Raw genomic sequence first — 113470 nt, forward strand, 5'->3', positions numbered from 1 at the left:
GGCCTACATGGCTGAGGACTATGAAGCACGAAGTAGGGAATGATGAATGGAGAAGTTTTGAATTAAAAGCTCAAGATAGAGACGACTGGCGAAATCTAACCGAGGCCCTTTGCGTTAATAAGCGTAGGAGGAGATGATAATGATGATATATATATATATATATATATATATATATATATATATATATATAGAGAGAGAGAGAGAGAGAGAGAGAGAGAGAGAGAGAGAGAGAGAGACAAGTACAATACATCAACGTCATCATTGTTATTGACATATGAATGTTCTCTTCGTCATCTTCATGATTTTTCTCTAACCAATCTTACTCGCTTTGTATCTAATTCTTTCCTTTTATTATTATTATTATTATTATTATTATTATTATTATTATTATTATTATTATTATTATTATTATTATTAATGCTAAGTTACCATACCACCCTAGTTGAAAAAGCAGAATGCTATAAGCCCAGGGGCTCCAATAGGGAAAATATCCCAACGAGGAAAGGCAACAAAGAAAAATTAAATATTTTTAGAACAATAACATTAAAATAAATCAAGAATTGAAAACAAAATAAAATAAATAAAACAGTGTAGCATTTGCCTCAAGAAATCATATATATTTTTATATTTTAATATGCATAAGATTAAACTGGATTTCTTTAATCTCAAAGAGAAGTTTACTGAGACCGAATAACCCTACGTGTCATTGAGCTCTCAGGCTGTGAAGTCGACCAACACTGAGAGGGGTCAGAAGTGAAGTCGACCTACACTGAGAGGGGTCAGAAGTGAAGTCGACCAACACTGAGAGGGGTCAGAAGTGAAGTCGACCAACACTGAGAGGGGTCATAAGTGAAGTCGACCAACACTGAGAGGGGTCAGAAGTGAAGTCGACCTACACTGAGAGGGGTCAGAAGTGAAGTCGACCAACACTGAGAGGGGTCAGAAGTGAAGTCGACCAACACTGAGAGGGGTCAGAAGTGAAGTCGACCTACACTGAGAGGGGTCAGAAGTGAAGTCGACCAACACGGAGAGGGGTCAGAAGTGAAGTCGACCAACACTGAGAGGGGTCAGAAGTGAAGTCGACCTACACTGAGAGGGGTCAGAAGTGAAGTCGACCTACACTGAGAGGGGTCAGAAGTGAAGTCGACCAACACTGAGAGGGGTCAGAAGTGAAGTCGACCAACACTGAGAGGGGTCAGAAGTGAAGTCGACCAACACTGAGAGGGGTCAGAAGTGAAGTCGACCTACACTGAGAGGGGTCAGAAGTGAAGTCGACCAACACTGAGAGGGGTCAGAAGTGAAGTCGACCAACACTGAGAGGGGTCAGAAGTGAAGTCGACCAACACTGAGAGGGGTCAGAAGTGAAGTCGACCTACACTGAGAGGGGTCATAAGTGAAGTCGACCAACACTGAGAGGGGTCAGAAGTGAAGTCGACCAACACTGAGAGGGGTCAGAAGTGAAGTCGACCAACACAGAGGGGTCAGAAGTGAAGTCGACCAACACTGAGAGGGGTCAGAAGTTGGATGGGGTAACCAGTGAAAGCCCGAGACCCTCCAGGGGAACTAGGGTATGGTCTCGCAACTTCACTTTGAAAAGAAAAGTAGATTAACACTTACTGCAAAGTTGAGGAATAAGTCCTTTGCTGATGTCAGAAATAATATTGGTTTGAGAACAGGTAACTCTCTCTCTCTCTCTCTCTCTCTCTCTCTCTCTCTCTCTCTCTCTCTCTCTCTGGGCTGTTCTAAAGCACTTTAGTTAGGATATATCTATCTGCAACATTATTTCCCTGGAATTTTTAGTGATATATTTCTTATCTATATGAAAAGGGAATGCCTGGTAACCAAAATTGCTTCAGTAATCGTAGAATATTATTATTATTATTATTATTATTATTATTATTATTATTATTATTATTTTGGTAGTAAACACTTTCAGTGGCAGGAAGGATTAGAAATGAAACCATAAGAGAGATTACTCGAGTGCCATATGTGGATGAGGCTATGGTTAGGGGCAGATGGAGATGGTTTAGACATGCTCTTCGCACTCCCCAAGAGAGATTAGTACGCTAAGCTTTCAACTGGGCTCCACAAGGCACTAGAAGAGTTGGAGGACCAAGACCTACATGGCTGAGGACTATGAAGCGTGAAGTAGGAGAATGGAGAAGTATTGATTTAAAAGCTCAAGATAGAGACGACTGGTGAAATCTAACTGAGGCCCTTTGCGTCAATAGGCGTAGAGGGAGATGATGATGATGATGGACCAATTTTCCAATCAGGTTTCATTAAAAATAACTACTGTCTCAGTGGCATTTATCTTACAGTTGAACTTCTCAATGGCTCGAATTTTCTTTCTTTCGTCAGTATTGCATACCACCAGTAACTGTGCTATGTTTGACATCAGCAGGGAGGAGGAAAATGCATAGAGTAAGTTCTATAGTCTTATAAAAACAGACTGTCACAATAGGTAATCGAGGCCTGCTGCTTTGCGTTACAAGAGGGTGCCAGGTTGTTCCCCTCCCCTTCAGGCAGAGTCTGGATGGAAGAAGGCAGGGCTGGCTCTATTTATACCACTCCGTTGGTTTGTCAAGTCAGGTACTGGTTGCTGATTGGTTCTTGTGAACCGAGTCCATACCAAGCCTGGGATAGAGCTGCTCTCCCATTAGCTGAGGCTCTCGCCGTTAAAGGGTCCGCCTCAGTCTGGCTGCTTCACTCACGGCCGTCAAAGCTTGGAGGAGTCTGGGTCTGAGCTGGTCTGGGCAGGGCTCTCAGAGTGGTGCGCTGATTGGCTAGCACACTGCCTGAGTGGGCCTCGGAGTCAGGCAAGCTGTGCTGCCACTCAGATTCCAGATCCAGAGAGTCCTGAGCTGCGTGCTGATTGGCTGAGGCGCTCACCGGAATCTCAGTTGTAGGCAAGCTGCCGGGTCATTAATTGTCACCGTCCTTATTGGTGTTAGTGATTCGCTGGGTGGTATTCCTATGGCAGGAGGGAAGGAGGAACATCTCTTGAGGTGTATTATGATTCAACTTCTCTTGCTGGATGAGAAAGGCCTCCAGGATCCTGAGGCTTTTGCTGTCTGGGGTACTGTGTAAGGTAATTGGGAGTAAATGGAAACAATTAAGAACAGATATTGAATATTTGTGTGGATGGTGGAAGAATGGTATTGGTCAATTCGAATAAACATCTGACTGAGGAAGCCAAGGAAGGAATGATGAAGGGATTGTTGAACCAACCCTCCTTTATGGAAGTGAATTGGGGATGATGAAATTAAAGAAAAGAAACGTGGAGATATGTAAATGGAGTAGAGTGGTTAGTGTATGTGAAAATAGGGACGAGAGTATTCTCAGGTGGTTTGATCATATAGAATGAATGAACGACAATAGATTTGTGAGAAAAAAAAGTGTGTTATAATGATAGAGTGCTGGAAGGTAGAAGAAGAGGCAGGCCTAGATAGGTTTGGTTAGATGGTGTTAAAGATGAATTGCAAAGGATGAGCTGTTGTATCCGTGAAGTGTATGAGTATGTGCTCGATAAGGTTAGTTGATGCATTGTGTGTACGGGACTAATACAATGATAACGATTCTAGCTTCCTCTGTAGGAGTATGAAGGGATTTAATCTATGGATACTTTGCTGGTCAGGTGGTTCATCCATGATTCAGCAAGTCAAGGATTAATGCGGCAATGACAGTAGTAACCGGCATGTTGCCTAGCCAGCGTGGGTCCTGAGCAGTGACTGTCATGTTGCCTCACCAGCGTGGGTCCTGAGCAGTGACTGTCATGTTGCCTCACCAGCAAGGGTCTTGAGTAGTGACTGTCGTGTTGCCTCACCAGCAAGGGTCCAGAGCAGTGACTGTCGTGTTGCCTCACCAGCAAGGGTCCAGAGCAGTGACTGTCGTGTCGCCTCACCACCAAGGGTCCTGAGCAGTGACTGTCGTGTCGCCTCACCAGCAAGGGTCCAGAGCAGTGACTGTCGTGTCGCCTCACCAGCAAGGGTCCTGAGCAGTGACTGTCGTGTCGCCTCACCAGCAAGGGTCCTGAGCAGTGACTGTCGTGTCGCCTCACCAGCAAGGGTCCGGAGCAGTGACTGTCGTGTCGCCTCACCAGCAAGGGTCCGGAGCAGTGACTGTCGTGTCGCCTCACCAGCAAGGGTCCGGTGCAGTGACTGTCGTGTCGCCTCACCAGCAAGGGTCCGGAGCAGTGACTGTCGTGTCGCCTCACCAGCAAGGGTCCGGAGCAGTGACTGTCGTGTCGCCTCACCAGCAAGGGTCCGGAGCAGTGACTGTCGTGTCGCCTCACCAGCAAGGGTCCGGAGCAGTGACTGTCGTGTCGCCTCACCAGCAAGGGTCCGGAGCAGTGACTGTCGTGTCGCCTCACCAGCAAGGGTCCGGAGCAGTGACTGTCGTGTCGCCTCACCAACAAGGGTCCTGAGAAGATCAATTCTGAAATTGGGAAAATGACTTTGGCCCATTTCCTGCTAAATTCTTTGTTTCTCTGTTAACCTCGTAAGAGAATTAATCATCTGGTAGGTAGATGATTGTGGCGTGTAGCAGGCAGGGTATCATGGGACTGAATAACTCATCCCAAAAGGCTTGTTGATACAGAATCCACCCATGGGCAATTGGTGGCTAATCCTTGCCTCACTTTTATCGTTATATTTCAAAATAAACTCTAAATTTTCCTTGTATTCGAATAGACCCCTATGACTGGTTAGAATAATGTTAATTATCATATTTGAAATTATAATTCGGGACAATTCAGTGCCATGAAGGATATAGTAAGCACATTGTTACGCACAACACTCGCTCATATAGCCTATTATTATCCCCTTATATATATATATATATATATATATATATATATATATATATATATATATATATATATATATATATATATATATACATATATATATATATACAGTATATAGATATATATACAGTATATATATACAGTATATATATATATATATATATATATATATATATATATATATATATATATATATATATATATATATATATATATATATATATATATATATATAAATGTGTGTATTGTGTAAAACACCTCATTTAAGGAACAACTTATTTATTTTCAGTTTTAAACTTTTTAATAAATCATAGCTCTTCTGAGAGCTTTGAGCTTCAAAAAGTCATATGCTATTATTATTATTATTATTATTATTATTATTATTATTATTATTATTATTATTATTATTATTAGCTAAGTTATAGCCCTAGTTGGAAAAGCAAGACATTGTAAGCCCAAGGTCTCCAACAGGGAAAACCAGCCCAGTGAGGAATGGAATCAAGGAAATAAACAACAAAAGGAGTAAAAGAAAAAAAAATAAGAAAATTAACATTTAAATTAGGTCTGTCGTATGTAAACTATGAAAAAAAAACAAGAGGAAGAGAAATAAGATAGAACAGCATGCCCGAATGTACCCTCAAGCAATAACAAAGTTCGAAGACATAACATTAAACAATATTTTTGGGAGCGTATTAAAACATTATCCCGGCCCGATTGAATGTTCCAGAATGTGTGGGAGCGCGCATTTCTCTTACACATGTGATATGAAATAAACCAACGCATTGTTATTTCTTTTCGGCAGTTGAGAATTGACATGAAAATGTGATCAATGAAAAAGATTTTCTCCTAATGTTTCATTAAGAGTCTAAAAGGTGCTCCTCAACAATGATTAGCAATCATAAAGGCTTACGCCATCTCGACATATAGCTAATAGCCTTCACTGAATGTATATATTCCCTGTGTGACATCCAATTACTAGAGAAGCAGCAAGTATGACATTTGTGACTGATTTAGACTTAAAAACTTTAAAATATAAGCATTGTCTATTATATAAACAATTTGCCATTCATGATGAGCACAAGAAGCATCAAAGAAAATGTGCCCTTTGTTTTTTTAAGCGAATGAACTTCCACGGGCAGGAAAGAGAAGCCAAACGACTTTAAGGTATTGCTTCTCAGGTTGTTGTCTTTACGAGCTGGCCTATACCAGATCCGGTGTTCATTCGTATTAAGCTAGACAATGAGTTTATCAAATTACTAAAGAATAGCATGCCACTATTAGAAATAAATAATTGATTGAGTGAATTGCACGAAACTAATTGTTTGAGCTAAGAATTTTATAAGAAACGCAAACTAAATATAAATAAATACTTACAGGTAATAATTGATAAATCAGCAACACCTGTTATGGTCAGCAGAATTAGTGTCTTATTAAATCACATTTTCCTTTCCATATTCATTTAGGAAGTTTATTTTCGTCAATTAGACTACTTATATTATTCACATACTATTCAAATTCTCTCTCTCTCTCTCTCTCTCTCTCTCTCTCTCTCTCTCTCTCTCTCTCTCTCTCTCTCTCTCTCTCTCTCTCTCTCTCTCTCTTTTCTCGTGTGTGTACCTGGAAGAGGACAAACTTTCCCGGTGTCTCTAACGTAAATGGTGAGTATTATTTCAATTATTGTATTCTAATAACTAAAGGTTATGTAAATCTCAGTCCATTCTATGAATTTGTATTGTGTTATTTTCATCCTTTCTATACTGCTTATACTATTCCATAGTAAAACAGGATATAACGAATTATTTGTCCAAACATCAAAATGATAAATGGAATTAATTTGAAAAGTTTTGATTGGAAATGAACATGGAAAACAATTGAATTTAGATAATTACATTGTGACTTTGCCATCAAAACACGATGTTCCAGTGGCTTGTCAGTTACAATATACTTATATATTAGAAATAGAAAATTTCACATATTATTTTCACTGAGAAATTGAAATAAAGAAACTGTAATTAACTGTTCCAATTTTGACTGTCTCTAGTAAAGAAACAATACTTCATAACTCGCTTTAATGTCTTTTGTATTACCCTGGGTGGCTGAATCTAATTGCACAGTGTACTACCGGGATAGTGTGCAAAGCTTCCCTTCTTTTTCTTTCATTATTTGTTAAATTTGCCCAGAATGTCAGATAACGAAGACACAGTAGAACCTATGGATGTCGGGGAGGAAAATTCCGTAAGTAGAAATGATGAAAATCTTCTTTGAAATTAGAAATAATGTTGTTTTTACCAGTCTGATATTTGTTGTCGTGAACGCGGGAAATCAAGTTCGTTTACCCGAAGGCATATGATTTAATAATTAATTTAGTTACTATCTTTAATATCTTGTGTGCCCTTAAGGCCTATTAATAGGCCTTAGTAACAATAACAAACTCGAAATAATATCGTAGGGATATAATCTTTTTCTCAAATAAATCCAGAAGTTTCTATGGGGGACACGGTACGGTAGTGAGGCTAAGTAGCAGGGTATTATTTTACTGTCACGGTCTAACCTAATTCGTTCTAATCTAATTAATTTTACCAGAACTTAGCAAATGTGCCCCTGTCACGTACAGAAATGCATTGGATATTATGAGGAGGAACAATGTAGGTCTCCCCACTATCCTCCCCCCCCCTAAACGAAGGCTACTACGATATTTACAGAAGTAACAATTTAATTCACCTCCTACCTTTACCCCGTAATTTATACACAAACACCGCTGTAGGTAATCTTCGATACCTCATAACTTTTAACTCAAATGAAATGCCATTTTCTTATTCGTATGGGGTGGTTGCAGCTTTAACCCTTCTTCTCTTACTGAAGCCGATAAACGATGTTCTGCCGTCACTTTTTGTACCTGAAGAAGGTACTATAAGCCTTCCAATAGTCCAAAATTATGGTAATTTCAGCATGAATGAATGCTAATAATATCAGGATCAACATCGTCTGAACAATCCTGGACAACCCTAAAGAAAGTCACGTTTTTCTTGGTAAATTGCGACGAACATCCATTTGCCATTGACCCTGCTGCCAACATTGTATTTTCTCTTTCAAATCTTACTTGTCTATTTCGATGATATGTCCTGGTCTGGCAATCTTCAGGATGTCCATCATTAAAATGTCTACTCACACTTCGCTGCAGAAGTTATACCAATCCACGAGCCTGTGAGATACAAACTTTGTGCATGGAGGCAATCAGGTCCTGGGGTATACTATACGTAAAACATTAAAAAATAACATACATCTTCGTACGATAGTTTTGAACGTGAAAATAAGGTATCATGTTTAGGGGTAATCTTATGCCCATAACGGGGTGAATGTAGTTTATCGGGACAGGGCGATATCTTTCTTATTACTAGCCCAATCGTTTTTCCTTATGGGGAAGATGTGCTTTACTATGATCCAATATACCATAATATAAAGTTATTTTATATTTCTAAGTTCAGCCCAAAAAGGGGGCAAGCCCCCAGCTAGGGGTTGTGACCTGGGAACTACTAGGTTCAGTTAGGTTTGGTGTTTGGGGTTTTTATATCAAAAGTGGTTGGGGGTCGCAGGGGACCGTTAGCCACCTGTTAGGTCATTAGGAAGGTAAGAACACGACTTACAGGTCAGGTTTAGGGGGTGGGCGGGTTTGGGTTGTTGTCCATTTTTCTCTGCGTGTCCCCATAAACTACAAAGGCTCCGCATTAACTGTTGGAAAACCGCAAAAAAAAAAAAAAAAAAACACTTGGCCCGTGTTCGATGATTTTCCGTCATATTTATAATGCACTTCACCAATACGACACTTTAAACAAACAGCAGATTAATGCCCCTAAAGTCCCATTTTATACAAATACAGTCAGCCCTCGTTTTTCACAAGGATTATGTTACAGAAACAGGCGCGATAAGGGAAAAAAATCGTGAATGAGTTGCCCTAGGGTGGGATAATTCCCAACCTAACAACTCGCGGCCATTGCCTACACTCGGATACTTAACTCTCTAGTCTAAGTGATGCCTAGTATTGTTTTTACTTGGTATTTATCACAGTATAGTTGTTTCTATCGAGTAATACTGTATAACGCTCACTGATACTGTAGTGTATATTACTGTATTACAGTATGTGGGTAGTTTGTAGCGCTACGGCCAAGTGTCCTAATTTGTTTATTATCGCTCCGACTGTTATCTTGTATAGAATAAAAACGTTTGGAAATGGTCTACGGATCTTAAATATGTTGTGTAAAGGGGGGTCCGGGGGGGCGCAGCCCCCCTGGGTAAGGACACGGCTTTTAGCATAGGTTAGGTGGGTTTTTTAAGTTAGCTTCTCCCGCCAAAATCGTTTTTAAAATGACAGCCACAGTTCAGAATATTCCCGTTTTCTACGGGATCTGGCCGTCACCCTACAAAGGCTCCCAGTATGCTACTATCGCTACAGTAAAGCTTAACTGTACTGTAAGTGTACCCTGTTATTCGGACGACTTGACTCGCAGCGCATGTAGCCTACATTTACAATAAAAAACATTACTATAATTCTGTACTGTATATATTTTATACAACGACCTTTAACCATTTTTGTACGTTGTATGCAGCAATCCTCAAACATGGCGCACTTCCTGATGATCGTCTCTTACCCAGTAATCTGACGTCTACTAGAACCCAGTAATAATTTTGATCAGATTTACTTCAATTGGTTCGAAAATTAAAAGATAATGATAAAAGTATTAAAAGATAATGATAAAAGTATGAAAAGATAATGATAAAAGTATTAAAAGATAATGATAAAATTATTGTTAGTTACATTGTAATTATTGCGTAAACGCAAACAGCCACAATAACCGAACAAAATACAACAGCTGTTTTGTTTGTATTTCAATCATCGTAAGATTTTTTCTAATTACACAGTAATTTTGAAAGATTGACCTAACAATATATATACTCAGTATAATCATAAACTGTAGTTGTATCTAAGTAAAATGAAAATAAGAAAATTAGATTTTATTTTTATAGTACAAAATTATTCTCTTCTGTTCTAGGAGTTTAAATTTTTTGCCGAGAGATGTCCTTTGCCTTCTAGGGTTTGATAGTTTAGAATCAACTATTTCTATACTTTTAGATGTTACGGAAGCCTGATAATCGTAAATTACTACTGTACTGTACAGTATTTAATCTAAGAAGACTATACCGTAGTTTTAAGACTCGAAATGAATGATTTCCTAACAATAATGGCGAAGTGTTTGAAGAAATTTGAAATGCAGTTGTCAAGATGATAAGTGTTGCAAATTTTCAAATGATCAATTTTTTTTTTTACCATATTGGGATCTGATTACTATAGTCCATTTCTTTTAGCGAGGCAGATTTGCACCGACTTGCAACGGTGCCCTTTTAGCTCTGAAAAGTTTCCTGATCGCTGATTGGTTATAATTATCTTGTCCAACTAATCAGCGATCAGGAAACTTTTCCGAGCTAAAGGGGCACCGCTTCGAGTCGGTGCAAATATGCCTCGCTAAAAGAAATGGACTATAGGTAAACTTGTAGACCTATAAAGATCTGTCTGAATTTTCAGACTGACTGATAAATGGTATATAGAATAACTGGTGACTTAATTTTGTTTTTGAATTTTCAAGAGATACAAATAATTCATATATTTTCAGAACGAATCATCCTCAGCTGAAACAACATCATCTAGCAAAACAGGTGGGGAATACGAAAACAAGATGGAAGTCGACAGGTCCAAGAGGTTCGATTACCTGCTTAAACAGACGGAAATTTTTGCCCATTTCATGGCGGGGAATAGAGACAAGACGCCCTCATCGCCCCTGAAATGCAAGCCTGGTCGACCAAAGAAATTAGAAAACAGGAAGCCATCATTAACTGGCGAGTGAGTATCATGTTGTTCTTATATTTGCTGTTTGTGAGAAATAGATCTTGTGTTCAGTTTCGGGATGATAGTGGAGGTAAGTTAAATTTATCACCACTGCTTACATACAAGCGAAAATTATCATGATATCATGGATAAAAATTTTATAAACATTCTGAACACCTGTTGTTGTTTTTAATCTTTGAAGGTGGTTGAAGGAAAGTACATTTAGGTATAAGCTTCAGGCATGGATTGTTAAGCTGAAAAATTTTTGTTCTCAAAACATCCTTTTAATTCAGTAATGTAAAATTGCAAAAATAATTCCCTAATGTTTATTTTCTTACTCGGTGCACGAGTGATAATTGCCATATTTTTAAACTTGATACATTACGTTTAACCTAATCCATACATTTATGTTTCCCCTTTTGTTTCGTGTGCAGCCGGGTGCAGCCGTCCGTGATCAATGAAAGGTTAATATTTTAGTAATTTTTATTTCTTATCTAATGACTAGATAGCTTCTTGTAACTGAATTACACTCTTATTTTTATACAATAGTTGAAGGCCAATACGAGAAATTGATACATAAGATTGATTATAGGCAAACACACTCATGCTCTTTCGAGTATCCCAGAATGATGGTAAATTATATAGTATTGTAGTTAAGCTTTTCAAATTTTACCTCTTTGATATATTGTAATGAAGGTCTTCCTATTAGGCATCTGATCACCTTAAATTCCCCTTATATTTTCCTCTTTATGTTATTGTTATTCCACAAGAAAGAGGGTAGAAAAAAAAATAAGGTCACCTTGCTGATAAATGTAATTGTGTCGTTGAAAGTTCTGTACCAGGTAGGGTTACATTAACACTGAGGTGCTACTCTTGGAAAACAGCTTTTTAAATATTACTGTAAACTTAGCCGGTGAATATATAAATAGCTTACGTCTCCGACGGTCGACAGATTCCAAAAACTCGCGAGCGATCGCCATGAAGGCTGCCGGGTGTGCCCACCAGCGCCGACTATCGGCCAGATACCGCATATACTTCTCAACCAAACCAGTTCTTCTCTGTCGGTGGTCCAGACAACATAGGTTCCGCTCGCGCTTGACCTCAAGTTTCTACCGATTGGTGAAGTACTTGGTTTTGGTTTTATTGCTTTCGCCGTGTTGGATTATTCTCAAGCAATACAATCTTCAAAAGAAATGCTTTTGAAAGGAGAGGAAAATTTTTTGCCCTTGCTTTTTTTAATCTCGCTCTGGTTTTTCCATAGAGAAAAGATGGCCGACCCTTCCCTCAGTGTACGGAAGTGTGTTAAAGGCTTTTAGTAATTATTTTATCACTTTATAAATTATTGTTGATATTTATAGATTTACCTCTATATATTCTATATCTCACCCGCCTTTATTAGGCCTCTTCGATTCGCTTTCCATTTATACTAAACACCGAGATAAATTTTATGTTTTTGTTTATAAGCGACCTTTGCCTATTCTTTGTTGGCGGTCCTGACTTGGAAAACGAAGTTGAACAACGTTGAGCCCATTCAACTTTTATTTTTGTTTAGATTGATGAGATGAATATTTTTAGAAAATATTTTAAGAAATTTATTCTTTGAATAGTCTTCGTGCTGTTTTTCAAAGATGAACTAACGTTTGGTTTATTTATGCTACGCAGTTTGCGCTCTATCGTTACGATAGAGAAAGAGAGAATCACGGTTTCACTTTGCAGAAAGAGTAAATCGATTTTGACGTTTTGTTCATTCTTCTTACAAACTGAAGTTTTTTAGATACTAATTTAAAGGAACATGTTAATTTTCAATTTCTTATTCCTTTTAGTTTTTTCCTTTAGTCAAATAACCTTTTATTGACGAAGAGTGAGTGAGCCATTCTCTTGTGAGTGACAAGAGAGAGAGAGAGAAAGAGAGAACGATCCGATCTTTATTCTCGTCCCAAGTCTCTGTACAAGGAGTTTGGGAGTGAGTAACGTTGTTCTCGATTCAGATATTTACTCTCGTCCCAAGTTTCTGTACGGGGAGAGAGGATAAAACGTTCTAGTTTTTATTCTCATCCCAAGGCACTGTACGGTGAGAGATTGAAAACGTAGTCCTTAGTGAACTAGTTTTAGTCTCCTCCCCAGTCACTGATCTTTTTAACTTTATATATTTCCGTTTTATTCGATATATATGTATATGTTTATTAATTTTTGCATGTGTGTTTCATTTTGTACTAATGTGCTTACATTATACGACATATTTCGCAATTCTAACCTTTTGATTTAAGGGAGAATTGCGTGCTTCAGGTAGAAATCAGCTTTATTCATGTCTAACGTGAAATTATTAAAAAATGCGATATCAGTGAAGAAAGTGCGAAAAACATGTTCAGTGTTGCTGAGGGTTCGTTTGTTCGTGCTTGTCACTTGCCTAGTCCGAGACCTCTTTCAGGCTCCCCTGCACCAGGGAGAAGGAATGTCGTAGGACCTAAGGGAGTGAGAGGTGTAAACCAACGAACAGACGTTCCCTCAAAGGTATCAGACGTTGCTCGTCAAGCACGTCCTTGCCATAAGACAGGAGAGACAAAGTTCTCCTCGCCTTCCGATGATTCGTCTCTTTAAAAACCTGGGCGTAAGGTTTCGAGACGGTTGAAACGTTAATTAGTTCCTTCAGAACAAGTTTAACGTCCTAGCTGTAGTCATCATGAGAGTCCCGTTCATAGCGATGACGTTCATGTACAGACGTTTCCGACGTCACGATCTTTTCAGAGTGCGCAGCGTGACGTTGAGCTGCAGTCACCGCAGACTCGACGTGACGTTGAGCGGTAGACACCGTAGACACGACGTGACGTCGAGCGTCAGTCACCGTAGTCACGATATAGCATCGATCAGCAGTCACCGCTGTTACTACGTGACGTTTGAACGTCAGCCACCGCAGTCACAGGTTGATCCGAAGTTGAGTGTTTTGCATGATATGTTGTTAAAGCTTTCTTCTTTAATAGAAGCTTACGATCCTGTTCCTGTGCGAAAGGATCCTTTGCTTTTTGTACATCACGTTTCTGGGATACGTGATTCAGGTCTTCAACCTTCTAAATGAGCTTTGTTACGTCACGCTGACGTTATCCCTAGTGTCAGCTTTGCTGTTAACCGAGATGCGGAGCATAAATCTCGATGTAACTTTGATCGCTTTGAACGTCAGCCACCGGAGTCACAGCGTGACGTTGAGCTGCAGACACCGCAGACACGACGTGACGTTGAGCGGTAGACACCGTAGACATGACGTGACGTCGAGGGTCAGTCACCGTAGTCACGATATAGCATCGAACAGCAGTCACCGCTGTTACTACGGGACGTTTGAACGTCAGTTACTTCTGTTACGACGTGTTGTAGAATAACATTCTCTGCAGTCACAACGTGACATCGGCCCTCCAACTTTAACTTCTGTTCATATACAAGTTGATGTAGCCTGTCAGGCTTTTCCTTCACGTCATTCTGAATATAAATCTCCTTCTCGCAAGACTTTAGATTTATCAGATGATGTGCCTTCTGAAGAAGTTGATGACCCCCTTTCAACTAATGTACCTTTGGGGAGTCATTCAGAAGAGGAGTAACCTAGGGTTGTCCAACAATCCCTTGTTTTATAATTATGAATTTCTTTAGGGAAATTTTGTCCTACTCGTTTTGTAACGGCTGCTCCGCCGTCTGAGTTTACTCTTGGCATGACTTTCTTCGACTCCTACATTTACAAAGTCAGTTCTCTCTTGTTCTTCCAAGAGAGCCATGCTCTTACTGGGAGACTGGTTGGAATCCAGGAGAAGCTTAGGAAAGTCTGCTTTTGCTTTTCCTCCTTCTTAATTAGCTTCTCGCTCGAGCGTCTGGTGTGACACAGGAGAAGTTCTCGGCTTGGGAGTACCTGCCTCTGCCCAGGGAGACTTCTTAAGCCTAGTGGACTCTCCTCGTCGTCTAGCCATTAGACGCTCCAAGATTTTATGGTCTGCTTCAGAGCTAGACCATCTCCTGTTAGGAGTTTTTTCGAGCGTTTGAAGTATTTGTTTGTTGAATTGGTCCCTGGGAGCCTTAAGTAAGAAGGTCTCTCCAGCTGTCAATGTGTTGCTGTACAAATTATGTCATGCATGAACAAGGCTATAAGGGATGGCTCCAATGAACTGGCAGCCACGTTCACTGCAGGAGTACTTAAGATGTAATTGCGCTCAATGTGTTCATTGTCAAGACAAAGTTCACGATGAAGACTACCAAATCTGTCTTGGCAGCAGTAAGGGAAGGCGACTGGATGGTCTCTCTTGACCTTCAGGATGCATACTTCCACATCCCGATTCATCCAAACTTTCAACATTATCTGAGGTTTGTGGACGGGAAAGTAGTGTACCAATTTCGAGCACTGTGCTTCGGCCTCATTCCTGCTCCTCTTGTTTTTACAAGGCTCTTGCAAAATGTAGCAAGCTTTCTACATTTTTTTTGAGGAATCAGAGCCTCCCTTTATTTTGACGACTGGCTAATCAGGGCGTCGTCATTAAATCACTGTCTGGAGAACCTCTAATGGACATTAGACCTAACCAAGGAGCTAGGTCTCATAGTGAACGTAGAGAAGTCGTAACTTACAGTACTCCATCCCAGACTATTCTTTATTTGGGGATGGAGATAGTGTCGAATTTTTCGGGCCTTTTCGTCTCGCACAAGAATGGAACAAGCTCTGTTAAAAGTCCGTCACTTGCAAGAGAAAAACAGTTGCTCTGTAAGAGTTTGAACGAGCCTCGTGGGAAGTCTTTCATCGCTGGAGTAGTTTATCTCTCTGGGGAGACTCAACCTTTGCCCTCTCCAATTTCACCTAAACCATTGGAACAAGGAGAAGGGCTTAGAGAGTATCTCTATCCCAATCTCCAACTCAGTCTAGACATGTCTGACTTGGTGGGACAGCAACATCAGACTTCGAGAAGGTCTTTCTCTTGCGATCAAGAACCCAAACCATGTGTTGTATTCAGATGCATCGGATTTGGGTTAGGGAGTGGACAGTCTGGAATGCTCGGGTCTTTGGTCCACGGATCAGAAGGAACTCCATTTAAGGCAAGTAACATCTCTCTTTTGACGAGATTTGTGCAAGGAGAAATGAATGTCTTAGCGGACTGCCTCAGCAGAAGAGGACAAGTCATCTCCATGGAGTGGACGTTGCACAAGACTGTGTGCGAGAAGCTATGGATGACATGGGGTCAACCCACCATAGATCTTTTTGCGACTTCACTGACAAAGAGGCTCTCGACTTACTGCTCTCCAGTTCCAGATCCAGGGGCAGCCCACATAGACGCTTTCCTGCTGGACTGGTCTCGCCTAGACATCTTTGCCTTCCCACCATTCTAGATCCTAGACAAGGTTCACAGAGGTACTTCTATGGCTAGTAGACATTCCAAGAAGTCTACCGTTGCGGATGGATCTCCTGCGTCAGCCTCACGTAAAGAGATTTCATCAAAGCCTCCCCGCGCTTCGTCTACCTGCCTTCAGACTATCGAAAGACTCTCTAGAGCTCGAGGGTTTTCGAAGGAGGCAGCTAGAGCGATCGCGAGGGCTAGAAGATCCTCTACCATCAGGATTTATCTATCTAAATGGGAGGTATTTAGAGACTGGTGCAAGTCCTCCTCTATTTCCTCTTCCAGTACCTCTGTAGCGCAGATTGCAGATTTTCTGCTTTATCTGAGAAATGGTCGCTCCCTTTCTACATCTACCATTAAAGGCTACAGAAGCATGTTAGCTTCTGTTTTCAGGCATAGAAATTTGGATCTATCTAATAGCAAAGATCTTCAAGACCTTCTTAAGTCTTTCGAGACTTCCAAGGAGCGTCATATTTCTACTCCTGCTTGGAACTTGGACGTGGTCCTGCAGTTCCTTATGTCAGACAGGTTTGAACCGTTAAGTTCGGCCTCCCTGAAGGATCTTACCCTCAAGACAGTTTTCTTGGTGAGCTTGGCTTCTGCGAAAAGGGGTAGTGAGATACATGCTTTTAGCAAGAATATCGGCTTCTCCGCTAATAAAGCAGTATGCTCTCTTCAGCTTGGTTTTTTGGCCAAAAATGAACTTCCGTCTCGTTCTTGGCCTAAATCATTTGAAATCCCCAGTCTTTCTGAGATTGTGGGGAATGAAGTTGAAAGAGTGCTGTGCCCCGTTAGAGCTCTTAAATTTTATTTATCCAGAACTAAACCGCTGCGAGGTTGTTCAGAGGCTTTATGGTGCTCCGTTAAAAAGCCCTCTTGGCCCATGTCGAAGAATGCGTTGTCTTATTTTATTAGACTTTTGATTAGAGAGGCACACTCATTTAAGTGAGAAGGGTCGTAATTTGCTTAAAGTCAAGGCTCATGAAGTTAGAGTAATAGCAACTTCGGTAGCGTTTAAGCAAAATAGATCCCTTAAAAGTATTATGGACGCGACCTTTTGGAGAAGCAAGTCGGTGTTCGCTTCATATTACTTGAAAGATGTCCAGATTCTTTATGAGGACTGCTACGCGTTGGGACCATTCGTAGTAGCGAGTGCAGTAGTGGGTGAAGGTTCTACCACTACATTCCCTTAATCCCAATATCCTTTTAATCTACTCTTGAAATTTTTAATCTTGTTTTGGGTTGTACGGGAGACTAAGAAGTCTTTCGCAATCTTTTGATTTGGCGGGTGGTCAAAATATTGTTTCTTGAGAGCGCCCAGATTTAGGGTATTGATGAGGTCCTGTTGTAGGGGTGTTTACCCTGGTTATAGCAGCTCCTGGGAAGTCTTTCAGCATCCTAAGAGGATCGCTGGGCTTCGTGAGGATAGCGGACTAATGAGGCAGAGTAATCATCAGAGTCAGCTTCCTTATCAGGTACCTATACTTAAGTTTTTTTTTTTTTTTTTTTTTTTTTTTTTTTTTTTTTTTTTTTTTTTTTTTTTTTTTTGAATATTTGTCAAAAACTCTTGAGCATATACGCCTTTATTGTTTTAATACTGGTCTCTACCCACCACCATGGGTGTGAATCAGCTATTTATATATTCACCGGCTAAGTTTAATATTTAAAAATGATATTTTCAATTTAAAATAAATTTTTGAATATACTTACCCGGTGAATATATATAATTAAAGGCCCTCCCTTCCTCCCCGATAGAGACCCTACGGACTGAGAAGAACTGGTTTGGTTGAGAAGTATATGCGGTATCTGGCCGATTGTCGGCGCTGGTGGGCACACCCGACAACCTTCATGGCGATCGCTCGCGAGTTTTTGGAATCTGTCGACCGTCGGAGACGTCAGCTATTTATATATTCACCGGGTAAGTATATTCAAAAATTTATTTTATAATGAAAATATCATATTTTTAAACTTTATACATTACGTTTAACCTAATCCATAATTTATGTTTCCCCTTTTGTTTTGTGTGCAGCCGGGTGGAGCCATCCGGGATCAATGAAAGGTTAATATTATAGTAATTTTTATTTCTTAGGTTAATATTTTAGTAATTTTTATTTCTTAAGTTAATATTTTAGTAATTTTTATTTCTTATCCAATGACTAGATAGCTTCTTGTAACTGAATTACACTCTTATCTTTATACAATAGTTGAAGGCCAATACAAGAAATCATCTTGCTGAGAAATGCAATTGTCTTGTCGAAAGTACTATACCAGGTAGAGCTACATTAACACTGAGGTGCTACTCTTGGAAAACAGCCGTTTCACTGTGAAGTTGAGAATGAAAAGTGACATAACGGTTCTTAGCAGTGTCCCCTCAACCCACATTTTTGTCCTCTACATATTTCTGTTCCCACTTCCTGCCATCCATTTTGCTGTTTGATGTCATTTGACCATCAACTTCATGTTGCAGCTGTGGTGTTTTCCACTGGTTGTACCTCAGCTCTACATGACCCCAAATCTCCATATACCCATTGAATGGTATGACAAGGTTATTGTATTGTTTATGTGAGGACCTCTTTTAGAACCTTTATTCCAAGGAATACTGAAGGTACTTGAAAGATGGATATTGAAAATATGACCAGAATCAGATGGTACGCCCTACACTTGCGGCTTAACTCTTTTACCCCCAATGGACATACTAGTACGTTTCACAAAACTCATCCCTTTACCTCCATGGATGTACTGGTACGTCCTTGGTAAAAACTGCTTTTTACATTTTTTTTTTTTTTTTGCATATTTTTGATAACTTTATGAGAAACTTCAGGCATTTTCCAAAAGAATGAGACCAACATGACCTCTCTATGATGAAAATTAAGGCTGTTAGAGCAATTTAAAAAATATATATTGCAAAATGTGCTTGGAAAAAAAAATGCCTGGGGGTTAAGGGTTGGAAAGTTCCAAATAGCGTGGGGGTAAAAGGGTTAAAAGACTGCTATGCAGTACATCTTTTATATATTGTAGTAGGTTGAACACTTTATCCTGCAGAAATTTGGAATTTGTTTGCCATTGTCCGAATGGATTTTTTATCTAGCAGATCATATTCCATCTGCAGTTTATCCAAAACCTGTTTAAGTGGTTAGTCACACAGCTGGTGCAGGACACATTCTTATTTCTATGTTATAATAGTCTAAAACAATAACAAAATCAAGAACACTGGCTACATTCTCAGTGAGTTAAGGCATCAGAGCTAAAGTTACCAATTTAGGTACCACTATCATGTATTTAACCTAATCCATACATTTATGTTTCCCCTTTGGTTTTGTGTGCAGCCGGGTGCAGCCGTCCGTGATCAATGAAAGGTTAATATTTTAGTAATTTTTATTTCTTATCTAATGACTAGATAGCTTCTTGTAACTGAATTACACTCTTGTCTTTATACAATAGTTGAAGGCCAATACGAGAAATTGATACATAAGATTGGTTATAGGCGAACACACTCATGCTCTTTCGAGTATCCCAGAATGATGGTAAATTATGTAGTATTGTAGTTAAGCTTTTCAAATTTTACCGCTTTGATATATTGTAATGAAGGTCTTCCTATTAGGCCTCTGATCACCTTAAATTCCACTTATATTTTCCTCTTTATGTTATTGTTATTCCTCAAGAAAGAGGGTAAAAAAAAAAAAATAAGGTCACCTTGCTGATAAATGCAATTGTCTTGTTGAAAGTACTATACCAGGTAGGGCTACATTAACACTGAGGTGCTACTCTTGGAAAACAGCCGTTTCACTGTGAAGTTGAGAATGAAAAGTGACATAACGGTTCTTAGCAGTGTCCCCTCAACCCACATTTTTGTCCTCTACATATTTCTGTTCCCACTTCCTGCCATCCATTTTGCTGTTTGATGTCATTTGACCATCAACTTCATGTTGCAGCTGTGGTGTTTTCCACTATAGTCCATTTCTTTTAGCGATGCATATTTGCACTGACTCACGGCGGTGCCCTTTCAGCTCGGAAAAGTTTCCTGATCGCTGAGTGATTAGAATTATCTTGTCCAGCCAATCAGCGATCCGGAAACTTTTCCGAGATAAAAGGGCACCGCTGCGAGTCGGTGCAAATATGCATCGCTAAAAGAAATGGACTATAGTTGTACCTCAGCTCTAAATGACCCCAAATCTCCATATACCCATTGAATGGTACGACAAGGTTATTGTATTGTTTACGTGATGACCTCTTTTAGAACCTTTATTCCAAGGAATACTGAAGGTACTTGAAAGATGGATATTGAAAATATGACCATAATCAGATGGTACGCCCTACACTTGCTGCTTAAAAGACTGCTATGCAGTACATCTTTTATATATTGTAGTAGGTTGAGCACTTTGCCCTGCAGAAATTTGGAATTTGTTTGCCGTTGTCCTAATGGATTTTTTATCTAGCAGATCATATTCCATCTGCAATTTATTCCAAACCTGTTTAAGAGGTTAGTCATACAGATGGTGCAGGACACATTCCTATTTTTATGTTATAATAGTCTAAAACATAAACAAAATCAAGAACACAGGCTACATTTTCAGTGAGTTAATGCATTAGAGCTAAAGTTATCAATTTAGGTACCAGTATCATGTATTTATTGCCTATCATATATGGCACTGTATGTTTTGTAAGTGCAAGTAATTACCAATGCAGATGTTAATGGTCTTAAGAGTAAGTTAAAAAGTGTTTAATTAAAACCTTTTAAACATATGCTTCACTTTAGTGCTCAGTGACTTATCAGTGTCTCCTGTTGTGCAGCTGTTTGCAGTTGAATTTAATGTCCAGGCAGTACAGGATGTCTTTCTTTTAATAATTATATATTTTGTACAGCACTGAAAATATTGCCTTGCACATTATTTATACCTGAATGGCAGAATAATGAATTTTATTTTCTTTTTTTCTTTACAAAATTATGGAATTGTTATCACTTTTATTTGACGGTAATTTTTATTGTGGTCTTTTGCGTTAATAGCACTTATGAATGAGGATTGAAGCTTAGCACTTCGATGTGTGTGCACAAAGATTTATGCTGAAGATTTTCTAGTCCATTCTCCACAATTCACATACTGTACTACTGTACTTCGTTACCTTTTTTCCCTGAAGGTGATTTATCAACACAATAATATTTGCCACTTTTTTTTTATTTTTACTTGTATTTTCAGCCATTTGTGTGATTACCTTCTTGTTATATGGGTATTAATACATTGCATAAGCAGATTATTTTAATCACATAGTCGGTCTTGTATATAATTTGTCAAGTTGAATGTATCTTGTGTCATTCTCACATTTGCTCTTACGATCTTAACATTTGTTCTTTGTCAAACTAATCTGAATAAAGCCTCAAAAGTTCTGTTTAGGATTGCTTTTAAACGTTGCATATTTCAGCATGTACCAGGCACTAATATCTGTGAAAGAGCAGTGAAGGCCTCCGTTTTAAATAGGATCATCAATCATCATCACTGGAATGCTCAATTAATACCCAAGCGCTTTTCTCTCTCTTTTCTTTCTAGCATCGTGGACAAGAAGAGTTCAGAAGCTGCAGAGTAAGTTGCCGCTCATAGCATTTTGTTGTCAACTCTTAAAGAGGAACAGGTGTTTGCTCCCATTCGTAGTTCTTGAGATTTATTTTTTTACAGTATCTTGGTTCTCTCCTTTGTTGTAGGTCAAGCATCAAAAACACTTTAAAAGTTAGTGGAAAGGTGTTATTTTTATTCCTCTGGGTTTCTAAAATATTTTGTAGTAAAGCATGCCATGGTCTGGTGAGGGTGCTAGTTGGTCTGGAAGATGATCTCAGTTAATCTCAGGTTACAGTGTAGACAATATCCATGCTGTTTGGGAAGTACAATAGTAAATAATGTATTTCATTCAGTTGTAGTTCTTTAGTTAGAAGAAAATTTTAATTTTTAATCTAGAGGAAAACGTAGGGGTTTGGTTGTTAATATCCTTACTAATAGGTTGTTAGCTTAACCGTAGTTTTTTGTACTTTGCATCTTTAGCTTTTAAACCAGAAGAGTAACGTATCAATTGAGTTTATCTTATAGCCTCTTAATTTTCATTGCTGCAAATACTAAGCACTTAATATTTTTATTTCCATCTTGAAGGTCATGCACGCTTCATCCTTTTTCATCTTATGCCAGCGATTTAACTTTGCATGACAATTATACATGTTCGTATTTTGATGTAAGTACATTAGACTCATTCATTCATGTTACTCATCCTGTTCCTCCTGAGACTGTGGCAGGAGTTTAGATTGATATGTGGAACAAAGGTAAGTTTATTATTATTAAGAGTTGTATGTTGATTAGAGTTCTGTATTATTTATTCCAGTATGATCATTCCTTTTGAAAAATATACACTTTTATCTTGTAATTCTTTTGGTCTGTTTTAGTGTATGGGGTAGAGTCGGTGGTTTAGTATCCTATAATAGTGATAGTTTTTCTTAGTGTTAAATTTTATATAGGTGTCTTGAGCAAGTAAGTGCTGTTATTGTATTGTTAGGAAAGAAAACTTGAAAGTTTTGAATAATCTTTCTAAAGTGTTTGCCTATATTGTTTATGCTTTGTTCCTACAAGTAATATAACCTTCTGCCCTTTGATAGGAATGTGAGTTCAGCGAAGCTGGAACTGTTGTCAAATTTTTAATGAGGTAAACGCGAGCTCACTTCCTTGTGGTGGGTAGTTCTGGCTACCCAACAGACAGTTCCACATTCACTTTTAACTACAGCCGCAGTAGTGTATCGACATACTCTTCCTTGTGTTTTGCTTTGGCCAAATTTATGCTTTTCAGCTGAACTTTGATGTCAGCTTCTTGGGCAGACATGTGACTATGCCCTGCTAAGACCACCCCAGGTTGATGCCAGTACATGAGCAAAGCTGATATGGACCTGCATCATCTGTGTAGCTTCGTACAGAGGGCGTGACTGCTCAGAGATTCCCCTTTTACCGAGTATGGGGAGCAGCCTCCTGTGCAGTGGGCTTGATTCTTGAAGTGGGGGAAAAAGAAGTTGAAGAGGGATTTATCGGCACCAGACTTGGCATCGCCAAAGCTAATGCTGAAGAAACACTCAAGCTTTCATCCCTCCTTTGGGTTGTTTGTTTACTGTTACACTTCCCCTGAGGCAGAAGCCGATGTAGGAAGAAGAGAGTTCCCCTTTGACCTCAGAATGTTCCTTGAGTGAGACAGGAATGTAGTACTGTTTTTTCTTGCTCTAGCGAAGGTAGTGTTCTATCCCCACCTCTCTCCCAAGCTACTTCCATTGTTTTGACTACCATTGACGACTCTTGCAAAGATCTGGATCTTGGTGTACAGTGGCATGTTCTTGGTATTGATGGTGCTTCAGGAGGAAATTTCCTGGAGGGCTTAGCAATTTCCTTATGCCAGATGTCTTCATCCCACTTCTGTCCCTGCCTAAGTTCCACCTGCAAAGGAGAGCTGTTAGTTGGTATCTGGTTACGTCCTTGTCTAGTGCTGCATAGGAGCAGTACTCGCCTACTGTGGAGAGTTCATCCATAGATGAGAAACCTTCAACTTGAGTGGCTGAGAAATGGCAGTGGTGGTCTTACCCTGTAATTTTGCCTGTTCCTTCTCCTTCCTTGCGTGCTGATTCTCTAGAGGAGATGCCTGCCGGCCTAGGTAAGGAGTGGAAGATGCCTCCTGGTTCCTCTACGATTTTGTGGTAGGATCAGCAATTTACCAGAAACCATGAATCGCTAATATGCATAAGTAGTAGCATTGTGGTTTCGTACATACAACACAGTACAGTTCATTATGGTTTTTAACTTGAATATGTATTTATTTATATAAAATTGATGTTAATAGATAAGTATTTGAGTAAAAGGAAAAATAAGTTACGATCTGTTATTCACTGAAATGAAAGAAATTAAATTGCTAATGTGTTTGATATGCGTAGTGGCATTGTGCGTTGGTTCATTTAATATTGTACTATTTATTGTGTTTTTTAACTTGAAAATTTACTTATTGACATAAAATTCCTTTTAAATAAATGGTTACGACTTAAGAAAAAAATGTACGATCTATTATTTACCGAAATGAAAGAAAACTAAATCGCTATTGTGTTCGATATGCTTAGTAGAATTGTGCATTCGTTTATATAATACAAGTCTGTTCATTGTGTTTTTTAACTTAAAAATGTACAGTACAGTACTTATTGGTGTATAATTAATTGTAAATAAATAATCATGAGATTAAAAGAAAAAAATATCTTATGATCTGTTATTTATTTACAGAAAGAAAAATATATCGCTACAGTAATGTGTTGCATATGCGTAGTAGCTTTCAGTAATGTAATGCTCATTGTGTTTTTTTAACTTTGATATAGAATTAAAAAGGAAAAACATGTTGCGATCTGTTCTTTACATACTAAAATGAAAGAAAACTTTTCGGAATTATATAAAAATTTTTCAATTTATCGGATAATTTATCAATAGAAAAACCCACGAATATTGATCCATGAATAGGCGGCGGTTACTATATCTTAATAAAAATGCTGTGCTTCAAAATCTAATAAATAACATCACCAACACCTTTGTACTATTCTTGCATATATCTTCCAAATATTTTATCCCTCATCCACTTTATTTTCTGATGAACCATCAAAGTTAACTTTATAGCGCGAGATGGCATTTCACCCGAGGAACAAGGTGTGGGGGGGCTCCATGACTATATTTTGAAACAAAAGTTCCTTAAGAAAGAAGGAATAGTAATTGATGTTTATTGCAACGTGTGAATCTACCCAATTTACCATTTGGACTTTTCTTTTGTCGAAAGAGATCACAGGATCTATGTACAGTACATTACTTATTCATGATTGATTTGGTTCTCCCATTGGGTAAATAATCCGAATATTCCTTGCTGTATGAAAATACAGATATATGAGCGCATGTGTTTGTAGTATCAGGATATTTTATTCATTTATGATGATTAGGTAAAGTAGTTTGACTTATCTGGCTTTAAAATTAGCCAATAAGATGCAAGCAGGATGTATGTTGAAAGATGAGTTGTATTAGGTATTGCTTGAATTAATATTGAGGTTGCATTATTAATACTACTAGCCAAGTTGCAACCCCTGGTTGGAAAAGCAGAATGTTACAAGCCCAAGGACTCTAACCTTTAAAGTAGCCCATTGAGGGAAGGAAATAGCAAGTCAACTATATATAAGTAATACAGTAATAACTCTTGATACAAAAGTTTTCTGCATACAAAAATTCAAGATGCAAGGAAAATTCCGCCTCATATTGCGGAAAAAATTCACGATACGAAACTAGATTCTCCCGGCTGCGGAGAATATAAAAATTTGCGTGCCATCCACCAGACTATAAACACGCCACCATCCCCCCATGCTCCCATTGGTTTTCTCTCTACTCTGATGCTAGTTACTGCCATAATGGTCTGCATCTATGTGTCGTAATTCCTCCACCATTTTGTTTCGGTCTGCGTCTATGTGTCGTTGTTCCTCCTCCATTTCGTTTCGGCATTGCTATCGTTCTCATTGAATTTGTGTTGATGATTTCACTTTCGTGCTTTTAGTTACTGTTCCGTATTGTGTTGCGTTATCCGACTCATACATTATTAGCCATGGGTCCCAAGAATGTTGTGTGATGTTCAGGGAAAGAAGAACAGGATGCTTTCTATGGAAATGAAGCTGGGGATAAAATCAAGAAGAATGGGGGTGGCATGAGGTTAAGTGTGATTGCTAAGGAATATGGCCGAAATCCGTCGACTGCAGGCACCATCCGTAAACAGAAGGAAGCCATCAAAGCAGCAACACCTTCTAAGGGTGTAACTTTTCTCCAGCATTAGGAGCCACGTCAATGATGAGATGGAGAGACTGCTTCTCCTTTGGACTAAGGATCAGGAAATCGCCAAAGACACGATTACTGAGACGGCAGTCTGCCACAAGGTCAGGGCCAATTTTGGTGATCTCGTGAGTGCTCAGGCCAAAGATGATGTAGGAGAACGGACATTGAAGCAGGCACCCCCAGAGTTTAAGGCTTCACGCAGGTGGTTAAAAAAGTTCAAGACGATCTGGCATTCATTTCGTGGTGCAGCATGGGGAGGCTGCCAGGTCAGACACGAAAGCAGCCAAAGCCTTTGTTGAGAAATTAGACAAGTTGATTCCAGGAAGACTACAGTCCGCAAAAAGTTTTTAACAGCAACAGAACTTTGGGCTTTTCCGGAAAAAAATACCTCGTCGGAACTATATCATGGCGGAAGTGATGAAGCTGCTCTGGCACAAACCTATGAAGGACAGGCTTGCCCTTGTACTCAGCAAATGCCAGTGGGGATTGTAAGATGAAGCCCGTGTTTGTGTATCACTCGGAGACTCCTCGAGCCTTCAAGGCCCACAAAGTGCTAAAGGAGAAGCTACCGGTGATGTGGAGGGCTAATGCGAAACCATGGGTAACAAGATTGATTGAATTTAGAAAGTACGAAATGGAAAGTAAAAGAAAAATAAAGAATATAGAAAAGGGCATAAAAAGATTTAATTTTGATTTTTTTGTAAAATAAAGTGTTAATGTTATCTGCCATTTGTTAACGTGTTTCGTAAACAAGTGTTAATGTTTTCTTCCATTTGTTAGTGTTTCATAAAGTTAAGTGTTCATGTTTTCTGCCATTTGTCCTCCTCTGCCGCCAATTTCGGTTTCAGACTTCGCCTCGCTCCAAAGGTTAGGTTCCATATTTTCGTTATTGTACAGTATTTTTCATTTATTATTGTATTACTGTATTGTATGCTCTAACAATTAACTTCATTTACAGGTATTAATGGTTAGGTTAGGTATTGAATGATGCAAATGGTTGTATTTCATTGTGTTTAGTACAGTTTAGCCTTATTTTTTAATTTAGTAAGGTGTTCATGTAGGGCTTGGTACGAATTAGGTGACTTGCATTTAAACGGCGACTCATCCTACAAAAAAACGTGATTCGAAAGCCACTCCAGAACCAATTAATTTTGTATCTTGATGCAATACTGTAAATGAAAAATATGAAATATTTTAAGATCAGGAACAACGTTAAAATAGATCAAGAATAAGCCTTATAACAGCAGGGCAACTCTGGTATATTTTATGATAGATTGAAAAATTAAGTTCACATGCATTCCAAGCCTTGAAAAAAGGCCTGATAAATTTGTAAGGGGGGAAGGAATAGGTCCATTTGAAGGAACGTTTGTGTGGAACCATGGAAAAGGGAAACATAATTGAGTCAAAGCTTAGTGAGAAACTCATAGAGCCAAGATTGAGCAGTGAGATAAAAACTAAGAAGAATCATAATTTTATGCAAGAGAATACTGTATCTGAATGTAATTAAAGTAAATGAGACCAGGAGTACCATGTCCAATAGAATTTAGTGTGGGCTATGACATGGAAGTCATTGAGGTGCATGCCATTGCCCCTTAGCTTTATTCATTATTTGTTGCTCCTCAAGAGCTGAATGAGCTGCTCATCCCCAGCATCAAAGATTAGTGAGCAGATTCGAAAGGGGAACTGTATTCCATACGAAGAAAAGGACACTTTTGTGCATGTGGCATGTTTCCAAGAAGTTAGCATGGCGGGCCTGTGGTGTCTACAAGTTCTAGACTTTCTTTATTCAAAGTATTGCTAAATAGGAATTTAAACTGTCTTGTATACACTGATTGAAGTGTTCAACTACTGTACATTTTTTAGCATGACCGAAAGTTGTCCTTTTAGTAAAATGAACAATCATCAGGATAAATGGGGAAGATTCTATTTAATCTAAAGGGACTTTAAAATATGTTGAATGTTACTAGCAAGTTACTCTTATCGTAGGACTGGGTAATTGGTTTTTGTAAGCGAGGCAAAAAAAAAAAAAAAAAAAAAGATGGAATTAGAACATACAGGTGAAATGTAAAAGTATTTAGATAAACTTTAAACATAACGGGATTTTTAAAAGGTTATGAGAATTCGGTGTAGGATAAATTTCTTAAAAGGTATATAGGTGGAATAAACTTGAAGTTTTTTGCAATTGAAAAGTCTTTGGTTCATTATTAGAAAATGAGTCACAGGCCAAACTTATAACCCAGTAATAGGTTGGTATTAATGCTTCAAATTGGAGTCTAGAAATATATGCCATCTTGCATAATCTCGTAGGGAGTAGTAAATTATTGAGGGTCTTACGATACATTGATTGATTCTGTGTATGATAAAGGTTATAGTCCCATTTGTACAATTTCCATTAATGTATAAAGAGCTTCAGTGTGAATGCTGTAGAATAGAAATAATTTGAATGCAATTGTTTGTACACTAGAATTATCCATTATAAAACAATTTTAGGAGACCATCAAGTTACCTTTTCAGACAAAAAGTATTTTATATATAGTATCAAAACGTTGTGTTGTTGCAAAGATCCTTGTCGTCACTTGAATACAGAGTTGTAATTTTGCTACTAGACTGTTTAGAGAACTTATCTACTCAAGGAAGACTCATATACGTACAACATTCTTTCAGAAGTAGAAACCAGGTGTTTGATTATGTAGTAATCATTAGTTTCATTATTATTTTGTCATTTAACTTACAGCATACCCTTTGTAGTCTAATGACTAAAATGCTTTTTAGTTTTGATCAGTGATGTTCTTCACTGAACTCATTGATACCCTCTTTCCTCCTTGTAGTCACCGCCATCGTATGACCGAGCAGGAGGAAGATGAAGAACTCTTAGCAGAAGCCACAAAATCCGCAAGAATCATAAGGTTCGATGAAAGTCCAAGCTACATCGAAAATGGTGAGATGAGAGACTACCAGATTCGAGGTCTTAACTGGATGATTGACCTGTACGAAAACGGCATTAATGGTATCTTAGCTGATGAGATGGGTCTTGGAAAGACACTACAGACTATTGCTCTTTTAGGGTAAGTTTAGTGTAATTGATCGATATCTATATTTATGAATACATATATATTTAAGTAGTGAGTTTTTGTAATTGTTCCAGTAAAGAAAAACATTTCTCTCATACTGTAATTGATCTTGTAAATACGTTATGCAGATAGAAAGTTTTTTCCTTATATTTTATTGAGAAAGCTATTTTCATCGTGTTGGGATTAACAGGTGCAGTTACTTAGTTTTACAAAACTAGAATGTTTTTTATTTTTTTTTTATTTTGAAAGAAATTAGGATATATAGGCACAGTACATCATTTCACTTATTTATCCCAAAAAAAGATTTTAAAATTTTTATTCCTGTGTACAGTTATATGAAGACATATCGAAACATCCCAGGACCTCACATGGTTATTGTACCTAAATCAACATTACGCAATTGGGAGAATGAATTTAAGAGATGGTGTCCATCTCTACGTGCCGTCTGTCTTATTGGTGACCAAGAAACCAGGGTAAGTTTACAGTTTAGTACTACGGTGGTTTATTTTTAATTTTATTTAGAATCATACTGATTAAGTTTTGGAGGTTAACCCTTTTACCCCCAGGCTATTTGGAAATTTCAAACCCTTAACCCCCAGGGGGTTATTTTTTCCCATCACATTTTGCAGTATATTTTTTTTAAATTGCTCTAACAGCTTTAATTTTTGTCATAGAGAGGTCAGGTTGGTCTCATTCTCTTGGAAAATGCCTGAATTTTCTCAAAAAATTATCAAAAATATGAAAAAAAAAAAAAATTTATAGCATTTTTTTTGCAAGGACGTACCAGTACGTCCAAGGGGGTAAAGGGATGGGTTTTGTGAAACGTACCAGTACGTCCTTTGCGGGTAAAAGGGTTAAGATAGTTTAGTGTCTACCATCTCAGTACATCCCCTTTAATCCTTGCATTGTCTTCCTGATTTTATTTTAAAACACTCTTGGAAGGTCTATCATCCCCTCCATGATTGAGTCCCATTTATTTATTTCCTTTCCCAATACTGTGCTTTATATATTGGTTATCCTTCTATAGTGAATCATCTAATTTTTCACTTAAACTGAATTTGTGTAATGTGGAGTTCCTGAAGTGTATTTCTGATGTCGCTTTAAAGGCATTACATGTTTATTGCGGTTTACCTCATCATTTTGAATTTACTAGCCTTCATGATTATTATTATTATTATTACTAGCCAAGCTACAACCCCAGTTGGAAAAGTAAGAAGCTATAAGCCCAAGGGCTCCAATAGGGAAAAATAGTCCAGTGAGGAAAGGAAATAGGGAAATAGATAAATGATGAGAACAAGTTAAGAATAAATCATTCTAAAACAGTAACAACATCAGAACAGAGATGTCCTATATAAACTATTAACAACGTCAAAAACAGATATGTTATATAACTATAAAAAGACTCATGTCAGCCTGGTCAACATAAAAATATTTGCTCCAACTTTGAACTTTTGAAGTTCTACTGAAAGGGCTTTTGCACAGATCATTGGATAGCTAAGATATTTCTTGGTATGTATTGTAAGTTTGCTAAATTGAGAACCTGTAATCGAAGATATTTTTTTTCTTTTTATAAGGCAAAGTACAAATAGAAATAGATAATTTTTTGATGGCCTATACACTAAATAGTGTGATTTTTTTTAATTTCTCAACTTTTTTTCTTTTTATTACAGTGAGTAATGAAGGTTAGATATTTGTTCCTACACAAATCCAGACCTAAATCCTTTAACAGGAGTAAGATTTCAGATTAGCTGGAACTCGACAGATAGAATTTATAGCAAAAAGTTGATACAGTACAAATTGGCGGGTGGCATGGTTAGCAATACACATTTCTTGGTTTCTGCTGCTGGAGAGTACAGACATATACTCCTGGTACTGCTAGCTGGCTGTTTTGATTTTTTTTCTAGATAAGGGCAGTTCCCTGTGTACAAAAGAAATTAACCCAAAACGTGCTATGTCTTGATTTTATAGACTCTAAGTACGACGTCGATATTAGCGATACTTTATTTTTCAAATTTTGTGGGATTCTCTCTTGGACCTCCTGGGATCACCTCAGTGACGTATATACATTTTTTTAACCAATCAGTTTGCAGCTGGAGGAAAGAGTTGCCAGATATTACATGGTTTTACATATAATAAAAGGGAAAAGATAACATCAACTTCAGGGGGTGGGCGGAGCTATCGATGTATGTTTGTGTGTTAGCGGTAAGAATGTTTTTCATTTCCGACGCATTTTATCATTATTTTCTGTTTTTATTCATTAGATTGGCCTTTTATGGTGATAATAGTGATTCTTTATCATATACTAGTGACTTTGACATTGACAATGACAGTGATTGTGACATATCAAATGAGGAAAGTGAAGATTATCCAAATGCAATTAGTAAAATTGGAGTACAATTGAATCTGCCTAAAAAGGGATCCGAGAAGGATGTGTAAAACTAAATTGAAATTTTCAGATATGTAGTACAGTGGAACCTCTACATACGAATTTAATCCGTTCCAGAACCAACTTCGGATGTAGAAAATGTTCGGTTGTCGAAACGAATTTTCCCTTAAGAATACATTGAAATAGGATTAATCCGTGGTTGAGCCCAAAAACCTATGATAACTTCTTAATAAACTACTACACATAATTTTCCCATGAGAATAATGAACACTAAATTAGATAATAGACATGTAATGTAAATAAGAAGAATAGACATGTAAATAAGAAGAATTAGCAAAAAAAGATAAATAAGAAACGGGTTTTTAGCGTCACTTTACCTTAGAAACTCCAGCGCAGGTGTTGTTAGTCTTGCTACGCAGAGAGGAGACGGACGGGCGGCGAGGAGGTAGAGAGGTTAACTACGATAAACGTACACTACCGTAACTTATTCTAACTTACACTAAGTGAACTTTAACATAACTTAGCTTTTTTTTTTATAATTTATATTTTTTTTTTACATTTTCTTTTTTTCTTTTTGATGATTAATTTTAATCACTTTCACTCTCTACACTTAAAATTGATTGAATTTTTTTCTCTTCACTCTTTGCGGTTTTCTTTGAACCACTTCCTTCCTCTTCATCACGAGTTCGCTTCGTAGTTTTTTTAAAGAAGCTATCGATAGAAAGTTGCTTGGTACAGCTTTTAAGAATGTTTCGAAAATAAGTTAGGGAAACATCATCAAACTGCGCAGCTACACGACAAACCTGCAATTTCTTTGGATGGTATTTGTCGATGAAGTCGACCACGTCTTGATATTTTCCTAACACCTCTTTTATTTGCGCGGAACTTATTGCAAGTTCACTCATACGGACGTGGCGTCCGTATGCTTTTCAATAATTCCTTGCTTTACTTCTAAAGAAAGCATTCCCTTATTCCTTTTCTCACCACTACCACTACCACTTGCGAAACTAAGCCTTTTAGGACCCATGATTTTCGTAAAATACCGTAAAAGGATGAATGTAAAAAATCACGATTAAAACACAATTAATAGCAGAACGCACAGGGCACAACCACATAAAGCCAACGAGAACAGAGGACTGACCCAAGCCACGCTAATTGAGGGTCCCTCCGAGGTTGAAGTGCTGCCTTCTATTGGCGGAAATAAAAAACACATCAGGCGCTATGAGCACCGACTACGCATACGAGTATTGTTTACTTCGGGTGTCGAAAAAAAAATTCGGGTGTAGAGTAGGAACGTGTTCGAATTGTACTTCGCGTGTCGAAAAATTCGGATACAACCGGTACGACGAAAATTGCTACTTCGTGTGTCGAAATAAAATTCGGGTGTAGAGTCAAAAATTTGCTCGAATTTTACTTCGGATGTTGGAAAATTCGGATGTAGATACGTTCGTGTGTAGAGGTTCCACTGTATACAAATATGAATAGTTTTTATATATTTTACATATGGTTATGCCTTTTTTCTTGTTTCATGGGGTAGGTAATATTTCACAAGGCCAGAGAATACTTTCCGGTGACATTCCTTCCTCATAAATACGTATCGGTATGCAATACAGGTGCTTACAAATCACCTACCTGTGCTCTTTTTTCCTCAAGAACGAGGGCTTTCACTACTTGTAGGAGCAAAGACCTCACTCATATCTTGCCTTTGGGAAAGAGTGGGTAGAAACAAAGACCTCACTCATATCTTCCCTTTGGGAAAGAGTGGGAAAAGATGTAGGCAAAAGAATGACTTCCCTTCCTTAACTGTAGGGGAGACGCCATGACTCTACTTTCAGTACGGAAAGAATGGGAGTCCTAAAACTAGGTTTCATTCTGGCATCAGGAAGCAATTGGATGTGTGCTCCCACAAGGGGATGAGAGGAATGCCAAAATATTGGATCTACCTTGGCCTTCAGGGAGAACCTGTCAGTGATGCAAGTGCTAAAGGTCTGTGTCTGGAAGAGCCATACAATCTTGACAGCAGACTATCCATGGGAGTATACCCACAAGACTTTAGATACATTTTCATTGTAACCTTTGGTAACTTTACGATTGGTTATTTAGCTTACCTAGTTCCTTACGGAAGCAGCATCTTGTCTATAGTAACAGACGTGACAGTAGTTTAGGATGATAGGTGAGGTGTATGGCCTCTTTTTCTTTTTTCCTTCCCCTCCCTTGTGGTGCAATGGTTGTACAGAAGGTACAAACATTTGATGTGGGTGAGCTTCCATAGCGGAAACTTCTATACAAGTCATAGAAATTTCCTCACCCTTACTTACAAAGGGGAGGATGGATAGAATGTAGTACACATTACACCTAATTGGCCCTTTATTGTGACATATCATTCTGTGGATATATTTTTTTTCTTCAACAGTCTGTCAAAGAACAGCGACCTAGCCCAACCCATGAGAATTTATTCTCAAGTGTTGGGAAATGGTAGGAATAAACATTCCTTCACCTCTATCAGGTCAAATTGTATTGATATCATAGAATTTTAACCAGCCAATATGATTATAAGGGTTTCATCCTATCAGGTCAAAGTGTATTGACATCATAGGATTTTAACCAGCCAATATGGTTAAAGGGGCTTTTTCCTCCTAAGGAAGTCTTCCCTAATAACCCTTTTACCCCCAAAGGACGTACTGGTATGTTTCACAAAACTCATCCATTTACCCCCATGGACGTACCGGTACGTCCTTGCAAAAAAATGCTATTTAGATTTTTTTTTGAGAAACTTCAGGCATTTTCCAAGAGAATGAGACCAACCTGACCTCTATGTGACAAAAATTAAGGCTGTTAGAGCAATTTAAAAAAATATACTGCAAAATGTGCTTGAAAAAAAATAACCCCTGGGGGTTAAGGGTTGGAAATTTCCAAATAGCCTGGGGGTAAAAGGGTTAAGGACTAGGGTTTGAATACATGTAGGAATAAGTCGTAAATTTTAAAAGTAATCTGTTGTTATGCTAACTATGGAAACCGGAGTCCTTTAACCCTTTTACCCCCAAAGGACGTACTGGTACGTTTCACAAAACTCATCCCTTTACCCCCATGGACGTACCGGTATGTCCTTGCAATAAAATGCTCTATTTAAATTTTTTGCATATTTTTGATAATTTTTTGAGAAACTTCAGGCATTTTCCAAGAGAATGAGACCAACCTGACCTCTCTATGACAAAAATTAAGGCTGGTAGAGCAATTTAGATAAAATATACTGCAAAATGTGCTTGAAAAAAATAACCCCATGGGGGTTAAGGGTTGGATATTTCCAAATACCCTGGGGATAAAAGGGTTAAGTTTCACTTCCCTCCTCAACCAGTCCGTAACCCTACGTGAAGGCCAGAGTGGCTAATCAGTGTTATGGCTGAATCTGGGGCTTCCCCACCACCCTTCAGTAAGTACCAATACTGTATTATGAATTTTGATAGCCAAGTTCCAGCCAAGGCAAAAACATAATATTAAAGGATTCAGGTTTGTATAGTTAAGATAAAGAAAAACCTTTGAATGTATAATTTAAAAATTTTCTTTTTCAGGCTACCTTCATCCGTGAAGTCATGATGCCAGGCGAATGGGACGTTTGCATCACTTCATATGAGATGTGTATCAGGGAGAAATCAGTATTCAAGAAGTTTAATTGGAGGTAAGAAAAGTGTTTAGAAGTTGAATAGTTTGATATAATGAGAAGGGATTTTAGACTGGTATAGACAGTTATTGTTTACACAGATTTTAAGAGTAAAATTTATGAGATTATATCAGTAGTAAAATATCCTAAACTACTCGTAACCCAACAAGTTTCTTATGTACAGGTACATGGTGATTGATGAAGCTCATCGTATCAAGAATGAGAAAAGCAAGCTCTCTGAAATTGTCCGTGAATTCCGTTCAACTAATCGTCTGTTGCTTACTGGTACTCCCCTGCAAAACAACCTCCACGAGCTGTGGTCTCTCCTGAACTTCTTACTGCCTGAAGTTTTCAGCTCATCTGAGGTTTGTGGTTAGCTTTTACATAAGCTAGAATTGTCTAGCTGATACTGGATTTCATGTTTTTTTTTTTTTTTTTTTTTTTTTTTTTTTTTTTTTTTTTTTTTTTTTTTTTTTTTTTTTTTTTTTTTTTTTTTTTTTTTTTTTTTGCAAAAAATGAAAGGTAGATAAATTTCTTGAATGCTAATTGTAATTTTGCCACAATATAATGCAATAGTTCTTTAATCTCTTTCACTTACAATTTAATACCAGTTGTCTTTTGAGATTTTTCCATAACCCAAGACCTCAGTTTTTTAACATAATCGAACATTGTCATTATTCTACTTCCAATGAAGTCTCTGCCAATAAAGTAATTCCCTCTTTCCTCCTCCTCCTCCTCCTCCTCCTCCTCCTCCTCCTCCTCCTCCTCCTCCTCCACCACAATGTCATTACAACTCTTACATGTTTTTAGATATTTAAAAATTGGTTAGAAAAGTTCGTGGAGATATTTAGTAACTTTTTGTGTATCTCGTGTAAAGTATGTTTTTCTTAACATACTCTTCATATTCATTTCAGGACTTTGATGCTTGGTTTAACACAAACACCTGTCTAGGTGATCAGTCTTTGGTCGAACGTCTGCATGCTGTTTTACGTCCCTTCCTGCTCCGTAGGCTGAAATCTGATGTCGAGAAACGTCTGCTGCCGAAAAAGGAAACTAAAATTTACATCCAACTCTCAAAGATGCAACGTGATTGGTAGGTATCTGATGTAGATTACTGTAATGTTGATGGGTTGTCAATGTCAATCTTAAGAGGTGCAAAAAGTCTAGACCCATAACCTAAAGTTCCTCCAATTCCTCCTCCCCCACAATTGTCACACTAATAATATTAGAGTACCCTCCTCCTCTACCACCCAGCAACATTTCTCTAAGGTGACCATTTTACTTGATGTAATTCTAACTCTGTAGTACCTAGTGTTCCCTTCAGGTAATTTTTAATCTGTTTCTAATTTTTACTTAGCACTTAAAATTTCAGTGGGTACATTGCAATACAGGTTCTTAAATACAGTAGTTTTTCAATATTTAACTTAGCCGGTGATTATATAGCTGCAACTCTGTTGCTCGACAGACAACTCTACGGAAAAACTCGCCAGCGATCGCTACACAGGTTGTGGGTGTGCCCAACAGCGCCATCTGTCGACCAGATACCCAGCTCTCAATGTAAACAAAGACTCAATTTTCTCTCTGTCGAGGTGTCGACAAGACGTACTTTACTCGCTGTTGCTAAACTGGAGTTTTTCACATCTATTTGGTGAAGTACTATATTCTAGTTTTGAGCTTTCGCTATGCAGGTGTTTTATCTTCATCTTAAATCTTGAACTCGTTTTGGATAGATTTAATTAGGGTGACAAAGAGAGTATGGACTTTCTTTCACTTTTAAATGGCCGACCCTTCCCTTAGACGGAAGTGTGTTTAGGCTTTTAGTAATTATCTTATCACGTTATAAATTATTTATAGATTTTCCTCTATATATTTTATATCTCTCCGCCTTTATTAGGCCTCTTCAATTAACTTTCCATTTATTATAAACATATAAAAATAAATTTTAATGTTTTGTTTATATGCGACCTTTCCTGAGAGTAGGCGGTCCTAACTTGGAAACCTAAGTTAATCAACGTTGAGCCCTTTATATCGTAACGAAGTGATAAAGTGATATGCGCAAAGTGTTACAGTGTTGCGTCCGAGGGTTCGTCTGTTCGTGCCTGTCGTTCACCTAGTCCGGGACCTCTTGCATGCTCCCAAGCCCAGGGGAGAAGTAATGTCAAACGACTTATGGGTTCGAGAGGCCTTGATCAACGAACAGACGTTTTCCCTCTATGGTATCGGGTGTATCTTACCAAGATCTCCCCTACCATAAGACGAGAGAGACGTTGTTTCTCCTCGTCATCCGAAGGCTTTTCGCATAAGAAACCTGTCGCAAGGTTTCGAAGCCCTTAAGCGAAAGTCAGTCCTTTCAGGACAGGTCCAGCGTCCTGGTTACAACCATTAGGACAGCTCTGACCCTATGCAGTCATCGGATAACTGCTCGCCGCCTAACAAAAGCGTAACACAGACTCCGAGAGTCTTTTTTTGTTGGCAAAGTGTTGCGGTCACAGACGTTACCCTCGTCTCTTACCACAACCATTTCCGTTGATCCTTAATGGGTTGTATGGCAAGACATGCAGTATATGCTTGCCTCCCTTATGGAAGACTATTCTGCCGATTAGTCCGTTGAGTCTAGCCGTTTATCTCATCGATATCCTGGCTTTCAGCCAACCTAACGTTCCTTTGTGCTTACTGTTGACGTTGGCGTAGCTTAGTCACGTCAGTCAGGTTGTTTAGAACCACACTCGATGCAGTCTCGTGTGGTTTTTCAGCCGCATTTGGACGTTAGGCCACTTGCTGATGCTCCTGTTGACGTTCAAGACGTTCACTAACAATCGGAGTTGACTTGTTTTGACGCTGTGCGTCAACCTCCGCATTCTAGAGTTGTTTTGACTGCTCAGTATAGGCAGTCAAAGCAGTCTCGAGTGGACGCTGTGCGTCCTCACGCTCCTGTTGTGGTTGACAGTTCAGTTGTTGACAGTTCACAGACTGTCAAACAGTTACATGACGTTGCGTTCTGGTCCGCTACTAATGCACCAGTGAGTGTGGACTCTGCTTGTAAAGCATTGCCACCACGGTAGGTCTCTCCCTTGCTTGAGACTCAGCTTTTATCGGACAAGGTTCCTGTAGATGAGGAAGTTGCTGTTCCCCCTCCTACTGATATTCCCTTGAGGACTCTGTCAGATGGAGAGGAGCCTAAAGCTGCTTAGCCCCCTATGGACTTTAATTAAATCATGATGATTTTTTTAAGGATCTTTGTCCGGATCTTTTTGTAACTGCTGCTCCTCGTTCGCCTAAACGTCAGAGCTTACACTAGGCCTAGCTACTTCGAAGCCGTTGTTTTTAAGCTAGTGCTCTCTCGCTCTCCTAGAGAGCTTTACGTTGGCTAGGCGACTGGTTTTTCACCAGGAGGAGTTTGGGGGATACAGCCTTTGCTTTCCCTTCTTTTAAACTGGTTTATAGAGCGAGAGTCTGATATGACACGAGAGAAGTTCTCGGCTTGGGAGTTCATGCCTCTGCCCAGATAGACTTCTCAATTCTCGTAGACTCTCCCTGGCGCCTGGCCAGGAGACGCTCCAAGTTTTTACAGGTCAACTTCACAGCTGTTTTCGAGCCTTTGAAGTTTTGCTGTACAATTATGTCATGCATAACAAGGCTTTCAGGGATGGTAAGCGGTACCGCCTCTGTCGCTAACCCCGTCTGTTGCCGCACCTGCTCCCGTAGACCCTAAATGGGCTTTGCTGCAAGACATGCAGTCCAAGCTTGCGTCCTTGATAGAGGACTTTAATGCGGAGAAGGTTGCTACCGAACCTTCTGGCCAACAACCTTCCAACCGGTCGGTTGTGCGCCCTGTTGACGCTGAGGTAACCTACTCGCGTCTGCCAGTTGAGGTGGTTCCTCCACCGATGCGACCCAGTGTGGGTTGCCAGCCGCACGTTGACGTTAAGCGACGCTCGGAGGTGGTTGTTGACGTTCAGGACGTTCAACAACCAGCAGAGGTGACTTGTTTTGACGCAGTGCGTCAACCTCAGCAACCCGGTAGGGTGTTGACTGCACAACCCAGACGGTCTAGACAGTCTCGGGTTGACGCTGTGCTTCCTCGCGCACCCATGGTTGTTGACAGTTCACAGACTGTGCAGCAGTTCCATGATGTTGCGTCCGGCTCCGTCACGCATGCACCAGTGCGACCGGACTCAGCGAGCCAGACGTTGCCCACTCCGTTGCCGTTTCCTCATCAGTTTTCGGACGAGGAACCCTCTGATGAGGACGTTGCTGAACAACAAGACGATCAGCCCCCAGAATAGATCAAGCCCTGCTATCCATCCAGAAGATGCTGAAGAAGGAACGCTGCTCAGTCAGGCTGTGGATGAGTCTGGTAGGGACGCTGTCATCCGTGGAACAATTTGTGTCACTAGGAAGACTACACCTCCGTCCTCTTCAATACCATCTAGCTTTTCACTGGAAAAAGGACAAGACGCTAGAAGCGGTCTCGATCCCGGTTTCCGAAAAGATAAAGTCTTGTCTGACTTGGTGGAAGGACAATATCAACCTAAGAGAGGGTCTTCCCCTGGCTGTTCAGACTCCCAACCACGTTCTCTTCTCGGACGCATCGGACGTGGGCTGGGGCGCGACACTAGACGGTCGGGAATGCTCAGGACTGTGGAACTCGAGTCAGAGGAGCATGCATATCAACTGCAAGGAGCTGTTGGCAGTACATCTGGCCTTGAAAAGCTTCAAGTCTCTCCTTCGAGGCAAAGTGGTGGAAGTTAACTCGGACATCACCACGGCCTTGGCGTACATCTCCAAACAAGGAGGTACCCACTCACTGACGTTGTACGAGATCGCAAGGGACCTGCTCATCTGGTCAAAAGGTCAAGACATCTCCCTAGTAACGAGGTTCATCCAAGGCGACTTGAACGTCATAGCAGATTGTCTCAGTCGGAAAGGGCAAGTAATTCCAACCGAATGGACCCTCCACAAGGATGTGTGCAAGAGACTTTGGGCCACTTGGGGTAAAACCATCCATAGATCTCTTTGCAACCTCGCTGACCAAGAGGCTTCCAATCTATTGCTCTCCAGTCCCGGACCCAGCAGCAATACATATAGATGCTTTCCTCCTAGATTGGTCACATCTGGATCTCTACGCATTCCCACCGTTCAAGATTGTCAACAAGGTACTGCAGAAGTTAGCCTCTCACGAAGGGACAAGGTTGACGTTAGTTGCTTCCCTCTGGCCTGCGAGAGAATGGTTCACCGAGATACTTCGATGGTTAGTAGACGTTCCCAGTAGTCTTCCTCTAAGGGTAGGCCTTCTACGTCAGCCACACGTAAAGAAGGTACTCCAAAGCCTCCACGCTCTTCGTCTGACTGCCTTCAGACTATCGAAAGACTCTCGAGAGCTAGAGGCTTTTCGAAGGAAGCAGCCAGTGCGATTGCTAGAGCAAGGAGAGCGTCTTCCATTAGAGTCTACCAATCGAAGTGGGAAGTCTTCCGAGACTGGTGCAAGTCAGTTTCTGTATCCTCGACCAGTACCTCTGTAGCTCAAATAGCTGTTTTTCTCTTATACCTGAGAAAAGGACGATCCCTTTCAGCTCCCACTATCAAGGGCTACAGAAGCATGTTGGCATCGGTCTTCCGGCATAGAGGCTTAGATCTTTCCAAACATAAAGATCTGCAAGACCTCCTTAAGTCTTTTGAGACCGCCAAGGAGCGTCGTTTGGCTACCCCTGGATGGAATTTAGACGTGGTACTAAGATTCTTCATGTCAGACAGGTTGGAGCTTTTACAATCAGCCTCCCTGAAAGATCTCACTCTTAAGACTCTTTTCCTGGTATGCTTAGCCTCGGCTAAAAGAGTCAGTGAGATTCATGCCTTCAGCAAGAACATCGGATTTTCGTCAGAAAAAGCCACTTGTTCGCTGCAACTTGGTTTTCTAGCCAAAAATGAGCTGCCTTCTCGGCCTTGGCCTAAATCTTTCGATATCCCCAGCTTATCGGAGATCGTAGGCAATGAACTAGAAAGAGTCTTATGCCCTGTTAGAGCTCTTAAGTTCTATTTAAAGCGTACTAAACCTTTACAAGGCCAATCTGAAGCTTTATGGTGTTCAGTTAAGAAACCATCCTTGCCTATGTCAAAGAATGCTTGGTCAGACTTTATCAGATTGTTAATACGAGAAGCTCATTCACATCTGAGTGAGGAAGACCGAACTTTGCTTAAGGTGAAGACGCACGAAGTTAGAGCTGTAACAACTTCCGTGGCCTTTAAGCAAAATATATCTCTGCAAAGTATAATGGACGCAACCTATTGGAGAAGCAAGTCAGTGTTCGCGTCATTTTACTTGAAAGGTGTCCAGTCTCTTTACAAGAACTGCTACACACTGGGACCATTCGTAGCAGCGAGTGCAGTAGTGGGTGAGGGCTCAACCACTACAATTCCCTAATTCCTTATCCTTTTAATCTGTCTCTTGAAATGTTGTTTTTTTATGGGTTGTCCGGAAGGCTAAGAAGCCTTTCGCATCCTGGTTGATTTGGCGGGTGGTCAAAGTCATTTCTTGAGAGCGCCTAGATTAGGGGTTTGATGAGGTCCTGTTGTATGGGTTGCAACCCTTGATACTTCAGATCCTAGGGGTCGATCAGCATCCTAAGAGGATCGCGAGGCTCCGTAAGGAAGACGTACTTAAAAGGCAGAGTAATTGTTCAAGTCGACTTCCTTACCAGGTACCTATTTATTTTGTTTTTGTTATTTTGATAACTTCTAAAATGAAATAAAAAACTCTTAGCTCATAAAAGTGTAAACATATATTACTGGTCTCTACCCACCATCCTGGGTGTGAATCAGCTATATAATCACCGGCTAAGTTAAATATTGAAAAATGTTATTTTGATTATAAAATAAATTTTTGAATATACTTACCCGGTGATTATAAATTAAATGACCCTCCCTTCCTCCCCAATAGAGACGCAGTGGGACGAGGAGAAAATTGAGTCTTTGTTTACATTGAGTACTGGGTATCTGGTCGACAGATGGCGCTGTTGGGCACACCCGCAACCTGTGTAGCGATCGCTGGCGAGTTTTTCCGTAGAGTTGTCTGTCGAGCAACAGAGTTGCAGCTATATAATCACCGGGTAAGTATATTCAAAAATTTATTTTATAATCAAAATAACATTTTTTTTTTAAATACTTTATTGTTTGATAATGCTGATCATTAAAATAGAATCTGGTGTAGTATTTGTATTCCAAAATATACAGTTTGTGTGGCAACACTATTTCTTTACCAAAATTAGGAGCTTTGTGTTTAGCTCTGTCTTCATATCATTTTTCCCTATTATTTTTAAGGTACACAAAGATTTTGATGAAAGATATTGATGTTGTGAATGGCGCAGGGCGAACAGAAAAAATGCGCTTGCAAAATATTCTCATGCAGTTGCGTAAGTGTTGCAACCACCCTTACCTCTTCGATGGTGCTGAGCCTGGTCCACCGTACACCACAGACTACCACTTGGTGAGATATTTTGTGGTTCAGTTTAGAATCCTTTACTTTTGAGATAGAAACAAAATTAGTATTACTGTATATGTTATAGTAATTCAATAATTTAAGTTGATGCTTCAACAGCTAGGTGTCTGTAGAGAATTCATAAAGTTTCAGTTTAATATGTAAATAAAATTACCAAAATGTTAAGGAGAAAAGAAATTTTTTTAATTTTATTTGTAATTGTTTATTATTAATGTTTAAATGGTCAAATATGGAATACATTGCAAAATTCAAACTATGAAAAATGCATTGTTATTCAAACGACACATAAACATAATTGTCAACTCGAAGTCAAGAGTTCAGGGAAGCTAGACTTGCAACCCTGAGTCTCTTGTGTATTGGTTCATTTCATCTGATGTTGTCGACTGCTAAAATAAGTAATTTTTCTTGGTGATTGTAAGTACTGTAAAATAAGTATCCTACGTGTATACTTTGGCCATTTCCCAAGTAGTGTATCTGGATAAGTGTTTACCTTACCTATCTACTAAAAACTGAAACTGTATGTGAAATTGAATATTGGGTCTCATAAAGTAAATCATATACATTAGTCATCAACAAGAATTCACAACTGTCTAATGCTGAGTGATAAGGTTGATTTAAAATTTCTTCGAATTTCAAACCCGTTACTTTCACAAAGCCTATTACTGTTGTAAATTTTGTAAACATATCATTCCATGAAAAAGACCTGCTCTTCTAGGTAGACCTGTACGACGGCTTACAGGTTCATAGGTCAGAAACTGGGTTGCTGCTCATGCAGCCAAGCATTTTCTCCAAACTCCTTTAGTTTTTTTAATATCTTCCTCATTCTGTGTTCATTGATGATTCATTACATTTTTATATCTGCTTTATGCTAAAATTAGCTGCTTTTAAAGTTATTATTCCAAAGGTTTTATCTATGATGTGAAGTATGAAGGATCTTTTAAGTTTCCATATCCTAGTTTACTTCTTAAACTTCGTAAGTGTTTCTGATCTATCCTCTGAACCGTTACTGATGTTTTGTTGTTTCTCGTTTACTTTTTATTTTGGTTTTAGCCTTCTTCAGCCTTTTCTTGGATAGATAATGATCTAGTACACCTCAACTACGCTAGTTTTGTTTGTATTCAGTTAAAAGTTAACTTCTAGTATTTAGGTTAAATGATCTTTTATCATTTCTTGTCATGAGTAATTTTCTTCAGTTCCTCATAAGAAGTTTCTAATTTTTGTTGTTTTGTTCACAGTATTTTTTCATTTTTTATTATGTATACAGTAATAGATTATCTTATTGATGTAATCCAAGTATATTTACATTTTACTCTATGGTAACAGCATCCAAGAATAAGGAGGACTTTTTCTTGCTCATCTATGACCCCTTTGGAAGCATTTTGTGTATGGTAACATATAAATGTAAGCCTAGAGTGAAAGACTAACTGGCTTTCCTCCGTATTTGTTTCTATCCCCTCTTTTGGGGATGAAACAGTTGAGGCGTTACTTGCTCGATGGGACGATGCTGGTAGGTTACACTTGTGAGCTCCAGTCTTTAGAATCTTAGAGACCATCTCCCTCGTCCTCCATAACGATGGGATGGTGTAATATACTGTGTAGGCCTACCAGCCCATTGATCGCCATTCATCAGGTGTATTATTCTTGACTGGTATCCCCTTTTGGGGAAGGGATTCCTCCTTTGACCACATACTAATCTTTTTAGACAGATAAGGCCCTATCAGCCTATTCATCCCTATAAAAGATAGATAGAAGATTGCTGAAGTCATCCTTTGCTCCTATAAGGTATGAGGCAGATTTCACACATCCAGGGAAGAACAAGGACCAACCAGTTTGGTTCTCTGGGGATTCCAACCCACCATCAGTGAGTCTCCCTTCTTGGCTATACAAATCTTCAAAGATAAACTTCTATACAAACCTTTAAAGATAAACTTCCCTCTTAAACCACCCAGTCATGAGCTGAAGGTCAAAAGTGAAGTGTTTCAACAAGGGTGCCCTCATGTCACTTACCTACACACACCGCTAGTCGTTACTACTTCATTTAAAAATTATAGTGGCTATTCAAACTCTGCTGAAGACATTTCCCTATTTTAAAGCACACAGGTTTGTGTAGCGAGGAAAAATATAAATGATTTTAAAACTTGAGTTTAAGTCAAAGAAGTCTAGTTAATGCTGTATTACACTTTATCTTTACATTTTGGTTGGTATGGGCTGTATAATTGGATCCTTTGTCATTTGTTTTTATGTCTATATATATATATATATATATATATATATATATATATATATATATATATATATATATATATATATATATTATATCCTTACATACATATACAATATACTTATATAGACAAAATATACACTGATATCTGTTGGATTTTGTATTTCATGTTTTGTTCTTTTCTTTTAAATTTTTTTCTTAACCAGCTGACGACTAATTTTATACATACATACATATACCAAAGGCACTTCCCCCAATTTTGGGGGGTAGCCGACAACAACAAGAAACAAAACAAAAAGGGGACCTCTACTCTCTACGTTCCTCCAGCCTAACCAGGGACTCAGCTGGTACTGCTAGGGTGCCACAGCCCAACCTCCCACATTTCCACCACAGATGAAGCTTCATACTGCTGAGTCCCCTACTGCTGCTACCTCCGCGGTCATCTAAGGCACCGGAGGAAGCAGCAGGGCCTACCGGAACTGCGTCACAATCGCTCGCCATTCATTCCTATTTCTAGCACGCTCTCTTGCCTCTCTCACATCTATCCTCCTATCACCCAGAGCTTTCTTCACACCATCCATCCACCCAAACCTTGGCCTTCCTCTTGTACTTCTCCCATCAACTCTTGCATTCATCACCTTCTTTAGCAGACAGCCATTTTCCATTCTCTCAACATGGCCAAACCACCTCAACACATTCATATCCACTGTAGCCGCTAACTCATTTCTTACACCCGTTCTCACCCTCACCACTTCGTTCCTAACCCTATCTACTCGAGATACACCAGCCATACTCCTCAGACACTTCATCTCAAACACATTCAATTTCTGTCTCTCCATCACTTTCATTCCCCACAACTCCGATCCATACATCACAGTTGGTACAATCACTTTCTCATATAGAACTCTCTTTACATTCATGCCCAATCCTCTATTTTTTACTACTCCCTTAACTGCCCCCAACACTTTGCAACCTTCATTCACTCTCTGACGTACATCTGCTTCCACTCCACCATTTGCTGCAACAACAGACCCCAAGTACTTAAACTGATCCACCTCCTCAAGTAACTCTCCATTCAACATGACATTCAACCTTGCACCACCTTCCCTTCTCGTACATCTCATAACCTTACTCTTACCCACATTAACTCTCAACTTCCTTCTCTCACACACCCTTCCAAATTCTGTCACTAGTCGGTCAAGCTTCTCTTCTGTGTCTGCTACCAGTACAGTATCATCCGCAAACAACAACTGATTTACCTCCCATTCATGATCATTCTCGCCTACCAGTTTTAATCCTCGTCCAAGCACTCTAGCATTCACCTCTCTCACCACTCCATCAACATACAAGTTAAACAACCACGGCGACATCACACATCCCTGTCTCAGCCCCACTCTCACCGGAAACCAATCGCTCACCTCATTTCCTATTCTAACACATGCTTTACTACCTGTGTAGAAACTTTTCACTGCTTGCAACAACCTTCCACCAACTCCATATAACCTCATCACATTCCACATTGCTTCCCTATCAACTCTATCATATGCTTTCTCCAGATCCATAAACGCAACATACACCTCCTTACCTTTTGCTAAATATTTCTCGCATATCGGCCTAACTGTAAAAATCTGATTCATACAACCCCTACCTCTTCTAAAACCACCCTGTACTTCCAAGATTGCATTCTGTGTTTTATCCTTAATCCTATTAATCAGTATTCTACCATACACTTTTCCAACTACACTCAACAAACTAATACCTCTTGAATTACAACACTTATGCACATCTCCCTTACCCTTATATAGTGGTACTATACATGCACAGACCCAATCTACTGGTACCATTGACAACACAAAACACACATTAAACAATCTCACCAACCATTCAAGTACAGTCACACCCCCTTCCTTCAACATCTCAGCTTTCACACCATCCATACCCGATGCTTTTCCTACTCTCGTTTCATCTAGTGCTCTCCTCACTTCCTCTATTGTAATCTCTCTCTCATTCTCATCTCTCATCACTGGCACCTCAACACCTGGAACCGCAATTATATCTGCCTCCCTATCATCCTCAACATTCAGCAAACTTTCAAAATATTCCTCCCACCTTTTCCTTGCCTCCTCTCCTTTTAACAACCTTCCATTTCCATCTTTCACTGTCTCTTCAATTCTTGCGCCGGCCTTCCTTACTCTCTTCACTTCTTTCCAAAACTTCTTCTTATTCTCTTCATATGACTGACCCAGTCCCTGACCCCACCTCAGGTCAGCTGCCCTCTTTGCCTCACGTACCTTGCGCTTTACTTCCACCTTTTGCTCTCTATATTTTTCATACTTCTCTATACTATTACTCTGCAGCCATTCTTCAAAAGCCCTCTTTTTCTCTTCCACTTTTACCTTCACTCCTTCATTCCACCATTCACTGCCCTTCCTCATGCTGCCTCCAACAACCTTCTTGCCACATACATCACTTGCAATCCCAACAAAATTTTCTTTTGCTAACTTCCACTCCTCCTCTAAATTACCAGTTTCTCTTACTCTCACCTCGTCATATGCCATTTTCAACCTTTCCTGATATTTACTTTTTACCCCCGGTTTTATTAGCTCTTCAACCCTCACTAGCTCCCTTTTACATCCACCTACTCTATTCCCCCACTCTTTTGCTACAACTAATTTTCCTTCCACCAAAAAATGATCAGACATACCGTTAGCCATACCCCTAAACACGTGCACGTCTTTCAATCTTCCAAACATTCTTTTAGTTATCAACACATAATCCATTAATGCCCTTTCTACTACTCTTCCATTTGCCACTCTTACCCATGTATACTTATTTTTATCTTTCTTTTTAAAAAAGCTAGCACTTATTACCATCTCTTGTTCAACACACATATCTACCAGTCTCTCACCACTCTCATTTTCACCTGGTACGCCATATTTCCCAATGACACCTTCTACCTCTCCAGCACCCACTCTAGCATTTAAGTCACCCATAACAACTACATAATTCCTTCTACCCAGTCCTTCTACACACCTAGTTAATTCATTCCAGAACTCATTCCGCTCTTCTTCACTTTTCTCACTACCTGGCCCATACGCACTGACAAACGCCCAACATTCCCTACCCAACCTAACCCTTACCCACATTAACCTAGATGATATCTCCTTCCATTCCACTACTTTACCTGTCATCCATTCACTCAACAATAAAGCCACACCCTCTCTCGCTCTTCCCCTTTCAATCCCAGACACTCTACCAGACATTTCACCAAACATCACTTCACCCTTTCCTTTCATCTTTGTCTCACACAAGGCCAATACATCCATCCTTCTACTTCTAAACATACTTCCAATCTCACATCTTTTACTCTCTATCGTACTACATCCACGCACATTCAAACACCCCAAAACTAGAGTGCGGGGAGCAGTCACTCTCCCCCAGCTCCATCTCTTTGTTGCTGTCTCACAGGATACTTTTACAGGAGAGGGGGTTCCCAGCCCCCTCGTCCCGTCCCTTTTTATTAATTTTATATTCTATTAAATTTTTTTTTTGTTATAACAGGTTGAGAATGCTGGTAAAATGGTCGTTTTAGACAAGTTACTGCCCAAACTTCAAGAAATGGGTTCCCGTGTCCTCCTCTTCTCTCAGATGACGCGTATGTTAGATATTCTAGAAGATTACGCTGTTTGGCGTAAATATTCATATTGCCGTATCGATGGTCAGACAGCACACGAGGACAGACAAAGGCAGATTGATGACTTCAACGACCCTGACTCGTAAGTTGTTGAAATATAGGAAGGCTGGATGGCCTTTGTTCGTATCTAATACATAGCATTTTATTTTCTCTGAATGGGATTAGATTTGAAATGATTGCACTTTATTTCATTGGATACCTCAATTCCATCAGAGGTACAGCTTTTTAATCATGCCACTACTCAGTTTTTGTATTTCCTCTCATCATGTTACTCCTTTACCTACTGAGTACTTTACTAACAAATTAGATATGAGTGTAATAAAGAATTGTTTAGGATTAGGACAAGTATAGAATATTCTCTTTAGTAGTTAAATGTTGTAAGCTTACACTTTGTTGATGTAAGTACAGTATTGTGACCTGAAGGTTATCAAAATGAGTTGCATTAACATTCCGGTTTTTGTCTTTCATTTCTACTGCATATGTGAATTTAGTTGATCATCTTTTAAAGGTAATGGTAGGTCACATATATACATAAGTGTGTGTTTCTACATGTATACAAACCCTTGTCCTTTAATAAGTGTTTTCACTGTTGCTAAAACTACTCTTAAAAATAATAATAAAGTGTCTGTAGTTACTGGTGGGTGGTGTGGAAGCCCACCCCCTCGCCAGCTCAGGGAGTAGCAACTTAGTTTTGAGTTGCCGGATAGTACACACGTACTTATCTTGTCCCCAACTGACTTTTTTAATCTTTTGGACTTTATTTTAGGTAAATCAATTGGCAAATCATCTTGAGAGAGATATTAAGGAAGAAGTGAGGGTTTTTTTTTCCAGTTTTTAGTGATAGCTGTAAAGGGAAATGGTTATCTGTTCAACCTGACAAGATCCACATTCTGCCTGTTAGTCAGCATTGGTTTGCTGTTTATTCTCATGTAAGTGTGCCCTGGTGGTGTCAACAAAACCCTAATGAAGTTGGGTCCTTGGACATTGTTGTGCTCCATCTGAGGGAGGTTCTTCTGTTGCCAAGTGTGAGGGGGTGTCCAGAAAGACGCTAAGGACACATCATGTGACCTCATTCCACCATTAGAGCATCGACCCCTGTGTGGACAACATCTTAGAAGGCAAAATTCAAGTTTATCTTCCTCTGCCTTACCTGACTTTTAGGAAAACATCATAGAGGAAGTCATTGAAAAAGCTCAGGAAGACCTATTGATACGAGTTATATACACAGGACTGTTATGGGTCCTCTCTACTGAATTTTATGTACTTTGCCCAACCAGTCTGCCAAGGGACCAAGGACTTTGTTCATCAGGAATATGGTGTCATCCCTCTTTCTAGTATTTTTTAAATCTTCCAATAACTGTACATACCTAGTTTGTACTTGCCTTTGTGTGTTACTTGATACAGGTTTTTATGTGCCTGATCCCAGCAATTGGTAGGAGTCTGAACTCAAGGACCTTTATCTGGGTAAAGGGCGCCATCCTTTTTCCCAAACTTCTGAACACTCAAACGATCGTCAAGCCGCCACTACAGGTATGTACTATCATCGGCAAAACTCGTCAATATCAATAGGCTTTCACATAAGGTGCCTACACTATGCTAAGTGCCACACACTTACATTGGCCCTTTACTGTAGTGGCATACATTGACAAGCAAGGAGGTACTATACCGAGTTGCAGACCACTCAAAGCTGGCACATTCATTGACATTAGGCAATGCAGTGGACTGGCAGCAAGGTCCATTATAGACAAAAGGAATGTAATCACCAACAAGTTCAGACAATCGGGACATTTATGTGCAGAGTGGTCCCCTAGCCTCTAGTGGCAAAGAAACTTCTGACAGGAATTCCCTGTCAATCAACTTGTTTGACTAGAAACTTTCTGTGCCTGATCCCCAGTACAGGACCAAACAGCAGTCCTAGAGGATGCCTTTCAACATCTATGGGGCAAGGTCGATGTCTACACTTACCCGCTTTTCTGCATGATTTGAAGGATAATCAGCAGGTGCTGCTGAGAATATCCTGGGTGGCTCCCAAATGGCCACACACCAAATGGTTCCCAAACTTGCTGATGCTCTTAGTCGAGGTACCAAGAAAACTACGCCGGTGGTTTAAACCTACTGTGCTGTCCCACCTGCAGAGGTGCCACAGCACAGTAACATCCCTGTCACTTCACAGTTGGAGACTTTCCAGCATCTCTGAGTGAAACGTCTTTCTGTGATTCACTACACAGGAGATGTGTGGGTATCTCAGTAGCTCCTCTGCTGATGTGTACCAGGCAAAGTGGGCCATCTTTGATTGGTGCATAGCTTCTCTGCAGCTGAGAGCAGATTTTCTTGTCTACCTTTTCCAAGAGAAGCTCCTCTCAGTCTCAGTGGTAAAAGGCTATCACTTAGCCTTGAGCTTCCAGTAGTTAGGTCCATCGAGAAACTTGAATCACCTTCATGGGATTTCACTCGTTCTCTAGTCCCTTAAGTGGGCCCCCTTCAAACCTTTAAAGCAAGCATCAGAATAAATGCAGCTCTCAGGGACAGTCTTCCTCCTTACAATATCCCTCAGAGAAGCACATAAGTGAGCTTCACATCATTTCAAGCAAATGCGGCCCTTGGGACCACAGCCGAAAAACCTTTTCATTAGTACACAGAAGCTCAGAAAGATCTCCAAGAATACAGTGTCCTTGGCTTCAACAAAATATTAGGAGAGCATATCCTCCATCGGCTGTTGGTCCGGCAGAATCAGCGATCCCAACGTGAGTCTAGGATGAGAGGTAAGAAGATCTGGCCTTCTTTCCTTTCCCCTCGTGGGGTGCAGCGGTTGTGCCATTATTCACTGGATCGAATGATAATGCAGCAGGTTTTCTATATGAGTAGGTTTAAAAGTATCTCTCCCATCTTCCTTATGAGGGGGAGGATGGAAAAGAGTATGGACGGCTTCATTATTTATTTGACCATCCTTTTCCGACATTATACCTTTTAGGAGAGATTCTTTAGTTATCGTCTGTTGCTGGACAGAAACCTAGCCTATCTTACAAGAATTTTTGTAGGTAATGGGAGGTGGACAGATGTCAATACTTTTCTTCTCCTCAGGTCAAAGTGTTTGGACAACCCCTCCTCAGGATAAGTCTTATTTTAAAGTGAATTGTGTTTTCCTAGCTACACAATCCTGAGTCTTTCAAGTTTGACTACTTTCCTCAACCACACCACAAGTCTTAGGTGAAGATAAAATTGGCTACTCAGCGTGTGGCGATGGGGCCTCCCAGCCACCTGCCAGTAACTACCAACAACTCATTGAATTTTAACTGTAGAATTTAAGGTATGCGGAAAACACACTCCTATGGCAGGACTTAGATTTGCATAGTTAGGAATAATACAAATTACTTAACATATTTGTAATATTTACACTATTTTTTATTTGAAACACAACACGTCACTAAACAGGGATTATTTTTCAGAGATAAATTCTTGTTCATGTTGTCAACTCGTGCTGGAGGCTTGGGTATTAACTTGGCAACTGCCGATATTGTTGTCCTCTTTGATTCAGATTGGAACCCACAGATGGATTTACAGGTAAGAGATTTTCTATATACTTTGACTTAGATTTATATTATGAGGAGTTCAGACAGTTATTAATGAATAATAATATCAGATAAATTTAATATTCCTACTCTCATGTGGCTGACTCAAAGTCTGTTGTTAACAAATGCTATAGGTCTTATTACATAACTTGAAACTCCTTTAATTGTAATGAAATATGTGAGCATCACACAGTTTCTTTAATGTATTCGTTCCCTCAAATATGCCAAAGGTGTTTACATTAAATCCTCTTGCCAGTTACTAAGCAAGAAGGGGCCAGAACATTGTGGTTGACAAAACGGTGTACCTGTCCTTACGGGGATTAGGCAACAAAGATACCCACATGGAGCGAAAAACCTCTTAATATTGGTACCCTACTGTGAATCCACTCATAACCCTACCACCTTAAATAATCCTTTGCACATCATCTCCATGCCAACTTATGTATAAGTAACAACAAAACACTGTTAATCCTAACTAACAACATTCCCTGATAATGTAATGTATGTGTATTACTATAATTACATTACAGCTTAATTAGCTAAGGTTAGACAAGACATCACATGGAAATGTTTGCTTGTCTTTGCAGTGTTGCCTCACAACCCTGATACATAAATTTTGTATACTGAACTGTAAATACACACTTAGATGTTTCTTTTTGAATGAATGTATGAATACCGTGAGATAATTACAGTAAAAGGTGAGATAAAAAGAAAAGACTACTGTTCAAGTACAATACCACTCACCTTTATGCATGATGCAATCCTTAATTTACGGTAGTAGTGTTCATTATTGAACATGAGTTGTACATGCATACTTAATTCTACTTTCACATTACGTAACAAATCCTTACGCAACAGAAGTGTAACTGAAAATTAGTTGCTTGACAAATACTAAGAGTGAGACAGAGTCAGCATAATAAGTGCCTTTATGCAGGGAGGGAAATGAGGCAAAGGCCTGGTACAAAGAAGGGCTGATGATTTGTAATCATCGGACTACACAATAATGGTAACGTAAGGATCAGTGAAGAATCGAAACTATTAAAAATGTAACACGGATCTCAATATTTGGAATATCGAAACCACAAAAATGTGTGATTGAATGTAATTCCCTAATTTTATTGTAAAATCAGGGTGAATGAATGAAATTGAATAACTGATTTAAAGGATTTTAGACTTGGAAACTTCTGAAAAAGTAGATACTGTCTAGGATATTTCATGACTAGTGTAAGGTGTTAGACACATGGAAAGTTGTTGGCACATAGCTACATGTCTCTTTTCTGTTGAATACATTAATATTTTGGGCCTTTGAGGACAACAAATAAGGGCTAGTTTTAGTTATTATAGATCAGAGAAGCATTTGTTTACGACTATACTTGACCATCAGTACTGAACAAGATTTACTCTACATTTTTTAGGCTATGGACAGAGCTCATCGTATTGGTCAGAAGAAACAAGTCAAAGTCTTCCGTTTTATACAAGAAAATTCCATGGAAGTAAAATTAGTGGAGCGTGCAGAGGTCAAGCTACGTCTTGATAAGATGGTTATACAGCAGGGTAAAATATCTATATTTTTTTCGTATGATGTAAACTGTGAAAATATTCCTGTTAAATGTCAATATTTATATACTGTATACTCCTATTGTAGCTTGAATGCTACTAGGCCTCTGGAACATTCTATAATTGGTTTGATAGGGTAATTGGACCTGCTGAATTGTCCACAAGTAACATTCACTTTTATTTTTTATTCAGGTCGTTTAGTTGACAACAAGAGCAATGCCCTAGCAAAGGATGAGATGCTGGCAATGATCAGACATGGTGCGAATGAAGTCTTCAAGGGAAAAGATGACGAATTCACTGATGAGGACATCGATTCTATCATTGGTAGAGGCGAGCTCAAGGTAAGCGTGATTGATACCTTTTAAGGACAGAATTATTTTTGTAAGGAAATAGAGAATAACTTAGCTTGATTAGTTGTGGTTTATATTAGATGACTGTGCTTGGAAGAAGTTCTGATTTTTTTATTTTTGGTTTTTTAAAGTTAATTGAAGCTTTGTTTTCTTTTCTTCGATTGTAGACAGAAGAACTGAACAAGAAGCTTGAAAGCCTTGGAGAATCATCCTTGAGGCAGTTCACTCTAGATGTTCCTACCAATTCTGTATATCAGTTCGAAGGTGAAGATTACAGGTGAGTTATAATAGTAAACAAAAAAAATATAATTTGAACCGTTATGCTTCTGAAGTTATCTTTGTTCATATTTTCTTTTAAGAAGAAAATTGGCCATATCTTTCTATTGTGAAACATTACAGACATTTCCGAACAAACAAACACAATGGGGTCCGAGAGACTGTTCGTTGTTCGAGTTGTTCATAAATCGGGTCAATACAAGTACTGTACCCCTAGGATTGAATTGTGCCCTAGTGTATGTATAGCCAACTTAAATGCCTACGATTTTTGTAACTCATAATAGTCCCCTTTCATATGAAATTAATATCAGGTTGTTATAAATGATGTTTGACTTACTTTATAACCTTACAATACTGTACTGTATATAATGATACTATAAAGTATGTTGTTTAGAAAAAAAAAAAAACGTACAAGTGATGATACGAACATGCTACATTTGTATACTATAGTGTTTACGTTTTAAGTAAATGTGGAGGAGGTTATTTTATGCTAAAAACTTCCTGTATTAATCTATTTCATGAATGCAGATGGATCGTTTATTGGATTATTTTATTTGCTGTTGTTTGGACCAAAGGAGTAGGGTGTTGGCTGACATTTGTATAGTTTTGGTTCATCGCCACCAACGTAATCAGCTGAGGTGCAACACATATATTCTCTCTCTCTCTCTCTCTCTCTCTCTCTCTCTCTCTCTCTCTCTCTCTCTCTCTCTCCCTCTCTCCCTCTCTCCCTCTCTCTCTCTCCCTCTCTCTCTCTCTCTCTCTCTCTCTCTCTCCCTCTCTCTCTCTCTCTCTCTCTCTCTCTCTCTCTCCCTCTCCCTCTCTCTCTCTCTCTCTCTCCCCTCTCTCTCTCTCTCTCTCTCTCTCTCTCTCTCTCTCTCTCTCTCTCTCTCTCTCTCTCTCCCTCTCTCCCTCTCTCCCTCTCCCTCTCTCTCTCTCTCTCTCTCTCTCTCTCTCTCTCTCTCTCTCTCTCTCTCTCTCTCTCTCTCTCTCTCTCTCGTGTGTTGTCGTGATGTGAACGCACAATATTTGTCATCTTCTCACTGCTATCTAGTTTCTTGATAATGTTTACTTTCATTTCCATTGAAATGGCATGTATTTCTTCACACTACTACCACTATCACCACTAATCTTCAGTCACCATTAATATTGTAATTACGGAAATAAGGCAAAAATATGTAGGAGGTAATACACAGAAACGGCTACAATGATCACATTAGCAAACACCATTGATTTTGAGTAAAGCCGGTCAGTGCTGAACGTCCTTGTTGGCGGTGGCTGGGTAAGGACTCTTGTTGGCTGTGGCTGGGTAAGGACTCTTGTTGGCTGTGGCTGGGTAAGGACTCTCAGTACATAAGATCTTCAAATTGTATGCAATATCAAGGTTTTCATTGATTTTACTGAATATGTTCCAGGAACTGATGATAACATTACCTTTCACATTGTTTCAGAAATAAGCAGAAGGCAATTGTTGGTATGTGGATTGAGCCCCCTAAGAGAGAAAGGAAGGCCAATTATGCTGTTGATGCCTATTTCAGAGAGGCCCTCAGAGTCTCTGAACCTAAGGCCCCGAAGGTTAGTAAAATTGTTTACTTGACTTCCTATTATCATTATTACCCTAATAATAGACCCTCAGATAATGCAATTAGTATTATTTTTCAAATCTAGAAAACAGTACAGAGCAAGCTTAACCCTTTTACCCCCAAAGGATGTACTGGTATGTTTTACAAAACTCATCACTTTACCCCCATGGACGTACCGGTACGTCCTTGCAAAAAAATGCTATAAAAAATATTTTTTTCATATTTTTTGATAATTTTTTTTGAGAAAATTCAGGCATTTTTCCAAGAGAATACGACCAGCCTGACCTCTCTATGACAAAAATTAAGGCTGTTAGAGTAATTTGAAAAAAAATATACTGCAAAATGTGCTGGGAAAAAAATAACCCCATGGGGGTTAAGGGTTGGAAATTTCCAAATACCCTGGGGGTAAAAGGGTTAAAGGGCCTTACTTGCAAAATAGAATCCAACGGTCTAGAATGGAGTGAAAGAAAATTGTCCCTTGTAGTGATTGATATATCATGTCTTAACACACTTTGTGAATTTCATTATCACCCTCTGTAGATTGCATTATTAAGGGCCCAACTATGTATCCTTGGCATCGTCATCCTGAGTTTGATTATCATTTCTGCTATATTATTTTTTTTCCATACTTTATATCACAGGATTAATTGAACTACTGAACTGATTTTATTTAGAATATTAAACTAATGGATTGTTTTTGGTCATTGGTTATATTGGCTTGGCAAATTTCAATTTTGCATCCAGTTTACATCTCATCATGAGCACACTTTTACCATACAACAGAGTTTGTAGGTATTCAAATCTTGTGGTTTCAAGCTTGAATGGAGCAATGGTTTATTGAGTAAGTTTTGCTCCTATTGATATTTACAACAAAAATTTGATTTAAAAAAAAAATTCCCATTTTTTTTCCGTATCAATAGACACATGCCGCTGGTATCAGCTGATTCAGGGGGATAAATGGTGGGGGTGTCCCCAAAAGGCAAACTACCGAATTTGTTTTTTCTTCCTCTTTCTAAAAGAGAGAATTATTACTTTAACTATTATTATATTAATTTTTACCATCCTTAAAAGTATGTAGTTGTTAGTGAAGTTACGTTTCTCATTTTTTTATTGTCAATTTTCATATCAAATCAAAGTTTAAAGGTTTCCTCCGTTGATGATGCACTGTAATTTTATAGTCTACTTTACGGTGTTTGATTACAAAACTTGAGAAATTAATGACCTTTTCTTCCAATATCTAATTAGTTACACTATGCAAAAAAATCACAAAGGATAAAGGTTTATCAGGCTGCTTAAAGCACATTGTAAACTAGGTGAAAGACAGTTGCTGACTGATTCAAACCTATTGCTTGTTTGACTTGTCTTACGCACATGCTGATAGTATAAAATTATTCTCGTTCACGAGTAGGCTCAAGATCTGCACACACTCACATGCTCCTCTTCTTCTTCTTCTTCTTCTTCTTCTTCTTCTTCTTCTTCTTCTTCTTCTTCTTCTTCTTCTTCTTCTTCTTCTTCTTCTTCTTCTTCTTCTTCTTCTTCTTCTTCTTCTTCTTCTTCTTCTTCTTCTTCTTCTTCTTCTTCTTCTTCTTCTTCTTCTTCTTCAAAATTTCTGGGAAATAGTGTCGGATGACAAACCAAGTGCGTCATCGGTGCTCCTATGGTTTCTTGAATGGGTGACATCAAAGTGCATTATTGGATCCTCAAAGGGTTAAGAGTTAAACAGTTCTATAGATTCTACAGGTGTATAAAAGAAAGGAAGAAATGTAAGAGTCCTAGGGTTACGACGCGGAAGGGTGAAAAGTAAATAAGAATTTAACGCTCTATGAGGAGAGCTTTAACCTGGGAGATGCATTGTACCATCGGAATCCTTACTGAATTGTACACCAGAACTACTAGCTACCACTTAAAGGCTTAGGCTTGAGTTTGAAACAGTTTAGGTTAGGCCTGAGATATTACTATGAAAGAAAACTTAATGGGTTCTGAGCTTCCCCTAAAGACAAGTTCTTAATATGACACTAAAACAACTTTTTAGGCTGGAGTGATATTACCGTTATCATCCTTTCCTCTGTAATCAGTTAGCCTATATACTTTTTTGTACTGAAAGTAATCTTTTTATATTACTAGAAATAACCTTTATTATAGGAACTGCTTAGGAAAATATTTCAAGAACACTTCCTACATTATTATCCTACAAACAGCAATAGCTGTATTTTAAAAACAGCTTGCAAACCCTTCATTTATTACAAGTAATGATGGGTTTAAAGGCTGAAATTAATTGACAGTGGAACAGTATTAAGTAACTGATTAGACAAGTATTAGTCACAACATCTCTCAGGTATTGAAGGCTTAAACATTTTAGAGTAATTGAAGAGGAAAAAATTGAGATGTGCATAGTTTGGCAAGTAGCAGTCTCTGAATACCAAGGAAGAAACACCTGCCTTCAACAACATATTAGGAAGTTTTTAACCCTTTTACCCCCAAAGGACGTACTGGTACGTCCTTGCAAAAAATTGCTATAAAATTTTTTTTCATAATTTTAATAATTTTTTGAGAAAATTCAGGCATTTTTCAAGAGAATGAGACCAACCTGACCTCTCTATGACAAAAATTAAGGCTGTTAGAGCAATTTAAAAAATATATACTGCAAAATGTGCCGGGGAAAAAATAACCCCTTGGGGGTTAAGGGTTGGAAATTTCCAAAGAGCCTGGGGGTAAAAGGGGTTAATAAAGAACGTTTGGTTTAAAAGTCAGTGTTTTGTTCATTCTCATCTTCCTGTAAAGAATGATAAGTCAGAACTTAAGGACTCCTATCCGTTCGTTTATATTTGTATAATGGGTACGGGAGATGCTGCTCATTTGTTTAGGTACATTTTCAGAACACTCATGGTTGAGGCATGACCTTTGCAATGCCGCTTCTAGTTTACTTTAACATACAGGGTATAGTAGTTATATGCATTTCTTCCCTTTTATTTAATTAATTGTCCTTTACACCACAAAAGATAAAATTTCATATTCTTTTTCTATATTTCTTTCATTGAATAGAAATAATCCTACTATTATTCTATAACTTTCCTAGTGAGACTTATTTTGGTAAAAAGTATTAGTATTCATTGAATTTAAATAATCCTATAATTACTTTTATAAGTTCTCTTCCTAGTAAGACTCATTTCATTAAAAAGGTATTAGTTTTTTACCATTACCTAGCAAACATTAACCTGTTATGAGCAATGGCCAAACTAGCAAGCAAACAAAGTCCATTGCCATCAGAAAAATGATCAAACGGATCACCTTCAGCTTAATCATCACCATGAACATTAAAGAGCTAAGAGAAACTTAGGATATGAAATGCCATCCACAAATAAAAAACAAAGTTGGTTCAGATCAATTACTTCAAGTTTAGCAGTAGAAGGATTTAGAGCAATTAAAGAAATCGAGGCTCTGCGAGAGGATCTCAGCTCTGTAATGCATAGTGAACATTCAGAACCCTTACTGAATGGAACAGTGTTACCCCACCTCTCACTAAAGAAGTTAACCCTTTTACCCCCAAAGGACGTACTGGTACGTTTCACAAAAGCCATCCCTTTACCCCCATGGACGTACCGGTACGACCTTGCAAAAAAATGCTATAAAATTTTTTTTTTTCATATTTTTGATAATTTTTTGAGAAAATTCAGGCATTTTCCAAGAGAATGAGACCAACCTGACCTCTTTATGACAAAAATTAAGGCTGTTAGAGCAATTTAAAAAAATGTGCTGGGAAAAAAATAACCCTTTGGGGGTTAAGGGTTGGAAATTTCCAAGAAGCCTGGGGGTAAAAGGGTTAAAGCATATCATAATCTGGATGGGAGTACATTGAGTTGCACCGATGGCTACTGAGAGACAGAAATAGAAAAGGGTGTGGGGCTTTTCCTCTTGCCATTACCCGCTAGTTTGTCACATTACTTTACTAGAGACGTATCCATTGAAAGGAGAAAAATGGGAATTTTTTTTATATAAACTTTATGGGGGTAAATATTGATAAACCGAGCTTCTGTAGAAGCAGTAATATGAACATAAAGGAAGGTTCATACATATAATACTTTTATGTTTCTTTAATCAGCTTTTCAATGTTGTCAGTGTCTTGAGTGTATTTCAATTTTTTTCTGTAAATTCTTCAGGCTAGATTCAATTTTTGCTTTATATAGGTGGCGGTGATGTACAATTACCTATTCAGGCCTTTCACTTGATAGTTTTTATTGAGATTATCCTTGTTCTTGGAGACTATACCACTCGACAATTAACATGACATATCTTATAGGCTAGATCAAATTTTTGGAGCATAGAAGTGGTGATATTGTATCATGTATTGACATGAGGCTTATGTGGGCCATAGTTCTGTTAATAAATAGCCTTTAATACTCCATACAGTGCAACAAGCATAATATATTGTAAGCTGTACTCTGCTGAAGTTTTCGGGGAGGTTGAAGTATTGAGATATACTTGAAATCATAAATCGCTCACCGTACTGTAGTTATATCCCTTGACAACCAAGAAGTTTGTATCAACTCAAAAACATTTATCTCGTGATGGGGGACTTTCTGAAATTTTTTTGATATTATACCATGTGAATTTTAGTATTAAAGGCACCAACATATTTGTTTGATGTTCATAGAGCCACCTTCATAAATATCCCTTTTTGGTAAACATGATTCATAAGGTTTTGTATAATTTTCAATGTTTGAGCAATGGTCTTCTTCGAGATGTGGAATTTATAGTTTTTATATAAATATCAAGGAGACAGGAATAGGTAAGGTAGATCATAATTTGAGAAGCTCTTGGTACGCTAAAGTATCCTTTAACCCTTTTACCCCCAGGCTATTTGGAAATTTCCACCCCTTAACCCCCAGGGGGTTATTTTTTTCCCAGCACATTTTGCAGTATATTTTTTTTAGATTGCTCTAACAGCCTTAATTTTTGTCATAGAGAGGTCAGGTTGGTCTCATTCTCTTGGAAAATGCCTGAATTTTCTCAAAAAAATTATCAAAAATTTGAAGAAAAAAAAAATGTTAGCAGTTTTTTGCAAGGACGTACCGGTGCGTCCATGGGGGTAAAGGGATGGCTTTTGTGAAACGTACCAGTACGTCCTTTGGGGGTAAAAGGGTTAACAATCAGAGCAAAAACATTTGATACACACATGAGACGTACATTACCTATTTAGTAAAGGTATGGTCACGGACAAGAAATTAGAGGAGAATTTTAATGAAGTAGTAACTTTAGAATTCTAATTATTATTGTTGTTATTTGGTATTTCAACCAGACTGCTGCATTGGGGCACCTGATTTATGAGGCTGGCCCAAAAGGGTTAGTTTTAGAATTGATCAATCGCCCGAGTTCATTGAGAAGGCTAAATCACAAATAGGGAAATGACAGATACTATGTTTTGTCTAGTTAATGGATAGGGGAACCTTAAGTGATGAAAGTGTTGAGGTAAGGTTTATGAAAGCATAGATAAAGCAGATCGACAAAGAGTGAGATTAAGTGGGAAATGGGGTAGGAAGTACACCAGCCAAGAGATTGAAGTTAACTCTTTTCACATTGAACTCACAAAGGAAAATGCTAGTATAAAAACTAAAGTACAGTAATGAGGCCAATGTAGCTCAAGTCATGATTCATATTTTGTCATATTATAGTGTCCTTGCAAGCTAGATGTCCCTTCATCTTAATTATAGTCCATTTTTTTTATCGAGGCAGATTTGCACCGACTCGCAGCGGTGCCCTTTTAGCTCGGAAAAGTTTCCTGATCGCTGATTGGTTAAAATTATCTCGCCCAACCAATCAGCGATCAGGAAACTTTTCCGAGCTAAACGGGCACCGCTGCGAGTCGGTGCAAATCTGCATCGCTAAAAAAAATTGACTATAGTGTATCTCATCCTACATTTGCTATAATGAATGGTTATGCACAAGTCCTACATTCTCTCTTCCTTACTTTCTGTTTGGTACAAAATTCTCATCTGTCTTGATATTTTGTTATCATCATTACAAATCTTTATATTATTTTATTGTATGTCCATAATATCTATCTTTTGAGATTATCTTAAGTTTAAAGAGGTTTTTTTTATCTATGAATATTTTTAACTGCTTATTATTTAATCATTTTTAGCCCCAGGTGTTTCCACAGCCTATTAAGTGTTTTTTTTTTTTTTTTTTTTTTTTTTTTCTCTACTGTTTAGGCAGGTGTGGAGAGTTTTATATGCACTGGTATACTGTACCAGTATATTACCAATATTTCCATTAAATATTTGTGTGTGACTGCAGTTGAAAAAGTCATCAGAAGTGCATTGTTTATATATATATATATATATATATATATATATATATATATATATATATATATATATATGTATGTATATATATATATATATATATATATATATATATATATATATACAGTATATATATATATATATGTATATATATATATATGTATATATATATTATATATATATATATATATATATATATATATATATATATGTATATATAAATGTGATTTGCTTTAGCGCCTCCTTTATTTTCTTCTATTCATTTTATTAAGTTAAGTCTTTGTTAGGTAAAAAGAAAATCATAAAATCACTTTTTATAAAGTACTGTACTATCTTTAGTTGTTTTATCCAATGGCAAGCAAATAAGGTATTCCAAGAATCTTGCCTTCCATTTATTACCCATCCGCAATTTAGTCACGTATCTATCTGGATAGTAAAGTGTTTTTAGGTGAGGGTTGTTTTTTTTTTTTTTTTTTTTTTTTTTTTTTTTTTTTTTTTTTTTTTTTTTTTTTTTTTTTTTTTATTATTAGAATTTTAAGGTGGTTATTCCCGCCACCAGGGTAGTATGGCACTAAGCCTACAATTCAAAGGTGAGATTCATGAAAGTAGACAGCGTTTTTATATACGAAAATATATTATTTCCAAACTTGCCTTCAAATTGTAAATAATTCCGAGCCATCTTACACTTATATTTTTGGCAACCAAGGTTAAATGCAATCTAAAATTATCATCGTCATCATTAACCGTAATTAGTCAATTACGGGACAAAGGCATCTACATATGAAAATACATCAAGCTAGATAAAAAATACACTAGTGTCATTTAAAGTGAATAAATTCATGATTAGGCAACATGTTGAAAAGCAGGAGTTAGAATAGCAATACTTTTTTTTAATTAATCAAAAGAATGGTGAACGAGGGAACAGTTATGATATGAATATAACCATAACATAGTGTACATTAATGGTTGGTCTGTGGTGAAAAAAAAAGTGTCTGAGTTGGAAGTGTTTGGTTGTAGTACAGTACTAAAGGATTGCAGTACTTGCTACTTGAGGACTGAAAATACTTTGTGTATGACTTATGCATGTTCAAGTAATAATGCTGTCACTGACGTGCTAAAATACTTACAGTTGCTGTTATTTCATATTGTTACATCTCTTGAAAGTAAGAAGTTGTTAAATAGAGTTGACACTGGTTTAATTTGATTACATATCGCCATGCATTAGGATTGACTTATAGTAAAATGTATGTAATGTTTTAATTTCTAAAAAAAATTGCTCTTTAAACCTATTACGATTAATATGCAACAGGTTATCGATATATTACAGTTCATAGCATTGATGATTGCAATATTGTTTTGATAAGTGCTACCCTTTTCTCTGTTGGATCTCAGCAGTCCTAAGAACTTATTTACATTATCCCAAATTTGTCTCTTATGTATGTTAGATAATCTCTTCCACAATGTAATAGTACGTTAATTTCCTCTTCAGCCCAATTGGAGAGGTGTAAGTAGGCCTGTTGTTTCAGTGGCTAGAGTTTTATTTAATTTTTTTTAATTAGATGCATGCGTTCTGTAACCACTAACATGCCTAGACGGCGTGCAGGAGCATACGCTGTCACCTACCCCTCCATTTTTTTTTATTTCAAGTTATTCATAACTGCATAATGCTGAGACCCTTTTCAATAGAAAGTAGCCCCCTTATGATATGTAGATGTCATCTCATGAATAGTAATGTTCAAGATAGATGGGCAGGGTCTTGTCAATGCCATTTATGAGGATGAATTTCTTCAAAGGGTCGGCAACGAGTAAGTGTATCTTTAGAGACGGTATTGTCAAAGTTAAGAATATTATATATCTAATATTGAATTCTAGTACTTGCTGCAATGTATTTGCCAGTGAGGGATGTTTTCATCTGATAATGTAGAAGCTCTCAATGAGAGTGCAATTTCATGAGATAAAAAAGAAATATTAATGGTTTCTTTTGCACACAGGTGTTATGAACTTGGTTGATTTTGGTTTTGCAAGTTCAACACTGTAGTTCAGTAAATGGTGGTACTTGTCACTTCGCAAAAATTCTGTGCATTATGAAGTTATACTGTATTTCACTCTTGTATAGAATGACTAGCTATGGTTTCACAGTACACCTTTTTATTTATTACCAATCTTGACTTACTGGTGGAGGTGATGTGTAAGAATGATTTTTGCTGAGAAATGTGAACTTTCTCTCATGAAAATATTTTGAAGTTTGTGGTTTTTGCATCCTGGAATTTTAGAGATCTTGTCTGAAAGTAAAGATAGAGAGGTCATATTGTCTGTTTAGTCCTGTCTTCATTTTTTTTATTCCAGTTGGGAATTTATCAGGGTAAGATCTCTATTTTATCACTTAACTCTTAATATGCTTTTGAATTCACCACACAAGTAGTCCATGCACAGATCTAAGATGAGTAATTGATGCAGTCATCTGTAGAGCACATAGTCGTGTATATTTTGTGTTTTAGGACTCGTTTCCAGATTGTTCTATTTGCTGAGGTTAGACTTATATAGATATTTTTTAATTTTGCTTTTCAAAAAGAGTAAGTTTATTAAAGTGAAGCAAGATCGATGGGTATCCTTAGAGTTTTATTTGAAATTTTGTTGGTAGGGAATGCTTGTAATTTTACAAGTTCTATCTAGAGGGAATTCCTTATAAGCTAATCGTTTCACTTTGCAAAATACATATGTTGAAAGACTTCTTTATTTAGCAAGTTTCTACCATTTAAATGACGCAACTTTATATCGAAGCGTACAATATTACACATTGAGTTAGGAGTAGTTCTACATTTGAGTTTTCAGTTAATGTCTTGAAAGTCACCCCATTGGAAAAAATTTTCTCATTACTTTGTTGTTGTTGCATAATGTTCAGACATGATACAGAGTGATGCTGTTTTGGTTTTGGGCCTATGCTGATTAGGTTAGGCTGTCTTTGATCATTTGGTGTGAGATGTAAAACAATGGGGCATGGATTTCATGGAATGGATTTTATTTAAGGCTGCATTGGTTGATGTGAGTTAGTTTATTGAAATTCAAAGGAAAAGGGATACATAGTCTCATAGCATTAAACGAAAAATTCAAGCATAGGTCATCCGTCTGGTTTTGTTAGATAGAAATTCAAGCTTAGGTCGTCCTTCTGGTTTTGTTAGATAAAAATTCAAGCATAGGTCGTCCGTCTGGTTTTGTTAGATAAAAATTCAAGCATAGGTCGTCCTTCTGGTTTTGTTAGATAAAAATTCAAGCTTAGGTTGTCCTTCTGGTTTTGTGAGATAGTGAAAGTCTTAAGCTTTGAAAAATTTCCTTAAAGCAAACCTAAAAATTATAGAACTCTTATTCATTTTTAGAGTATTTTGACAGGATGGTAGGTTTAAGCAATAGACATTCTTTTCAAACTGAATCCCTATAATTAAGGTGGGAAATGAAGAACTTAATGTCCTCTCGTCGCCATGACTGGTACGTCATATGTACAGTACGTCAGTGTTTATAATTTTTGCTTTCTTCAATGAGACATGGTTTTTGCAATTAACATTTATCAATGCTTTCTATTTAAAGGTTCTGATTGTGGTTTTTGTATCGTGTGCATCGTTCTTTTTTCCATTAGTTTTTATTTTCTTTTGACTAATACAAGTAGATTGTTGGAATAGTCGTGAGTGGAACTATGACAACATAATAATTACCAGGTACTTGATCATGGGTACACTTGAGACAAACTCAAAATCGTAGCATTATAGTATGCTTTTTGTACATGGTGCTAATACCCACTGTTTTGTCTTCAGAGTGAATTTTTTAATTGCTTTATTTTCCTTGCATGCTCTGATATTTAGATGTGAAACATGGGGGGACTTTCTTGTGTTTTAACATGTAAATAACAATTACTTTGTTATTGATGTTACTGATTTAAAAGTTTAAGAGGTCACCGAGGGAGCCAGGTTTATTTGAGATATATATATTTACATATTTTTTTAACTCATATATTTGATTACAATATGCTGTAATGCTTATATCGATGAATTTCTAGCGAGAATCGTCATATTTCATTTTATCATTTTGAGAATGGTACAGTATAACGAATGCATTTTCCTTGCAGGCACCACGCCCTCCCAAGCAGCCCGTTGTTCAAGACTTCCAGTTCTTCCCGCCAAGGCTTTTTGAACTCTTGGATAAAGAAATCTACTACTACAGAAAGACTGTTAGCTACAAGGTAATGTTCTTTTCATGTATTTTCTCAAGTCATCTAAATAATACTCTGTCTCCTATTTTGGTAGATATTGTGGTATATTTTTATCGCCACAGTTCACAATTTAGGTTGTTGTGGCCTGATTGGTAACGTCAATGTCTGGTGTTTGCCAGATGGGGGTTCGAGTCCCGCTCAGACTCATTAGTGCTATTAGTGTCTGTAACCTTACCATCCTTGTGAGCTAAGGTTGGGGGAGCCTATTGGTCTATCTGCTGAGTCATCAGTAGCCACTGCCTGGCCCTCCCTGGTCCTAGCTTGGGTGGAGAGGAGGCTTGGTCGCTGATCATATAATATACGGTCAGTCTCTAGGGCATTGTCCTGATTGCTAGGGCAATATCACTGTCCCTTGTCTCTGCCATTCATGAGCGACCTTTAAAACCTTTAAACATATTAATTGATTTATATGTCCATCTAGCAAGGTTAAAGTTTTCAAATAATGTAACTTAAATTGCTTAGAAAATACAGACTTCAAATTTTATTTAGTGAACTCGAAGATCAGGGTTATACTTAAAAGCTTAAATGTCAAATGCAAATGTGTAAGAACACAAACATCTTGTTTCTTCAATTGGCAGTTTAGCATCATTGGCTAGATTAGATTAGTAAGCTGTCAGGACTTCATATAAAAGGCTGTAAATATGATGCCCAGGTGTATTTTGTAAGTTTCTCTAAGGGTAGTGAAGGAATATATCCTTGCTCACTTGATTCTGTAATCCCTCCCAAGCACCAGTGGAAAACTATTTGGTGAATGTAGAATAAACTGTATAATACTCGCATGAAAATTGATAAAGGCTTTAGTTGACATTAGAGACACTGCTAGTGGTGTCTTTCCCCTTCGTTGTATGAGATTTGGTACGTAATGTGGTTACAATTATTTTACATAAGGAATGGAAATTTAAATGCTACACTTGATAATGTATGAAGAGACCTATCACAAGCTCTTATTCTATAGACTTTTAAGGGTTTTATAATAGTAGACAACACCTTCCTTCTGTACTTGTATTTATAGGGGTGTATACAGTACGAGAAATTATGTACGTACTTGAGTATTCGTGTTTTGTCCCTTTCAGGTACCCAAGAATCCAGAGTACATGGCTGACGCTGGCCGCATACAGAAGGAAGAGCAGAAGAAAATCGATGAAGCTGAGCCTGTGACAGAAGAGGAAATGGAAGAGAGAGACAACCTCCTCACCCAAGGGTTCCTCAACTGGAGTAAGAGAGATTTTAATCAATTCATCAAAGCTAATGAAAAGTTCGGCCGAGATGATATTGAAAATATTGCAAAGGTATGTTTTATTTGTCTTGGCATATGATTCAATTTTTTTAGCCAAGTGTTCTGCGCCTGTTGATTATTAGAACTGATATCAACGAAATATATGAAAGCTTAAACATTGCAATTTTTGGTAATGATGAATGAACATTTGGAACAGCTATTGAGGGTTTCAACTTTTCATCATTTTATAATTATTCCTAAATTTTTTATGAATTCATTTATCCTCATGCTAAAACAGTAACACAGTTAATTCTGATTTAATAATTATGATGAGGTTAAGGTATTGTTTCACTTATCAATAGGTTGCAATTTATGCGGTACCTGTACTCTATATGGAAATGATTTAAAATCTGTAAAAATCCTTTGGATCCTTTATTGTAATATGTTTAGTACATTTATGTTATCCAAATATATTTTGACCAAATAGGATAATGATATTTGATGTACCAATTATCTTCAGGAAGTAGAGGGAAAAACACCCGAAGAAGTGATGGAATATTCCGCCGTGTTCTGGGAGCGCTGCTCGGAGTTGCAAGATTGCGACCGCATTCTGGCACAGATAGAAAGAGGAGAAGCAAAGATCCAGCGAAGAGCTTCCATTAAGAAAGCCTTGGATGCCAAGGTGAGTTGTTGTTTCTGTTTTATTACGTGTTATGTTTCATTTTGTTAACCCTTTTACCCCCAGGCTATTTGGAAATTTCCAACCCTTAACCCCCACGGATTATTTTTTTCCCAGCACATTTTGCAGTATATTTTTTTTAAATCGCTCTAACAGCCTTAATTTTTGTCATAGAGAGGTCAGGTTGGTCTCATTCTCTTGGAAAATGTCTGAATTTTCTTTAAAAAATTATAAAGAATATGAAAAAAAAAATTTTATAGCAGTTTTTTGCAAGGACGTACCAGTACGTCCATGGGGGTAAAGGGATGAGTTTTGTGAAACGTACCAGTACATCCTTTGGGGGTAAAAGGGTTAAATTACATGAAGGTTTAATATGGTGGAATGATTTGTATTGATGTTAATGTATAATCTTCTTGTATATTTAGGTTATGAAGATTCACAAGTATCATGGTTCTATTTTACAATAATGGCTTTTATACAGTTTGCCAGTAGAAGTCGATTCTTTTTTATGTTGAAGTTGAAGTTTCATGAAGATAGTTATTTCTTGCAGATGGCCAGATACAGAGCACCTTTCCATCAGTTGAGAATATCTTATGGCACCAACAAGGGAAAGAACTATACTGAAGAGGAGGATCGGTTCTTGGTCTGTATGCTTCATAAGTTAGGTTTCGACAAAGAGAATGTTTATGAAGAGCTAAGGGCAGCTGTTAGGTAAGGCTATGTTTTTTTGTCTTACATATAATAGAAGTAACTGTTTGTGTCAAATTAAGACTAGTGTGAATAAACCATGCATTAAGTTCATAAAACTGATAGGTCTTATAATTACTTCTTCTTAACTGAAATATTCCTCTTATTGTAGGTCAGCTCCCCAGTTCAGATTCGATTGGTTCATCAAAAGCAGAACCGCACTGGAACTTCAGCGTCGCTGCAACACGCTGATTACGTTGATAGAGAGAGAGAACCAAGAGCTGGAAGAAAAGGAGCGAGCCGAAAGAAAGAAAGGAAGGCCCAAGGGAGGCCTTTATGTGAAATCTGGAAAGCGGGCTGCTGGCTCTCAAGACGGCCGTGGCAGAAGGAAGAAGAAAGTAGAGTAGAAATATTAAATGTACTTTTTTCAATGTGGCTAAACCTGTTGCTCTAAGCAATCTAGAATGAAAGTTTCTTGGATAAGGACCAAAAGAGTATTTCCCAGTTAACAAAGTGAAACTTTTAAGGACTTGACTTTTACTGGAAAGGAAACCATGTTGACTGGTTCTCGTACGCGGCCTGTCCAATATGGTGCATGACATAATAAGGACTTAGTTTATTTTGTAGGGTTACAGTTCTCCAGTTTTGAATGGTAACACTTAAAAGATTGCAGGGTTTCGGCAATGTCCTGCATCCTCTATTTATTTAACAGAATATTACCATTTTGTTGTATGTATATGAACATTTTAGACATGTTTAAATAATTCTAGGGGCTAACCTGCTTTATTATTTCCTGTTTTTATTTCATTTTCTTTTTGTTCAGCCAAGAAAAATTGTAACTCAATGCATTTTCAGTTTATTTTGGTCATTAGAATTCTTTGATTTCAGACCAGTTTGGTGTGCTTTGACATTTTGAGTATGAATCCTCTTCCAAAAAAAAAACGATATGGATGCAAGATTTTAATTTTTAAAGAAATTTACTAACATTGAGTTTCTTTTAAATAATGCATGCGGAAGGCCCCTGTTACTTATTACTTTGTGGCTGATAAATAGGCATTATTATTATTATTATTATATTTTTTTTTTCTTTATATGCCAAGATTGACAGCCAGATTACAATGAAGGAAACTGCTGAAAGACCTGGTGGAAAAGGGTAAAATCTCGCTGCAGAGAATTTAGATGTGAGATGGAACACCAGTTTAAGATAGCAACTAATTTTTCTCATAAATAGGGAAGCAGATAGTTAAAGAGAATTGTTGATGGCTTCCTTGCTTAATTTAAATTTGTGATTGACTGTAGATTTAAATTTAAAGTGTCAAATTTGTTTTCTAATAAAGTTTGTTCACAAATGATAAGGGAAAACTGTAATGTGACAAGGAGACTCATTACTCGAAGATGCCAACCTGCTAGACAGTGATAACAGGAATATATGTATTGTACTTCATTAATGTATGGATTGCGCTTTCTCTCTCTCTCTCTCTCTCTCTCTCTCTCTCTCTCTCTCTCTCTCTCTCTCTCTCTCTCTCTCTCTCTCTCTCTCTCTCAGTGTTTTAGTAACATTCCGTAGCTACTTCGCACCGTAGCAAACTTATGAAGTTTTCAAGTCAGTTCATCAGTATAAGATTAATCTTGAAAATCGTTTGAATAATAGAAAGACTCAGTGATAGGTTAGCATCAAAGGATGTGCACAATTTAGTAGATACAACTAAAAACTATTTTATTATTTGAATATATGTGAACTCAATGTGAATTTTTTTTCTAAATACAGTGAATTGAAAAAGTATTGTTTTTGAATAACCTGATTTATTTTAAGTATGGCAAGACAAAGTTCTGTAAGTAGAGTAATGATTTCTTATAACGAATAGAAGACAAAGTTGACAAGTTTTTAAAATAATAATATGTATTTTAGGGATGTTGTGGCCGATATAGTAACATACTTGACTGGTGAACGCCAGACTGGATTTTGAGTCCCGTTCAAACTCAGTTTCTTGGCTCGCTGCAACCTCACCATCCCTGTGAGCTAAGGATGGGGGATTTTAATAGAGCCTATAGGTCTATCTGCTGAGTCATCAGCAGCCATTGCCTGGCTCTCCTTGGTCCTACCTTGGGTGGAGAGTGGGATTGGGTGCTCATCATATGTATATATGGTCAGTCTCTTTAAGGCATTGTCCTGCTTGATAAAGCAATCTCACTGTCCCTTGCCTCTGCCATTTGTGAGCGGCCTTTAAACCTTTAGTGGCTGAATGGCTCCAATGAGCTGCCCTTCATCACCACTGAATTAGAGTTGTAATGCTTATCTCAAAGTGTTTAGTACACAACGGGAAAGACAGGGTTCCACACAAATACCTCTTTCATCATCATCTGTCAAGGCATATCTCAATTTATGTAAATCCAATTCATTCAGAAGGCCTAGTGTTGGTGAAAAGAAACTGGTTTATATCAAGTAAATTTTTCAAAGGAAAATCAGTTATGTGCTCTTCTTTCAGCTAAACTATTATGTCAAACAACTGGATCATCAAACCTTACAAACTGAACTCTGTAAAAATTCACCACCTCTATTAAGTACTTGAAAACTAATGTGTAAATTGTAGTCATAGCTAAGTGATTTTCAAGCTACTTGCGAAGGATACACAATTTTACTGCTGAAACTTTAAGCCAGGTTGTTACCAGTGTTGGGGAATGTATTACAGTTAAACAACCAAGATGAACTGAATTTATGGAACTTGGGTGTCATCCAAATAGATTTTAATCAACTACCAATACTGTATCTAGTAGAGTTCATCACCTAGGTATGTCACATTAATTTTTCTTATGGTACTTAATGTAAGAAATGCTGGATATCACTTTAGAAACATTGCTTTTGCAAAGAATTATCTGGATGAATATTTTGTAAAGAACATTGAATAACTGAGTTATTACAAGGATCGACTACGCTAACTCCATCTAAAGTCTACCCAAAGTACAACTCGAATTATAAAATAGGACCAAGACTGATGAAAGGTGTCCCATCCCAGGAAAGGATTACTCCTATACTAATTGAATTACACTGGCTGCATATTAAAGCTAGAATAGAGTTTAAGATACGTAAAATAACTTCAGGTTATCAGAATCAAACGTCCAGAATATCTAAGAGAATTGCTACACATTGTGCAGCCAGCAACTCATGTAGACACAAGAAGGGTTACAAGTGGTTTCAAGTTATTAGAGCCAAGATATATGTCTATTGTAGGTTCTGGAGCTTTCATATATGCTGTCCCAAGACTACACAACAAGCTCTGGAAGGATAGATATTAAGGTTTTCAAGAAGAAACTGAAAACATTGTTTTTTAAGTGCTTCAGTAATGTTGATTTGACAATTAACATGAAATACTGTGATACTTTAAATACCTAAATATATGCTAAACTAATCTTCTATACAACTGATATGTTTTACATAAAAAATCTAAACAATTGTCTTCTAAGGGAAACCATTTTGGAGCAATTTATCTATTAAAATGTAGAAGTTAAATGTAAATAAGTTCCTTATTACACTAGCATTAATCTTAGCAGCATCTTGTAGGCCCAAGTTGCACCTAAATTTTAAGCTTCCTACCACAGATTAGTAGAGTTTGAAAGTGTAACAAAGAGGAAGTTAAGAGTCAGAATAAGAGTAATGGGTGCCAGGAACCTCAGGCAGTGCATAAGACAAATGGAAGGAACTTGATTGTTAAAGCATTTTGGGTTAAGATTATCATAGGAAGATAAGAGAAGTTTGTTAGTAGCAGAGTAGGTGATAGCAGCGAGTTTGTAAAAGATTGTGAGACCTTAAAGTGAATATGGAAGCCATGGTTGACATGCATGAGATTATTATTAAAATGAAGAGTATGTTAATTGCAAAAAATTTTTGATAGACAAGAAATATAGAGATAAATAGAAATTGTAAAATTTTCATCGTAAATGTAAAGATAAATCCCAGCATGCTGAAATGCTTTGGTAATGTTGAAAGAATAGAGGATAGTAGGCTGGTAAGGATTTTTTTTTTAGTATTTAGGAAGAATGGAAGGCCTAGAAAGCTTTAGCTAAAAAGTAAGAAAGAAATAATAGATTAAGGTCTATAATGTTTAAAAATGATAGGGAATGGTAGTTTATAGAGGGGATAGGCTAGTTTCATAATTTGCTGATTACTATTCTGTCGAGGTAGAGGTAGTAATTAATGTAGTGAATTTTTCATGCTAAACCACCAGTATCACAATAGAAAAGCGCTAGGTCAACATCTCTATCTCGTCCTTCCACCAGCTTGGTGACAAATATATATATATATATATATATATATATATATATATATATATATATATATATATATATATATATATATATATATATATATATATATACACAGGTATATATATATATATATATATATATATATATATATATATATATATATATATATATATATATATTATATATATATACAGTATATTTATATATATATATATATATATATATATATATATATATATATATACATATATATATATATATATATATATATATATATATATATATATATATATATATATATATATATACATACAGTATATATAATACACAGGACATGAGACCAAAATTAAAAGGATAATCATGGGATGGAAAGCATTTGGTAAACAAAATGAGATTATGAAAATTAAAATGCCACTTTCTCTAAAAGGAACAGTATGGTGCTACCATTATTAACTTATGCATCAGCTCTTGGAGCCTTAAAACCTTAGCTAGCTACAATTCAAAGAATTATGGAAAGAATAATGATGGGAATAACACTAAGAGACAGAAAATGCAACATGGATAGAAGAGCAAACTAAAGCAGAGGATATTCTAACATATGAAGGAAATAGAAATGAACATGGGCGGGACATATAATGAGAATGGCAGACAATAGAAGGACATTAAGAATAACAGAATGGATCCCAAGAGATTGTTGCATTGACTAATTAAGAAATTTTGCGGGTATGGACTGGCACAAAAAGACCATAAACAGACACTATTGGAAGGACGTCTGAGGCCTTTGTCCTGCAGTGGACAAGTAACGGCGGATGATGATGATACATACATAAAAGAGGATAGTACCAAGGCTTTTTTTTATTATTTCAACACATTTTTGAGATACAATGAAGAAAATACTAAAAATAGTTATAAAGTTCACATTGAAACAAAAATAATTTTCTATCTATTTACCAAGATATTTCCCCCAATATTGGTGGTAGCCAACATAAAAAAGGGAGGGGGTGGGAGGACTTTTCTTTTCTTCACTCCTCCTGGTCTGACGAGGGATTCAGCCAAGTTTGGTTGGTACTGCTAGGGTACCACAGCCCACCCTCCCTGGTTATCCGTTAAAATAATTTTCTAGCAAACATTAAAGTCAAGGAAACGAGTTAAATCCAACATAAAAGAAGCTGACCAGCTCAACAGTTGAGATGATACTGCTAGAGAGTTATTAGGTCCTTTGAGTGGCCATATAGAGGTACATACTACATTGGAGGCCTCTCTGGTAATGACTCATTTTTCCTTTTCCTGCACATACACCGAATAGTCTCCCACTATCAACAATCTGCACTGACCAGTGTGGTGATGAAAACTGGCTGAACTCCAGCTCTTACTAGTCCACTGTAGGACAAAGGCCTCGGACACGTCCTTCCTCGCATCTGATTATGGTCTCTCTATGCCAGTCTATAAATGCAAACTTCTTAGCTTGTCAATCCATCGTCTTCTTTTCCTTCCCTGGCTTCTTTTCTAATCTCTAGATCCCAATTCTGCTGTTCTTAATGTCCATCTATCATTCGTCATTCTCATTGTATGTCCTGCCCACATCCATTTCTTTTTCTTACATTAAAATATCCTCTACTTTAGTTTGTTCTCATACAAATGTTGCTCTTTTTCTGTCTCTTAGTGCTATTGCTATAATTATTATTTCCATTGCTCTTTGAGTTGTAACTAGCTTATCTATATGGCTTTGGTAAGGCTCCAAGTTTCTGATGCATAACTTAATACTGGTAGTACCATCTGATTAAATACTTTTCGTTTTAGAAAAAGTGGCATTTTACATTTCATAATCCCATTTTGTTTACCAAAAGCTATTCATCACATGCTTATCCTTCATTTAATTTCGCTCTCATGTCCTGGGGTAACACTTACTACCTGTCCCAAGTATTCACTAATAATCTCCAAAGGTTAGTCCATAACCTCTATTTGTTGTCTCTGCATTTTCGTTGTACCTTATTTTAGTTTTATTCTCATTCATTTTCAGTTCCACTTTTTTTTTCTCTATTCATCTCCTTTACTATATTTTGCAATTCCTCCCATGACTGAACAGAACCATGCCATCTGCAAATCGTATTTTGTTATGGTATTCCCCTCTAATGTTAATTCCTACATATTCCTAATCTAAAAGTTCTTTAAAAACTTCTAGGTAGCCTATGCTGTGAATAATTTTGGAGAGATTGGGTCTCCCTGTTTAACTCCTTTCTCAATCTGAATTTCTCATCATCTTTATGTAGTTTTAGAATGGCTGTACATCCCATATAGATATCTTCAAGTTCTTGTGTTGATACCTTAACGTGGTGAAAAGGTTTGCATATCACCATGATCAGCAAAGTTGTACTACACACGGCCACCCATACTAGTTTGGTTTGTTGTGAGTGATCAGACTAAAATCCCCCACCATCACCAATCCACAGTGACCAGCGTGGTGGTGGGAATGGCCAAAACTCATACATTACTGACATGTCTGAGGCCTTTATCCTGCAGTGGACTAAAACGGCTGCATTGTTGTCGTTCTAACATAAGATTAATTTGTTACTTGCCTTTGAAGGGCTTTCATTACTGATGAAGTTTTGACATAATCCAGAACTTTACCATAGTCTAAAAATGCCGTACAAGGTGGTTTGTCATACTCTGTTGATTTTTCCATTAGCTGGTTAGTCTTGCTGTTTTTCTATTCGGCAAAATATGACCTTTGTAAATATTTTATATACTGAGATTAAACTCATTGGGCGGTAATTTTCCAGATTTTATGTCTCATCTTTTGCATATTATCTTAATCATATAGTTTTCCCATGCTGTAGGGATAGAGCATTTTCGCAGACAGTGCGTGAGTTATATATATATATATATATATATATATATATATATATATATATATATATATATATATATATATGTATGTATGTATATATATAAATATGTATATATATAAATATGTATATATATAAATATGTATATATATATATATATATATATATATATATATATATATATATATATATATATATATATATATATATATATATATATATACGCATACATGTGCGTAGTGAGTAAGCTTTAGTAATAGAAATATACTTCATTCATATAATGCAAATTAAATCAACATGAATATCTGTATATTTGTCATAGAATTTCAATAATTATCCTTAATATAAATCCTAGCTAATTTTAATGTAAATGTTTAATATTTATTACTTTATTATTGACATAGTGATGATAATTACGATTATTCTTTTTTTGGCCAAGTCCAGTCTCATCGTGAAATGGAAAATGGAAGAAAACCTGTGCCATCTCTCTGCCACAGCTGCCGCACTTCCTGCTATCTGAACAACCCGTTCAACGACCAATCAAAAACGGCCGTTTTCTGAAACCGCTTTCTGATTGGTTTAAACAGTGTCAGGCTGCGCAGAAGTGACCAATCAGCGCATTGCACACCCCGGCATTTGTTTACATATTGGTGTTTGTTCCTGGGACGGTGTTGTTAATGTATTTTAACTTTGGATTCATTGTATTTTGGGGAGGTTTTTAATAAATCCAACATCAAAATCTCGTACAAAAGTCCACAGAAGTTTACGTAAGTAATCAATAACTACTGGGAAGTGATAAATGAAAGTGTACGAGGAGAAAATACGACGAATATTGCTATTAGAATCTTAGCCACTCCCGACTGGAATTAGTTTTCGTATGATATTTTTACTGATTTGGTCTTAATTCGCCAAATAATTATCTTTTCTTTGCTTGGAAAATTACCGGAAACAAATCTGCTTTCAATCACTGTATTTGGTCCCAGTGATATTCATAAATAAAGCTTATCCCAACTTAAGTTTAATGGTAGTAGACTACGGTGGAGTGATTTTGAATATAGATATTCCAATTTAGTTATAAATGAACTCGTTAAATTACAATTGATTATATTTATGCTGTTTATTTATTAAGTTTAAAGTAATTATGAAGAGAGTGGGAAGATTGAAGCCCGTAGTTGGGATATGTGATGAATTGAGATAAATATATAAGCCCTTTAAAGTCTTAACCTAACCTAACCTAGGGTTATTAACAGGTTTCAACATTGAAATTTGAATTATTGTTCTGTTAATTTAGATATCGTTTCTGTAAAGGTAAATCAATTATTGTTCTCAATTTCTAATGTTTAGACTTGGCTACCTTAACCTAATAGGTATATTATTATTATTACAAGCTTAAGCTATAACCCTGGGGAAAATAGCCTAGGGAGGAAAGGAAATAAGGAAATAAACTGTCTACACAAAAAGTAAACAATCTAAATAAAATATGATAACATTAAATTAGATATTTCATCTATTCATAAGCGCGAGCTGACGTCATCGATCACGTGACTGCTAGCGCGGGAATCAAGCAAAGTGAAAACAAACCGGAGCAATGGCTTACGATTATGTGAATTCTTTGGATGGAGCTGCTAAAACACAATTGCAACTGGTCTACATAGTCTGTAATTTAGCTGCAAGTTGCCTTGCCGATTTGCACTAATACTTCTCACATTCACTTTTCTTCTGCTGTTGATCTGCGATTGAAATACAAACTCAGTTGTAATTTACGCATTTAAACAAGATTTAAAATATAGTAAATGTCGTGTGTAACACCATGTTACTGACTGCTTTGGCATAGCTGTCTTTCTTGAAAGGTAGTATGCATGGAATGTTGTCTGGGTGTTCTTTCTCAGTCTTGTTGGGTTTACCTGTAATTTGGCAATTTTCAATATTTAACTTAGCCGGTGATTATATAAGCTGCAGCTCTGCTGCTCGACAGAAAACTCTACGTTAAAAATCCGCCAGCGATCGCTATGCAGGTAGGGGGTGTACTTCAACAGCGCCATCTGTCGTGCAGGTACTCAGTACTCAATGTAAACAAAGAACGAATTTTCTCTCTGTCGTGCCACCGGCAAGACCTACTAATTCGCTGTTGCTAACTGGATTGGTTTTCACATCTTTTTGGTGAAGTACACGTTTCTAGTTTTGAGCTTTCGCTTTGCAGGCTTTATCTTCAATAAATCCTTGCATTCTTTTGTTGATATCGGATTATTTGTTGATGACTTTGGATAGTTTTTGAATTCCCCTTTGACCAATTCAAAATGGCTGACCTTTCTCAAGTCCCTAAATTCAGGAAGTGTAATGCTAGGGACTGTTCAAGGCGTCTTCCGAAGGCCTCTATCGATCCTCACACCGTTTGTTCCAATTGTCGGGATAAAACCTGTCAATTGGAAGATCGATGTGAGGAATGCGTTGGGCTTTCGGAATTCGATTTTATCGAATTCCAGAAATATACATGTAGGCTAGAGAGAGATAGAGTCAGGAGAAGTTCATCTCGCTCCGTTGAATTTTCCTCTCCTCATGCCCCACAACCTATTCCTTCCCCTGTAGTGGTTGCTCCTAATCCCCCTTCTGGCACTCAAGAACCTTCGATGGCAGATATGATGCGTGCCATCCAAGCTCTGGGTGAGAGAGTCGAGTCCTTGGCTAGTGACCGTAACCAGCTCATGGCGGACGTCAAGGAGCTGAAGTGTAAGAGTGCAGTGGGTAGTGATAAAGTGAGTGATAGTGTTGTGGATAGTGTTGCGCTTGAGGGTTCGTCTGTTCGTGCCTGTCGTCCTCCTAGTCCGGGACCTCTTGCAAGCTCCCAAGCCCAGGGGAGAAGCAATGTCGTACGACCAAAGGGTTCGAGAGGCTTTAATCAGCGAACAGACGTTCCCTCCGTGGTTTCAGGCATATCTAACCAAGATCGCCCCACCCACACAGAGACGAGAGAGCCCATTTATTCCTCGTCTGCGGAAGAGGTTTCTCGTAAGAAACCATGGACCAAGGTCTCGCGGCCTCTTAAGCGCAAGTCGGTCCCTTCCGCGCAAGTCCAACGGCCCAGTTGTAGCCACTGGGTCAGTTCGGACTCGCTGCAGTCTTCCGACGACTGCTCACCTCCTAAGAGAGGCAAAGCGGTACCGCCTCAGGCAGTCACACCGTCTGTCGCCGCACCTGCTCCTGTAGACCCTAAGTGGTCTTTGCTGCAGACCATGCAGTATCAGTTAACGTCACTGATGCAGGACTTTCGTGCGGAGAAGGTTGATGCTGAACCAACCTCTTGCCTACAACCAACCACGGTTGTGCGTCCTGTGGACGCTGAGGCGACCTTCTTCCGCACTCCAGCTGAGAGAGTCCCGCCACCCATGCGTTCCAGTGCTCCTTGCCAGCCGCATGTTGACGTTCAGCGACGCACGGAACCTTCCGTTGACGTTCGCGGTGCGTCAACCTCCGCAACCCTGTGTGGTTGCCTCTGCTCGCCCACATCAGACTAAGACAGTCTGGAGTAGACGCTATGCGTCCCCGCGCTGCTATGGTTGTTGCCAGTTCACAGACTGGGCAACAGTTCCATGACGTTGCGTCCGGTTCAGTCACGCGTGCACCCGTGCTACCGGACTCAGCTGACCAGCCGATTCCTACTCCTTTGCCGCTTCCTCCTCAATTCTCGGATGATGGACTCTCTGATGATGACGATGCGGCACACGTTGATGAACCACATTCGGACCTTGACGAACCCAAGACCACGCAACCCTCTTTGGACTTTAGAAAAGTTCTTGATCTGTTCAAAGAGAGGTATCCGGACCAGTTTGTGTCTGTGGCTCCACGCTCTCCTCCGTCAGAGTTTGCTTTAGGTACGCAGTCATCCTCGCCTGCCTTTACGAAACTCGTCCGCGCCCGCTCATCCAAGAGAGCTTTACGAGTTTTAGGAGATTGGATGCAGTCCAAAAAGAGCCTAGGGAAGACAGCCTTTACGTTTCCCCCTGCGAAACTCTCTTCCAGATCGAGCGTCTGGTATGCCACGGGAGAAGTTCTCGGCTTGGGAGTTCCTGCCTCTGCCCAGGGCGACTTTTCAAGTCTGGTAGACTCTCCCCGCAGGCTAGCCATGAGACGCTCTAAGATATGCTGGTCTCATTCGGACCTAGACCATCTGTTGAAAGGAGTATTTAGAGCCTTCGATGTCTTTAACTTTTTGGACTGGTGTCTGGGAGCTTTGAGCAGGAAGATCTCCCCTTCTGACAAGGAATCTTCCTTGCTCATAATGTCCTGCATGGACAAGGCCATACGTGACGGATCTAGTGAGCTTGCGGCTTCGTTCGTATCCGGGGTCCTCAAGAAACGTGAGAACCTTTGCTCTTTCCTGTCAGCTGGAGTGACACCGTGTCAAAGATCAGAACTTCTGTTTGCTCCTCTCTCAAAGTGCCTTTTTCCAGAGGACTTGATTAAGGAGATTGCTGCTTCTTTGATTCAGAAGGACACCCATGACCTGGTTGCGTCCTCTGCCCGCAAAGCCACCCCTTTGCCTACCTTGTCAAGACCCAGGATGGACACTCCAGCGTCCAGATTCATTCCTCCCTTTCGTGGCAGAGCCTCCAGCAGAGGAGGTGCTCGTGCCGAAGGGAGACGTGGGAAGAAGAAAGGTACCAAGTCCTTTAAAGGCAGAGTCTGACTGCCACCTTCTTCAGACAGCAGTGGGAGCCAGACTCAAGTACTTCTGGCAGACCTGGGAGAAGAGAGGCGCAGATGCACAATCTGTGAAGTTGCTCAGAGAGGGGTACAAGATCCCGTTTGTACGAAAACCCCCTCTAGCAACGTCTCCCATCGATCTCTCTCCCAGGTACAGAGAGGAAGACAAGAGACGAGCATTGAAGCAGGTGTCTCTCTTGCTAGAAAAGGGAGCGGTAGTCAAAGTCCTGGACCATCAATCCCCGGGCTTCTACAACCGTCTCTTCTTAGTGGTAAAGAAGACAGGAGGGTGGAGGCCGGTGCTAGACGTCAGTGCGCTGAATGTCTTTGTCACAAAGCAGACGTTCGCCATGGAGACCACAAAGTCCGTTCTAGCAGCGGTCAGAAAGGAAGACTGGATGGTCTCTTTAGACCTAAGGGACGCATACTTTCACGTCCCCATCCACCCAGACTCCCAACCTTTTCTGAGATTCGTTTACGAAAAGGTTGTCTACCAATTTCAAGCCCTGTGCTTTGGCCTAAGCACAGCTCCTCTTGTGTTTACGAGGCTGATGAGGAATATAGCCAAATTCCTTCATTTAGCGGACATCAGAGCCTCCCTCTATTTGGACGACTGGCTTCTAAGAGCTTCTTCCAGTCGTCGCTGTCTGAAGGATCTAAAGTGGACTCTAGATCTGACCAAGGAATTGGGTCTCCTGGTCAATATGGAAAAGTCTCAACTGGTCCCATCCCAAACTATTGTGTATTTAGGGATGGAGATTCACAGTCAAGCTTTTCGGGCTTTTCCGTCGGCCCCCAGAACAAGTCAAGCCCAGGTATACATCCAGAACATGCTGAAGAAGGAACGATGTTCAGTCAGGCAGTGGATGAGTCTGATAGGGACACTATCATCCCTGGAACAGTTCGTTTCGTTAGGAAGACTACACCTCCGTCCCCTTCAATATCACCTAGCTGTTTACTGGAAAAAGAAAAAGACGCTAGAAGCGGTCTCGATCCCCATTTCCGAGAAGATGAAGTCTTCCCTGACTTGGTGGAAGGACAGTATCAGCCTCAGAGAGGGTCTGCCCCTGGCTGTTCAGACTCCCAACCACGTTCTCTTCTCGGACGCATCGGACACGGGCTGGGGCGCGACATTAGACGGTCGGGAATGCTCGGGAACTTGGAACTCGAGTCAAAGAACGTTGCATATCAACTGCAAGGAGCTACTGGCAGTTCATCTGGCCTTGAAAAGCTTCAAGTCCCTCCTTCAAGGCAAAGTGGTGGAGGTGAACTCGGACAACACCACGGCTTTGGCGTACATCTCCAAGCAAGGAGGGACCCACTCTATGACGTTGTACGAGATCGCAAGGGACCTCCCCACCTGGTCAAAAGATCTAAACCTTTCTCTAGTAACGAGGTTCATCCAAGGCAACTTGAATGTCATGGCAGATTGCCTCAGTCGGAAGGGACAAATCATTCCAACAGAATGGACCCTACACAAGGATGTGTGCAAGAGACTGTGGGCCACATGGGGCCAGCCTACCATAGATCTCTTCGCAACCTCGATGACCAAGAGGCTCCCAATATATTGCTCACCAATCCCGGACCCAGCAGCAGTTCATATAGATGCCTTTCTACTGGATTGGTCACATCTAGACCTATATGCATTCCCCCCGTTCAAGATTGTCAACAAGGTACTGCAGAAGTTCGCCTCTCACGAAGGGACAAGGTTGACGTTAGTTGCTCCCCTCTGGCCCGCGAGAGAATGGTTCACCGAGGTACTTCAATGGCTAGTGGACGTTCCCAGAACTCTTCCTCTAAGGGTGGACCTTCTACGTCAGCCACACGTAAAGAAGGTACACCAAGGCCTCCACGCTCTTCGTCTGACTGCCTTCAGACTATCGAAAGACTCTCGAGAGCTAGAGGCTTTTCGAAGGAGGCAGCCAGGGCGATTGCTAGAGCAAGGAGGAAATCCACTCTTAGAGTCTACCAGTCGAAGTGGGAAGTCTTCCGAAACTGGTGCAAGTCAGTATCAGTATCCTCGACCAGTACCTCTGTAACTCAAATAGCTGACTTCCTTTTATACCTGAGGAAAGAAAGATCTCTTTCAGCTCCCACTATCAAGGGTTACAGAAGCATGTTGGCATCAGTCTTCCGTCACAGAGGCTTAGATCTTTCCAACAACAAAGATCTACAGGACCTCCTTAAGTCTTTTGAGACCACGAAGGAGCGTCGTTTGGCTACACCTGGTTGGAATTTAGACGTGGTACTAATATTCCTTATGTCAGAAAGGTTCGAGCCACTACAATCAGCCTCCTTTAAAGATCTCACTTTAAAGACTCTTTTCCTGGTTTGCTTAGCCACAGCTAAAAGAGTCAGTGAGATTCACGCCTTCAGCTGGAACATCGGATTTTCATCTGAAACGGCTACATGTTCTTTACAGCTTGGTTTTCTAGCCAAAAACGAGCTACCTTCTCGTCCTTGGCCGAAATCGTTCGATATTCCAAGCCTATCAAATATGGTTGGAAATGAACTAGAAAGAGTCTTATGCCCTGTTAGAGCTCTTAAGTTCTATTTAAGACGAACTAAACCTTTACGAGGACAGTCAGAAGCTTTATGGTGTTCTGTTAAGAAACCATCTTTGCCTATGTCAAAGAATGCCTTATCCTATTTTATCAGACTGTTAATACGAGAAGCTCATTCCCATCTGAGTGAGGAAGACCAAGCTTTGCTGAAGGTAAGGACACATGAAGTTAGAGCTGTCGCAACTTCAGTGGCCTTTAAACAAAATAGATCTCTGCAAAGTATAATGGACGCAACCTATTGGAGAAGCAAGTCAGTGTTCGCTTCTTTTTATCTTAAAGATGTCCAGTCTCTTTACGAGAACTGCTACACCCTGGGACCATTCGTAGCAGCGAGTGCAGTAGTGGGTGAGGGCTCAACCACTACATTCCCCTAATTCCATAACCTTTTTAATCTTTCTCTTGAAATGTTTTTATTGTTGTTTTTGGGTTGTCCGGAAGTCTAAGAAGCCTTTCGCATCCTGGTTGATTTGGCGGGTGGTCAAATTCTTTTCTTGAGAAGCGCCTAGATTAGAGGTTTTGATGAGGTCCTGTAGTATAGGTTGCAACCCTTGATACTTCAGCTCCTAGGGGTCGCTCAGCATCCTAAGAGGATCGCGAGGCTCCGTAAGGAAGACGTACTTAAAAAGGCAGAGTAATTGTTCAAGTCGACTTCCTTACCAGGTACTTATTTATTTTATGTTTGTTATTTTGATAACTGCTAAAATGAAATAAAAAATCCTTAGCTCATAATAATGTAAACATTTATTGCTGGTCTCTACCCACCCCCCTGGGTGTGAATCAGCTTATATAATCACCGGCTAAGTTAAATATTGAAAAATGTTATTTTTATAATAAAATAAATTTTTGAATATACTTACCCGGTGATTATATATTAAAGGACCCTCCCTTCCTCCCCAATAGAGACGCAGTGGACCGAGGAGAAAATTGAGTTCTTTGTTTACATTGAGTACTGAGTACCTGCACGACAGATGGCGCTGTTGAAGTACACCCCCTACCTGCATAGCGATCGCTGGCGGATTTATAACGTAGAGTTTTCTGTCGAGCAGCAGAGCTGCAGCTTATATAATCACCGGGTAAGTATATTCAAAAATTTATTTTATTATAAAAATAACATATTTATAGTCATATTGATATTGGTAATGTAAATTTACTTCTTATAAATAATTTATTTTTTTCAATATTAATCTTACCCGATAATCATGTAGCTGTCAACTCTGTTGCCGACAGAAATCTACGGTCGGGATACGCCAGCGATCGCTATACAGGTGGGGGTGAACACCACAGCGCCATCTGTGGTCAGGTACTCCAGTACTTCTTGTCAACACCACCTCAATTTTTCCTCTGTCGTGCCTCCGGCTAGACCTACATGGATACGCTGTTGATTCTGGAGTTATTGCTCACGATTTGGTGATGTATTTGCTCTAGAGTTTAGCCTTCGCTATTCAGGAAGCTTTATCATTAGCTTAGCAAGTGTTTGGAATTAATTTGATTTAATTTTTGATTTAATTTTGGTGACGAAGAGAGTATGAACTCTCTTTCACTTTTAATGGCCGACCCTTCCCTTAGACGGAAGTGTTGGTGTCGAAGAGAGTATAGACTCTCTTTCTTAATTTTGCTTAACAAAAGTTATAGATTTATTTTATATCTCTCCGCCTTTTATAGGCCTCTTCGATTAACTTCCTTTTATTATAAACTTATTAAAATTAATTTTTATATTTGTTTATATTCGACCTTTCCTAATAGTAGGCGGTCTTTTCTTGGAACCGAAGTTAATTAACATTGAGCCCGTCATTTCGTTTTTACCTGTTAACATATTATGCTATTTTAATGTTTTTGAAAGAATTTCTTTGATAGTCTCGTACTGTTTTCAAAGTTGAACTAACGTTTTGTTTTGTCTCTGCAGTTGTTGACGTTCAGAACGTTCAACTTGCGCTCTATCGTTACGATAGAGAGAGAGTATTCACGGTGTCACGTTGCAGTAAGAGTAGAACGATTCTAGCGTTTTGTTCATTCTTTCTTAGCTTAAATGGTTTTAATTCTAATAAAGGAACTTTTTATTTGGGAAATCTTTCAGTTTTTTTCCTTTAACAATAATATGTTTTAACGATATATATAATTGGGCTCATCTCTCAGGTTCTAAGTCAAGAGAGAGAGAGAGAGAGATAGAGACGGAGGGAGAGAGAGGAGGATAAACGTTTCGTTCAAGCGGGTAACGTTGTTATCGTTTTTGCTCTTCTCCCTAGTCTCTTTAGGGGAAGAAGGTAAACGTTTCTAGAGTTTTATTCTTGTTCTCAGGCTTTATGCGGTGAGAGATTTTAAACGTAGTTTATTTGATCTAGTGTTTAGTCTCTTTTCCAGCCACTGAATTATTTATCTTTCATTATGTTTTCTGTTACATTGTAATACTGTTTTCGCAATTACTAACTTTTAATGAAGGATAGAATTGCGTGTTTCAGGTACAAACCACTTAAAGTTTCGAGTTCAGTGAAATAAGTGCAAACAGAAAATCAAAAGTGATAAAGTGATAAGCGCAAAGTGTTACAGTGTTGCGTTCGAGGGTTCGTCTGTTCGTGCCAGTTGTTCGCCTAGTCTGGGACCTCTTACAAGCTCCCAAGCCCAGGGGAGAAGTAACGTCGAAGGACTTATGGGTTCATCAGGCCTTGATCGACGAACAGACGTTTCCCTCCGTGGTTTCGGGTGTAACCAACTCACGTAGCCGACGTGATCACCCCACCCACACAAAGACGAGAGAGCCCTTTTATTCTTCGTCTGTGGAAGAGGTTTCTCGCAGAAACCATGGACCAAATCTTGCAGCTTTTAAGTGCAAGTCGGTCCCTTCCGCGCAAGTCCAACTCCTAGGTGGTGCCATTAGCACTGGGTCAGTTCGGACTTGCTGCAGTACGACAACTGCACACCTCCCAGAGAGGCAAGGTGGTATCGCAACAGGCAGTAACTCCGTCTGTTGCCGCACCAGCTGTTTTAGACCCTCAGTCTCAACGGACAGTAGCTCCGTTTGTTGTTGTCTTTCTTAAACTCTAGTGGTCTATGCTGCAGACAATGCAGTCTCAGCTTGCGGTGTTGATGCAGGAGTTTCAGGCAGAGAAGGTTAGCACACCTCCTCCTGCGAGCGCTCCTCCACCTCTGCGCAGTCCACCCTGCCAGACGTATGATGTTGAGGCTCCTCCTGCCTCCATGCGTGAGCTGCCGCATTGGGAGTTGCCAGGTACCAGCGCTATGCAGCAACCTCCACTTTCCTTGAGGCAGGAGCCTCATGCTATGCGGCAACCGCCTCAACTCTTGAGGCAAGAGCCTCAACTCTTGAGGCAAGAACCTCAACTCTTGAGGCAAGAGCCTCAACTCTTGAGGCAAGAACCTCAACTCTTGAGGCAAGAGCCTCAACTCTTGAGGCGAGAGCCTCAACTCTTGAGGCAAGAACCTCAACTCTTGAGGCGAGAGCCTCAACTCTTGAGGCAAGAACCTCAACTCTTGAGGCAAGAGCCTCAACTCTTGAGGCAAGAACCTCAACTCTTGAGGCAAGAGCCTCAACTCTTGAGGCAAGAGCCTCAACTCTTGAGGCAAGAACCTCAACTCTTGAGGCAAGAACCTCAACTCTTGAGGCAAGAGCCTCAACTCTTGAGGCAAGAACCTCAACTCTTGAGGCAAGAGCCTCTCTCTGCGCAGCCACCTCCTCAACCCTTGAGGCAGACGCAACTCTTGAGGCAGGAACCTCATGCTATGAGGCAGCCGCCTCAACGCATGCAGCAACCGCATTCTTCACAGCATGAGCCTCTCTCTGCGCAGCTACCTCCTCAACCCTTGAGGCAGACGCAACTCTTGAGGCAGGAACCTCACAGGAGCCTCATGCTATGCGGCATCCTCCTCAAACCATGAGGCAGGAGCCTCATGCTATGCGGCATCCTCCTCAACCCATGAGGCAGGAGCCTCATGCTATGCGGCAACCTCCTCTATCCATGAGGCAGCCTCATGCTATGCGGCATCCTCCTCAACCCATGAGGCAGGAGCCTCATGCTATGCGGCATCCTCCTCAACCCATGAGGCAGGAGTCTCATGCTATGAGGAGCCTCATGCTATGCGGCATCCTCCTCAAACCATGAGGCAGGAGCCTCATGCTATGCGGCAACCGCCTCAACCCATGAGGCAGGAGCCTCATACTATGCGGCATCCTCCTCAACGCATGCGGCATGAGCCTCATCCCTTGCAGCATGAGCCTCATCCCATGCAGCATGAGCCTCATACCATGCAGCATGAGCCTCATCCCATGCAGCATGAGCCTCATCCCATGCAGCATAAGCCGCACGCCATGCAACATGCTCTGCTTACCTTACAGCATGCTCTGCATACCTTACCGCATGCTCTGCATACCTTACCGCATGCTCCTCAGTCACACATCTTTGGTTGTTGCCAACTCACTAGACTGTCAAGCAGTTTCATAACGTTGCCTTCTAGTCTGCTGCTTTTGCACCAGTGAAACCCTCACTGAGAGAACTTAGCTTTTCTCGGATATGGTTCCTGTAGATGAGAAAGTGCTATTCTCCCTCCTTCTGATATTCCCTTGAGGACTCTGTCATTTGGAGAGGAGCCTTTAGCTGCTTAGCCTCCTATGGACTTTTATTTAAGCATAACATGCTTCCAGGGAGGGTAATGGTTCCACTTCAGTCGCTAACCCCGTCTGTTACCACACCTGCTCCCATAGACCTTGAGCTTTGTTGCAAGACATGCAGTCCAAGCTTAGTCCTTGTTAGAGGATTTTTTGTTTACGGAGTCAGTGTGTCACTGGGAAGACGTTCAACAACCAGCAGAAGTGACTTGTTGTGACGCAGTGCGGCAACCTCAGCAACCCGATAAGGAGTTGTCTGTACGACCCAGACAGTCTAGACAGCTTCGGGTTGTCGCTGTACTTCCTCGCTTCCCCATGGTTGACAGTTCACAGACTGTGCAGCAGTACCATGATCTTGTGTCCGGCTCCGTCAGACGACTAGCTTTTAAGAGCTCCCACAAGTCGTCGCTGTCTGGAGATTCTCAGATGGACTATGGATCTGACCAAGGAACTGGGCCTCCTGGTCAATTTTGAGGAGTCCCAGCTCGTCCCATCCCAGACCATTGTCTACCTGGGTATGGATCTTCAGAGTCGAGCTTTTCGGGCTTTTCCGTCGGCCCCAAGGATCTACTAAGCCCTAGATTGCATCCAGAGCATGCTGAGAAGGAACCGATGCTCAGTCAGGTAGTGGATGAGTCTAACAGGGACACTTTCATCGCTGGCCCTGTTCATCGAGTTAGGGAGACGCCACCTCCGCCCCCTTCAGTATCATCTAGCAGCTCACTGGATAAAGGACATGACACTAGAGACGATCTCAGTTCCTGTTTCCGAAGAGAGGAGGTCTACTCTCACGTGGTGAAAGAACAGCTTTCTTCTCAAGGAAGTCTACCTTTGGCTGTTCAGAAACCCGACCGCCGTCTCTTCTCTGACGCATCAGACACGGGCTGGGGTGCGACTTTGGACGGACAGGAATGCTCGGGAACATGGAATCAGGAGCTAAGGACACTTCACATCTATTGCAAGGAGCTGTTGGCGGTTCATCTGGCCTTGATAAACTTCAAGTCCCTCCAGCTTAACAAGGTGGTGGAGGTGGACTCTGACAACACCACAGCCTTGGCTTACATCTCCAAGCAGGGAGGGACTCATTCGTGGAAGTTGTTCTAGATTGCAAGGGACCTCCTCATCTGGTTAAAAGATCGAAAGCTCACGCTGGTAACGAGGTTCATTCAGGGCGATATGAATGTCATGGCAGATCACCTTAGCCGGAAGGGTCAGGTCATCCCCACAGAGTGGACCCTTCACAAGAATGTTTGCAGCAGACTTTGGGCCCTGTGGGGTCAGCCAACCATAGATCTGTTCGCTACCTCGATAACCTAGAGGCTCCCGTTGTATTGTTCTCCGATTCCAGACCCAGCAGCAGTTCACGTGGATGCTTTTCTGCTGGATTGGTCCCATCTCGACCTGTATGCATTCCCGCCGTTCAAGATTGTCAACAGGGTACTTCAGAAGTTCGCCTCTCGCAAAGGGACACGGCTGACGTTGGTTGGCTCCGCTCTGGCCCGCGAGAGAATGGTTCATAGAGGTACTGCAATGGCTGGTCGACATTCCCAGGACTCTTCCTCTAGGAGTGGACCTTCTACGTCTACCTCACGTAAAGAAGGTACATCCAAACCTCCACGCTCTTCGTCTGACTGCCTTCAGACTTTCGAAAGACTCTCAAGAGCTAGGGGCTTTTCGAAGGAGGCAGCCAGAGCGATTGCCAGAGCAAGGAGGACATCCACTCTGAGTCTATCAGCTGGTACAAGGCCAATGCAGTTTCCTCATCCAGTACCACTGTAACCCAGATTGCTGACTTCCTGTTACATCTAAGGAACGTAAGATCCCTTTCAGCTCCTACGATTAAGGGTTACAGAATTATGTTGGCAGCGGTTTTCCGCCACAGAGGCTTGGATCTTTCCACCAACAAAGATCTACAGGACCTCCTTAGGTCTTTTGAGACCTCAAAGGAACGTCGGTTGTCCACTCCAGGCTGGAATCTAGACGTGGTCCTAAGGTTCCTTATGTCATCAAGATTTGAACCTCTCCAATCAGCCTCTTTTAAGGACCTCACATTAAAAACTCTTTTCCTCGTGTGCTTGACAACAGCTAAAAGAGTAAGTGAGATCCACGCCTTCAGCAGGAACATAGTTTTCACATCTGAAACGGCTACATGTTCCTTGCAGCTCGGTTTTTTGCTAAAACGAGCTTCCTTCACGTCCTTGGCCTAAGTCGTTCGAGATCCCAAGCCTGTCCAACTTGGTGGGGGACGAACTGGAGAGAGTACTTTGCCCAGTTAGAGCTCTTAGGTACTATCTAAAAAGGTCATAACCTTTACGAGGACAATCAGAAGCCTTATGGTGTGCTATCAAGAAGCCTTCTCTTCCAAGGTCTAAGAACTCAGTTTCTTACCTATTCAGGCTCCTGATTAGGGAAGCACATTCTCATCTGAAGGAAGAAGACCTTGCTTTGCTGAAGGTAAGGACACATGAAGTGAGAGCTGTGGCTACTTCAGTGGCCCTCAAACAGAACCGTTCTCTGCAGAGTGTTATGGATGCAACCTATTGGAGAAGCAAGTCAGTGTTCGCATCATTCTATCTCAAAGATGTCCAGTCTCTTTACGAGAACTGCTACACCCTGGGACCATTCGTAGCAACGAATGCAGTAGTAGGCGGGGGCTCAGCCACTACATTTCCCATAATCCCATAACCTTTTTAACCTTTCTCTTGAATACTTTTTATGGGTTGTACGGTCGGCTAAGAAGCCTTCCACATCCTTGTTGATTTGGCGGGTGGTCAATTCTTTCTTGAGAAGCGCCGAGGTTAAAGGTTGTGATGAGGTCCTTTAGTATGGGTTGCAGCCCTTTATACTTCAGCACCTAAGAGTCGTTCAGCATCCTAAGAGGACCGCTACGCTCAGTAAGGAAGACGTACTTAATAAAGGCAGAGTAATGGTTCAAGTCGTCTTCCTTACCAGGTACTTATTTATTTTATGTTATTTTTGAATAACTAATAAAATAAAATACGGGATACTTAGCTTCTTTGATAACATGTATGCTGGTCTCCACCCACCACCCTGGGTGTGAATCAGCTACATGATTATCGGGTAAGATTAATATTGAAAAATGTTATTTTCATTAGTAAAATAAATTTTTGAATATACTTACCCGATAATCATGATTTAATTGACCCACCCTTCCTCCCCATAGAGAACCAGTGGACCGAGGAAAAAATTGAGGTGGTGTTGACAAGAAGTACTGGAGTACCTGACCACAGATGGCGCTGTGGTGTTCACCCCCACCTGTATAGCGATCGCTGGCGTATCCCGACCGTAGATTTCTGTCGGCAACAGAGTTGACAGCTACATGATTATCGGGTAAGTATATTCAAAAATTTATTTTACTAATGAAAATAACATTTTACTTTACATAGGTTTCCATTTTTTGTACTGGACGGCATTCCCTATTGTTTTATAGCATTTGTCTCATCCAACGAGGATGGCAGCTTGGCTTATGATAATCATAATACAGTACAGTAATACTGTACCATCTTGGTGAAGGGTATTGAGGTTAGCAGCATTTCTTTTTATTGGGATCACATGTTTTTTCAACAGAATGTTTATTGCCATAAACTGGAAATGATAATTTTTGTGATTTACTTTCAGGACAAGAAACATGGAGGAGGAAATGATAGCTCTGAGATGGAACAACCATCTCTCAACTCTATCGCAACTTTTATACTCTTTACGAGAAGAGGTGAGTCTATTCTTTGGCACTGAATAGCAGAGTGTTAATTCACTGAAACTGACAAATGTGCTTTAATAACTAATTCAGTTGTCTCTGAGATTCTAGTTAGAGGGTTGTATTAGGAGGTAGGGTAATGCAACTTTAATTTTGGGTCAGTATTATAAACAGATAAGATAATCATTACGCAGATTGCTAAGACTCTGTGGCAACCACAGAACTACTTGATTTTAATCCTTTTACCCCCAGGCTATTATGAACTTTCCAACCCTTGACCCCCAGGGCTTATTTTTTTCCAAGCACATTTTGCAGAATATTTTTTTTAAATTGCTCCAACAGCCCTAATTTTTGTCATAGAGAGGTCAGGTTGGTCTCATTCTCTTGGAAAATGCCTGAAGTTTCTCAAAAAAAATTAACAAAAATATGCAAAAAAAAAAATAAATAGCAGTTCTTTGCAAGGACGTACCGGTACGTCCATGGGGGTAAAGGGATGAGTTTTGTGAAACATACCAGTACGTCCTTTGGGGGTAAAAGGATTAATAGATATTAGATTTTGTGGTAGTATTTGTCAAGTCTCATTTGGCTGATTGTGAAAGGACATGTATTTTCAAATGGTAAATGTGTCATTCATGCGAGCTAAAGTTGTTAAATTTCGTTTGATTTTATGGGAAAAGTCACATTAAGAAATGTATCTTTTCTCGTCTTTCAGGAATCTCTCATTGATGCAACATTAGCCTGCGATGGCAAGTTGTTCCCTGCACATAAGTTTGTGTTATCAATGTGCAGTGAGTATTTCAAAGAGATGTTCACTACAAACCCTTGTAAGCATCCGATAGGTAAGTTTCATGAGGTTTCTGTTATTTACACAAGTAAGTAACTTGATTAATTTTTTGTTTCTTATTTGTGACTCTAGGCTAAACAATGCTAAGAACCCTATATTTTGTTAAATAATTGATTGAGATCAGGGATTCAGATATATACATTTTCATAGTACTCCCTTGAAGGATTTGTTTTTCATGGGAAATGAAAATTTGACTAAGACAAAGTTGAAAAATTTACGACCATTAGAGAAGAGGCTAAATAAACCATAGAATACAAGCAGGATAGAAGAATTGGAAAAAAGTGCGTGGAGTACTATGCAACAGGAAAATAGTGGTTAAGTTAAAAGGTAAAGTACACAGGACAGTTGTGAGACCGGCAATGATGTATGGAGCGGAGACATGGTCAATAAAGAAGACAGAAGAGAAGAAGATGGATGTGGCAGAGATGAGAATGTTGAGATGGATGTGTGGGGTGACAAGAAGAGATAAGATACGGAATGAGGTAATTAGGGGTACCACAAGAGTTAGAAAACTATCTGATAAGATCCAAGAAAGTAGACTGAGATGGTATGGGCATGTCATGAGAAGAGATGATCAGTATATTGGGAGGAGAGTGATGGAAATGGAGGTACAGGGAACGAGAAGGAGAGGGAGACCAAAGCGAAGGTGGGTGGACTGTATCAAGAATGACCTTCGATCAAAGGGATTAACCGGTGATGAGGTGTGGGACAGAGGTAGATGGAGAAAGCTGACCAGAAACATCGACCCCACATAGAAGTGGGAAAAGATGTAGACAAAGAAGAAGAAGAAGAGACCAAAATAGCTGAGGAGATGTTGCAATGCTCCTTTACACCCTAATGGTCACTTAGAAATTTTATGCTTGGTGCTTTAAATGGTATTAGATGTCTGGTCATTGGATGAGATTTTTTTTATTCAATCTTATGCATTTTGTCTGAATTTTTCATTTGGTCTAAATCCTGCAATATGCCCATTGTCTTTATTTTTCTGGGCCATCCAACTGGATGTCCTTATGTTAATTCCTAATCTTCTTTTGTAATTGATTGCTCCTTTTTTCTTTGTATCGTGTTCCCAAACTAGCCCAATCTCTGAGATGGAGTGGGCTTTCAGTATCTGAATGAGATCTCATTAACTGTACAACTTGTTTTGTGATGTAATCCGTGTAGCATAGTACGACTGTGACTGTCATTGCAATTATGTTTAATTCACCTGCAATTTTGTTGGCCAAATTTGAAGGAAGTTAAGATGTTAGAGAAAGGCATGGGAAAAATTGACCAGACAAAGGATTGATGTATAATTAGGTGCAGTAGATGAGAAGCAGATTTTCCTAAATGTCATGGAGAAAGGCAGTACAGTAGCTAGAACGTGGACCTGGTGGAAGTTCAAATAGAGTGTACAAAATGGGATAGAGGGATGATAGCCAATTCCCTGTTTAACCTTGTAAAAGGAAAATCTGATGTAAAGACTATACTTTTGTGATGATTTTGAATATTGTCATTGCCATCACCACTAATGTTTCACAGTGTCTTCAGGACTCTAATGTTCTTCAGTATATCCATGGTTTGTTCCTACACGTAATACAAACCTTCGACCTTTGGTAGAAGTATGCTGTCATTGAAGCTGTAGTGGCCGTTAAGCTTTATAACATAGTAAGACAGCTGGCGGTCTGATGGCAGGTAGCGCAACCTTCAATTCAACTTCGGCCGCTGGAGAGTACTGACGTACTCCTCGATGTCCTTATCTGGCTGTTTTAATCTTTTGCTTTTTCTTTAATTTAAATAATTGGTCTTGCAGTCATGTTTGAGGGATTTTTTTTGTAGAAGAAGTAATGATATGCAGTGGTTTCTTTTGAATAATTGGTTTTGCAGTTGTGTTCGAGCAGATTTTTTGTGTGTGTGAGTGTGTGTGTGTAGAAGCAGCAAGGTTATGCAGTGGTTTATGTTAACTTTATTTGTATTACAGTTTCCTGTGACATATGCCGTTATCCAACAAACAACACTTGTCCCTGTTGGGCGGCATGTCTTGTGCTATTTTATCCTGTGTGTGTGTGTGTGTTTAGCCGACAATTAGGACAACAATGTGACCCTAAGGAAGGTGGTTTGCCGTGGATATCGCTGGTGCTCCATCTGCAGAAGAATTTCTCTGCCACCAAGTGTAAAGTAGAGGGACACTACCCTTCTTTTCTTCAGCGACTGCCAATCCAGGAAGTTGCTAAAGAGGTATCACTCGGGTGTTTTGTTTTCTACCATGTAAGAGTGTTGTAGTGTTGTCATCTGTCTACACATCTCCAGAGAAAACAAACTTCGAGTTCTCCTTTCTCCTTTGCTTTGTCATCGCTGAGTCTTCACATCTGAAGAAGAACAAGTAAATGATGTCATCATGAAGTCCAGGAAGTGCAATCGATAAGAGTCATGTACGATCAGCTCCTGCTTCTCTCCTGGAAGAAACTTTAGGGCGAACAGCCTTACCAAGTGTCTGGTTACTCAGTGGAGATGTTTTTATACCTTTTACAAATGCGCAGTGTTGTGCAGCAAGGCTTGAGGATCAAGAGTTGTCCCATTGTGATTGGGGGAAGAAACATTGGTTCTCGCAACTCTTGTAAAGACTAAGCCTGTGCATTGCTGGTAGAAAAGGAAGGATGTCTCCCTTTCTTTGCCCTTCTTGGATGATGAGAGAAGAGGGGAAAAAATTGAGAAATAGAATATGAAAAAAAATTGGAAAGAAGGGCTTAATATTTCTTTCTTTTATAATGTCTTTCTAAGTTATTCACCAAATTTCATTGCTATATCCTTAAAACTAAGGGAGAAAGTAGAATTTGAAGGTCAATAATTATAGTGTTGAGATACGGGTGTTCTAAGCTTTTCTTTGTATTTTTACAAAGACAATATTAATATATCCTGATTATTATGAATTTTATGTTCCTATTTTGATATAAACAAAAACAAAGTTGTTTATCATAATTTAATCATAATGAAGATTCTTTTGGTCAATATCTTGCTTTTTTTGGCTCGTCACTCCTCCATCCACAGACACACACACACACACTCTCTCTCTCTCTCTCTCTCTCTCTCTCTCTCTCTCTCTCTCTCTCTCTCTCTCTCTCTCTCTCTCTCTCTCTCTTAATAGAGCGAATTTTTTTCTTCCTTATGTTAGCAAGTTGTCCAAATTATCTTTTCCTCTTTAAAATGATAAAATTCGTGCTGAAAACGGGAAAAACAAATGTAAAAATGAGTGAATGTCAGAGGTCAAACTCAGACATGTGCTCTCTATGAGGTTTGTGGTAAGGCTGAAGGGCAAAGGGTGTAATTTACCATATAATACATCGTCATGTGATTCGTTGAAGCTATACAGATGTCATTGTTCACAATTTTTGTGTTTATCAAAATTTACGATAACAGAAGAAATACTGCATTTTCTAGTAGGGAATAATGTGTTTGATTTATTGGGTTACTTTTGCTAATTACCCTGTAACTATGAAAGTAAGAGGAATTTTGACACAATATTTTGTATATTCCTTCTCCATTTCTATACGAAGATCAGTGAATTTTTTCAGGATTTTGTATTTTTCTTCCTATACCCCCATATATTGGTATTCTGGCTGGGTCCCTTAAATAGAATAGTTTTAAATATTTAACTTAGCCGGTGAATATATAATAGCTGCTGCTCCAGCAGCTCGACAGAAAAACACACAAAAACTCGTGAGCAATCGCTATGAAGGTTGCGGGTGTGCCCACCAGCGCCAACTATCGGCCAGATACCGCATATGCATGTAAACAAGCCTCAATTCTTCTCTGTCGGCCTTAACGACAAGACGTATCATTACTCGCTGTATAACCTGGAGTTTTTCAACAGACTTGGTGAAGTACTTCATTTTGGTTTGAGCCTTCGCAGTGCAGGTGTTTTATCCTCAACTTAAACTCTTGAACTCTTTTTTGGACAGATTTAATTGTTGATGACTTTGGATTGTTTTTTGGACTTTCTTTGACTATTTCAAAATGGCGGACCCATCTCAAATTCCTAGATTTCGTAAGTGTAATGCTAGGGATTGCAATAGGCGTCTTCCAAAGGCCTCTCTCGACCCACATACTGTGTGTTCTAATTGTCGGGGTAAAACCTGTCAATTAGGAGATCGGTGTGAGGAGTGCGTGGGCCTTTCGGAATTCGATTGGCTCGAATATGACAAGTATTCTCGTAAGCTAGAGAGAGATAGGGTGAGGAGGAGTTCCTCTAGATCAGTAGATTTTTCCTCTCCCCATGCCCCTGAACCTAATCCTTCCCCTGTAGTAGTTATGCCTGAACCCTCTACTAGCACTCAGGAGCCATCAATGCGGGATATGTTACGTGCCATTCATGTTTTGGGTGAAAGAGTTGAGTCGTTAGCTACAGATCGTAATCAACTCATGGCTGACGTTAAAGAGCTAAAGTGTCAGAGTGCCACAGCGGAAAATCGTGGGAAAGTGATTAGTGCGCAAAGTGTTTTCAGTGTTGCAACCGAGGGTTCGCCTGTTCGTGCCTGTCGTTCGCCTAGTCCGAGACCTCTTGCAAGCTCCCAAGCCCAGGGGAGAAGTAATGTCGTACGACTTATGGGTTCGAGAGGCCTTGATCAGCGAACAGACGTTCCCTCTATGGTAACAGGCGTGTCTCATCAAGACCGCCCCTACCATAAGACGAGAGAGACCATTTTCTCCTCGTCGTCCAAAGGCTTTTCGCATAAGAAACCGTGGAGCAAGGTTTCAAGGCCCTTGAAGCGAAAGTCGGTCCCTTCAGGACAGGTCCAGCGTCCTGGTTGTAGCCATTGGGACAGCTCTGACCCTTTGCAGTCAACGGAAGACTGCTCGCCGCCTAAGCAGAAACATTACACAGGCTCCGAGAGTCTTGGTGTAGGCAAGGTTGTGCAGTCTCAGACGTTACCCTCGTCTTTTACCGCACCCATTCCCGTTGATCCTAAATGGGTTGTACTGCAAGACATGTAGATCAAGCTCGCCTCCCTTATGGAAAACTATTCTGCTGAAAAGGTTCACGATGATCCTCGCCGCTTAGCTAATCGAGATCCTGGCCTTCAGCCGCCTAAACGAGCCTTTGCTCGTCCTGTTGACGTTGGCGTTACTAAGTCACGTCAGTCACGCTTTGTAGAGCCTCACTCGATGCAGTCCCGTGTTGACTTTCAGCCGCATATGGATGTTCAGCCGCTTCCTAATGCTCTTGTTGACGTTCAGGACGTTCGCCAACCAGCGGAGTTGACTTGTTTTGACGCTGAGCGTCAAACACCGCAGTCAAGAGTTGTTTTGACTGCTCAGTCTAGGCAGTCAAAGCAGTCTCGAGTTGACGTCGAGCGTCCTCCCGCTCCTGTTGTTGTTGACAGTCAGGCTGTTAAGCAGTTACATGACGTAGCGTCCTGGACTGCTACTGATGCACCAGTGCGTGTGGACTCTGTGTGTCAAGCATTGCCAACCCCTTTGCTTGTTACTCAGCAGTTGTCGGACGAAGATCCTTCAGATGAGGACGTTGCTGACCCTCATCATGATGATCATCCTTCGGATGTAGACGAACCTAGAACGGTTCCTCCTTCGATGGACTTTAAGAAAGTCATGTTAATTTTCAAGGAGCTTTTTCCCGATCACTTTGTTACCGTTGCTCCTCGTTCGCCACTGTCTGAGTTTGCTCTAGGCTTACCTGCTAACATGCCAGCCTTTACTAAGCTAGTGCTTTCTCGCTCTTCCAAGAGGGCTTTACGACTTTTAGGCGACTGGTTGGATACCAGGAGGAGTTTGGGGAAGACGGCCTTTGCCTTCCCTCCTTCAAAGCTCTCGTCTAGATCGAGCGTCTGGTATGCCACGGGAGAAGTTCTCGGCTTGGGAGTCCCTGCCTCTGCCCAGGGTGACTTCTCAAGCCTCGTAGACTCTCCCCGCCGCCTAGCCATGAGACTCTCGAAGATTAGTTGGTCCTCCTCGGACCTTGACCATCTGCTGAAAGGCGTATACAGGGCCTTTGAAGTTTTCAACTTCCTTGACTGGTCATTAGGAGCTTTAAGTAGAAAAATCTCGTCTTCTGACAGAGATGTTTCCTTACTTATCATGTCATGTATGGATAAAGCCATCCGCGATGGTTCCAATGAGCTCGCCTCCACTTTTACGTCGGGAGTCTTAAAGAAGCGAGATTCCCTTTGCTCTTTTCTTTCGGCAGGAGTTACTCCCTGTCAGAGATCAGAACTGCTCTTTGCTCCCTTATCAATGTCTTTGTTTCCGCAACAATTGGTTAAGGACATAGCTTCTTCGCTTGTGCAGAAGGACACCCATGACTTGATGGCGTCCTCTGCTCGCAAAGGGACTCCTTCTACATCCTTTGCTGTAAGACCCAGGATCGAGACTCCGGCATCCAGATTTATCCCGCCCTTTCGTGGCAGAGCTCCCAGCAGGGGAAGTGCTCGTGCCGAGGGAAAGAGAGGTAAGAAGAGAGGAGCCAAGTCCTCACGTGGCAGAGTCTGACTGCCCACAGCCTCAGACAGTGGTAGGAGCCAGATTGAAGAGCTTCTGGCAGGCCTGGGAGAAGAGGGGCGCAGACCAACAGTCTGTTCGGTTGCTCAGAGAGGGGTACAAAATTCCGTTTGTACGCAAACCTCCTCTAGTGACAACTCCCATAGACCTCTCTCCCAGGTACCGAGAGGAGTCAAAGAGACAAGCCCTAAACCAAGAAGTGTCTCTGTTGCTAGAGAAGGGAGCGGTGGTGAAAGTCTCGGACCTTCAATCACCGGGGTTTTACAACCGTCTCTTCCTAGTCCCAAAGAAGACAGGAGGTTGGAGACCGGCGCTAGACGTCAGTGCGCTCAACGTTTTTGTTACGAAAACAAAGTTCACTATGGAGACCTCGAAGTCAGTCTTAGCAGCGGTCAGAAAGGGAGACTGGATGGTCTCTCTCGACCTACGAGATGCGTACTTCCACATTCCTATACACCCAGATTCCCAACCGTTTCTGAGGTTTGTTTTCAGGAATGTGGTGTACCAGTTTCGGGCCCTGTGCTTTGGCCTCAGTCCTGCTCCTCTCGTGTTTACGAGGCTCATGAGGAATGTGGCAAAATTCCTCCATTTATCGGGAATCCGAGCCTCCCTGTACTTGGACGACTGGCTTCTCAGGGCTTCGTCCAGTCATCGCTGTCTGCAGGATCTTCATTGGACGTTGGATCTGACCAAGGAATTGGGACTTTTGGTCAACCTAGAAAAGTCCCAGCTGATTCCATCCCAAACTATTCTATATTTAGGGATGGAGATTCGCAGTCCAGTTTTTCGGGCTTTTCCGTCTGCCACCCGAATAGATCAAGCCCTGCTCAAAGTCCAACTAATGCTGAAGAGAGAACGGTGCTCAGTCAGGAATTGGATGAGTCTCGTAGGAACTCTATCATCCCTGGAGCAGTTTGTCTCGCTAGGAAGACTGCACCTTCGGCCTCTCCAGTTCCATCTAGCCTTTCACTGGAACAAGGACAAGACGTTAGAGACGGTCTCAATCCCGGTCTCCGAACCAGTAAAGGCATGCCTGAAATGGTGGAACAGCAATATCAGCCTGAGAGAGGGACTATCCCTAGCAATTCAGAACCCAAACCACGTGTTGTTCTCAGACGCGTCGGATTTGGGTTGGGGGTGCGACCCTGGACGGTCGGGAATGCTCAGGTCTGTGGACCTCAAGTCAGAGGAGCATGCACATCAACGGCAAGGAGCTTTTGGCAGTCCACTTGGCCTTGATGAAATTCGAAAGTCTCCTTCGAAACAAAGTAGTAGAGGTCAACTCCGACAATACCACAGCTTTGGCGTACATCTCCAAGCAAGGAGGCACACACTCCCTCACGCTGTACGAGATCGCAAGGGACCTGCTCATTTGGTCAAGAAATCGAGGCATCTCCCTGTTAACGAGATTTATCCAGGGCGACTTGAACGTCTTGGCAGACTGTCTCAGTCGGCGGGGTCAGGTAATTCCCAAGGAATGGACCCTCCACAAGGACGTGTGCAAGAGTCTTTGGGCGACTTGGGGTCAACCCACCATAGACCTCTTTGCCACCTCGATGACCAAGAGGCTTCCAATCTATTGCTCTCCAGTCCCAGACCCAGAAGCAATACACAAAGACGCATTTCTCCTAGATTGGTCTCATCTGGACTTTTATGCATTCCCACCATTCAAGATTGTCAACAAGGTACTGCAGAAGTTCGCCTCTCACGAAGGGACAAGGTTGACGTTGGTTGCTCCCCTCTGGCCCGCGAGAGAGTGGTTCACCGAGGTACTTCGATGGCTGGTAGACTTTCCAAGAAGTCTTCCTCTAAGGGTAGATCTATTACGTCAGCCCCACGTAAAGAATGTCCATCAAAGCCTCCCCGCTCTTCGTCTGACTGCCTTCAGACTATCGAGAGACTCTCAAGAGCTCGAGGCTTTTCGAAGGAGGCAGCCAGTGCGATTGCAAGAGCGAGGAGAGCTTCTACCATTAGAGTATACCAGTCGAAGTGGGAAGTCTTTCGAGACTGGTGCAAGTCAGCATCTGTGCCCTCGTCCAGTACCTCTGTAGCCCAAATCGCAGATTTTCTTTTACAGCTGAGAAATGTTCGCTCCCTCTCAGCTCCCACGATTAAGGGCTACAGGAGCATGTTGGCTTCGGTCTTTCGTCATAGAGGCTTAGATCTTTCCAACAATAAAGATCTCCAAGATCTCCTTAAGTCTTTCGAGACCTCTAAGGAACGTCGTTTGGCAACTCCTGGATGGAACTTAGACGTGGTCCTAAGGTTCCTCATATCAGACAGGTTTGAGCCATTACATTCAGCCTCCCTGAAGGATCTCACCCTCAAGACACTTTTCCTAGTGTGCTTGGCTTCGGCTAAAAGGGTCAGTGAACTTCATGCCTTCAGTAAGAACATCGGCTTTTCTACAGAAAAAGCCACTTGTTCACTTCAACTTGGTTTCCTGGCCAAAAATGAACTGCCTTCTCGTCCTTGGCCTAAATCTTTTGATATTCCTTGCTTATCAGAGATCGTAGGCAACGAACTGGAAAGAGTGTTATGTCCTGTTAGAGCTCTTAAGTTCTACTTAGCCCGTACTAAGTCCTTACGAGGTAGATCTGAGGCATTATGGTGCTCAGTTAAGAAACCATCATTGCCTATGTCAAAGAATGCTTTGTCATATTTTATCAGATTTTTAATACGAGAAGCTCATTCTCACTTGAATGAGAAAGACCGATGTTTGCTTAAGGTTAAGACGCACGAAGTAAGAGCTATAGCAACCTCCGTGGCCTTCAAGCAAAATAGATCTCTGCAAAATATTATGGACGCGACTTTTTGGAGAAGCAAGTCAGTGTTCGCGTCATTTTACTTAAAAGATGTCCAGACTCTTTACGAGGACTGCTACACACAGGGTCCATTCGTTGCAGCGAGTGCAGTAGTGGGTGAGGGTTCTACCACTACATTACCCTAATTCCAATATCCTTTTTAATCTGTCTCTTGAAATGTTTTTAATATTGTTTTTTGGGTTGTACGGAAGGCTAAGAAGCCTTTCGCATCCTGGTTGATTTGGCGGGTGGTCAAAGTCATTTCTTGAGAGCGCCCAGATTAGGGGTTTGATGAGGTCCTGTTGTATGGGTTGCAGCCATTGATACTTCAGCTCCTGGGAGTCTTTCAGCATCCTAAGAGGATCGCTGGGCTTCGTGAGGAAGACAGACTTACAAGGCAGAGTAATCGTCTAAGTCAACTTCCTTACCAGGTACCTATATATTTTGGTTTTGTTATATTATAACTGTCAAAAACTCTAAGCATATACGCTGTACACTTAATTAACTCTGGTCTCTACCCACCACCTTGGGTGTGAATCAGCTATTATATATTCACCGGCTAAGTTAAATATTTAAAAATGGTATTTTAATTATAAAATAAATTTTTGAATATACTTACCCGGTGAATATGTAAATTAAAGGCCCTCCCTTCCTCCCCAATAGAGACGCAGCGGGACGAGAAGAATTGAGGCTTGTTTACATGCATATGCGGTATCTGGCCGATAGTTGGCGCTGGTGGGCACACCCGCAACCTTCATAGCGATCGCTCGCGAGTTTTTGTGTGTTTTTCTGTCGAGCCGCTGGAGCAGCAGCTATTATATATTCACCGGGTAAGTATATTCAAAAATTTATTTTATAATTAAAATATCATTTTGCCCGAGTGTACCCTCAAGCAAGAGCACTCTAACCAAAAACAGTGGAAGACCATGGTACAGAGGCTATGGCACTACCCAAGACTAGAGAACAATAGTTTGGTCTTGGAGTGTCCTTCTCCTAGAAGAGCTGCTTACCATAGCTAAAGAGTTTCTTCTACCCTTACCAAGAGGAAAGTAGCCACTGAAAAATTAGTGCTGTAGTTAACCCCTTGAGTGAAGAAGAATCGTTTGGTAATCTCTGTGTTGTCAGGTGTATGAGGACAGAGGAGAATCTGTAAAGAATATGCCAGATTATTCGGTGTATGAGTTGGCAAAGGGAAAGTGAACCCTAACCAGGGAGAAGTATTCAATGTGGTACTGTCTGGCAGTCAAAGGACCCCATAACACTCTAGCGGTAGTATTATTCATTCAGACAACATTCTGAAGGTTCCTCCATGACTGCTTACCAGTCTCCTGGTAGAGACCTAGCCTAGCACCTGCGATATCTTCATGCTCATTTTGTTACGAGGTTGACGGAGTAACCACTTTCATTCATCTCCAATAACAAAGTGCAATGATATTTCCTAGGTCAATAAAATCATCCAGTTTGGTTATAGTCCGCTATTAAAGGTCAAAGGTTTGTATATTCCACCGGAGAACTTACTGGAGGTCGCGACCCAAGCTCACATGTGGCCTGCCTCGGCATTGCCCTCAGGGCACGTATCCTTCCGCCTAGGCCTACCATTACAGAAAATGGGAGTAGGGTAAACTACACAAAACTGTGGTTGTTTGAGAGGAGGTTCCAGGTAATTCTATGAAAGTAGTTCTCGGTAAGTATGTTAGGAAAAATACAAATTACTAATAATTTGTGATATTTCGTGTAGGAATAAATCACAAATTTTGTAATCTACTTGTATTTTTCCTAACCGTACAAACCTGAAATAATTAAGTTACACTGGTTACCCTTGGTTATAGGTCAAAGTGAAGGTAGTGCTACGTGTTGGGTGGGCAGGAGTTACCCACCACCCAACAGCAAGTTGTGTTTACCTTGTTGAAAAAACTTAATGGCCGTTTCCAGCTTGAAGCAAAAATCCTGTTAAAGGTCTCGTTTGTATGGTTAGGAAAAATGCAAATAATAAAAATTTTGTGAATTTTACCTTTTCAACCATGGTTTTTCTCTGAATGGGTTATTTCAGATTATTCAGCACAAAAACTGACTGATTACTGCCTGGCACCTTAAGATTTATCCTTTTATGTGGAACAGTGGCTGTAGTCGTTTCTATTCTGAGATGGGTTGAAATACTCGGATGATACAATGACCATGAATGTTATGTTATTTTTAAGTAATGACGTTGTATGAAAAAAAATTTTTCCTTGAATTTTACATACGTATTGGCATGGTTAAATTATTTAAAAGTGCTTACACCTGTATTTGTGATCTTAAAGTCAGGATATTGACATAACTTTTATTTCCAGTGTTCATGAAAGATGTTCGTTGTGAAGACATGGAGGCATTGCTAGATTTCATGTATCGTGGTGTTGTTCACATCCCACAGGAGTCTCTCGCAGGATTGCTGAAAACTGCTGAGGGTTTACAGGTACAGTATTGTAATTATGATCTTAAATCCAAAAGTATTTGGGCTTTTTTTGGTAGATTATGTTATAGATTAGCCTTGTGAGTCCAGTGATTATAAGTACTGTATGAAATATGTGCAGTAGATACTGGAGTAATATAATTTAGTAGCATTCCGTACTCCAAACATTTGAAGTGTATTAAGTTTTCCAGTGGTTTATTAGGTCAAATGTAACATACATTCTATTTGTTCCTACATATACTTAAACCTGCGTCCTAGGGAATGTCTTCAGCGGAGCTGGAACATCATTTGAATTTATCAACGGAGTAGTTAACAACAGGTGGTACACGTGGCTGAGTAGCCTTGCCCACCCGCCTGTCGGCGACTCTCCACTTTTGTCTTTGGCTGCAACGAGTACGGGCGTACTTTCACCACCTATTCAAAGGCTTTGATCTTTATCTTTTACTTTCTACAGTAGTTAGTGACTGCTGGTAGTTTGTGCTGCTCATGAATGTGAATAAGCAAGAAATTCATACTTGCCGTGGAAAGAGCTGCGGCTGCAGCTGGTCTATGACTAAACAAGCTGTTGATCCACACTTGCTATGCTTCTTGCAGGGGTCATGATTATTCAAAATCATCCACATGTGCTGAGTGTAGATTATTGTCTTCTGTGCAGTGGCATGTTTATGCTTTAGAAGGGAGAAAGAGAGCTAAGCTTCCTCCTTGGTCTGTCTTGTCAACTCCCAAGATGACACCGAGGAATTCTTTCACCTCCTTCCTTCCCTCACAGAGTGCTCATGTTAGTGACTTTAGTGCATATTCTCTTGGCTCTGTCTCAAGGGAGTATGCAGCAGGAACAAGAAGGGCTCTTATCTGTATCGGCGGGTTTTTTAGGCATTTGTGGGGGGTGTGGAGTTCACTCAGTGATCTCCACACCCCAATGGAGGTTGGAAACTTTTCCTATGGCTGTGCAGACCAACAACGATGAGTTTGACTTGAGAAGGTTGGGTCTTCCATAGCACCTCCCAATCATGGCTGACAAAGGCTACTGCTTGGAGTTGAGCACAATCTTTTGACTGAAGGTTATAGACCTCTCCTCCTCATTGGAATTGTTCAAGTTCATGAGGAGCTTTGAGCATTCGTGCCCAACCTGGGACCTCAGGTCCTCTAGCGTGAGGCATGACCTGTGTTTTCAAGGCTCTTATGCATACCCTGTTTGAGCCTTTGAGAAGGTTGTTAAACAGTTATATCTCTTAAGACTGACTTTTTGCTAGCTTTGGCATTGATGAAGAGTAGGCAAATTGCATGGTCTCTCTTATCTAGTCACTGTACCAACCGTGTGTCACACGATAGTACATAGTTCATTTTGTGCTTGTATCTTCGCTTTCCCCTCGCACTAAAAACAACCTGAAATAACATGTCTGTTTTTCTCAATGGTAACAGTGTTGAATTTGAACATGAAAATTCTTGTTGCTTTGAGATTTTGTATATAAAGGAGAGTGTTCTACAATAAACTGACTCAGTTGCTTTTAACCTGTCTTTGAGTCACAACCTTCTTTCGGCCCGTCACGTTGGTGACCCCGGAGCGACTCGCTCTCCTCCCCTCTCACCGTTACTATGACGCCGTCAATGCATACCTTCTGCAGCAGTACTCGCCGTCGCCAGCCGCCCGTATAGCAATGCCTTTTCAGCTTTCTCAACAACCGTTGGGGGGACCAAAGGGCTTCGCTCACCTCGGGAAAATGACCAGTATCACTCGCCTGCAACCTGCCGCAGACGGCTCTCCTCGTGAGGTGAACCTACTTCATGCCCTTGGGGTAAGCCGTTTACCCGAACCTGTACGTGCTGCCATACCCGATGTCGATAGTTTACCCATAAAGGACTTGATGACCAAAGCCAATGCCCTTATGGACAGCCACTTCATCAACTACTACCTCTCCAGATTCAGGGCGCCCTATTTAACATGTTCAGTATGTGTCATTTTTTTTGGGGGGAGCCATGTACCAACCGTGTGTCACACGATCGTACATAGTTCATTTTGTGCTTGTATCTTCGCTCTCCCCTCGCACTAAAAAGAACCTGAAATAACATGTCTGTTTTTCTCAATGGTAACGGTGTTGAGTTTGAATATGAAAACTTTTGTTGCTTTGAGATTTTGGATATAAGGGAGTGTGTTCTACAATAAACTGACTCAGTTGCTTTCAACCTGTCTTTGAGTCACAACCTTCTCTCGGCCCAGAAGAGAAGAAACACCTGCACATCAACGTGCTGGAAATGATGGCACTCTATCATTTCCAGGCCTGTTTGAGAGAGCACTCGGTAGTGCTGATGAGCGACAACACGTCCGTGGTCACATACGTCAACAAGTAAGGGGCCACGCTCTGACGTCCCTTGCACGTAACCTTGTCAGCTAGGTACATTCCAGGCAAGAGAAATGTTCTGGCAGACGCCCGTAAGTCACAGAAACCAGGTAATAGGGGCAGAATGGTCTCTTTATCTTTGGATCGCGAGTCGAGTACTCGACCTCTGGGGAGAACCATGCATTGACCTTTCGCAACACGGCACAACGCCAAGCTTCCCGTGTTTTTCTCTCCAGTACCAGATCCTGCGGCTGCGTTCGAGGACGCTCTGCAACATCCTTGTGATCTACTGGATTGCTACACGTTTCCTCCCCTTTTTACTTGCTTCGCGCAGTCCTGTCCCGGGTCCTAGTAACTCCAGGACTCAGGATGACTCTCATTGCTCTACTATGGCCACACAAAGAGTGGTTTTCTGATCTGTTGTTGCTCCTGGTCGAGGCACCGAGAGAGCTACCACACTGGTCCAATCTCCTTCGGCAACCCTTGTCGAACAGGTACCACCAGGCGGTGCAATCGCTCAGACTTCACGCATGGAGACTATCCAGCATCTCCTCAGAATGCGAAGCTTTTTGGAACTCGCTGCGAGAGATGTCGGGATACCTTAGAAAATCCTCCTCTTCAGTCTACCAGGAAAGTGGTTGGTCTTCTGTGATTGTTGTAGTGGAAGGGGTATCTCTCCGGGCGGAGCCTCCCTGACTCAAATCGCGGACTTCCTAGTCTTTCTTCGCAGAGATAAGCTCCTTTCTGTTACTGCCATTAAAGGGTATAGGTCTGTCCTTGCAATGGTGTTCTGTCTGAAGGGCATACTGTAGATATCTCCAATGCACTGGGGATTTCTATGCTCATTAAGAGCTTCGAACAGTCGTGTCCCCCGAGGGAACTTCGAGTTCCCCAGTGAGATGTCACCTTAGTTCTCGGGTCTCTCACTCGTGCTCCGTATGAACCCTTGAGCCGTGCCTCAGATAGGCACTTGACCTTTAAGATTGTTTTTTTCTGCTAGCCTTAGCATCGGCGAAGAGAGTCGGGGAGTTACATGGCTTCTCTTGTAATGTCACTCACGCAGATGGTTGGAAGGAAATCTCCTTGAGTTTTGTGCCAGAGTTTGTGGCCAAGACTCAGAACCCAGTGATCCACGATCCCAGGTTCGAGGCCTTCACTATTCTTTCCTTACCGGATGCGGCGAGTGGCGGTTCAGGTGAGAAACTTCTCTGTCCTGTCAGGTGTCTCCGGCGCTATCTTAAGCAAACTGTGCATCTCAGATCTGAATGTCGACGACTCTTCATTAGCACCGGCAGAGCCAAGAAGGAGGTGTCGAGGAACACGATATCCTTCTGGATCCTTGAAACCGTCTGCGAGGCATATGAGACTTCCTCAAGAGTCCAAGCACCAACGAGGGTTAAAAGCTCACGAGATTAGAGATATTGCCCCCACACTCGCTTTCAAGAGAAATCTTGCAGTGGGCCAAGTGCTGAAGGCTGGTCTCGGCCTTTTACTTGAGGGAGTTTACGCAAAAGTCCTTGGACACCTTTGTTCTTGGCCCTGTGATAGCGCCTCAAGCTATTGTCTGACCTCTCCAGTTCCTCCGGGACAGGGAAGTCTCTTGTCTTGATTTTATGGTATGTTTGGCAGTGTGAAAGCAGTCTGCAGGTGATTCGCCTTTCTCTCTGTCTCCTCCCTTGGAGTTCCATATATCAAGACAAGTCTTCCTAGGTAAGACTGCTAGAGTTTGGTTACAGGTATTCTCCCCCCGTCTTCTGCTAGGCAGGGTTTTGGAGGTTCATCCAGTCATTGTAACCCTAGGGTTGAGTGTCTCTTACGTTCAAGCTCTCAGGTCGCGCGATGCTCTTACACATCGCTCGGCGGCTCCCAGTCTCTCAGACCCCACCATCATCATGTTGAGTCAATAGACGGGTAGGTGGATTTAGTCCTCTGCTCTCATTCGAGACCAGGTCTATATTCGGGCAGATAGCTGTCCACAAACAGCAAAGACAGACCTCCCACCAACCAGTGGGTCTTCTTATATTAAATGATTACGAGGTTTGTATATCGCGTCGGAACAAATGACAATTTGTCCTAAATTGTATTTTTCCTAGCTATGCAAACCCGTAATCATTTAATATAAATGCCCGCCTCTACCACCCCTCTTATGTTCCACATTGAGCCTAAAGCGTTTGAATGAGGAAAGTGGGGTGGGGAGGGGGGAGCACCCCATACCGCCAGCCAACCAATCAGCACAACTGCCTGGTTTTCTTTCTCTTCGGCTGTTTCAGCTGAGCTGAAGCGAATTCCTATATTAAATGATTACGGGTTTCTATAGCTAGGAAGAATATAATTTAGGGCAAATTGTCATATTTTATATGTTGAAAAATTTAATTTAAAATGGAATAAGTTATATAGTGTAGTGATAATATAGTCTAGGTAATTTAGGCTCTTGAATTGATTTCTTAGTTCTTGAAAATATCTTTTGTATTTTGTATTGTTACTTTACAGATAAGAGGCTTAGGCTTGTTTGCTAAAGAAGCAGCTTCGGCAGAACTCGCTCCTAACTCCTCCTCGGAGCGGTCGGTCGTGACCGGAGCCTTGGAACCAAATGTGTTGATGAGCCCCGAACGCAAGCGGCCCTTCGAGATGGATCACGGAGAACCTACCTTAGTCAATTTTTCTGATGCTGAACTGGACGACTCGACGTTGCACACACCAAAGAAAGTGAAAAATGACGACTCGCTCAATGAACATCCAGCTCCTATACCAGAATTACCAAGAGTTTCAGAAGACATGGTAAGGCTTTGTTTCATCGTAATGTGTAATTGGTTGTACAGAAGGTCCTCAATGGAGAGCCAGTCACCTTTGATTCTGTAAGTAGGGGATGTTCTTTTCCCTGGGGGACTACACCTGCTCTTCTCACAGGTGCTTGACACATCTCCAAAGGCACAGGTGTGCTATATTTTACAGGAGTGATGTCATTGGGGAACTAGTTAACCAGCTTCCTTTGTCCAACTTCTCTTCTTCTTCTTCTTCTTCTTCTTCTTCTTCTTCTTCTTCTTCTTCTTCTTCTTCTTCTTTTTCTTTTTTTCTTCCCCAGTAATGAGTGGGAACTTCATGATGTTACAAACTTTCAGAGATACAAATTCAAATCCAACTGAAATAATAAATTTCAGAAATGGTATGAAAAGCTCTATGAAATACTGTTATAAAACAATGTTTTATAATTTAATGCAGTAAGTAAGATGACATTTGCAACATGAAACGGGTCTATTTGTTGACCTTTGAGCTGGAAATTGCAGGCACGTGAGTTAGGTGAAGCCTACCCAAGGCCAAAATTATAAAAAATTCAATGTTCCGACAGCTTTTTGGAATCTGTTAAGGTTGTAAGTTGAGGGCTATCTGAAATTTTGCCGTTTGTAATTTATCTATCCGGAAATTTATGTTAAATTTTGTAAGATTTCTATTGTCAATTGGAGGAGGCAAATTACATCTTTGTCTTTGAACTGTATCATTGTTCCATTGCAGCGATATTAGTAACTTCTTTAACAAACAGTTTAATTGAAGTTTATACATACATACATACATATACCAAGGCACTTCCCCCAATTTTGGGGGGTAGCTGACATCAACAAATGAAACAAAACAAAAAAGGGGACCTCTACTCTCTACGTTCCTCCAGCCTAACAAGGGATTCAACCGAGTTCAGCTGGTACTGCTAGGGTGCCACAGCCCACCTTCCCACATTTCCACCACAGATGAAGCTTCATAATGCTGAATCCCCTACTGCTGCTACCTACGCGGTCATCTAAGGCATCGGAGGCAGCAGCAGGGCCTACCGGAACTGCGTCACAACCCCTCGCCATTCATTCCTATTTCTAGCACGCTCTCTTGCCTCTCTCTTCTATCCTCCTATCACCCAAAGCTTCCTTCACTCCATCCATCCACCCAAACCTTGGCCTTCCTCTTGAAGTTTATAAATGGGGAATACAGTTTCTGTATATTCATGCAGAGAGCGATACAAAAGTGTCTTACCTTAAGGCTAGTAGGGCTCAGCTTAAAGATTTGTTCTTGAAGGATAACAGAAAATTAGAGCAAGGTAAAGCTCAGAGAAATTGAACAGCTTAGTTGGAAGTGATCAAAGGGAACACATGAATATTAATACTCAGTGAGTAGTGTAGTTGGTACTAAAGGGTTTCAGCAAAAAAAAGAAAAAATGTCTATTTACTTATTGCTCCCCAACATGGCAAACATATTAAGAGTTACTCTATTAATAAAAATGTTCAGCATGTACAGTTGTATTTGTTTCAGATCCTTCAAGTCTTGCAAGTTTTGTTATTAACATTTACTTACATACATATACCAAGGCACTTCCCCCAATTTTGGGGGGTAGCCGACATCAACAAAGAAACAAAAACAAAAAGGGGACCTCTACTCTCTACGTTCCTCCCAGCCTAACAAGGGACTCAACCGAGTTCAGCTGGTACTGCTAGGGTGTTTACTTAATATATATAAAATGTAGAGAGGAAAGCTCACCTTTCTTTCATTTGTTTGATGTCGGCTACCCCCCAAAATTGGGGGGGCAGTGCCTTGGTATATGTATGTATGATGTAAAATAATTGCAGTAAATACACCAATTACAATTCAAAGATATAAGAATTCATCCTAACGATTAGACATATTTTATGAGAAAGAAGAATTTTGACTTCATCTCTGGTTAAAATATGTTTTTTTTTTAACCTGTAAGTTCCAAAGACTATCAAGTTTTCAGAAGTGGAGTAGTGCAATTTTACAGAGAGGGACTTTATGGGGTTGTACACTAAAGTTCAAATAGGGTGAATTTTCATACAATGAATTAATTTTTGTTTTTCTTCATTGCAGCTTGACTTAGGTGGAGGAATCAGCATTCACACGAGTGACTACTTCAAATTCCGTCGAACAAATGCCAATCGCTACATCAACGACTTGCTTCGCTACTTTTTCCCTGTTGAAGTGCTCGCAACGTCCTCACTAACCGGGGGAGAGTGTTTTGCAAACAAAGCTAAAAGAACATCTCTAAAGAATCAGCTTGATCCCTGCATTATCAGAGTTATCACCCGTATGTACCCAGCATTCTATTTTTTGTCTGTTCACCAAAGGTTTCTAAAGTAGTCATGAGGATTTTTTTTTGGTCCTGTTAATAACAAAAAAGCTTACACACAACATTTGGCCCTGTCTAAAAATGCTTATTGAGTCTTACCATTTTTAGGATGACAGAACGACCTCCTGAATAATGTCAGTTTGTTCCGGAACTGGAATACAAACCACGTTATTTATTAGGGGTTATACTTTCGTCAGAGCTGAAATGACGAGGCATTAAAATTTAGCGAGGGTTAACTACCTACACCGCTAGTTAGTGGGGGGTAGGGGGGTAGCTTGCTACCACTCCCATCCATACACCTGTAATTTAGTCACTTTACTTTTGGCTCGGATGAAGAGCGGTTGTTTCCGCTCTTCCTCCTCGCCTATTCTGGATTGCCATTAATTTTTGTCTTTTAACTTACTTTTTCTTATATATATATATATATATATATATATATATATATATATATATATATATATATATAATATATATATATATATATTATATATATATATATATATATATATATATATATATAATATATATATATATATATATATATATATATATATATTATATATATATATATATATATATATATATATATATATATATATATACATACATACATATACAGTAGGGTCCCGAATTATGCGAGAATTTGGTCGATTAATGACCTCGTGTAAATGGAAAATCGCGAATTTCGAAACACACAACTAACAGAAATAATTCCATTCCGGCCATGGCAACCAGCAATTTGCCTATTCAAATGTGTTTACTACCCATTTCCAATACTTTCTTTGTACTATACTGTATTTCTTTATAATATCAAATTGTTTTTGTAAATAAATAAAACTTTTAATATACTTTAAAGTTCTAATAACTTGAAAAATGGTTAAAATTACAACCAGGATAGGTGTAAACACCATATATTTCCCGTTATAACACAACCCAAAATACAGACAAATTTTAATGTTTATCATATCTATTGTATAATACAACTGGTGAATAGCAAAACCATCACTCTATAGACTAGCTTGTTGTATGATTGAAAATCCAGAATTATCAAAATAAGGCGATTTTATATCATGCGTTTCCTAAACACGCTAAAAAGCACAATAGAAAACGACAACCAATGTTTTGTTTACGTTTATCTCTGATCACAACGAAGAAACAGACGCATTTATACATCTGTGTTTTTGAATTGACAGTAATTTTACCAAGTATAGATTATATGTTGAATTTGTTATTACCAATGTTCTAATTATTTTTTATTAGAACTTTCAAATAAATGAAATGAATGCTATTTATGAAATGTTTTTCTTTATGATGCCGCCTGAAACGGAAACCTTCCATTTGTTTACGCTCCATCTTCGATCATAATAAAGAAACGAATGCATTAAACACACATGATCTAAGTCATAACTAATGATATTACAAACATTTAGTAAACATTATGTTATTACAAATATTTTACTTACCGTATCCATATAAATTCCTAAATTCGTAGCAAAGCTGGAAATTTTTTTTTCCTTATGCGTTCAATCCACAATAGCAAACTGCCGCTAATGACAGAGTGATAACTTACGATAATTCTAAACTGTTACGAAAGATAATTGTCCTTTCCATATCCAAAATACTTTTCCTAACTTCAGTTATAAGTCAACTTGTACCCACCTCAATTATGGATCCATATGCAAAAAAGGTAAAAGAAGTAATTACTAGGCCTATTTTTAAAGTCACCGAACAATTAGGTTACCGCTATAACGTTCGATGAGAGAGAGAGAGAGAGAGAGAGAGAGAGAGAGAGAGAGAGAGAGAGAGAGAGAGATGGTT

At 39.8% G+C, this 113470-nt stretch overlaps 3 protein-coding genes across 17 annotated transcripts in view; all 3 read left to right on the forward strand.

The window, feature by feature from the left end:
• Positions 1 to 3488: 3488 nt before the first annotated feature.
• LOC137656323 (lysostaphin-like) lies at positions 3489 to 4455 on the forward strand. The gene is made up of 2 exons (XM_068390495.1): positions 3489 to 3533; positions 3709 to 4455. Exons 1-2 carry the CDS (start codon positions 3489 to 3491, stop codon positions 4453 to 4455), a joined length of 792 nt encoding a protein of 263 aa, XP_068246596.1.
• Positions 4456 to 6885: 2430 nt separating this feature from the next.
• On the forward strand, positions 6886 to 70676 carry Iswi (Imitation SWI). 15 transcript variants are annotated; one of them, XM_068390909.1, is made up of 23 exons: positions 6886 to 7042; positions 10474 to 10700; positions 11120 to 11149; positions 18072 to 18101; positions 19369 to 19398; positions 21586 to 21618; positions 28722 to 28958; positions 29296 to 29437; positions 34920 to 35026; positions 35193 to 35373; positions 35923 to 36101; positions 42326 to 42491; positions 48286 to 48500; positions 51865 to 51979; positions 53403 to 53541; positions 53737 to 53885; positions 54062 to 54171; positions 55619 to 55742; positions 66170 to 66283; positions 67387 to 67602; positions 68050 to 68211; positions 68759 to 68919; positions 69068 to 70676. In XM_068390909.1, the coding sequence occupies exons 1-23, from the start codon at positions 6989 to 6991 to the stop codon at positions 69300 to 69302; spliced, it is 3156 nt and encodes a 1051-aa protein (XP_068247010.1). In that variant the 5' UTR covers positions 6886 to 6988; the 3' UTR covers positions 69303 to 70676. The 15 variants fall into 15 exon arrangements, with proteins under 15 accessions (XP_068247010.1, XP_068247014.1, XP_068247011.1 ...); XM_068390913.1 differs by lacking the exon at positions 21586 to 21618; XM_068390910.1 differs by lacking the exon at positions 19369 to 19398.
• A 5962-nt stretch (positions 70677 to 76638) lies between these two features.
• LOC137656324 (protein bric-a-brac 1-like) overlaps positions 76639 to 113470 on the forward strand; it is a 38723-nt gene continuing 1891 nt past the window's right edge. The window contains exons 1-6 of the mRNA XM_068390497.1: positions 76639 to 76771; positions 91527 to 91617; positions 92315 to 92441; positions 104073 to 104194; positions 109021 to 109308; positions 111394 to 111610. Coding sequence (XP_068246598.1) covers positions 91537 to 91617; positions 92315 to 92441; positions 104073 to 104194; positions 109021 to 109308; positions 111394 to 111610 — 835 coding nt within the window. The 5' untranslated portion in view covers positions 76639 to 76771; positions 91527 to 91536. The remainder of the gene's footprint in view (positions 76772 to 91526; positions 91618 to 92314; positions 92442 to 104072; positions 104195 to 109020; positions 109309 to 111393; positions 111611 to 113470) is intronic.

The sequence above is a fragment of the Palaemon carinicauda genome, chromosome 17 (assembly GCF_036898095.1).
Source record: "Palaemon carinicauda isolate YSFRI2023 chromosome 17, ASM3689809v2, whole genome shotgun sequence".
Lineage (NCBI taxonomy): Eukaryota > Metazoa > Arthropoda > Malacostraca > Decapoda > Palaemonidae > Palaemon > Palaemon carinicauda.

Excerpts from the sequence above, each read along its gene's own strand:
- LOC137656323 (XM_068390495.1), top strand. The coding sequence starts at position 3,489 with ATGAGCTGTTGTATCCGTGAAGTGTATGAGTATGTGCTCGATAAG. Across the intron at positions 3,534-3,708 it reads ATGAGTATGTGCTCGATAAG|CCAGCGTGGGTCCTGAGCAG; the intron begins GTTAGTTGATGC and ends CATGTTGCCTAG.
- Iswi (XM_068390909.1), top strand. The coding sequence starts at position 6,989 with ATGTCAGATAACGAAGACACAGTAGAACCTATGGATGTCGGGGAGGAA. Across the intron at positions 7,043-10,473 it reads ATGTCGGGGAGGAAAATTCC|AACGAATCATCCTCAGCTGA; the intron begins GTAAGTAGAAAT and ends ATATATTTTCAG. Across the intron at positions 29,438-34,919 it reads TTGGTGACCAAGAAACCAGG|GCTACCTTCATCCGTGAAGT; the intron begins GTAAGTTTACAG and ends TTTCTTTTTCAG.